The sequence below is a fragment of the Gymnodraco acuticeps genome, unplaced genomic scaffold (assembly GCF_902827175.1).
Source record: "Gymnodraco acuticeps unplaced genomic scaffold, fGymAcu1.1, whole genome shotgun sequence".
In the NCBI taxonomy this organism is placed as follows: Eukaryota; Metazoa; Chordata; class Actinopteri; order Perciformes; family Bathydraconidae; genus Gymnodraco; species Gymnodraco acuticeps.
In genome coordinates this window covers 347,271-491,449 of record NW_022992006.1, presented here as the reverse complement: position 1 = coordinate 491,449, position 144,179 = coordinate 347,271, and the positions used below count along the sequence as shown (strand labels likewise).

General features: G+C 42.5%; 3 protein-coding genes across 6 annotated transcripts; 2 read left to right on the top strand and 1 right to left on the bottom strand.

The window, feature by feature from the left end:
• Positions 1–32,126: 32,126 nt before the first annotated feature.
• On the bottom strand, positions 32,127–67,345 carry myom2b (myomesin 2b). Of its 3 annotated transcripts, XM_034201325.1 has the most exons (39): positions 67,271–67,345; positions 64,515–64,618; positions 62,047–62,104; positions 61,721–61,875; positions 61,422–61,508; positions 59,194–59,282; positions 58,297–58,347; positions 57,953–58,117; positions 57,382–57,543; positions 57,126–57,267; positions 56,696–56,895; positions 56,190–56,243; positions 55,862–55,989; positions 54,585–54,768; positions 54,273–54,447; positions 54,073–54,194; positions 53,734–53,921; positions 53,128–53,254; positions 52,756–52,934; positions 51,618–51,732; positions 51,000–51,162; positions 50,774–50,880; positions 49,931–49,975; positions 49,439–49,575; positions 49,081–49,225; positions 48,594–48,656; positions 48,134–48,201; positions 46,656–46,769; positions 46,324–46,411; positions 44,636–44,674; positions 43,706–43,811; positions 43,020–43,086; positions 42,553–42,649; positions 41,589–41,625; positions 36,233–36,255; positions 36,009–36,064; positions 35,663–35,752; positions 33,897–34,022; positions 32,127–33,723 (listed from the first exon to the last, which is right to left on the bottom strand). In XM_034201325.1, exons 2-39 carry the CDS (start codon positions 64,595–64,597, stop codon positions 33,517–33,519), a joined length of 4,242 nt encoding a protein of 1,413 aa, XP_034057216.1. In that variant the 5' UTR covers positions 64,598–64,618; positions 67,271–67,345; the 3' UTR covers positions 32,127–33,516. The 3 variants fall into 3 exon arrangements, with proteins under 3 accessions (XP_034057216.1, XP_034057217.1, XP_034057218.1); XM_034201326.1 differs by lacking the exon at positions 64,515–64,618 and having other exon boundaries at positions 67,271–67,339; XM_034201327.1 differs by lacking the exons at positions 62,047–62,104; positions 64,515–64,618 and having other exon boundaries at positions 67,271–67,335.
• A 2,082-nt stretch (positions 67,346–69,427) lies between these two features.
• Positions 69,428–86,797, top strand: rnaset2 (ribonuclease T2). The gene is made up of 10 exons (XM_034201328.1): positions 69,428–69,570; positions 70,576–70,653; positions 70,789–70,843; positions 72,188–72,243; positions 72,614–72,671; positions 81,529–81,593; positions 84,620–84,733; positions 84,887–84,932; positions 85,060–85,134; positions 85,295–86,797. The coding sequence occupies exons 2-10, from the start codon at positions 70,583–70,585 to the stop codon at positions 85,481–85,483; spliced, it is 729 nt and encodes a 242-aa protein (XP_034057219.1). The 5' UTR covers positions 69,428–69,570; positions 70,576–70,582; the 3' UTR covers positions 85,484–86,797.
• A 1,264-nt stretch (positions 86,798–88,061) lies between these two features.
• Positions 88,062–122,365, top strand: LOC117536468 (ribosomal protein S6 kinase alpha-2-like). Of its 2 annotated transcripts, XM_034201355.1 has the most exons (22): positions 88,062–88,617; positions 91,360–91,476; positions 93,175–93,256; positions 93,850–93,930; positions 94,237–94,316; positions 94,755–94,861; positions 94,953–94,990; positions 95,094–95,236; positions 96,251–96,321; positions 108,338–108,426; positions 108,880–108,944; positions 116,444–116,546; positions 116,758–116,903; positions 117,336–117,458; positions 117,898–117,987; positions 118,292–118,450; positions 118,642–118,803; positions 118,962–119,038; positions 119,245–119,362; positions 119,453–119,509; positions 119,696–119,776; positions 120,390–122,365. In XM_034201355.1, the coding sequence occupies exons 1-22, from the start codon at positions 88,513–88,515 to the stop codon at positions 120,537–120,539; spliced, it is 2,244 nt and encodes a 747-aa protein (XP_034057246.1). In that variant the 5' UTR covers positions 88,062–88,512; the 3' UTR covers positions 120,540–122,365. The 2 variants fall into 2 exon arrangements, with proteins under 2 accessions (XP_034057246.1, XP_034057247.1); XM_034201356.1 differs by lacking the exon at positions 93,850–93,930.
• The last annotated feature ends 21,814 nt before the right edge of the window (positions 122,366–144,179 follow it).

Here is a 144,179-nt window from a genome sequence, read left to right as displayed (position 1 = left end):
CCCATCAGGAGCACACTTTGGAGGAGTGTGGGAAAGACTGATCCGGCTGGTGAAAAAAGTACTCTTTTCAGTTCTTCAACATCAGGTCATGGATGATGAAATGCTACAAACTGCCTTTTGTGAAGTTGAATCTATTCTCAATAACAGACCAATCACAACTGTGTCAGCTGATCCTAATGATTTAGAACCCCTCACGCCAAACCACCTGCTGCAGCTGAAAACCAAACTACTCTTACCACCTGGACTCTTCTGCAAAGATGACCTCTACACCAGAAAGAGATGGAGACAAGTTCAATACATTGCAGACCTCTTCTGGCAGAGGTGGGCTAAAGAATATCTGCCACTCATGCAGCAAAGGCAAAAGTGGGTCAACACTAGAAGGAATCTTCAACCCAATGATATTGTGGTCATCGTCGATGAAACGGCACCAAGGAACTCGTGGCCCCTCGGCCGTGTGGTTAAAACCCTGCCCGGACCCAAAGGTCTGGTCAGAAGTGTGTTAGTTCAGACCAACACTAACATCCTGCAAAGGCCCATTAGTAAGCTCTGTCTACTCCTGGAAGCCAACTGAGCCAAGAGCTAGCCAATGCCCTACCCCTATCCCCTGCACACACACATACTGTCTTTCTTACATCTTTCCATACACAAACCTCTCCATTTCAAACTACACTGATACCCTTTGACTATTGTCTCCTGCCTCAGGGACAGTGACTGGTGAAACCACCAAAGACACTGATGCAGCATGAACCTTGGGGGGGATCTAAGTGGGGGCTAATTGAAATGACTTGTTGAATGTATATATGCATATTAGTAGATTTTGTATGATAAACAAAAATGTAATTAGATATTTTGCGTAGTCTCAAATATTTAAAGGTGTTACCTGGCTCCATAGAATGTTTTGTTGTAATTGATTTGCTATTGCATCACAATTAGGGGCCGGTATGATGAAGCCATATCTAGGAGCTTATATTATTTAATAGTTATCCATTTATTTTATTGTTCTTTTTTGTTTATAGTAAATCTTCCTTTTAATTCTTATTTAAGTTGATCAAATAAGTTGTACCATGCCTCTGTTTTGTAAAGACAGCCTTTGGGCACCGGGGGAGGGGAGACCGGCTCATTATAAATATGGGAAACAGGTGGTAGTGAGCGGCGCACCCGGTAGGCTTATGGTTTTTTACCATCGGGTAAGAAGGAAGAGAAATGCTTGATGTGTTGACAATAAATTGCACTGAAACGACTTTTGCTCGGACCTTGATTTTTACCCATGCGTAAGATTCGCTGACGGGTGCCTCAGCGGCACTTTGCGTTATATTTCTTTCTTATATTTTTATGATTTTGGCCGCTATAATAGCGGATAACACCCGTTTCGTCTCCGTGTGGACGGGGCCTAAGTGGTAATGTGTGTGTTTGGCTGCATTGTGGATGTTGAATGTTGGGTTCATTGTAAGTTACAGTAATTGACTTCTGTGGTCTGTTAACTGTTGGTTCTTGACAGTGCGATAAAATGCACATATCTGCTTTCCTTTGAACATCTTGTTGTTTCTGTATTTTTTTTTAAGCCCGGAATCTTTTTAGTTTCAATAATGTTTTGTACCACAGCTAATGGAATGTTAACTTTTCATTTAAGGGTTATTGTTGGTGATTGAAGTCATATTATTTGGTTCTTATGGTTCTTGCCCTACTGATTTTAAAACAAACAATAGACTTAGGATAGATCTGAAGTTAAGGAATACTAGGACCTTGTTGCTTTTCTCTCTTTTAACTGGTAGTTTAAAAAAAACACAAGTATGAAAATACAGCAGTAAAATCAAGGCTATGCCCAACCACACAGCAATAAAAAAACGAAACATCAACGGTAATGATCCCTAAGCTAGGGAAAAATAGTCCTGGTTTCAGTTTGCTTTTGAATGTGGGCACAGTTGTGGTCGACCTCCAGTTGTCAGCATGCATTATCAATTAGGGTGTATAAATGACTATTAACGGTGTTGCTGGGTGTGATTTGGATGCTTGCTCCATTAAGCCCACTCTATACTTACCTGGGTAGGTGGTATATTTCAGGAGGAAATGAGTGGGTCGCTTGCTGTGAGGCTGCGGTTTTAATCATTCTGGTGTTTGTTTGCTACAGTTAATTTAGTTTTATTGAAATGATCCGGTTACATTTTTGTTGTTTCAGTAAACTTTTTGTTAATGAAAGCTTCCTTTTTTGCACTATTCTGCTTTATCAACCTCGTTCCTCTTTTTAAAACTTTCCGGTGCCTAACAACCATGTAATTTACCCTTTTATATGCACTCGAAGGAAGAGCCATGTTGTAGTTGTGTTTAAAACATAATGTAGACTTAAAGGGGACCTATCATGCAAAATGCACTTTTTGATGTATTTTATACATAAATATGTGTCCCCGGTGTGTCGGGGAACTCACGCAGCGTCAGAAAATAAAACCCTCTCTTTTCCTCTGTACCCAAATCTCTTAAAAACGGGGCTACAACGGAGCTGATCCAGATTTGCATCCGATATGACTTAATATCGGAAATGTGGACCCACGGCACTATCAGAAAGTTGCTATCGGAAACAATGCCCGACTGTTTTGGACGTAATATGGTCTGTGTTTACTTTAGCATCGCTAACACTCAGAGCTAACCTGTACTGGAGAGAGCATGTGTGTGAAGAAGCAGGAAATAAAAAGGAACTCACCTTGTGGTATAACCGGCAAGAGAGAAAGCCTTTGAGCTCCATACTGTTTCAGAAATAATCCTTGATAATCCATGATATGGCGTTTCATCACCGCAGTATTTAGTTTAGACAGTAGCTGCTGGGTCCCGCATGAGCTCAGCCTCCTCCTTTTTTTCTTTTCTTTTTTTTTTTTAAAGCTTTATACCCAAAATCAGCACTTTTGAAACAGGAAGTGAAATAGAGGGATATGAGGCATGGCTAGAATGGGTGATCTGTTTGGTATTTTGAGCAAACCACTTCATAGACATGTTATTTATATATTTGTATATATCTGAGACCTATGCTATTGCCTAAAAATAGCATGATAGGTGACCTTTCAGACATGACTCACTTGCATCCAGTGAACTTGATCTATAGCTGATGTATAACAACAGCGCATTTCACCCCTAATGCTTCACATGCTTGCCATGACCTTCCTTTAATGCAGGAAGCTCAGCAGTGTGCAGAAGGCCTTTAGATACAGTAAGCAGCAAGTAAGAATGTTGCATTGGTCGATTATTGTTACCCATTAGCTTGTGCAGAGATCCTTCATCAAATTAAAGTTGCAGGTTGTTTTTTAAGAAGTTGCCTGCAAGGAGATAGCACTCCATTAACATTTTACGCAGGGGAGCTAATTATTATTTCAGAAACAGGGCTTTTATCCACCAGCCAAAACACAAAGTGATGACATTTAGACAATTACATTCTGTTGCCGCTGGCTCAGGCTAAAAAATATTGTGGGAATTAAAAGTCCATCCCAGATGATAGCCTGCTGTAGGTATAAAGTAATGAAATAATGAGATTTGATATAAAAGATATATCATCCACTTATTAAGAAACAACTGTTTTGATTGATTAATTAATTAGTAGCTGCTATCAGTTCAATTTATAAAGTGACAGCTTTGGTGGCACCTTCGGCGTTTTTTTCTTTCTAACATTTTTTCAGAACACTGTCACAAAGACAGCTTGACAGCCATTCCTACATCCTCCAGAGAGAGACTTGAAACTGTATCAAACATAAAAGTACCAATGTCATTTTATGATGATTATATGTTTGCATATATTTTAAACACAACAGTTGATATCTTACTTTGTGTCATGAGATTGAATTGTATCTGTGCTTCTTACACTTTATGGTATCAGTATGGCATTCTTCCATTTGTATTTGTCTTGCATTTATAGTCCAATACAAGGCTTATTACCTACTGGTCTCTGTGCGTATGTGCAAGCTTTGGGGGATGGTCTTCACTGATGCTTTGTTTAACTGATTTGGTATCTTCAAATTGTTGGGAGACAGTTTGAAACATGCTTACATTTCACTGATTTCCTCATGCATGATTTCACACATAGTCATACTACACACAAAGAGCAAACACTGATGCACCTTTTTATATATAACATTTCACCATTGTATACTTCTGGTTTTCAGCATTGTAAAACCCTTACTATTCTTGAGATGAGGTTTTTGTTGTAAATGTTTCCTGTTTGAGTTTTTAACTTGGGGTTCACATAATGTTAGTTCTAAAGAAGTCACCAACAAATAAGACGAAGTGAAAGAAATATGTTTTCTGTCTCTGTTTCTTCCACTCTCCTTTCTGCTCCTCTGTTCCCCATCTTCAGATTGTTCCAACATTTCCCTTCACCTTTTTCTGTTCTTTAGAAAACCTCATTTTAAGTTTAGGGTGCATGTGTGCAATTCTGTGTTTGTGTTTGTGTGTGCGTGTGATTTAGTTATTTTTAGTAGCCAACCCTGGAAAATGTTTCTATAATGATGGGATAGACGGTTTCATAGTTATTTTTTTTAATGACTTATCCACTGGTGCTAACCATTGTGGTGCACAGTTAAAGTTGAAATTGGACCTGCCACAATTGTACTTGTCATGGTCATAACTAGTCCAATAACAGCTATGAACACCTGCGATTCTTGTTTGTTTAATGCTGTTTGATGCTATGCAGTGATTTTTTTTTGTCCTCTGTTTTCAAATAGCTAATGTCCATTCATTACACTGGTATTTGCTCAGTGATCTTCATAATACAGACTATTACGGTTTGCGGAAAAGGTAGGACCCAAATGCAGACTATAAAAAAGGTAAAAGGTCTAGAAACAAAAACGAGCTTTATTTAAAAGCTGATGAACATAAACATGGCACGAAAAAACACAAGTAGCACCAGGTAGCAAACAAAACTGACCGTGACCAACATGGAGGGAGACAGGAAAGACAAACAATGAACCGACACCGAACACAGGAAGAGACAAGACTAAATATGGGGAGGGGTAATCACGAGACGAGAAACAGCCGGGCAGGGAAGGAGAAACACAAGGGCAACAGGTGAACACAATCAGACAAACCAGGGAAACTAACGACAGGGAGAAAAACACAGAGAGAAGGACCAGACAAGAAACAAGGAGGAAAATATGACAGGGAGAACAGAACAGCAAAATAACCCCACAACTAGACACAACAAAACTCAAACCCTGACATAACCCCCCCCCCCCCCCTCAAAGGACGGATTCCAGACGTCCCTACACAAAGTCAAACATTTCCAACTGGGTGGGTGGAGGGGGTCCGGACGACGGGTCTGGATCGACAGCCCAGGAAAGGCATAGTTCATTGAGGGGTTCTCGGGCGGACGGCCCGGGGGCAAGGCAGAGTTTGAGGAGGAGGTCTCAGGCGGACGGCCCGGGTCAAGGCAGAGTTCATAAAGGGGCGAAGGCCACAGCGGGTGAACTCAGGGGGCCGGGCTTGAGGGCGAAGGCAGCGGCTGGGGAACTCAGGGGGCCGGACACAAGGACGGGCAGGAGCTGGTGGAACCCCTGGCGGGTCAGGCGTAGACGGGACCCTGGACGGAACATGGGCCGGCGTCAGTGGGACCCCCGACGGAGCAAGGGCTGGCGTCGGCAGGACCCTCGGCGTAGCACGTGTTGGCGGGACCCCCAACAGGACAGGATCTGGTGTTGGCAGGAAATCCAGTGGAGCAGGTGTCGGCGGGACCCCCAACAGGACCCCCAACAGGACAGGATCTGGTGCTAGCAGGAAATCCGGTGGAGCGGGTGTCGGCGGAAACCCCAACAGGACAGGATCAGGTGTTGGCAGGAAATCCGGTGGAACCCCCAACGACACTGGACGTGGAGTTGGCAGGACCCTCGAAGAAACAGGTGTCGGCTGAACCCCCAACGGCACAGGACATTGGGTTGGCAGGACCCCCGGCGAGACAGTAGTCGGCAGGGCCTCCAACGGCACAGGACATAGGCACGGCCAGTCTATTGATAGCGTGAAGTACAACCGCGTGACTCAGTCATTTTGTACCTTAAAAAGCATTTAAATACCGCATTTAAAATCTGATGAACTCAGTGTGCATCTGGACCCGGTGACGACATTACCTATTGACGCAGCAACCACTGTAAGTTATATTCTTGTTTAATTAGACTTCTCTGTTTCATTTATTCGACTCTGTATAAATTGTTATTGTAGCGTAAACGGCTAAACGGTTTGAGAGATTTTAAATCTCAGATCTGCTCAGGCGAAACCTGCTTTACAGGTCTCAGCACTCAAGCCTGCATTAATATAGGCACGGCCAGTCTATTGTTGCCCATCAGCTGTAGATAGTTAACTAATTAGAGGGCCGTGGCCCTACAGCTGTGAGAACTGAGCAATCAGGCGTCCATTTCGGGTAGCTCTTTCCTGGAGCGTCAGCTTCAGCGTCAGACAGCCGAAGACTGACAAAGACATTGGAGTCCTGCGGGAGTCTCTAAGACTGACAAAGACATTGGAGTCCTGCGGGAGTCACGAGGGAGGCAAAGAGGAGGCAAATCCTACTCTGATCGAGCTGGTGTCTTATTTCTCTTTTCTTTAGTTTTCTAGCCCCGCATGCTATAATCATGTGTATTTTCTCTATTCCTGTTCATGTGTCTTCTCGCAATTATCACTGGCCCCGTGTATCTCCTAATCGATATAACCGGCCTGCTCTCGTCTATCCCACGTGCTCCACTGAGATCCAACATCTAGTTTCTGGTGGCCTGTGGAATTGCCAGTCAGCTGTTCCTAAGGCTGACTTCATCTCTGGCTACGCCTCCCTGCAGTCTCTGGATTTCCTTGCTCTCACTGAGACCTGGATTACTCCATCCAACACATCCACCCCAGCAGCTCTCTCCACTGCATATTCCTTCTCCCATACACCCAGACCCACTGGCAGAGGAGGTGGCACTGGTCTCCTGCTCTCTCCCAAATGGAGTTTTTCCCTCTTCAAGCTACCTAACTTCACTCCTTCCACCTTTGAATTCCATGCCGTCACAGTAACCCATCCTATACAGTTAACCATTGTTGTTCTCTACCGTCCACCAGGCGCCTTGGGGGACTTCTTGGAGGAATTAGATAATCTCCTCTCACTCATCCCTGAAACTGGCCCTCCCGCTGTACTTCTCGGAGACTTCAACCTCCAGACGGGGAAGATAGACGAACTAACATCTCTGTTAACCGCCTTTGCTTTCTCACTGTCTCCGTCCCCACCGACTCATAAAGCTGGCAATGTCCTTGATCTCATATTCTCAAGGAACTGCGCTACTTCTAACCTCTCTGTAAACCCGCTCCACACATCCGATCACTTCTTCATTTCATTCTCTCTATCCCTTTCCAAACATAACAAACTAATCTCTTCTCATCCTGCACTTGTCCGCCGTAACCTTCGCTCCCTCTCCCCCTCTAGCTTTGCCTCGTCGGTGCTCTCAGCCCTCCCTTCCTCTGATTCGTTCCATCTCCTGCCTCCAAACTCTGCTGCAGAAACTCTCCTCTCTACTCTCTCAACCACTCTGGACTCGCTCTGTCCTCTCACATCTCGGCAGGCTTGTCAGTCCCCTCCTGCTCCCTGGCTAAATGATGCACTGCGTGCTAATAGAACCGTCCTTAGGGCAGCAGAGCAGAAATGGTGGAAATCCAAACACCGTGACGACCTCCTAACCTATCAGGCTCTCCTCTCCTCTTTCTCTGCTTCGATCTCTCAGGCAAAAAGCACTTTCTTTCAAGATAAGATCCAATCTTCCTATTCCAATCCTAAAAAACTATTTTCCATCTTCTCCACCCTCTTGGACCCTCCAAAAGCTCCTCCCCCCTCCTCACTTCTGTCAAGCGACTTTGTTACCCACTTTGAAAAAAAGGTTGATGATATTCGCTCTTCTTTTTCTGACTCACCTTTACTCACCGCTGGGTCACCAGACCCTCCTTCCACCAACACACTTACCTCCTTTTCCCCCTCTCTCTCCAAGTGAGGTTATTACCCTCATTACCTCTGCCCGCCCTACCACCTGTCCTCTGGACCCTATCCCTTCAAACCTCCTTCAGACTATCGCTCCTGATATTCTACCGTTTCTCACCCATTTCATCAACACTTCTCTAACTTCTGGTCACTTTCCAAACAGTCTCAAGGAGGCAAGAGTAAACCCTCTCCTAAAGAAACCCACTCTCAACCCGTCTGATGTTATAAACTACAGGCCTGTCTCTCTCCTCCCGTTCCTGTCTAAATCACTTGAACGCGCTGTCTTTAAACAACTCTCCTGTTATCTCAATCAGAACAACCTTCTGGATCCGCACCAGTCTGGTTTCAAGGCAGGTCACTCCACAGAAACTGCTCTCATTGCTGTCACGGAGGAACTGCATACTGCCAAAACTGCATCCCTCTCCTCTGTCATCATCCTATTGGACCTGTCTGCTGCATTCGACACGGTGAATCATCAGATCCTCCTTCGCACTCTCCAAAAACTTGGAGTTTCAGGCTCTGCACTTTCCCTCCTCACCTCATACCTGAAAGACCGTACCTACAGGGTGACTTGGAGAGGGTCTGAGTCCGACCCTTGTCAATTAACTACGGGGGTCCCTCAGGGCTCTGTTCTTGGTCCCCTCCTCTTCTCCCTGTACACAAACTCGCTCGGATCAGTCATTAGCCCGCATGGTTTTTCTTACCACTGCTACGCTGATGACACCCAATTAATTCTGTCCTTTCCCCGCTCAGAGACCCAGGTCGTTGCACGCATCTCTGCTTGTCTAGCTGACATCTCTCAGTGGATGTCTGCTCACCACCTCAAGCTCAACCTTGACAAGACTGAGCTGCTCTTCCTCCCGGGAAAAGATTGTCCCACTCTTGACCTAACAATCAACATCGGCACCTCAGTTGTTTCCCCCGACTCAGACTGCAAGGAATCTGGGTGTGACCCTAGATAACAACCTGTCCTTCACTGCAAACATCGCTGCTACAACCCGTTGCTGCAGATACACGCTTTACAACATCAGGAAGATACGTCCCCAGCTGACTCAGAAAGCGACTCAGGTTCTGGTCCAGGCTCTCGTCATCTCACGCCTAGACTACTGCAACTCCCTCCTGGCTGGTCTACCTGCATGTGCCATCCGACCTCTGCAGCTCATCCAGAATGCAGCGGCTCGTCTGGTCTTCAACCTTCCTAAATTCTCCCACACCACTCCGCTCCTCCGCTCCCTTCACTGGCTTCCGGTAACTGCTAGAATCCACTTCAAGACACTGGTACTTGCTTACCATGCTGCGAATGGATCTGGCCCTTCCTACATCCAGGACATGGTTAAACCGTACACCCCAGCGCGTGCACTACGCTCTGCATCAGCCAATCGACTCGTTGCGCCCTCGCTGCGAGGGGGACCCAAGTTCCCATCGGCGAAAACACGTGGGTTTGCTGTCCTGGCTCCAAGATGGTGGAATGAGCTCCCCATTGACATCAGGACGGCAGATAGCTTGCACATCTTCCGGCGCAAACTGAAAACTCATCTCTTTCGACTCCACTTCGAGCGTTAGAACTATTAACGAAGCACCTTTATACTAATAAAGGACTGGCTTACCTAAAGCCAGTTGAGTAGCACTTGAAATGTTTGGCTCTATGAAACCTGATGTACTTATATGATTCTGTTTTCTTCAAGGTTGTGTCTTCCTGGTCGAATGTACTTATTGTAAGTCGCTTTGGATAAAAGCGTCAGCTAAATGCAATGTAATGTAATGTAATGTAACATAGGGCTGGCAGGATCCCCGGCAGAAGAGTAGTCGGCGGGACCTCCAACCGCACAGGACATAGGGTTGGCAGGACCCCCGGCGAGACAGTAGTCGGCGGGGCCTCCAACGGCACAGGACATAGGGCCGGCAGGACCCCCAGCAGAAGAGTAGTTGGCGGGACCCCCAACGGGACAGGACATAGGGTTGGCAGGACCCCCAGCAGAAGAGTAGTCGGTGGGACCCCCAACGGGACAGGACATAGAGTTGGCAGGACCCCCAGCGGAACCCCCAATGGCACAGGACATAGGGTAGAGACTTGAGTAGGGACTGGAGAGGGGACTCGAGATGGAACTCGAGAGGGGACTCGAAAGGAGACTCGAGAGGGGGCTCGAGAGGGGACTCGAGAGGGGGCTCGAGAGGGGACTCGAGAAGGAACTTGAGAGGAGACTTGAGACGGTCGGTACGCCGACAGAACACGGGGAGCTGGCGTCGGCCGGAGAGCCAACAGGAGACGAGGGGCTGGAGTCGGCCGGTACGCCGACATGACACGGGGAGCTGGCGTCGGCCGCAGAGCCAGTACTGGAGTCCAAACTGGAGCCGGAACCATGGCTGCTTGGGGCGGAACTGGGGCCGGAACCATGGCTGCTGGGACCAGGACTAAGGCTGGAACCATGCCTGCTGAGGCCAGAACTGGGGCCGGAACCATGGCTGCTGAGGCCAGAACTGGGACCGGAACCATGGCTGCTGGGGCACGGGCTGTTATCCTGGCTCTGCGTCTCCTAGAGGCCCTTTGGAGACACCGTGAACCTCTACCAGGATAGTAGTCGGATTCCAGGAAAGGGTTAGAGGCTTGAGAAAAGTTTCCAGGACTGCTGATAAAAAGTTGTAGCCACTCAGGCAACAAACTCCTCAGCCAGGGCTTGCGAGAAACCTCCTGGCGTGCCTTCTTCAAAGCAGCCACTCTACCCCGTATAGATGAGGCGTCATACCATGTATAAAAAATGTACTCCAGAGAGTACCCAAGATGTTCCGCCTGTAGCAACAAAAAAGCTGAATCTGCTGAGTCCAAAGCTGGTCGGTTCATTCTGTTACGGTTTGCGGAAAAGGTAGGACCCAAATGCAGACTATAAAAAAGGTAAAAGGTCTAGAAACAAAAACGAGTTTTATTTAAAAGCTGATGAACATAAACATGGCACGAAAAAACACAAGTAGCACCAGGTAGCATTAACAAACAAAACTGACGTGACCAACATGGAGGGAGACAGGAAAGACAAACAATGAACCGACACCTAACACAGGAAGAGACAAGACTAAATACAGGGAGGGGTAATCACAAGACGAGAAACAGCCGGGCAGGGGAGGAGAAACACAAGGGCAACAGGTGAACACAATCAGACAATCAGACACACCAGGGAAACTAACGACAGGGAGGAAAACACAGGGGCCCTTTCTCATTTCATCAAATCCCCCTCCTCGACTCCTCGGTCCTCCGGTAGTGACCCGGAAATGAATTTTAGCGCGCCATGTTGAAGGACATCTCATTTCTCTAAATGCACTTCGAGGACCGAGCATCGAGGAGGCTCTCTGGAGGAGCTATACCCGAGGATACACTGATGGGTCCTCCACGGTCCTTCACGGCTCCTTCGCGGATGCATTTCCGGCAACAGAGATGTTTCAAAGAGTCGTGACGCACGGCCGGACTTATCTCAGCCAATGACAGCTCTGCATGCATCCCCTGGATATTATTTTACTAACTGCTCTCATCGCGACGCGATGTTTACAGAGAGAACAGCTGTCCGTGCAGAAAGCAGAACAGTGTGTATAATATATATCACTCAGTATAACAGGCCTACTCTCTTTATTTGCTTTAGTTTAGTAGATATCTACAAACAAAGAGCCGATATTTTTCTAAAACCATTCAGTCCTTCACATAATAAAATACACAATGGCTGTAGCCTGATTATGTGTAGTTGTGTGTGGTACAGTGTGTGTGTAGATGCAGCGGACAGACAGGTCTCAGTTGGTTTGGTGTCCTCTGCTTACTTTTAATACTTATAAATAAAACTTTTGGCCCGTAATTTATTTTCCTCATTGTAGCGACCAGAGGGGGGGGGGGGGGATATATCCAGTCTCTGATAGTGTTACGTTATTATGAGTGCTCTGTATATATTTGTGTGTGTGTGTGTGTGTCCACATATGGAGCCTGTTATTGTCTCATTATACCGCACTGTGAATGAATTAAAAGTAAATATATAAGTCGTCATGAACACAACTGTCCATCAGACAGAGGGCTGCTATGCCTCCTGTCATCATTAATGGACGTCTCTTTAAAATGACCGCTCAGAGGAGAGGAGTTCTCATTTCTCTAACCGCCTGCTGCTTCCCCTTCTCTCTCCTCGGCTCCTCCGCTCGCATCTCCTGTGGGCGGGACTAAGTCTCTAAAATAGGAGTCGAGGAGGGGAGTTAGAGAAATGAGAAAGGGCCAGGGAGAAGGACCAGACAAGAAACAAGGAGGAAAACATGACAGGGAGAACAGAACAGCAAAATAACCCCACAACTAGACACAACAAAACTCAAACCCTGACAACAGACTATAGTAGGCCTATACACTCTTGTTCACCAGATAGGACAAACAAAATGTAGTTTGGCATCATGTAGAAAAAATGATGTTGGGAAATATCATACAAATTTGATTTTGGGGTCAGTATGAGTCAATGTCATTTCCTTCACTGCGGATTTAACATAGCAGCTTACACAGTCTTCACTCTTTTTTGAAGCGTGGACTCAGTGTTTTAATATGTCTGTGTTTTAATGTCTGTTTTTAAAGCACTCGCTGGAGCAGTGACTATAAATCTCGTTGTATTCTGTACAATGACAATAAAAGCTTTTGAATTTGAAATTGAAAGAAAATGTGTGGATTTCATATCTATACTTTAACTGTTTTACCATGTGAAGGAGCAGTAGCGTGGCGTGGGAAAAAAATTAGGGGAAGCCAATAATACGTCCTTTCTTTTGGGTCGGGGTGTGGTGGTCAATGTAATAACGTAACCAGATGGGTGATTACAGCACCCGGTATCATTTTACACACATTTGTATCATACAGATGCAGGACTTACACACGCCTGTTATCTAACCGACAGGTCCGCACGCACTCTCCAGCCCAAACTCTAATAAGCATTCATTCACAAACTAAATCAGGAGACCTTTAACGTTTTACGTCCGATTCGCTCCTTTTTTCCTCGCTGTACACAGCTCCAGTTTGGGCATTGGCAGATTGTATTTGTTGTTGCTGCTGTAGCGGAAGTTTAGTACAATAATTTTTTGATTAAATACTCCAAATCTCCACCCTCCATAATTGCACTTGCTTCAGTTGCTTGCTACTTTCTAACGGCGGTGAGAGTGGTGCAGTGGCGCTATCTATCTTCTATCGATTAGATGTATGATTCGAAAATTATAAAAGTAGGGTAGACTTGTGGATATTATCCGACTGAACAAAACGTGCATTTATCTAACAGGTTCGTTTTCCACTGACCTTATTTCGAGCTATTTTCCAAAATCCTATGGAGAAATCCCATTGCTTTTTTGTCGAGGGAAACCGAGCGCAGCTTACTTCTGGGTTTTAGGATGCGTCACTGCAACACTAAGTTGATGCGATTTGATTGGATTGTGAGGCTAGGGAAGCCAGCCGCCTCTGGCTTCCCTTGGCATGGCCCTGACTAATCACAGGTTGGCAGGGGCATGACGTGAGCCTCATCTGATTGGTCAATCCCTCCATTTTTTTTCACCAAGGGAAGCCAATTTCGGCTGGCCTACTCTCGCAACAGAGAGTGCAATCTACTGTTTCACCATAACATCTAGAGGGGCGCTGTTTCACTCTTTGTAAAATACTCAATGAGAATGGGGGAGAGACGGGCCGGCAGCAACACACAACAAAGAATTTCCGAAAATAAACGAAGTGTTTTTATTTATTTATTAAAATTATAACTACACTCCAAAAAAACAGGGGAAGCCTGGCTTCCCTTGGCCTCCAGGAGAAAACGCCACTGTGAAGGAGGGCTGTGATATAATGATATCATATCGCTATCCGTATATGTGATATGACTAATGAGAAGATCTCTAGTCATTCTGAGGAGTCTACTGGATTCAGGTCTGTTCTGCCACCCGCAGTGGGCATCCCCTGCAAAGGTTCGGATGTGTTACACAAACAATTACCGGTTGCCTTGTCACAGTCAATCTGCTCGACAAAATATGTTTGTCTTTTTTGTTTTCCTGCGATGATGGTTCTTCAGGACTGCTTCTTAAGCTCTAATCACACTCTCGAAGACTTTTCCGGTGATTCTAAAGTAGATGACAATGTATGTGTGTCGCTTAAGAGGAAAATATGCCTGTTTTTTGTTTTGTTATTACTGTCAGGAAATGTAAAACCTAACCCTGGTCCGCCCAGTAGTAGTAGTAGTCAGATCGCTACTCCTGCTGATTTTAAAGCTAGGTCTGGGTTGGGTTTCATCCACTTGAATGTGCGCAGTCTGTTAGGTAAACTAGATTTTTTCCGTATCTGGGCGAGCTCGACTGACGCTGACGTCATTGTTTTATCAGAAACATGGCTAAACAAATCTATTTTGGCCTCTGACATTGCCTTAAATGGTTTTAATGTGTATCGTACCGACCGGCCTAATAAAGGTGGTGGCGTTGCCATTTATGTTAAGAATATATTCAGTGTAACCGCTGTAGTTTCCAAATCTATCAGTAAGCAATTTGAATTTTTTGCCTTAAATATAGAAGTGGCAAAGGGTCAACAGGTCATGGTCGTGGGCTGTTACAGACCCCCCTCAGCTGTCAAAGACTCCTTGTCTTCACTAGCAAATCTTTTATCGCAACTAGACTACAAGGAAATAGTGCTACTTGGAGATTTTAACTGGGACTGGTTAACTGCAGTGTCAGAGGATTTTAAAAACCTTTGTATCTCTTTAAATGTTACTCAGATTGTTGACAGTCCTACTCGCCCTAATATTAAGTCCCCAAATAAATCCTCCCTAATTGATCTCATTTTAACTAATGTTCCCTATAAATACTCAGCTGTGGGAGTATTTGCGAATGATCTGAGTGACCACTGTGTTGTAGCCACAATTAGGGACACTAAGGTCCAAAAGGTTAAACCTCGTATTATCATCAAGAGAGACATAAAACATTTTGTGGAGTAGGGTTTTGTACATGATCTGTTTGGGTTTGATTGGGGAAAAATCGATTTGTGTGCTGATGTTGAGACTGCATGGTCTTATTTTATCTTGGTTTTATGGAAATTATAGATAGACATGCACCCCTGCATAAATTTAGAGTGAAGGGATGAGACAATCCTTGGTTTTCTGCTGAATTATCTATTCTCCTACATGAGAGAAACAAGGCCTGGGCAAAGGCTAGGAATTCAGGCTCAGAGGTAGAATGGCTGCGTTTTAGGCAGCTAAGAAATAGCTTCACTTCACATGTCAAAAGTGCTAAATCTAAGTATTATCTGTCAGTTACCACAAAGAACCTGAACAACCCTAGAAAATTCTGGAAAGCCATCAAATTGTTATCCACCGGTGATATCCGTAATGAGCTACCTCCGTGCCTTACCACAGTATCTGGCACTATATCGGATAGGGCCACCATACTAATTGTTTTAATGAGCATTTTGTGTCCTGTGGCTCTCTGTTTCATTCTGTTTCTAATTCTGCTTCTGTGAACACCACAGTCGGTGACTCAGAACAATGTGGTCTGGAAAACCCTTTCAGTTTTACTCCTTTTACTGTTGATGTTGTTCATGAAGTCTTAACCAAGCTAGATCCTAAAAAGCCGGCTGGTCCGGACAACGTAGAACCTTTCTTTTTAAAGATAGCTGCAGATTTTATTGCTCCACCTCTTACTACTCTTTTTAACCTCTCTCTCAGCACGAACAAAATCCCAAAGGTATGGAAGTCAGCTTATGTCCTGCCACTACTAAAAGGAGGGGAGGCCACCTTATTAAACAATTATAGACCCATCTCTAAATTGTCAGTTCTGGCCAAGGTTCTTGAACGCCTAGTGAGTGAACAGATAAAGGTGTTTTTATGTAACAATGACATCCTGTCTAAACATCAGTCAGGCTTCAGAAAGCAACACAGCACCATCACTGCCACAATGAAAGTGGTAAATGATATTAGGAGTATTTTAGATAATAAGCAGAGTTGTGCAGCTCTATTTGTTGACCTATCCAAAGCTTTTGATACTGTCGATCATCACATTTTGAAGCAAAGGCTGGTCAGTATAAGCATGTCCAGCCATGCAGTAGGGTGGTTTGTAAACTACCTCTCTGAAAGGTCCCAATGTGTTCAGTTTGATGGGCTGTCTCCTGAGTGGTTAAACATCACTAATGGTGTACCACAAGGTTCAGTTTTAGGTCCGCTATTATTCTCTATCTATATTAATAGTTTAGGTGAAAATGTCGAAGGAGCAACCTTAAATTTGTATGCGGACGATACCGTTATGTACTGTGCAGGTCCCTCAATTAACAAGGCTGTTGTTAAATTACAGGCTGTTTTTAACATTATTCAGGCTCAGCTCTCTGAACTAAAGCTTCTTTTAAATGTGGATAAAACCAAGGTAATGCACTTTTCGAAAGCTAAAGCTAAAAATACACCAGAGACTGCTTTGGATATTGTAACTACGCAAGGAATACAACTTGAAGTGGTTACCTGTTACAAATACTTGGGTATCTGGCTTGATGACTGTCTCACTTTTAAACTTCATGTCAATAACCTGCTTAAAAAGCTGAGGGTTAGGCTAGGTTTCTTTTACAGAAATAAGTCCTGTTTCTCGCTTGAGGCCAGGAAAAGGCTAGTCACTGTGACCTTTTTACCTGTGCTGGACTATGGTGATTTGTTATATATGAATGCACCTGCCAATTACCTGAGCAAGTTAGATGCTGCGTATCACAGTGCACTGAGATTTTTGACAAATTGTAAAGCACTTACGCATCACTGTACCCTGTATACCAAGGCGGTTATGCCATCACTTACTGTACGGAGGCTCAGTCACTGGTACTTTTTCATTTACAAAGCCATGTTGGATAAACTACCATCTTATATCTGCTCCCTGATCTCTCTGCGAATTGAAAGTACTTATTGCCTGAGATCGCATGCTGTGGTTTTATTAAATGTGCCAAGTGCTAGGACTGTCTTAGGGAAGAAAGCTTTTAGATGTGCAGCTCCACTAACTTGGAACAGTCTGCAAAAATAATGGAAAATTACCAAGCTAGTACCACTACATGTTTTTAAAGCTCGGTTGGATGCTACAAAATCAGATGCTGTTGGTACCTGTACATGTGGTTAAATATGTAAATTGTAATCCCTGTACATTTTGCTGTATGATGTCCTTTTGTTGTTTATGTAAATGATGTCTTCTTGTGGAACCTACTGCTGCAGGTCTCCCTTGAAAAAGAGATCATTGATCTCAATGGGATTTTACCTGGATAAATAAAGGTTTTGAATTGAATTGAATTGAATCAAATATTAGAGTAAGACTAGTATTTTCCTAGATTTTGGATATAGTATAGTCAAATACCATGTATGTCTTTTTATATAAAAATAATTGTATTTTTCGGAATTTAGCAGACTATCACCTCTTTCCTTTAACCTCGGACATTAGATCCACATTGATTATTATTCCTCGACAATTTAATTGTGTTAAAATGTTTTAAAAGCACCAATAGTCAAGCCTACAATTGTGTTGCAATATGAATATCTATGAGTTTAGTCAAAAATAAATATGATATTATATATTTTATTATCTGCATATTGCCTAGCTCTTTTTTAATTAGATTTGTGTGACCCATTTTTAAAAGCAACTAGAAAACCCCCCGTCATAATTAGGTTAATAATGACACTGGCTGGGGTAGACTTGACATTGATGGGTAAACTTCAAACTCAAGCAGTACGGCCAACGTTTTTAGAGCATGCTCAGCACATTGTGTTGTAATTCATCAAAATCATTAAACTCATTATGTGACAAAATAAAACCTGTGCCCCGAGTTGGCTCGTGAGACAACAAATAAATGGCAACAATTGGATAATCCTATAGTCTGTGTACATGCCCCATAGGCTGCTTTGATGCTCTACTGCAGGGGTGGGGAACCTCCGGCCCCCGGGCCGTATACGGCCCGTGAGACCATTTGGTGTGGCCCTCTCGAGGTAATTTATAAACACACACAAAAAAGAAAAAAATTAAAGAAATCTAGACCGCAAAATAAATAAACAAGTGAGTGCCTGTTTTTCCTGGCCAAGGTCAGGGTCCTTGAACACAACACAAGCCTAACGTGTCATCACGTGGTATATGTCTCGTCCAGAGCCCCTAGGGGTGTAGTTCTGACGGGGAGCACCAGAACGCCGCTCCGCTCCGGCACTTCCAAAAATTGAAGTACCCATAAGGAGCCGTACACATGCTGCCGTTTTTGCGTGGCTGTGTCTTAGTTGTAAGCCCAGTGGCGATCTGTCATACTGATTATACAGTCAATAACTTTGTTGTTATTAGCATCTGGTTAGCGAGCTATGCTAACGAATATAAGAAGCTTTTTCTCCAACCAGTGAGCTAAAGGCACATCTTTATATGATCATTATAGTTATAAAAAAATAAGAGAATAAAGTAAACGGGTATAAAATACTATATGACAGTAAAAAAAAAGTTGTTATTAATAAACAAGAATACAGTTTGAAAGGGGAGTGATTTGTAAAATATCCATAAAGAAAAAGAACATCTGCTTCCAGTTCTGTTTCATATGGGTGTTGAGAGATGTATCCATAGATCTACTAATGTTGCTCTCAAAGTGCACCAGATTGATGCTTTTAACTTCAACATTTAAAAAAATAATCTTTAGGGGTTAGGTCCCCCCCACTTAATAATAATAATAATTTTAATTTATATAGCGCCTTTCACGAAACCCAAGGACGCTTTACAATGGGAAGTAACAAAACAAAAAGTAATAATAATCATACAGATACACAGGCTGAAGAAAACAAAACAGGAACAGGTTGCTGAGTACTGTATATTAGTTGAGGCCAAAGGCCTGAGTGAACAGATGGTGTTTGAGGTGTTTTTTGAAGGTGTCCAGAGTGTCTGCATTCCTGATTGCAGAGGGGAGAGAATTCCAGAGGGTGGGGGCTGCGACACTGAAGGCTCTGTTGCCAAATGTTTTCAGCTTGGAGCGCTGGATGGAGAGCAGCCCTTTGTCAGAGGACCGCAGGTGACGAGAGGGGGTGTAGGGCTGAAGGAGGTCAGAGATGTATGGAGGGGCTAGGGAGTGGAGAGATTTGTATGTTAGCAGGAGGAGTTTGTACTGGATGCGTGACTTGACCGGGAGCCAGTGAAGGTGGATGAGGGTAGGGGTGATGTGTTGCCAGGGCTTAGTGTGGGTGAGGAGCCTGGCTGCAGAGTTCTGGACGTACTGGAGCCTGTCCAGGGCTTTGCTGGTGACCCCGAACAGAACTCCATTGCAGTAGTCCAGACGAGAGGAGATGAAGGTATGAATTAATGTTTCTGCAACGGGGTCGGGGAGAGAGGGCCGGAGTCAAAAATCATGTTCACATGGATAGTAGTCTAAATACATTTGCACACATCTTGTGTCCATATCTTTCTGTTTGGGTGGTCATGCCACAACCGAGCACGTGCATGCATGCGCGAGTCATGGCAAGATATCTGGATTAAAAGGTTGCTTTTTCTTTGCACAGCATGAAAGAAAGGTGAAATGAGTGGGCTGTGATTTTAGTATTTTTAAGCAGAGGTCAATAATTTGTACGGCCCTCGGAGGATCTTGAAAACATTGAAATGGCCCTTGAGAGGAAAAAGGTTCCCCACCCCTGCTCTACTGTGTCACACAACATGGGATAAAATGACAAGTCGTCATCTATGAAGCTCATGTTCCCTTGCGCACTTCAAATCAGGCCATTATCAGGCTGATATCATGGAGTCTGGGGAGGCTTTAAGTGACTGTGATAAAACTGTAAACAAAAGTAAACCAGGCTGTAACTCATTATCAGGATAGAGGCTCCAGCATCTGCCTCTTGATAACATCACAGATTAAAGACATCACCACTCAGGGTTTAATCTTTGGCAGACAGTTGTTGATTTTACAGGAGAACTTTATCACCACGTGGTTTGCTGTCACAGAATTTCATTATTATTGGTTTCAATGGAGAGTTTTAATATTGCATCAAACTGCTGTTTTAGGGACCTTTTTCACACCGCCAAAAAACATATCTTGGGGAAACACTGAAATGCTATTATGTACTTATTATATTGGCAAATTGCCTGAAATGGGAAATGGCAATGGATTTTGGCATCATTGCAGGGATTCGGGCATGATTATCATTTTGGCATCAACCACGGTTGGCAGAACGAGTTAATCATTTTTCCTCTTGCGTTTGTGTGTCTGCAACAAGGAAATCCAGGATTCCTGTCAGGCAAATGCCTCTCAAATCTACTCTTCTCTTTCTCCCTCCTGCTCTCCTCTGTCTTTTACTGCCCGTGTCTTGGCTTCTCTCTTCTCTCATTTTCTCTCGCTAATTGTCTGAATGAGGACAGTGTATGGAGGTGGATATCTAACATGGCAGCAAGTAAGGGGAAGGCTTCTGAAATACACACAGCTTTGTCCCCAATTGGAGTACTTCCCTCTATTGCAGTGGTTTGAGCTAAAAGCTAATGTCAATTAACTGTGAGCATGCTGATGTTTAGCACGTATTAAGTGTACAATGTCTACCAACTTAGTGAAGGCTGTTAGCATTGACATGTATGCCAATTAGTATTAAACCTGTAGCTGAGGTTGGTGGAAATGGCATTAGTTTTGAAGGTATTGGAATCATTGTGGACCCAAAGATGATGCTAGATGAAAGTACAGGGATCAGCTAAGTTGAATGTTTGTACCAAGCTCTGTGCAAGACCATCCAAAAGTTGTCTTAACATTTCACACAAAATCTCAAAGTGGCGCTAGAGGAAGAGTCAGGGGGTCACCATAGCGATTTCATCCTGTGGGCACCATGGACTTATGTTTAAAAACCGGCAATTACGTTGTTGAGATATTTCAGTCTAGAAAAAGGTGATGGACCAATCGACAGACATATGATGAGTTATCATGGAGGCATGGTTACAAAATGAGACCTGAAACGGGAGACAGGTAAAATACATGTTAATAGGTCGAAAAAAGGTCAAATATGTCCGTACAAAGATGAAGGAATAAATGTGACATCTAGGTCAACTGAGCCACAAACACCGCAGCCATGTGGGCAGCACATCAGCGGATGTTAGACCTGCCGTCTAATAAGTGCATTTGGATTGGAGCTTTCTGTGTGAAATCTATTTCAAACACCTTTCAAAGATGTTAGTGTGTGTGTGTGTGTGTGTGTGTGTGTGTGTGTGTGTGTGTGTGTGTGTGTGGTGTGTGTGTGTGTGTGTGTGGTGTGTGTGTGTGTGTGTGTGTGTGTGGTGTGTGTGTGTGTGTGTGTGTGTGTGTGTGTGTGTGTGTGGGTGTGTGTGTGTGTGTGTGTGTGTGTGTGTGTGTGTGTGTGTGTGTGTGTGTGTGGTGTGTGTGTGTGTTGGTGTGTGTGTGTGTGTGTGTGTGTGTGTGTGTGTGTGCGTGCATTCAACATGTGGGTGTCAGGTGTTATGGAATCTGCAGAGGTTATTATGACCTACACACACTGGTGTCAGATCATGGGTTTTGTGATAGTGTGGCAGTCCTCAGTAATAGAATCTGAAGACAGAGACATACAGAGATTTATAAGTGTTTGTTCTTTCCTTTTGCCACCCCAGCGCCTTTGTTCTCTGGTGCTTTATAAAACATATCCCTAGAATTACATTTTGACCAAAGAATGGCCTTTTAAAAGAATCATATCTTCTATAGTCTGTTCCTTTTTTTCCCCCATTGATTGATTTTAGCTCCTCTTCTGGAGTGATAACCTCTTCAGTCCTGCATCTAACACCCATTTGTCCAATGTGGGCAGCCTTAGCCTGAGCATCCTGTCTGCCATGATTTGCTTCTTTTAGGTTACCTTGGGAAAATGATAACCAAGTGTATACCTTTCTCTTTCTTCTTCTTCTTCTTTCGTGTAACGTCAGAGGTCCAACTCGATGTCGTGTAGCCATGCCCGCATCTCTGGTCCTAAGTCGAAGAGGCTGGCTTCCGAGGGTGGTCTATATAAAGAGCAGGTGGTTATTATATGTTCGGCAGTCTGTTCAGGGTCACGTCGAGTGGCCCATGGTGGTGGTGGGGTTATGGTATGGGCAGGCGTATGTTATGGACGACGAACACAGGCCACTCGATTCACAACATTACCCTAACCCTACCCCTAACCCTCACACCAGATACTGACTGGTTTTTGGACCCCCCCAGACCCCCCCAATAAAGCACAAATGCACGTTTCAGAGTGGCCTTTTATTGTGGCCAGCCTAAGGCACACCTGTGCAATAATCATGCTGTCTAATCAGCATATTGATATGCCACACCTGTGAGGTGGGATGGATTATCTCGGCAAAGGAGAAGTGCTCACTATCACAGTTTTTTTCAGATTTGTGAACAATATTTGAGATAAATGGTTATTTTGTGTATATAGAAAATGTTTTAGATCTTTGAGTTCATCTCATGAAAAATGGGAGCAAAAACTAAAGTGTTGCGTTTATATTTTTGTTCAGTGTACAATGGCTAACATGGCTTGGGCATGGTTGGTCACCTGTGCATCAAGCAGAGAACCCTAATTATGTAAGTGGCACAGTGGTTAGTTCCTCCACCTCCCAGTAGATTTTGCATGTCATTTTCATGCTTGTATGAGCCTTCACCTCCTCCTACCATTCCTCCTCCGAGAGCAAGCTGTTCAGGTGGGTGTGAGGCAGCAGGTTTTAAATTGCCATGAATGTGTGGTAGTAGTTGTGTAACTATACTGTATCTGTGTTCGTCCTGTCTTGGTCTGGTATCCTTTCTGTCACGATCTTGATGTTTTGTCACGTTGTCTTGTTATGGGTGTTGTTTTGTGGTTCTGTTCTCCCTGTCTCTTGTCTGACTTCCTGTGTTTTTCCTCCTGTGTTTGATTGTCTAATTGTGTTCACCTATTGCCCTTGTGTTTCTACCTCCCCTGCCCAGGTGTTTCTTGACCCCTCCCTGTATTTAGTCTTGTCTCTTCCTGTGTTTTCTTGTCGGTTCATTGTTTGTCTCTCCTGTCTCCCTCCATGTTGGTCACGACCGTGTTTGGGTATTGTATGTTCCACGTGTTACCTATTTGCTATCCATGCCATGTTTCTTTTTTGTTGATCGGCTTTGAAATAAAGCTCGCTTTTGTTTATAGACCTTTACTCTTTTTGAAGTCTGCTTTTGGGTCCTACCTTTTCCGCAATCCTTGACAGTGATTCTAACACTTTCATGGTGTTTGCGTGCATTTTGTCCAGTGTACAGACTCCGGGCTCCACTGATATACAACTGTAGAAAATGAATACATTGATTTACAGAGCTACTTTCATCTATTCTGTATCTGTCCGACAGTGATGAAACTAGAAGGCATATTGTCAAATGATTCTTATTTTATTCCTTTCTGCACTGTTTGACAGCAGTCAATACGTTTTTGCCACTTACGGTTACAGACTGTTGAGCCTGTCAGCAGCAGGTAGCTAGATGGGAGGGATTATCATCTGATATAGTTCACTGAGTTGGATTCAGCTTTGCAAGAGGTGTCAAGCTTGGAGTCAAACTGAAAATAGTGGACAGTAAAAAATGATTTTCTAAGATCGAGGGTTTCATTTCAACTTTGGGGACACAGACTTGTGATCAGAGGAGAGTCTTTGTTCCATGTGAACTCAAAGAAAGATCATCAAACAAAAATGCTATGACTTACTGATACATGATGTAAAAATATTGATTAGAATATGCATTATATGAATTTGTTGCGGTCAGAATGCATCACAAATAATTAAAAGCAAAGTGGGTTTACAGTCCAATCAAGTCACAAATTAATTAAGAGAAATGTATGTTTATAAGTAGAATAATGCTGTTCTCTTAGTCAACCGCAATCCTCTTGGAAGTGTATTTTGCTCAGCTCCACAGCTGGTGATGAAGCCCCATGATTAAAAACAACAATATATCCCACTGACTTGTGTATCAAACATATATAGCAGATATTTTAGCTGCAACAGGCTGGAGCAACCATAACACACATTGTATACCTGCTCCACTGGAGTATGTAGTGTAGTCAAGCAGACTTTCAAACTTGTGCATGAGCAGCTACCAAAATCCCCCTTTAAGCTCAACAAATATGAATCAATTCAGTATGCCAATACAGCGAGTAAAATATGCTGACAGACAGTAGGAGAGGGGGAGAGAGAGATTAAAAGGTGAAAGAAGAATAGAAAGAGGGAGCAGGAACAGACACAGAAGGAGATGAAGCATGTTTGGCTTTTGGTGCTCTAGTAACTAAAGCAGCTGTCAGTATCACCTGATGCACACACCACACACACACACACACCACACACACACACACACACACACACACACACACACACACACACACACACACACACACACACACACACACACACACACACACACACACACACACACACACACACACACACACACACACACACACACACACCATCTCTTTTATTTTTGTAGCTCCCTCCTGAGCATAATGATTGTGCTCCTCTTGCTGGTTCATGCCTGTGATTTGAAACTAGGACATAAAAACACACAGAGACACAAAAACAAACATAATGCTAACACAACCCACATTTCTTAATCCATCTCTGTTGTGTAGGATGATGTGTGGGTGTGAAATCATCATACTGTACCTGGAATATAGATAGACTATATGTTTTGGTCCCTTCATTTTGTTAGAAACTCCTTGCAACAAAGCGGTACATTTATAATACGTTTTCTTTTACTTTCTGAGAGTTAACTGTATGAGATCAGTTAGTGGTAGGGTTGTACTAGTCTGTTTATAACATAAGTGGACACAATATTTGAATGACCTCTAAAAGCAGTCCAGTACAACGCTACTGCAAAGAATAAACCACTAATAAACATATAGTTGAATTTAAACCTCTATGCAAGTGCCTATCAAAACGGTATTGTCTTCAAAAAATAGAATTTACGGCTGAGATGATTATCATCATTCAATTCCATTATTGCCTGGACCTTCACTTTACTCTAAATCCGAGCACTATGCCTTTTTGCCAGAATCTATGCAGTTGCACAAGGCAGTGTATGTGTGTGCAACATTTTGAGCCCCCTACTCCGGCCTGAAAACAAATATGTGGCTCTTTTTTCTCTAATTTCAAGGCTGAAGCACTCAAATGAAGCACATACACATTCAATACACGCTTACAAACACGTTTCAATTATGGACCACTGAGCATGTAGCTTGGTCCTGAGGTTGAAATGTCCGAACAAAGCCAAGGACTTGCTCAGTACAATTTGATTGCAGCTTGTTGATGTCTTCCGCTCTGTGTGTATATGAAAGCAAAGAGAATAACGGGTATGGCTGAGTGCATAGCAGACCCTCATAATACTAGAGAGAGCAGAACAAGTGTGTGTGTGTGTGTGTGTGTGTGTGTGTGTGTGTGTGTGTGTGTGTGTGTGTGTGTGTGTGTGTGTGTGTGTGTGTGTGTGTGTGTGTGGTGTGTGTGTGTGTGTGTGTGTGTGGTGTGTGTGTGTGTGTGTGTGTGTGTGTGTGTGTGTGTGTGTGTGTGTGTGTGTGTGTGTGTGTGTGTGTCTGTGTATGTGGAGGGGCTGTGTGGTTCTTGACAATGATTTGCCATGACAGGGAAGGTGTGCGGGCCTGCTGCCAGGAGCAACAGCATCCTGCTACCACACACAAGCACGCACGCACGCACGCACGCACGCACGCACGCACGCACGCACGCACGCACGCACGCACGCACGCACGCACACACACACACTATGGAATATAGAGTTCCATCATATCTTCACTACACAATTACACTTTAAACAGCTGTCTTTCTCTCTGTTCCTTCCTGCTTAACTTCTTTTATTTTCTCTGTCTCTTTTTCCTGAGGGTTAATGTTATTATTTGATAATCACATTTTCTATAATGTTAGTGTTGTGCTCTTTCAGGTGAGGCGGCCTACCTCTGCTATAAAACACTTGTGTTCTGCCCCTGCTGCTAAGTGTGAAGCATTTGGTATTTTGGGATTATTCATTCTGATTACAAGTATAAACCGTGAGATGATATATATTAGTTTAAGGTGTCAATCTATGGCAGTACTGGATCGTTGTTACTTTTGTTTTTCACTTGCATGGTGAAGCTTTCTGCTTTTTCCAAGTAGCTAATTTAATTAATTGGATTAAATAAACTATAACATTTTTTTATTATTTAGTGATATAGGAGTTACAAGACAAGTGCATACACGTACAGTGTCACATACTGTATACACAGAAGACAATAAGGAGCATTTACAAGTATACAAGACAAATAACAAATGACAAAATGTATATGGAGACAAAAAAGACTGTGTCGGTGCGCTTGAGGGATTAGACAAAAGGAGAGTAATACATGACTAAATTATAATTAAAATGATATGAGTAACAATAGAAATAGTAGCATGACCTCAAAGAAGATAGGGGTGGTGGCTGAAATCGGATTGAGGATTATTAATTAAATTGATATATTAATGGGTTCCAGATGAAATCAATATCATTGTTTTGTTTTTTTATGCTGGCAGATAATTTTTACATTATTTAAATGATTGAAAAAAAACATACTAATACTTTTATCTATATAACCCACTTCTCATAAAGAGCAATGACCAGACTAGAGCAACAATTAAGTTATTCACGGCGGCTACCATCTGACCTGCTTCTGCTAACGTGAACTTGAGTATATCTGAAAGATCTTAGAAGTTTTAGATGCAGAAAACACGAGAAAAATCCGGCCAGCAACAGGTTAAAAACTTCAAAGGAAATACATTGATTTAATATTGTGAGAAAAAGCAGATCAGAGAGAGGGGAGACAACCCAGAGGCTTTTATCTCAAATGTTGTAACTTTAAGGTAATTTTCTTGTTTTTTATTGGTTAGATTCAAAGAGGTATAAGATTAAAGACAGGAAAGAGACAGAATGACATTGACCATGAAAGAGCCTGAAAACGTAAGCTTTGTAATGCATGAAGCGCACCTCAATCTGCACTCTGATTCACAGCGCACGTACTAAACGGAGATATAACGCAGTGAGTGACAGCAAGTGTTTGCAGAGTCCTTTTCATTAGACATGCTACTGGAGTCTTTGATCCTCGGGACCTTGTGGGCAAGAGTCCTCTCCTCTAATTGTAAGGCCACTGTACTCATGCATGCATATTTAGCACACCTTCATGAAGCTGTAATAGCTCTCTGCTGCCTCACTTTACATTAACAAAGGCTCGACTTGATCCAAGGGAATGTTGACCTCTCACACTGTCCAAACCAGTACGCCACCATTCTCACAAAAACAATAGTTAAAAAGGAGCACGTATAATAAAAGCAATTAGATTTGTCATATTGTAAATGACTTTAAGACAATCACAGTCATAACGTTTCCTGAACTTAAATCAGGGGTTGTTTTGTGTGTTTCTGTGTACCATGTTTAATCTTAAACATGCACACATTTGACAATTACAGTGTGAGCTATGCATGTTGTTGAACATTTAAGATATTTCAGATCAGTGTTACCCCATTTTGTTTCATTGTGTAATTCAACTTACTTACTTCAACAACTGATATGTATTTACAAGGTATCGAAAGTGCAATAGGGAGGACACTTGTCACAAGCAATGGACTGAGGCGTTAGAGAGCCCAACCACCACTGAGGGAGATGAGTGATTGATGATAGAGAGGATGTTGTGAGTTCATGGCGTCTGACTCTGACACTGAGACGACTGTTAGCATGCCGTCCCCTGTCAATGTTAGAGTGGGTTCCTTTAACCTTGATGACTGCATTTCTACCTGTCCTTTAGCAAAGTGTCAGTTACCGATTGCAAACGAGAAAATGTATTTATGTATTGATATTGGTTTATTATCTTTTGTCATGCATTTTTTGAAATCGTTGAAAAACAATGTTGTCCTTTTTAGATGGTGGTGCCAGATCTCATAGGGAACACATTGGTGGGCTCGTTGAATGGTTTTAAGGAAATATACATATCATATTGCCCAAACCTCTCGATAGACCATTTTTATTACATGCTCATGTGTTTTGGATGTTAACTATTTGTATTCAATGTAACGAGTAATTGTAGCAATGAGAGTGCATGTAAAAGTATAAACTGGCTTAAAGTACTCAGAAATGTACCTGCGTTCAGTAATTGAGAACATACCAAGTTACATTCACCACTGAAGGCTGTAGAAACAATTTTCTTCCTGAAGTTCCTGAAAATTATGCATGGTATTAAAATCAAGAAATGAATGAATGCTCCAGATTTCTGGCTGTGCTGCTTGCAGCTGATGGCTTCTGAGCCACGGTGCAATTTGAATTTGAAGTGGCTGATTACGATGTGGCTTTTTCCTCTGAATCTGCCCCTTAGCCTGAGGAGGTGCAGACACCTGTTCCCGTGCCTCGGAAGCTCAATGCTAAAAGTCAGGAAGAGTATGTGATTCATGGAGCAGACAGGTGAGGCCAACCCGGTGTGCTGCCTGCACATAATAATAATCTCAGGGAAACAGCTGGCCAGCCACACATCAAATCAAAAATGAAAATTGCCAGCAGACTCGACGGCTTCTTTTGTCTGTATGACTTCGACATGTTGACACACATCGGGGACGGCACTGTTTCTAAGGAAATCTAAATTCCTCTGCATGCTGTTTGTGAGGAAACCAGGCACAGTATTAGTGACGCTGTGCATCATAATGCATTCTGCAACACAGATGACGAGCAAAAGGATAAACATGTTGTTCATGTTTTAATGATAGACTTTAGAAAAACTGTCTCTTCTTCTATCTGCCTTCCTATCTCTGTGTCTTCTTCCAGCTGCAGCCTCTCTTCTTTCATCTCATCTGTTTTCTCAGCCAACCAAAGTCAGTGAAGCAACTGTTTGGGCTCCTGCTTGTTGGCACCTCGCCAATTCCACCACTTTTAGCTCTGAATTGTGTTTTATATGTCTATGTTTTGTGTGTGACAAACAGAAAGAGAGAAATGAAAGAATGAGCTTGTGCACAAGATAAAGAGAGGGCAGGAGACGTGCAGAGTGTCGATGTCTGGGTGGGTGTGCCTGTGAAGCTGCAAAATCATTTAAATTGGGAAAGGAATGCAGGAATGCTCGCTAGTGATTCTGATCGGAGCCAAATTTGTCTGTCAGAAAAGTCCCCAACCAGCCTCCTTGCAAATTCCCTGTGATTGGAGAAGGAGTGAAAAAATAGAGAGGGAGGAGAGACTGACAAAGAGAAGAAATTGAGGAAGAAAGGAGAGTAGACATGAATAGAAAGCAGAGAGATCTGGGTTAGAGGGACACAGACATGGAGACAGGATGGTAATACTGACTGTATTTATGTTAGTTATTCAGCTGGGTGAGAATAACAGTGCTGTCAGATGAGTCTCCCACCTTAAAGAATTCAGCTTTCCAGGAATCAGCAACTGAAGTTTGAAAATCACACATCATGGTCTCCTTTGCTCAGATTCTATTCAAACTACCATTTCTAAGTCTCGTTAGTCATTTCCTCCGCTCAGTCTCTCCCCTGTCTCCACAGAGGGCAGTGTGGCACAGGCTTAGACGGATGATGAGTCACATTCATAAATGTGAGCAATTTAAGACTTCGGTCTTCCTAACCCTCATGTCTGTGAGGTGATGTGAAGACGATAGCTTGCACATCCCTATTTTTTTAGCCATGCACTGTATGACCCCTGCCACCCTGAGAGAAAAGCTGATTCTATTGTGTTTAGTTTTTTTTTCAGTCCTAAAGGTGATTACACAGTGCTGTCAAACAATGCCTCCGGATTTGATGCATGTAAGGGCTCACAGTGTCCCAGCAGAGTGGCATTAGGGCTGCAGAGTGGAATGGCAACCAGGTGCAGTGTGCCTGGACCAGAGATCCAGGGTTTAAGTCCCCGTGTTGACAAGCATCCGCCCTGCTGAAGCCTCCAACAGCCAGACTGTGAGTCACTACGAGCTCCAGGAGAGCTACCTGACTTCCCTGCAGAGGGAGAAGCATGTCTCCCTGCAATGCATCACTTAATATCACTAGAAATATACCAGATGTGAACAATAAGCTCGCCTCCTTTTTAAAATGACTCATTTTCCACTTGATGCAGCCTTTAAGTTTACAGAATGTATGTTCAGCATGTGTTGGGGATAAAACCCACACAGGTGGTTTATCACTAATATGTCCAAGAACAGGATTAATAATCACAGCATGGATGTAATCTACTCTCATTACAATTTTTATTAACCCAGCTAGCACATTCTTACAGATGAAGCTACAGTACATGTAAAAGCAGCCCAGCCTCTTTATATAGATGTCTCCTCTCTTGATTCTCCCCTATGCTGTTATCATATTTGTCTCACTTCATTTGTATTGCACAGGAAAACATCCCAGTGAGAGGATTATTTGGCTCATTTAGTCTTGATTTGCCACCAATCTGAGGGGAAATCCCAACCCGAGTTTAGACTAGTCCAATGGTCAGCAAAGATTATGTGGTAATGTGCATGGCTGACAAATTAATCTTGCAGCTGTTTGATTATGTAAATGTTCTGATTGGTGTGAGAGCTCCTGTGAGATGGAGGTTGACATAGTTGATGGATCAGAAACAAGCAGGTTTTCTTGTTTGAATAAGGTGTGTGACATCCAGCTATCATGCTGATAGTGAGCGCATGAGACAAACATGATTAATTGATGCAAATCAATTAGAAAATGTGCATCAATTTTAGGGTCCCAATGTTCAAGCAACCCAACTTTTTGCTTTTCTCTTTCTTGCTTGTTTCCATCCCTCCTCTTTTTCTCCCTACTCCCCTTTTGCCTCTCAAACCTTTTCCTCCCCTGTGCAGCTCTCTCTCTTCACTCAACTTTCTTCCCCTCCCTCTCTGCAAAACCTTCACCTGCCTTACCTTTCTCCTATCTGTCCCACTCACTGTAAACTAAAGACATGATCATCTGTGGTGCAACAGCGAGACAATCTTGCATAATAATACCCTGCTTGTTTCCCCTCACTCACTCTGTCCTTTCCTCTCTTACCTCCTTCCCTTGTTGCTCATATCCCTCGGCACATGTCTCCTCCCCTCTCTTCTAGGCAGAAAAACCAGCAGTAATCAATACCACCATCAGTGTAATTGTCAGCATTTAGCCCCACAATGCAAATTATGAATATACTGTAATGTGTGTGTACACGTGTGGATCATAGCAGTATTTAAAAAAAGTGAGTGTGTCGGAGCACACCCACAAAATGTCTCTGCTCCTACTTTATCTCATTGTTTGAACAGCAATGCTTTAATTAGGAAAGGTCTGTGTGTGTGTGTGTATGTGTTGTAGAGTTTGTGTGAGTGTTAGTGTGTGTTTCAAAAGTGATAAACAGTGTGTGTATAGGCATGCTACCATACTGCCCCCATGTGGATGACTATAGAAGAGCATATATTCTATATAGTCTTGTTTCTCCACACACCCACACACTCCAATGACACGGTGTTATATTTGGAAACACAATTTCATGCTATCAGTACTGGCTAGCTATTCCATTTAGATAGCAGCCGTCTATATGTGTGTGTGCTTATGCTGGTGTGTGTGGCTGATGTGTCTCTATGCATCTGTTAGTGTGTTTGAGAGTGTCGACAGGCCTTCTGAGCATTTCACAGAGGAGCCCTTTTTTTCAAAATGTATTAAAAATAAAAGTTAGTTGTCATGGTAACGTTTGGATTCCTCTGTAATTATGTTGATTACAATGTGAAAATGGATTAAAAAGTCAGGAAAATGATCTCAGAGCAGATGATCAGCGAAACATCAACAAATGATTCAGATCTCTCTCCTTCCCTCCTCCTCCCGCTCACTCTAACACACACACGTGTCCTCCAGTCGCACTTCAGAAGTCCTTTATTGCCACGCAACACTGAATTATCTACGTCCATCTCTCACACGCTTTGTCTTCTTCTCGATCTATTTCTTCCTTTCTTTAACACTTTGACACACAATGTATGACTTGATTCGATTTGTCTCCATGTGCAAAAACACATACAACAGCAGCAAGGGTAAACCAAACCCACATTAAACTACAGTATACGTCTCTGTGTTTCATTCAGCTCATTCTGAATGTGTTAACAAGCTCGACAAGACTTGTATCATAGCGCCAGAGCAGACACATCAGCAGCAGAAGTAACACACACCAGCAGCTCTCCATTACTCTAGTTCTCTCACCATCCCTCTTCTCTCTAACAGAATGAATAAACAGGCTCTGCAAAGTGTAATCTCTTTCTTTTATTAGCAACAGCAAACACCAAAACAATGAAGTTTCCCCCCCCTCTCCTTCCTCTCCGTCTGCTCCTCTCCTCTCATCAGCTTTAATGAACCACATATCTCATCAGCCATCTTTTCATCAGCTCTGCCATCACTACTTCCTGCACTTTAAACCTGACTGAATAATTATCGCATGGCTGTTGGCTGATGACCATGAGGATTGTACATCATTGATATTTATCTGTAGGGACGAATACAAGTAGGTTTTCTAAAAGAAAGAAGGTTTGTTAAGTCAGTCAGTTTGAAACAGAAATGATACTATGACAGTCTTCAGTGTCTGTGTGACACTGGCTCTGCTCCTCGGCTCTGGTTCACTAAGTAGTGATTCACTGCTAGCTGATCTTCAGCTTGCTTAATATCTCACCATGGCGATGCTATGGAGGACATTGTTATACATTTGCAGTCATCAGTTGAGAGAGGTCGGAGCATAATGATGGCTTTGTACACCCTGACTTATTTCTCTCTGTACCTGTGTGAACAAGGGAAAGTTATCATTATGTCTTAAGGAGGGTATGAACTAAATAGTGTCAACATTCATCTTGTTGGATATAGCAGTGACTTGGAGCTGTGGTACTACAAAGCCAGTGTTGTTTTTTGCATCAACATCCTGCAAGAAGTATTATGGGCGAAGAGTTTAAATACATTAAAAAAGGTGTTTCCTGACTGTGAAACCCGGCCAAACCATTGATCGAATACAAAGCAGGGTCTTGGCTTGGCCCAGTCTTCAAAGGGCGGTGGTAGTGGTGGTCAGGTAGTGTGAGAGGGTAAATAAGATATGATACCAAGAGCCGTATAATGCACAATGTGTTGCATACCATAAAAAATGCAAGCATGATGTATTGAAAAATGTATTTTCAGCAGGATACTGAGGTCATTTTGAAGCTTTTCCTCATCATGTTATGCATGAAGATTTCGTTGTTTTAGCCAAATCAAAATGGTTGATTTCTTTATACACTGCGCCAATTTAAAAACACATTTCCAGCAATCATTTAAATTAAATTCCAACTTTATTCAAATTTCATTAAAGTTTATTTCAATCAATTTAGTTATCTCTCATCAAGTCAAGTCCTGATATGAACTTGTTTTTTTAATGTTATTAATTTCAGCGTTGTGTTCTTACAGGGATATCAAAGTAGTACATTTTTTTGTTGTTGCTAACTTTAACGTGAATTATTACTTTAGCTATCAGGGTTTTCTGGACCCTCTAATTCACAAGTGTGTTTGCTCCATTTCATTTGAAGCTTTGAATATTTGTCCAGACAGACTGAAGTTGTTTACATGTGCTCCGGTGTGTGAGTATATGTCTTCCTTATTTATGATTGTCATGCTTTCTACTTCCTCCTGGTAGGAGTGGGACTCTTCACTCCTCTTCCAGCTTTTGGAGGGGCGGGGCTAGGAGTGGAGGGGGCGGGGCTTGGAGGAGGCTGGGCTGACTTGGGCTGCGGGATCTCAATGGGGAGTTTAGGAGGGATCATTGTTTTAGGGGTCAGAGTCGGTCTGGCCTCTGGGATTTGCTCTCCATGACGGTACACACTGACCTGTAGGGAGAGAGAGAAATAGGGCATAATGCTAGTAATATAAAAAAAATCAACCAAATCTGTAAACAAAAGTGAGCAAAAAAATATCTATCTTGTTGAGTCCTGACGAAAAGACAAGATTTGTGCCACAGATGGTCAGTTACTAGTTTGTGGCACACAGCAGAGACACTCACCACTATATCCACAGACTCCCCTCCATATTTGTTCTGGACAATCATGGTATATTTGCCAGAATCCTCCATGGCAACACCTTTGATCGTCAGACTGGCAAACCTGCCCTGGTCTATGGAGACCACGTACTGAAATACAAAATCATAGGTTAAAGAAATGAGAAAGCCAGCATGGGGAGTTTAGCTTGAATTTTAAATGCCCGTCCCTTTGAGTTTGGTTTAAAAATCGATTTATTTTTTCTCTGCAGCAGCATGAGCTTTGATTACGACCTCGCTATGGCAATAGCTGAGCGCTAGATGGGCTTGGGGAGCATGCAGACTAATGATCTATTTCAGTCTATTGTCTATTCTAACCTGCTTAACCCTGTTAGCTTAACCAGAATACTGTATGACTGTATTGAATAACAATTAAAACATATTCCATCCGTACCTGTTGAGAGCACAAAAACACACTATTGATTTGTATAAGCCTTCAGAGTTCAAGTACACTTGTGTCGTCGTTCTTCAGACACTTGAGATTAATTGGTAGATTACTTGAATTGTTCTGATTTGCACCATGTGAGCAGCGTGGGCTAGAGTATTTAATTTCCCTCTCTCGAACACTACCTGCCCATTATTTTGCAAGGTCCCGGCATAAGTACCTTTTTATGGATTGGATCAGACTAATTATACCTTCATATAAACATTCAAGGAATTAAAAGCTCTATTGGCATAAAAATCATACAGACCTAAAAAATATATTTTCAAATTGATGGCCTTTTCTAATCAAAGTGTTATGTAATTAGATTATTGCCTTCATTTGTTAGACTAATGTAGGCTCATCTCGGAGTTGTTAGTCCCTCTTTTGGGAAAGGTAAAAAGTATAGTGGTTTTGAGACTGATCCAACACTCCTATATTTAAACATGTATAGTTTTACAGTTACACCTCTTCCTGCTCTGAATTTCAGTGCAGTGTTCTGTGGATCTGTATATATTCCTGTTTGTTTTTCTGTTAACAGTCTCCTCTGTGGTAACGAGGTAGCGGGGATGCACTCTCGAGGTTTAGAAAACACGTCACCAAAGACATCAGTTCTTGTTTTAGACAGATTATTAGCAGGTGAGGGAATGGATAAAGAGGAGGGCAAACTTCAACATATATTCCACCTGGACCACAGTTTCTCAAACTTAAATCTTCAAAGTGGCGAGGAGCTGCAGGATGCTGATGCTGTTGAAAGAGCCTCCTCCGACAGGGGATAGGCTGTAGACTTATACTGGTTGGCAAGTAGGTCAATGAGTTATGAGAGGCAGATTTGTTCCATTGCGGTTCCAGGAGTGAGCTGATAATGCTGACCGCTCCTAAAGTATGCAGACCCCTCCAGTGAGGGATTGTATCTGGAGCTGAAGTCCCCCCAAAAGCAGGCAGAGGCCCTTTGTTTCCCCTCACCATGATCAACCTTGTACAATTTTGACAGTACAGCGCTTTAGGAGGATGCTAACTATAACTATCTGAAGAGTGCGCAAAATATGGAAACAGAGTGGGGAGTAACACAATAGAACCAGTTATGGGGAAGAGCGTGGCAACCCCATAGTAACTAGACAAGTTAATCAAAAAACGGTATTGCAAATGTGTCTGGTTAATAAAGCAATTAATCATATTAAAGAAAAGGCTGGCTGGGTTTATTTAGGGATTCAACGGCTTCAATGAGTGGCAGTGGCGAGTGGCAGGAATGAAACAAATAAAAGATGGAGGCTCTGTTTGAGGCTATTTTCTGTGTCTCTGAAGCATTTACCTGATCATCAGGTATCACATCGGCTCCATTCTTTAACCATGAGACCTGAGGCTTGGGGTCCCCACACACTGTACATGTCAAACTCAGGGTCTACAGGAGGAACAAAGAGGAATTATTAGCAAACACGTAGAGACTTACATCACATATAGATGCATGATAAACAAATTACAGTTGTTTAGGTTGAACCAGAATATTCTGAAAAAGATTATATGTATTTATGATGTTTCTGTGAGGAAAAATGTGTTAACTTATTGCTAGTATTATAGTTATTTAACAACCTAATCAATGTAATAACATTAAAAAAATCCTGATATTGTGCAACACTTATTTACCCTCATAAACTCACCTTCTTTTCCATAATGGTGACCACATCAGGAAGTCCTCCCACCACCTTACCACGGTCTGTAACAAACCATTGTTAATATTTACAATCGTTCCTATTGCTTATTATTTTGATGATGAACTTTGTGTTATAATTTTCTGTAAGACAACTAAACAATCAGTAGCGTCATGCTTTTTTTCAGACAATGTCTTAACAATCATATTTTTTAAACAGAAGGATGAACTCACTCTTCTCAGCATAGGCCTCGGCCCTGAAACACAGAAATAAAGTTATGTTCTCATTCATAACACTCCGTTCGATGTCTCACTATGGGATGCGCCTCATCGCGGAGCAAACAGAAGCATCAATCTCATTACGCCAATCCTGATTGGCTGGTGATCTTGACGTCAGCGTCAGGGAATTCACCCCCTATAAGTAGCTTGCGCCACGACGCATGCGTCATTCAAACACCTCTTCTCGCTTCAGAGCACATCTCTATAGTAGTCGGACAAGCTTAACGGTCCACAGACTGAACCCAAATATAACCATTTCGGTCGAGATGGCAGCGGTCACGGACATTTGTCTTCGTGTCCAACGCTGCGCCGTCCAGGCCACGGGCAAGGCAATGGGGATCATGGTGGTGCAGGAAAGAGCGAGATGGCTCAACCTCACCAACCTCCCAGACCGGGAAAAGGAGGATGTGCTGGATATGCCCATCGTTCCCGAGGGAATTTTCGGCTCCGATCTTGCTTCCATGCAAAGGAGGTGTGAGTCGAAAAAGAAGGAGGACGAGGCACTCCACCTCTGCCTCCTTCGAAGGGTCCAGCCGCTGCCTTCGCAGCAGCAGTCCTTCGCCCAAGCTGCCTCGAACCCTGCTCGGTTTAAAACACCGAATACGCAGAGGTCGCAGCCTGCCCCGAGTCCCCAAACCAGGCTGGAGACGAGGGCAAGCTGGCCTAGAAAATCTCCGGTTCCGTCTGCAGCTCAGGCGCAGCCAACCCAGAATTTCGGCCAGCAGTCGAGGAAGAAGAAGCGAGCGGCGTGACAGCCCCCTCCTTCTCCCCTCGGTGACAGAGCTGGAAGTCCACGGTTCCCCAGCTCTAAATGTGTTTCCCGCCGCCTCGAGAGATGCCTCAACACCATCCTCAAGTCCGCACAAACACATGTCACACATTTGTTGATTTTTCTGTCATAAAACATTTGCCGCTGACGCATCCAGGCTTCAGGCCGAGGGCGCAGCTCAACAACATTATAAGAAAAACAATACAACCAATAAACAGCCCGTCAACTGTTCCCCTTCTGAGAGCAGCTACGGCATCTCTCAAAAGGCGGATTACAGGCGGGTTTGTGAAGGCACCACCGCCACGCGCATGCGCAGTGCCGGCTGGGGCTTTAAAGGCACCACCGCCACGCGCATGCGCAGTGCCGGCTGGGGTTGTGAAGGCACCACCGTCATGCGCATGCGCAGTGTCGGTGGGGATTGTCGAAAAGGGGCACCACTGTGTTCAGACACTAGAGGGCCCCATAACACAACAAATAGAGACTCAGAGGGGAAGAGACGTGACATCTCCACTGGCTCTAAGGAGCATGCAGTGGAAGATGCTCACATCATCTGCTTGGGTTTTCAAGACAGTAACATGGGGCTACAGACTCCAATTCGCTGTCATCCCCCCTCGCTTCTCGGGCATTCTGCATTCGCAGGCCCGAGGAGAGTCAGCCCATATTCTGGAGAGAGAGATTCTCTCTCTCCTAGAAAAGAGGGCTATATCTATTGTACCCGCCGAGCAGAGTCAGGGCGGCTTCTATTCCAAGTACTTCCTCGTTCCCAAACGGGGAGGGAACGGAATTCGGCCAATACTTGATTTGAGGGCTCTGAACACATATCTAAAAAGCTATAAGTTCAGAATGCTCACTCACACATCTCTGCTGCGGCTCGTGCGACAAGACGACTGGTTTACATCAGTCGACCTGAAAGATGTGTATTTTCACATCCCAGTATATTACCCACACAGGAAATATCTGAGATTCGCATTTCAGGGGATCTGTTATGAATACAGAGTACTCCCCTTCGGTCTGTCTCTCAGTCCAAGGGTGTTTGTACGATGTACGGAAGCCGCGATAGCCCCGTTAAGACAACAGGGTATTCGCCTGGCGACCTACCTGGACGACTGGCTGCTTCTCGCACAGTCGGAGCAGGAGGCTGTTACGCAGACAAATGTCCTCGTAAAGCACCTGCTCAACCTGGGTTTCATAATAAACACAGAGAAGAGCATGTTGTGCCCCGCGCAGACTATACTCTTCCTGGGTTTACGCCTGAACTCGGTGCCCTTTTCAGCTCGCTTTTCAGCGGAAAGAGTGAAAGCTTTCAGAGCTTGTCTCGCTCTTTTCCAGCTGCGCAAACATGTTCTCTTCAGATCATGCCTGCGATTGCTGGGGCTCATGGCGTCAGCCATCCTGGTCGTACGACTGGGACGCTTACACATGAGGGAGTTTCAGCGCTGGGTGGCCGCCCTAAAACTAAAGAGTGATGGTTACTGTGAAATGCGTAATGGCACTGCGCCACTGGCTGCACCCGACTTTTCTAGTACGAGGTGTGCCTATGGGTGCTGTCCTTTCACGGAAAGTGGTCACCACGGACGCATGTCTGACAGGTTGGGGAGGTATTTATGAAGGTCGCCCGGTGAGGGGTCTCTGGAGCAGAGACCTCCAGCAGGCGCACATAAATTATCTGGAGCTTTTAGCGGTGTTTCTCACCCTAAAACGCTTTCTGCCTTTCCTCAGGGGACATCACGTCCTTGTGAGGACAGACAATACGACCACAATATCGTATATTAACCGCCAAGGGGGTTTGCGTTCTCTCCAGTTACACACACTGGCGCGCAAACTGATCCTATGGAGCGGTAGGCGTCTCCTCTCTCTGAGAGCGACGCACGTACCGGGAGTGATGAACCTCGGGGCAGATCTACTGTCCAGAGGTATACCACTTTATGCAGACTGGACTCTACATCCAAGGATTGTGAGCCAGCTGTGGGTGCGTTACGGCAGAGCCGCGGTGGATCTGTTCGCATCGAAAGACAACGCTCAGTGTCAGCTGTTCTTTTCGATGCGCGATCTAAATGCACCGTTAGGCGTGGATGCACTCGCGCACAATTGGCCCCCGGGCCTTCTGTACGCGTTCCCACCCCTGGCTCTGATACCCCCAACTCTGGCTAGAGTGAGAGAGCAACGCCACACACTTATCCTGATAGCTCCGCACTGGCCAGCTATGTACTGGCTAGCGGAGATATATCAGCTGCTGTGCGGGCAGCCATGGCAGCTCCCACTACGCAGGGACATACTGTCCCAAGCGGGGGGGGCGATCTTTCACCCACACCCAGAGCGCTTGGCTCTATGGGCCTGGCCCGTGAGTGGTACAATCTGAATACAGTGTGACATGAAGCTGACTCTGGCAGCTGCCAAGCGAGCCAGTGGCACTCATGCACTATCTGTACAGTCTTCATGCACTCAGTTTGTCCCAGGGCAAACAGAGTGTGGTTGAAGCCCAACCCTGCCTTTATCTTAAGGCGGTTGGTTCAGGTACCACATTTGACATTGAGGCATCCTCCCCGCCACTGTATTCCTCCGGGGAACAGCGGCCGGATTTGCCGTGTCCAGCCCGTGCTTTACGCACGTACAGGGACAGATCAAGGGTGCTTCGTCATAATGACCAACCCCTTGTGTCCTGGGCTAACCCTTATACGGGCAAGCCTGTTACTAAGCAACGGCTCTCCCACTGGTTTGTGGAAGCAATTGCTTTGGGGCTCATACGAGTCAGAGTTCGCAGGCACCCTCGGGTCCGCGAGCTCTTTCGACTCAGGGTCTGGATGCATCCTGGACTCTGTCCAGGATGTCTCCCATCCAAGACATTGGTGCAGCGGCGAGCTGGTCCTCGCCGCTCACTTTTGTCCGCCTCTTAACAGGCTGGACGTTCTGCTCCCAGTGTGACTCAAGCAGTGCTGGGCACCTGGTTGAGTCAGAGCTCTACCTGTTAAGTTCTGGTTGGTTTGGTGATTTTCGAGATAAGCTCGTCTGGCAATACGGGAGCTACAATTTCCCATAGTGAGACATCGAACGGAGTGTTATGAATGAGAACTATAGGTTACTTACGTAACCCCAGTTCTCAGAGTAACATGAAGTGAGATGTCTCACCAGACGGCCCTCCTTGCTATGGTGAAGCGAGAAGAGGTGCTTATTTTGAATGACGCATGCGTCGTGGCGCAAGCTACTTATAGGGGGTGAATTCCCTGACGCTGACGTCAAGATCACCAGCCAATCAGGATTGGCGTAATGAGATTGATGCTTCTGTTTGCTCCGCGATGAGGCGCATCCCATAGTGAGACATCTCACTTCATGTTACTCTGAGAACTGGGGTTACGTAAGTAACCTATAGTTTGTCTCTCCCTCTCTCATACAACGAACCAGCAGTACATTTATTATAAACAGTATTGGGTACAACACTTTAACCAGGAATGTAATCCTCAGTATTTATTTGTCTTTCACATAATCTAACCCTGTAGTGTAAATGTTCTGGTTGTACGGAGTATTTTGTCTGTCTGTTTCCACTTCCTGGCTCTGTTCACGGACTACAAATTATTCATTTTCCGCTTTTGTGTCGGTAGCAGTGGTCGGAAGGTTCGCCACACGGTATTCTGGGGTGTATTGTCAAACCTCATAATTCCGTGGTTTTCCCAGGGACGTAACAGAATGTTTTCCATGGGAGAGGGGATGTTTCTTTGTAGCGACAGGGTGAGGCTGTCGGGCAGCGGGCCGGAGCAGAGGTCAGCCGCAGGACCAGATGGCTCGGGGAACTCCACTCTCCTCTCGGCAGATTGACGCTCAATCAAAGGGCAGCAGGGTGTCACTTGTTTCAATTGGTTTGTAAAAGCTTGTGCTAAAATGTCTCTCTTTGAATGTTAATTAGAAAAGGGATTTGGACAATTTCCACTCTGCATGCTGTGTTTAGTGTTTAGAGTTTGAATAGATTTTTCTAGATGGATTTGCCAAATTCAGTGTGTGGGATTTTGCTTTGGCTCAATTAGCCAAAGGACCCGAAAGGATCGCAGCTACCTGACTGCTTCTATTTTTAACATTGATTTTTAGCTCAAATTATAACTGTTTTCTTTCAGTATGGTTTGAGTATTTAGAAATACATCAAATGCAAACATTTATGCTTTTTTCGAACAGCAAAGTTAAGAAAAACTAATGGCTAAGTTAAAGTTTTTTTAAAGAACAATTTGACAGTAGCACTTCAAACTGTCATCATAAATACTTCATTATATTTTATAATTAAATAGACTCTAAACCCCTTAGTGAGGCCACCAGATGTATTTATGCTAAAAGGTTTGTGCTTACGTTTATAAACGAGGGTGAGTAATGTGGTTTTCGGTTTATGAGCACAAAGCATTCTGGGCAATCATTATCATTACTTTTAGCGAGCAGGTGCAGTGATGAATCACCGTAAGTTCAGAAGTGAAGTAAACAGTGATTCATCATAAGCAGAGAATTCCAATGGAAGTATGCACAGAAAGGCACCGTTAAGGAATATATTTCAGAGTGTATTCTTACTTGAGTTTCTGGAACTCAGCGAAGGCTTTCTCATATACTGTAAAAGATAAAGAAAAAGATACATTACACAAAAGTCATTGTCACAATGTCAGAGTCTTTACCCAGTCTGAGAAGTTGCTTGTTTTTTCACTAATAAGCGTAGCACGGGTTGGCTTTAACAATGGTGGTAAACTAACATAGATTTGCTCAAATTCTGAACTTCAGTTGGGGAATAGTGCATGGCATGTGTCAAATACATAACTGACCATAATGGAAGAACTTGACTTTAAGGCTTTAAGAGTGGTTGATAGTGTTTCTTTGGATATGTGGATACTCTATCTCAGGGGTGCCCAATACGTCGATCGCGAGGGTGGGTAGATCGCATGGCATTGAAAAAAAAGAAAAAAAAACATTTATTTTTTTTTCATCCATCCTTACTATGGCATTTGCCACTTTATTGACGTACAGGTAAGCCAGTCTGAGTTGTATTGTGCCATACGGGTTCATGCAGTTATGAGGAGGCCTCACCTCCTCATCTGAAGTGCAAATGCGGCGCACTATTATACGCTTATGCGGTGCATTTAGTGTAAACGCGCCACAGTTTATCCGCCGTTTAGGTTAAACCCCCCCCCGCTCACGACACAGATTGGGCAGGGTAGATCATTTGGGCTTGGTCATTTTAAAAGTAGCTCCCAAGCTGAAAAAGTGTGGGCACCCCTGCTCTATCTGAATTAATTGTAACCATCATGAATTGTTACAGAACGCAGCTTCAGTTTTACACATGGCGCACTGCAGTCTACGGGGAGGAGTGTTTGATACTCCAAAGACACGGCTTTGGTTGGAGTATCACTTGAAAGTCTTGAACTACAGACTAGAGCCAAGAGCTCCATAGAAACAATTGGCTGTGTTGTTGTTCAGCCACAATTGAACCGTTTTACAAAAAAAAAGGTTGAGTGACACTGAGAGATAAAGGGGAGGCACTGACCGTCTCCGCTGAGGTCCAGTGTGCGTTTGTGTGCGGTTTCAGGGTTGGTGATCACGATGGAGTACAGTCCCTTATCTTTCTCCAGTGGCTCAATCACCTGTGTATGAATCAAATGATTAATAACTAATCAGGGTCCAGCTGTTTGACTCTATTTTAAGGTCATGGTTTAAAAAGCTTTAAAAACTAGGTAGTTACAATGTAAAAGCTTTCAGATTAAAAGCGAAAGAGGATACGCTGTTTATTTAACTTAATACATTTGAAAATATATTATGTTTGTATTCATCCACTACCTCTTTTACAGGTGAGATTATCTATCAAACTTGTCTCAGAATTGGTGAGGTGTAACCTCTACATAGGCTCACTGAGGACATAGAAGCAACATTGCCACTGCCTGGCAGACTTTTGTTGTCATGTATGATCTACCTAAGAGTCATACACTGCTCAGCATGTGCAGCAGACAATAATACCTCCATGGTTGCCATAGCAGGGGTTCCTCCAATCACAATCTTGTCACTGTGGGCGAGTTTAGTCTCACTGAGGAGGAGAGGAGATGTTAGGTGTTGCAGAGGTAATGGAAAATCATGTTTACATGCCTGCCTAATGTTAGGCAATTTATTTTCTTGCTATCCTCGCCCTCTCATACACTCACAAAATAAAGGGCAGAGGTTAAAAATGTAATCTCCATAATTTTTGTTATTTATTTAATTATTTAATTGAATAACTACCCCGTCACCTTTCTCTCTATCCTTTTTGTAATTTGTTCCCGTCTTTATTTCTGTCAACTCTCAATCTTTTTTCCCTCCCTTAGAAATCCCACCCCTACACATTTTATTATCTTCAGTGTTTAACAGAGTGCTTTTAACCTTGCCTCTGTATACAAAAGGATAGGGGTGGGATTTTTGTCACAAAGGGGCCATTTTACTGCAGCAACACACTAGTAAAAAATGGCATCACAGGTTTTATAATGTTGCTAATTGGTTTTGCCAGTCCTGGCATTTCATTTTGAGAGAAAAGCAAAATAATGTGTTAGTGGTCAGCGTGTTTTTAGACTGGACTTATAATAATACTGAAATTCTCCTAAAACCACCATTGTTCTTCTTCTCTCCCTAGTGGTTAAATGTTATTTGAGTTAATGCTATTGTAAATGCCGCACCCGTGGCACCAGGCGATGTTCATCTCGGAGGTGTAGTACTTCATGTGGCACTGCAGCTGGATGCCTGTTGCTGTGCAGTGAATCGCCAGCTCTGCGGCGCTGGCTCCTGCAGGGGACAGAGGTTGTGAGGGGGCACATTGACAGAAAATCAAATACATGTTTTCAATCTGCTGCTGGATAAGCTGGTCTCTCCGCAGTCGCCACATGATGCACTTCACTGCTCAGAGCTAATCACATAATATCAAACTTCCATCTGCAGCCATTTCAAGTGTTTTTTAAGACTTCACCTTTTAACGTCACCTTTGTCCAGCTTGCAGAGCTAAATTATACTAATGAAGCAAAGTGCAAACTGTTTTTACGGTGCATTAAATAAAATGCTTCAAACATCAGGCGATGTATTGAACTTTAAAAGGTAGTTTTGCACTACACTATGTCCACGTGTTACTTTTCTCTCTGCACATTACAAGTGTACCTGTGTGTCGTCCACCTGGTCACATCACCATGGTTTCCCATTATCACAGTAATGAAACCTCTGCTACCACTGCTGTAACAGTTCCTGCAGAGCTGTCAAGTGACTGTCTCTTAAAATAGGAGTAAGATGCTGCTCCACACTGTCACTGTGACTGTGCACTGGAATTTTAAAGTGATTTCACCACATGATGGCATGATGGCCAAATGCTTCCAGCACCACAACTCCTGCTACATGCTGATAAGTGTGTGTTTGTAGCAGTGGGGTTTTAAAAACCGAAATATATCAGCGTGGTGACAGTTGCAAATCTCTTATCAAAGTGCTGAGATTGTTTTGAGATCATTTGCACTTGATCCCTTCAGTGGGTTAGGGTGGTGGTGTTTAGTTCTGTGTTTTAATATGGAAATGAGTGAGATATGTGATGACTGTGTGTGTATGTTTGTGTGTGTGCAGATACCCACCAGCCAGTTGGCTGATCTTGTTGATGGCGTCTTCAAATACTAAAAGAGAAGTAGAAAACACGGGTCAGAAAAAGAGCCACTCTGCTGCCCTCTGGTGGCTGCCTTAAAAGCTCAGTAAGGAAAATAAATCGAAATTAAAGGTGTTTTTGTGTCTCCGTAGTAAGCTACTCTGTATTAATTTGAAACCATATAACTGAATATTCCTGTTCTGTGGAGGCAGCCCAAATTTACATTAATTGTCAAAAGAATTTGAGGAGCTGTATTATATTAGAGCTCATCTCTCCCTTAAGGTCAAATTGCAACTGAAGTAATCTATCTACGGTCACTTTTCACATTGAACATGTGCTCTTTTATTAAATAAACTAAACGCCTATGTTATTTATTCAATGTGCATGCTTCAGTGTCCACTGCTTTGCGTATTCACATTCTCCCTCCGCTCTGTTTCTGAAGGGAGGGGCTCCGCTGGAGATGTGAGTTGGTTTATTCAGTAAATTAGCTCAGGATAATTGGATGTTCTGTCTACACCTGTTGATGTGAGGCTAATGCAGGATTTGCTAGCTTGATGCTACCGGCATTTAGCGGCAGTGACTCAACAAATTGCCACTTAAAATGTATCGTCAGCAATGTATGACAAGCAGACTGCTTGTTTAATGTTAGACTCACACCAATAGCTCAATATGATCATAACACGATTGCTTTCATATCAGAGATCAGATGAGGTGGAGCTGCCTCCAGCAATAGAGGATGAGGCAGAGAGAAGCAGCAGCAGCACAGGGTTGCAGCAGGTATGTTATATGCTGTAGTCAGGTGATTTAAATGTATCAATGAAAGGAAGAAGTGTAGGCTACATGATAAGAAGGGAATACAGTTTGAATAAAAGTAATACAGTACAGTGTAACACTGTACTTTATTACTTTGTAATGTACAAATACTTTGTTACTGTACGATATCAATAACAATAATCCACAGCTCCTCTCTCTGCTCCAGAGGATAACAAATGTTCGGGGTACCCGAGCAGCACCCTGCCAAGGCAGTAAACCTAGGGGAAACACTGGATGGTATTGTATAGTTTGCCATTAAAACCTAAAGAGTACACACTTGAAGTATTCCAAAGTACCAGCTTAAGTTGAATCCCCACAAACTTCTACAGGAACATTAAGATGGATTTTCTCAGTAATAAATACAGCCTGCAGTTTTCAAGCTGTCATATGGCAAGAACTATTTTTATACAGTAGTTGGGGTTTTAAAAATTCATTAGATCACCACATACAGATATAGTGTATACATGTGGATCATATTTTCTTCCTGTCTCCCACTTTTTAATGAGCATCAAGCACTCTTTTGATTACAATCTCAGTTAGAAAACCAGCTAGCTGCCAAGTCAGTGAATTACTCCCATAATAAAGATAGATTAAGTAAAGGAAGATATAGACTGAAAACTCATCTCTTTCGACTCCACTTTGAGCGATAGAATTACTAACAAAGCACTTATATACTAATAAAGGACTGGCTTATCTAAAGCCAGTTGAGGAGCACTTGAAATGTTTTAGCTCTATGAAACCTGATGTACTTATATGATTCTGTTTTCTTCAAGTTTGTTTCTTGTTGGTCGAATGCATTTATTGTAAGTCGCTTTGGATAAAAGTGTCAGCTAAATGCAATGTAATGTAAAAGGAAGATATATTTACCTTTTCCAGAGATGTCAATTTGGCTCATATCTTTTCCTCTGTCGTCACTGATGGTGGCCTTATAAACTCCCGCTGTCTTCAGGGAAAACTGGAAAACGGACGAAAGAGGAAGCGCATTACATATTGCAGGGGATTTAAGCGACGCACATTTGTTGAATTCTAAAATCTGATATTGTGTGTCCTTGGATCCTTTGAGAAAGACTACATTGTGTAACATTGCAACATGTTTGTGCCCAAATCAGTGAACAAAATGCCACTGCCAATGATTAGAAACAGAAGCATGTACACTGTTTCATAGCATTCAGAAGATTTCAGCACCAAATGTGAATTACCAGTTTAATTGGGAGTTTGCAGACTCCTGATGTCATGTCAGGCTTCACATCCGGGACGATCTCTGTGTCTTCTTTGTACCAGTGGAACGCTGATTCCTTCTTCAAGTTAGAAACCTGCGATAAAAAACATAATCACACATATGTATATAAACATAGTTGTCATTACAAAGGAGGAGAGATTTTCTTTTATAGTTTATAGCAGATTATCCAATTAGGTCTCCCCATTAATCTGCCGCTTAAAAGGTCCCTTATCAGTCCCCAGTTTAGATGTTCCGCACCACATATTTCTCACAGCAGCCAGGGATATATAACACATGAAGTGTAACGGAGCGTCCATACAGCAGCGTGCGTTGACGCTTGGAGGTGGGCGTATCTGAAGCTTGGGGATTTTTTGCGAGCAACGCGACCAACAACCAATCACATGAATCTCCTGCCCCCGACATACAAAGCAATAGCAATGTTAAAACGAAGTAAACTGGATATAAAATCCCCAAACAGGCGAAAACCTACCAGATTCACCCACTGTCTCTGCCACCTCCCTCCATGCCTCGCTCCTCCGGTTTGTATCCCGGTAGATCAACAGAGACTGATCATACAGCACCGGGTGATTCTCTACCGCTATAATGAATTTTCCCTCCATTTTTTTGAATATGAGGAAATGACCTGCGTAGTCTCTCCCAGCATACACGCGGTTTGATTGGCTAGTGCTTGTACTGGCAGATTTGCATAAACGGGATTTCATTGGCTGACGCCTCCGTCGAGGCGTCAAAAGTTGAACATTGCTCAACTTTTGACGCCAGCTACGCCAGCAACGCTCCACGTCGCTTCCCAAAATGCAGTTCGGCTAAAAGTGACGTCACCCCATTCAAAGTGAATGGGCAGAAGCGTTGGAAGCTTCAACGCACGCCGCTGTGTGGACGGGCCGTAACAGGGCCATTAACCATCATTACAAAATGCAACACATCAGTGGTGTGTGGAAAGTTCATTTGGTTAGATATCTCATGTCTCTGCACTTTGGGCAGACTTCCACCCAAACTCAAATTAAAATATCCACCCTTTTAAGAAAACTTTACTTGTAGAAATGATTTATAAATAAATTGTGCTTTTACTAATGACTGACATTAACTACATATAAAGCCTATTTCTTCTAAATGGATGAGGTGAATAGTCATAACATGATTTTCTATATTGTTAAAATGTGTATTCTTGGGCCAAACTAACAAACAGATTAAACCGATGTTGGCTTAAAATTGTCTCCAGGGATACATTTCAAAATTGTCTTAATTATGTGCTTCGTTTTAACAAAGCCAAAACAAAATCATGAGTTCAATTCTGGTTATTTTCCTTAAAAAAAACACAGGGTGTACCTTGACATCCTGCACTTATCCTCTTAGAGATGCTTACCAGCTATCCACAACAAGTCAGATTGACATATTTTGTTTATATAATGAATAATTACTGAGTTTGGCCGTGTTTACCTTGCAGACCAGAGAGACGGAGCAGTCCTCTCCAACATGAAGTGTCAAGAACTCACTGAAGTGGGGACCTGTGGTGGATGAAGGCAGGAGAGGAAGGCCATGACATGAGATTACAAATAATTACTTGTGGACGTTGATTGTATGAGCTCTGTTATCTGCATTATTGTGGTAAAATTCTAAATGCAGAATACCTCAGTGGAATATATGCTTGTTCCCATGATAGCTCTTGTATAAATCTATTTATATAAGATTCATTTCGTCATGTAGTGACATTTCAAATGGGTCCATTTTGAGTTTTTAAGGTATCAGCTCCCACTTGAAGTAATGCGGCCGCTCCTTTCCTGTACACTCATCGTTAGATTAGTGGTCTCCAAGGCGACATAGTGGTGAGCTGGCCTGAGACTAAGTAGAGTAGAAGCTCGTACAGGCTTATGAGTGGATGATGTTTTGTATTTCTTACCCTCCTTGACTCTGATGTACTCTCTCCTCTGGTACTCAGCCTCAGCCAGCGCTGCCTTGAAAGCTGTGTGCACATACAGATACACATAAGCAGAAGATAATTAGAAGATCAAAGAGTCGCCAGCAGTTGCTATAGACGCTGTCAGTGCATTAAGATAGCTAATGGTCCCCTGTATGAATGTAGAATCATGACTTCTTTAGCGTCTTTATTCAAATGTCTGAGTGTCCTTCAAACGTAACGGCTTAAACATTTCTAACTAAATACATTTCCATAATGTTGTCTCTAACGCAAGACATGCAGCATATAGTACTTTATACAGGCTGCGTTTATTTTGAACGAGTCGTGCCAGCATATCCACTGATTAGAATACAAATAAGGATTTGAAAATGCGGCACATGTAGAATGAAAATACTACATCAGCAGCTTCAATTAAATACAAAAAACTAAGATTTTTTGGGAAGTGAGAATTAACCCTGGCCTCTCTTACCGTCTCCAATCAGAACCAGTGAGCTCTGTGTTTTTCCGCCTCCATCTGCGATCTGGCAGGTAAATGTCCCCTCGTCTTCCTCAGTGAAATGATCCAAGATGAACTCAATGATACCTGTAGCGAGGTCATGGCCCATCTTGTTGGGCTGCAGAATGGAATTAGATGTCGTAAAATAGTCATACAACACTTTCAGATTTACGGAATATGGATTTGTTTTTATTGTGACCTATTGCATCAGGCAGCTGACTGAATCATGGACGCATATATAAAAGAAAGACAGATATTTCTTTCAGCCGGAGCTCTTTTTATCCATTTCTCCTAACTGTGTATTCATGCCTTAAAATACAGCGTATCTTACATCAGCTCCAGACAGCTCCTTGTTGTTGGCAAAGAATTTGTAGGTGACATTGGAAGAAATGCCTTCTGCCTGCAGCCAGAACCTCATTCTGCCTCTCTCCAAAATCTTATAGGCCAACTCAGACTTCAGAGGGATGACTAGAGGAGAGAAGAAGTGGACGTAAGGACACAGGTCATAAACATTGTAATAATAACTGCTGTTACTTTATGAGGGAGAGGAGAGAAGAGAATGGGAGGCAAAAACAGGTGAGGTGAATAGTGGTTAGGCAGGTGATGCAAAAGCAGGTAAGACTTTTTGAATCAAATAAAAAGAGAAATGTGCTCCAAACAAAGAAATAAATGTGAAAGGTTCAAAGGAAGTCAGAACAAACACAAATGAAGGAGTGAAGGGGATAAATAGAGGGAGTAGGTGAAACAGATTAGACGCAGCAGAGGAAAAGAGAGGACAAAGAGAAGAGTATGAGAGATTCAAAGAGGCGGCCAGAGGTACTACCTGGGTGTCTGATTTCATAGCTGAGTGCCAGCATCTTTGTCAACTCTGAAACAAAAAGAGACAGCCTATTCATTTCATGCAACCATGGGCCCAAACAACAATTAAAACACACCTTAAACTTTGTACATAGATTTCATTTGATCATGCTCTTTGAAGGGTGCTTCAATAACCAAGTTTACTGTTGGAGAAATCACTTCTGTAATTGTGCAGATAAAGGCACAAACACTTACAAACTGAAGCAGACGCAGCCACAGGGAGAACAATAAGTCTTGGCTATGATTGCGGCTGTTTTTTGGAGACTTCTCAAGTACCTTTGATAGGTGAAAACAATCAATCCTTGTATAACAGGAGTTAGGAAATTGTTTTGAGTTGGTTTGAAAAACAACTGTAGGCCAAATGGGAAGCAATCAGTGTAAGGCACACTGAATAATACAAGTATAGCCTAGGAGCGTTGTGGTGCAATAGCAGGAGAAATATTGAGAAATTCCCTGGCAGAAAGCCCTTTTGTCATGAAGACGTGGTTTTAAACACACACACACACACACACACACACAGTTCTGATGTGTGGATGTTGCAGCACGGCTCTTCAATGATCAAGGCATGAAATATACCTGCATGCACTTCTTTAACAGCTGGAGGAAACAAATATTGAATGTAAATCTAACGAGATGATGGAAAATATTTAAACAAGAATAAATTGTCTATTTAGTAAATAACTGAAACACAATGTATGCATTAATTATGTTGCAGTCATTTCTTTCTGTACTGGATATTTGTACATTTTTGAGTTTGGCTGGGTTGCACAAGAGCAACACCTACACACTGATTGTTATCAAGAAGTACCTTCAGTAGTGATGGTGTGGCTGGAAGACACTCCCATGGTGCTGGTGACAGAAACAGAGTACGTCCCAAAGTCCTCTTTATCCGCGTTCTTAAAGATCAGCTTAGAACTGCAATGAAGGGGAGTGACACAGAAACACACATGAAGCACGCTAAAGATTTTTCAAGGCATTTTTCTACAGTATCCAAATGTTCACGTGTAAATACAAATGTGTGTGTGTGGTCTTACTGGCTGCCTTCGGTCTTAATCACTATTCCTTTGGAGAAATCTGTAACTTCTTTATAATCTTTCTTCCAGACGAACTGAGAGCCCTCGTTCAACTGGCAGGACTCAAAAGAGAGAACAATGTCGCCGGACTTCTCGTCCACAACACAGGACACCTCCTGGGAGCCTGGAGACACGGAGACACACAGAGTCAGAATCAGAAACGGGTTTATTGCCAGGTATGTTCACACGTACGAGGAATTTGACTTGATGTCATGGTGCATACATCAAATATAAAACAATTTTTTTTTTAAAGTACACAGATAGCGAACTATATTAAGAACACTAATACAAATATAGTAAGATAGCAATAAAATAAAGCAGTTATTTACCTCGAAATAGAATGCAGTGAATTATAGATTATAGAATATGAAATTAAAGGCTCAGAAGGAAATGTCTGTTGATTTTATATTTCAGAATTTCTCTAACAACCGTCTCCTCCACTCCTCACTTTCATCTCGCCTACAGCGCTTTGAAAGAGTGCATGATTCCAACAGAGTCGTGTTGACTCTGTTGTTTGTGTTCAAAGAGAGGCCTTTTTCAAACATTGATGATCTCCCACTGTTGCTGAATGAAAGTTACCTTCCACAGCCTGGGCAGTGACGGGATCAGAGGCCATTGACGCCATGCCCACTCCTGCGGCGTTGACCGCACGCACTCTCAACACGTAGCTAGTGCCCGCCTCCAGACCTGTTACCTAGGAAACGAAGAGACAAGAAAAAAAGCAAGTGTTGGTGAAAAGAGTTAAGCTTTGATTTTCTTCACTTTGGGCACATTTGACAGGTACAATAACTGACATAGGTATCAATCAAAGTTTATTTATATAGCCCGATATCACAAATTTGACATTTGTCTCACTGGAATTTACAGTTTGTACAGAATATGAATACGACGAGGTAGGATAAAAGTTAGGTAATTGTTTAGGTTACACTCAATGGACATTAGGGTAGTTGTTTATGACTTGTTTATATGACAAATATTTAGTTAAATTAGTTATAGAGAAGGGGTAGGACCATATTAATACACTATTTATATTGGTTGTGTTCAAGAACCTGTATATTCAGAATTTGGTGTGTGTCAACATTTCAATTGTTATAAATTATTTGTTTTATTAATTGTTTGTTAATAATCAATTAAATCAATCAAACAAAAACATTTACGCTCTTGCAGCATGTTTTTTCATATAATCAGAAACTGTATATATGTAACTTGATTTATTTTGCAGCACATTCTGAGATCCATCAGCTACAGCAGCTTTATTTTTAGGCTGGTTCATATTCTTTGTTCGTTCTGTGACCAACACAATCCATCTACCTTCATAACTCGGCTACTTACTTTAGCCACTAGATGTCAGTGTCACACAGTTTAATGTAGGCGCATTACAGCATTGACCAATAGGAGAATAAAACACTAAGGGCTGGAACACAAGGCATAATGTGTGGAAGTTTGAAAATAATATCACGGCAAACCAATAGGAAACTCTGCAGAGGCAAACAAAAGTGTAGGTTTAGGGATTATAGATATACAAGTATTTTGCTTTAAAAAATCTGTCATTATCACATTTAAATTAATAATAATGAATTGTTCTACTTCTTTCAGCTCTGGATAACTTTAGTGTCAAATTGCAATGTATACTATAAGAAAAAGATTTCAGATAAATAATCATACTGGTAAATACCTCAAATATATACCAATGGATCATTTCTAAAGATGCTCTCACCTTGAGGAAGCGGTGACTGGCAGCCGTCTCATTGGCTGTGGTCCACTCAGAAGTGCCCTTCTTGGCGTACTCAACGTGATATCCTGTGATTGATCCAGAGCCAGTATAGACAGGCTTTTTCCACTCAACCACCATTGAACTATCTCTCACTTCACTGAAGGTCAGGTCATAGCCAGGGCCTAAAGGACACAGGATGAGAGGAGTTACATTTCTGATTGTGTGAAAAAAATTGTAACGACTTACACTCTCTCCATCCTTATTCTCAAGGAAATGGAAGACATGAGCATGGATTCAAAAAACTTGGATATGCTTCGTGATTTTTTCTGGTTTTACAGTTTGCCAGTGACCATGCGATCAGAGGATGACACTCACCAGGCTCCGGCATGGTCCAGGCCTCACAGCTGATGTCGGCTGAGTGTTTGGACGCTGGTCCCAGGCCAGCCAGATTGGCTGCATACACTTGGAACTGGTAGACGGCTCCCTCCGTCAGGCCCTCAGCCTGTCAAGCAGAGTAACCATAGTTACCAACATGCCAATCGTCATTATCACAAATAAAATGACTAAAGTCACTTTCCAGATTCACCCAAGTCCATCCAGGTATTTCAATTACTGTTTAAACATGTTGTTCCTTCTTCAGGTCATTGGCGTTTTGAGACACATGCGCAACCTGGGGATTTGGGACCACCATGGAGGGGTCGCCAAAGTTTCTGGAGGGTTAACGAGGCAGTTTGATTCTAAGGAGTTTAATGCAACCTTTTCTGGCCTTCATAGTAGTTTTAGAATGTCTGTGAAGAAAACTAAATTACTTTATAAAGTTTGGAATAATATTAAATATTACATTTAATTAAAGTAAACTCTGATTCCCAGAGATGTCACTCTTTGTCACACAAGCTCTTCCTACATTAGAAAAAGTCTGCAGTTAAAATAAGGAAAAAGGTTGGGAACCACTGCTTTCAGAACAGATAGGTAAACATGTACCTTATAAAGTCTTTCTGTGACTGGTGGGATGTGAACCTCTCTCCACATGGTGGATCCACTGCGTCTTTTGTCCACATAATAGTCCTTGATGCTTGATCCTCCATTGTGAGTGGGTTTCTTCCAGTTCAGAACCACTGAGTGGCCGTCACAGTTCAGCAATGCGATGTCGTAAGGAGCAGAAGGGGCGGCTGAAAAAAGGTAGTGCTAAATTAGTGCTAATAATTACGATAACAATTCTTCACAACTTTCAATTATCCTTATCATTACAGTGCAGCAACAAGTAGATTATTATCATTTTCATTAATCCTTAATAGTGATTAAAAATAGGCGGATACTCACTGAGGGCAGCCTTAACAGTCAGAGGGGCGGACTCCTGGGATTCGTCACTGAGGCCCAGCTCGTTGATGGCCTGCACGCGGAACACGTAGGTCTGTCCTTTAGTCAGGCCACTGACCACAAACCTGCAACAGGAACACGGGCATGAGAAGCACTTTCCTACACTTAACAATTAAAGAAACAGTCTTTTATTAGAAACATACTTGGTGCTCTTGTGAGGTTTGTGATTGGCCGAAGTCCAGTCTGCGGACCCTTTTACACACTGGTCGATGTAGTAGCCAATCAGATTGTTGGGTTCTTTGGGAGGAGCCCACTGAATGAGGACAGAGGTGTCGGTTTCCCTGGTAGAAATCACCTGACCGGGAGCAGATGGCACACCTGAGAACAACAACGCATTGTTTGAAATATAACCATTAATGATGAAAAATATAATTGATTAATAAACACAAGAGCAGGTTATTTGTGGATGTATTCAACGGCTTTCAACATCTGCGTAATAGTAAAAAGAAACAGACCTTTGAGTTCCTGAGTCTGGATGGGGCTGGTGGGCTCTGACGGCTCACTGGCTCCATAGATATTAGCAGACACGACTCTGAATTGATAGAGTTTGCCCTCTGCGAGGTCAAAGACGGCGTAACGGGGAGATCTGATAGGAACCTGAGTGTTGACGCGCTGCCACGCACCACTGTCTGCCAGGCTCTGGGGGGAGAGGGAGAGATTAGACCTGCTGTTAGTAGAGCTTCACACATTAATCATGACATGTTTTGCTTCATTTTAGCTTGGCTTTATTTGAGATCTTTAATAATTGTTTAGATTAATACAGTCAGTTCCCAATAGTCTGTCCTAGTGCAGTTGATCATAAGTGTTTTATTGCACTTGGAACTCATCAGGATTCATACACTTTTTCACCAATGATTTTCAATGACTTTTCCATGACCTTTTCCATGACCAAAAAAATTACTCTTTCTCAGCGGTACCACTGAAAATGGTTTATTTTAACATGGAACAGGAAAATAAGGTCTGCATATGAAACATGTTGTGCCTATCTAAAACAAATCAAATAGTAGGCTTACTAGCTCCTACACGCTAAAGCAACTAAAATCTCTCACCAGCAAAATACCTCGTCAGTTAAATGCCATTTTACGTTTCATTACTATACGATACAGTATTTATTATCATTATGGTATTACTATTTCGGCGATTAGATAAAATATAAATTATATTTGATGCAACTTTAGTTAAATTTCCATGACCTTTCCAAAACTTTGGGAAAAATATTGTTTTCCATAACTTTTCCAGGACCTGGAATTAGCATTTTGAATTTCCATGACTTTTCCAGGTTTTTAATGACCGTAAGAACCCTGACTCATATATTCCACAGTATTAGAAGCTTATATTAACTTATACATGTACAGCATTGGATATATGTTTGTTTCTTTGACAGCGATGTGAATGTGTTTAACACAAAAGTCAGCTTTAGACATTTTATTTAAATTGTTGGACAAATATAGATTTACAGAATTAATTGTCATCCACAGATACAATCCACCAATTCAAACTATTTTAATTTGATAGGTAATGAATAAACTGATTAGGTAATCCTAGTTTTTATTCTACCACTAGAATGAAAGGGGCCAAAACAAATGTGCGCACACAACGAGGTGAAATGCCTGAATTCCAACTACATCGCTTTATTTAGTAGGTAAGGGCTATCACGCACAGAAGAACATGCAGTACTGGCAAGGTAGTGTGTTAGTACTCCAAGCAGCAGTGGTGTCACATTGTTTGTTACCTTCTCTATGTAGTACCACATGGGAGCCTTGCTGGAATACGCAGGTGCCTTCCAGCTCAAAACAACATAAGTCCTGTCGGTTTCTGAGTCATACATCCCTGAAGCAGCACCTGGAGGCTTCCCTTCAGCTACACAAAAAAACACACACACACACACACACACACACACACACACACACACACACACACACACACACACACAGATCAAGGTTAACATACACAGTGAGACACATCATTTTTCACCTACTCTGTATAAAACAATACTTGAAGGAAATAATATAAATAATAGTAACAGATAGAGCTACGTGTAGGTTTCAGATAAAACTCACCTTCAACTTCATCATGGTAAGACACAACATCCAGGTTTCCTCCAAGTCTTTTGGCTAAAGGATAACAAAAACATTGTTACCTATCTGCTTTACATTTATTTTAAAGTTAAACTGATAACTCATTGATCATCTTGTACAGTTACATACTGTAAGGCAAAAATGACTGTTCATCACATATCATTTTTTTAAAAGTTAGTTTTCGATCAGTGGTGACAGATGGACCAGTGATGTTTAGGACTGCATTGACCATTAAAGAGCACATCTTTAAAACACAATAATTTAAACACAATGTTAAACCTTTTATACTTCAGAGATCCAGTCTTCAAGTATCATCATAACTATACTAAAGCTGCTTTACGCCGACATACAAATAGCAACTTAACTTCAGCCCATCCAAACTTACCAGAACAGCAGTGACATTTTTCACGACAGGACACATATTTCTCTACATGATGAAATATAAAAAACAGGGATGACATTTTTCTTTTTAATCCAGCTACACCCACCATGCAGCCTCTCAAACTCGGTGGGGTCCAGCGCGGCGATGGGCTCAGACATGCGGCAGGCTTTGCTGACTCCTTTAGAGTTGACGGCTCGCACTCTGAAGTAGTACGAGTGCCCCTCAAACAGCCCGGGCACGGGGTATTTGCAGATCTTTATGGGGTGATCATTGCACTGGGTCCAGTTTTCAGTTCCAACCTCACATCTACACAAGGAAAATGTAAAAAAGACAGGTCAAATCAAAAAAGGAGTTTAAAAATAAAGCTGAAAATGGACAGAGACGTACAGAAAAAGTATTCGGTATAGAGAAAAATAAAAGACAGAAACCCTTCCATTGTACAGACAGTCAAGCAAACTCTATGTGATTACTTCCAGGAATCACGCTTTATGTTGGTCAGTTTATCTTTTATTGATGATTCAAATAGTAACTCCTACTTGTCCACAAAGTATCCCAGGATTGGTCCCTCTGTGGTGGTATTTGGGGGCTTCCATGACGTAATGACATAGTCCCTGTTGGCATCGTGGATCTTAATATCCATAGGAGCACCGGGTGCACCGGCGACTGGGGGAGGACCATCTACACAGGAAGTGACACAGTTACATTTTAGTAATCATATTATAAGTAAGCAGTATATATTTAAACAAGTAAAAGGGTTCAATTCAATAAAACCACAGTGTAGGTTTTGGTTACCTGAGACAGAGACGAATGCTCCGTGTTCGGCGGTGCCTCCTTTAGTGACCATGCGTATTGTGTAGAGGCCTTCGTCGTCTTTGAACAGGTTGGGGATAGTCAGGGAGGTGATGCCTCTGCCGGTGACGATCTTCACCCACTTAGAGTCAGACAGACGCGTGTCTGGAAAGCAGACAGGATCATACATTCAGCGTCCCTTTACGCATACTTCTTAGAAACCTCCATTCCACAGTAGAAATATGTTTCTATGAATTAAACATGAGATCTGACTGCATATCATGATTTTTAATATCAAAAAGGTTAACTTATTAAGAATTTGTATCCCTCATGGTATCTTTTTAAGTAATGTCTATGGACACACAGCAAATTAAATTAAGTTGCTAGTCTATTTAACTACTTTACTATAATGAATTAGCAATGAAGATCTCTCCGTAACATATTCCGTTTTTCCACTGATGGGCCTCCGGCTGTCCACTAGATTGGGTCTGGTAGTCGCGTTGGCAGACAGTATATATTACCAGCAATTAAAGTGTAATTAGGTTTTCATAAATTGCTTTTTTATAATAATTACCATCTCTATACCACTGTGCATCGGGCTGCAGGTTGGCCAGGTTGGGGCTCAGGGTCATGGTGGCAGTCAGAGTGACAGAATCTCCCTCGGTGGCAAACACTGGCCCAAACTTCTCCAGGAAAGTGATGTTGATTTTAGTGTACTGGATCTTGGGAAGCATGGCAGCTGATGGATGTTGAAAATGAAGAAAAAGAGTCAGACAGAGTTGAGATGAGTGGGGCTGGTGCTATCTTTTTATTTTTTTACACACCACTTTTAATAGAGAAACCTTTTACAGCCTAGTAAACATCTTCAGTAATTTCTGGACATATTAAGAGGGAGCTGGAGGTAATTATGATGCTTACCTGTGTAAGGCAACCAAGCGTATGAGCAGGTCTCCTCCTCCACCTTGAACCCTACATGATTAAAAAAGTCATCATAATTAACAGTAGCAATTTGTAAAAATAAAGAAAAAGAAAATAGGTGAATAAGCAGACAAATGGTAAGTAATGGCAGTAAAGGAAGAATAACAGCCTGAAGTAGCCAATCTAATTTAAATGAAATATATGTGTATATGTATGTGTATGTATACTGTATATACAATTTTGTTTATCTGTGTGAGTATTTACTTACGGAATTATCTTTTTTTACTTTATCCAGCAACTGGATGACTAACGGGAGGGCTACTCCTGTATAAGCTATGCCCTCCCGCTTCTACTAAGTTTGTTTGCTTGTGCAACATAAACTGTATCGTGTCCAAAAAATAAATGCATGTTAGTTTAAGGTGACATGTTTGTAAAAGCTTCCTTTTTCAGTGCTTGAACAAAAACATTTGGGAATGTGGAGTGCCTATTAAACCACAAACTGAAATAAAACAACCCAGACAAATATTTTCAGGCTGCCTAGGTCAGAAAACATGGGATTCAACACGCCTATGTTTCTATGTCACATCCAGGCTCATTAAAATATATACCTCCCCACATCTGAGTATCTCCACCCCAAAATAACTACATTTGCAAATAAAGTAGACATAGCTTTTAGGGACATACACTAAAACAGAGCATTTTAAGACAGAGGTTGAATACAGGTATACGAGAATAAAATACGAGACAATTATTTGTTTGTTTTTTTTACATTCAGAATTAGCATGAACTTTACACATCCAACATAAATGCATTCAGTGTCACTAGCATGTTCTGGTGTGACTGTATGATAAACATCACAACATATCAGATGTAGGGTGATCAGAAAGAAGGACTTACTCTTGACGATGACGGAGGCCTGACTAGAAGTCTGTCCATGGCTGTTACAGGCCACAGCGGTGTACTGGGCCGTATCATCAGTGGAACATCTATGAATGCACAATAACACACAAGTTTCCAAGTCAATATACCTATCAAGTTTGCATAGACTACATGTATTTTTAGAACAGCCTACAGATGTAAATAACACCATCCATGAGTCAGGGTTTTATCCTAGCATGGTTCTTAGTCACCTTATATCAAGCCTTAGGTGTGTATGTGAGTCTTTAGTAATGTTTATAATCATCTGTAAAAACATGGGAAATGTCTTCATGGCAGATGTACTGTATTTCCACAAGGATCTGCTCCTACAGGACTTACTGTAAACCACTGAGCTAGTGCCATGGGGGGATTAGCTTTTACTGGGTGTATGAAACTAATACACCAAATGAGCAATCATTTCCCACTTGAGTGCATTATGTTGCCGGGGATAATCAGCAGCTGAGTGGGCACAGTCAATAGAGAGTAAAGCCCTGCTCTCACATACAGTAGGACAGAATAGATGACAGGGTTTTTTTTTAAAGACAATTGTTTACATTTCTAAAACATTTTCACATAGGGCTTATTTTACAAGTTGCAGGATGAGTTACATCACCTTCTCTGTCTCTTATGAATGCTTCCTCTGAATCATATTTATATGACATGCTGCTGCCTTTGTTCCCTCCAGAGCTAAAGGCCATGGATGTTTTACAATCCTAGCAAGCCAGAAGCAAATAGCAGAATTTTCTGATCTAGTGAATTAAGTTCTGTACTCAGATGGTGCCGAAATTGAAAACTTGTTGGGGAGATGCAGAGAAAATTAGGGCTGCTACAGGGGTCAAAGCCATGTTTTGGTCTCATTGCAGCCATGCATTACTGCAGTGAAGGCCAGTCTGAACCACTCTGTCCCTTTTCCCTTCCTGATGCTCTTCTCACCAACTTCTACAGAACCACCTCATATTACATTAGTATCAGCTAACATTGGAATTCCAGCCTGGCAGAATGCGTAGGCTGCTGGAGTCATAAGGAGAGGACTCCACATTATTGGAGGAAGTGAATACTGTGTAGCAGCAGGTAGCCGAGTGAAGGCACCAAATGTATTCTATTTTGAATCAAAATTAACATTCAGAAAATCCTTTTAGAATTACAGAATACTTTGCACCGGTGAAACTGTGTGTGTAGGGGAATTTAGAAGGTTAGGCTTGTTCGAGAAGAGTTACAGAATGGCATCTTGTAATAACTGAGAAGTTGGGGGGTTGGGATTCTGCATTTTGCTGACTGTCATGAGCCAGGCTTAAAATGACAACAAGCTGCTGGGAATTTGTCATTCAAAAGAGATATATCCCCTTACATATTCCAGCCTATTTCTAAAACGGTTTCTTTTAAATTAACAGAGCATTCAGTGTTAATGTAATTTATCTAACTAACACTCTTTGAGTTTAAGACAACTCAGGAGGAGGGAGTTATTTTTCTCAGAGGAGTAATTGCTGTTGGCTGAAATGTGTGTTAGTAACAGACAGAAGGAGCTTAAGGTGACTGGATCCAAGCAGAGAGTGATGACTGGAAGAATCCCGCAGGATCACGTAGCACTAAGGTCAGCACTGGGAACAGCTGAGCTTCCTGGACTGGAGCGAGTCGGTCAGCTGACTCTGACGTAACTACTCTAGTTTGAATATGTGTGGTGACCCTAATGGGACTGACAGGAAAGATTTTCTGATGATTCAATACACAGTCCTGGCGATAAGCTAGTCACTGGCCAAAGTGGGCAAGTGTCATGAATAGTTAGGTTTAGCAGTGAGCCATAATTACAAACCATGTGAAGAGATGAGATTACTTAATAACAGTCATTTGGATTATTGAAGTTACCAAACAGTTTCTCACAAAATAAACTAAAATATGAAATGGATTTCCTTTCATAAAAAGCATTGAACAAACAGTTAAAATAGTTTGACACCTGCATTGTTAATCAGTTGTATTACTATTGTTATAACATAAAGCTGGGAGATTTGCAAAAGTAATGTAAAAAAATAAAATTACGAGGTTCTTTTTGTCCTCATCCTTTGATATTTGTAGTTTGTCATGCAGGTTGTCTTTTAAATGTTTGAATATTGAATTGGAGGAGTGACACTTTACATTTGGAACAAGCTCATCAAATGTTCACTACCTCTACATGTGACCTTTCATAATCTTAAAGTCTTTAATTAATGCACCTTGGGATGTCCAGAGTATGGATTCCACCTTTAGCTTCAATGAAGAACTGTCCCGAGGACATGCCCAGGATCGAGCCGTCTTTATACCTGAAATAGAGAGAAATCACTGCTCACCAGCATAGAGACGTGTGGGACCATAGAAGACTTTTTCAGCAGCAATTTTTGTAACATTTCCTCATACAAGAAGAAAAAGATATGCAAGACAACCCATTCTCATGAAATAAAAAAAATATATATTTACAAGTTTTGGTTCTTTTTAAGTTTAAAGTTTTTGTTTTAGATGTTACATTGTTACTCACCATTGTACAGAAGGCAAGGGGAAGCCAGCAACAGTGCAGCAGAGTTTGATGGGAGTTTTCTCAAACACGGTGTGGGATCTGAGTCGGACCAGGAACGTCGGTCCCCTGATCATCGGCTCCTCACGCACATATTTGTCCCCCATCTTTGAGGTTACCTACACAGGGAAACGACAATTACAAGAGAAGGATGAATATAAATGTCTTACTCATGCTATACTGTACCATGACACAACAAAATAACATTAATTACCTCAAAAAATAGATTAGACAGATAATTACACACATTTTCCCAAACAAAGCAATGTTGGACGGGAAAAGATTCTTACCACTTCTTGGATGCGAGACTGTGTTTTGTGCTCATATCTTTCCTCCATCGCCGTAGAACTAAATACAAACAGTAAGTCAGTTTTGTTTGCAATCAGTGTTTTCTTTGTAAAGTCTGTTCATTCAGTAAACTCCTAAATATATGATGTGATTTTTAACATGTACCTACTGTTAAAGATATATAAAACGTGACATTAGAAAGAATAACTGCAGTGTATGGGGCGTGGTAACTGTTTAGGCTTTTCACTTATTCAGTTGCCTCTAAAGTGGTGCTGTGCTGAGTGTTAGCTTTCATGTGCAACAGTCTGTATCCAATGCTTGAAAGGGCTTGTAATCTGATTCCAAATTCGAATTCCAAGTTATCCATGAGCAAAGATTGGGACTACTGGCAATCTCTGAGGCCGTCACACTTTGCTCTGCTGAGCAGTACATCAAAATCAGTAAAGTCAATCAGAACTGATTTACCAATCCCACCTAGTACTTGCTGGAACATGGACAATTGTGCCAGTGGATATTATATTATTGTAGGCCAGAGTCCCAAATTAAATTGGTCATTTTTAACACAGGTTTCTCTTCCATTTGAAAAACATTACAATCTTAAGGGACAGAAGCCTGATGCTTTTACAAAATGACAAAATGGTGTGAACCTGCTCCATGGAAAGAATGCAGGATGCCTGACAAGACCTTTCCATAGTAGAGACAGAGAAGTAAAGCCTCTCTGACTGACCTTTGACTCTCCTGTGAGCAGTGGAGGCGACACCAACTTAACAAAAATGTCTGAGGTAAGCTCACCGGGGAGACATCAGAGAACCATTGAGTACCAAACAGCTTTTTTAAGTGCGTGCATTACAGGATTTCACTTGACTGTTCACACTCCATGTTAAAGTCATGTCAGTCTGAGCTTTGGAGAGTCATTAGCTTTAGATGTGACTAATGTCTGATATGAATATTGTCTCCATTTGTGCGCTGAGCCTCCTTAACAAGGATAACTGCAATTTGTGTCATAAAACATGTTGACTGACAGTCTTTCAAAAAGGAGGACACTGATTAATTGGAACATCATCAGCTGATACAGTATACACAATTGTTTGTGCATAGCCAAATTCCATATTCAGCACTATGCCACTGAAGCTGGCAAATGGCCTGTTGCCTAAAGGGGCTGCGGATTGTCAGCAGGAGGGATGCAGCCAGCTGTGGGAAGCTCTCAAGTCTATGTGTTTCATCACTGTTGTCCATAAATCCTTCAGGCCAGATGTCATTCCACTACTGCCACTGTAACGTGGAGTGGAGTACTCTCCAGAAAGTCAGAGGATCCTGAGAGCTGGCAGGAACAGACATAGTAGTTGGAGTGGGGAACATTGTTATGGGACTGAGTCTGGAGGAGCCATGTTGCATTTTAAAAGAGACCAATAGTGTTAAAGTGGATGCCAGGTTGTGGTATGGCAGCCATTGAGGCAGCCTGAAGGATGTGTTGCTTCGTCCAAATTGTCCAAACAAGTGACGTGCACATTTCAGTGTGCTGCTCTTGGTAAACCTGTGTGAAAACATTCTTTGTCACACAGGAAAAATAATATTTGAAGTAAATAATATCCTTTCTTGTGGTAAAATGTGCTTGGAATTGTTATCGAGTCTGGCGAGAAATAATCTTTTTTAACATACAATAGTTACATAGTAATATGTCATCAGTCGTTCAGAGTTCAAGGGACACAACACACATCAACACAAGCATACTTACCTCAGTTTGAAATAAAATACATAAGAATTGGTAAAGGACAATAAGCTGTGTAAAGGGAAATTCAACACCCATCACTCCACACTTTGTTACATTAGAACTACTTCTTATGTTAAAAGGGTCAGACTACTGTTTGCTGCTCAGCTGCTTCTAGGCAAAAAAAAGAAAAAAGAAGAAGTGAGCAGCAGCAAAAATAAGATTTGTTAAGTGATAAGTATCACCGCAAACACAGAACACAAACAAAACACTAACACTACACATCCTGCAGTGGTTCCTCAAGCTAAATATTTGTGTCTACAGGCGGTGGGATTTTTAACTATTTCCACATAATAAACATTTCACAAAGAGGCCTATGATTACATTATTAAAACTAAGCCTTTCCTGCGGTGTTTTCTTTTGTATCTGTAGAAAAGACCATCAGACTTTTGCGGCTTGAAAGTTTTAAAAGCTTCTTGTGCATTAAAATAAACTATTAATCCTATGTCCATTTATATACCAATATCCAACATTAAAATGTACTTTGATAAGCCCTCATAATTATGTCAAATATTGGCTTGGGGAAGTAATTGTGAAAACAATTATGCCTTTGTTTAACTTAGACAGCTTAGTGTTAGTTAGGTCTTGATGTTAGTTTAATGTTAAACAGGTTCAACTTACTATATTAACCGAGTCCACACTACTGTTACAATACTACTGTTATTTTTTTAGGTAGGATTAGCATTACAGTGTAACATGTACCTGCTGTACTCTTTAACCACATATTTGCTCTGTTTGTGGTGGTACTCGTGGTCGTAAGCCCCACGTTTCATCCACGTTGACATGGTGACAAAGTAGATACTGACCTGTTGGACCAGCAACAAACAAACACTCACTGACATTGTAACAGAGTGGATCCACAATTACATATCGGACCAACAACGCAGTGACACAAACATATACAAACACAAGGGCTACCAACCCTGTCAAAGACACTTCTAGAAGGAGATGCTGCTTTAATGAAGAAAAATGCGAAGAAGGAAAGAGATGAAACACACACACACACACACACACACACACACACACACACACACACACACACACACACACACACACACACACACACACACACACACACACATGCACACACAGCTTTTACTGCTTCAGGAATGACAAGGTGACACATTGATTTAAAGACACTGTTAACACAGACACATGTGTTCACCAAGAAAACAAAAGGCATGTAGACTATTGTTGGAACAGTAATGTTTACAATGAGTAACTGACAGTACAGCTGCACCAAAGACTGTCTAACAATTTGACAGATCCAAATTCAGAGCACATAATACAGTATATGTATTACAATTTTAGACACATTGGTGAACTGTGACTACCCATATTTTACACATAATAAACTATTGTGTCAAGAGATTGACACAATACTAAAATAAACATTCAAATGTTACTCAATGTGAGCGTAAAATAATAGGCGTTATCATAAAAGTTTTTCTATTGGGCACATGTCATATCCTGTGATATAAAATGGCACAAATATTTTTTTAAACAAATAAATTAAGTAGGGGAAACACTGACACACATATCACGTGGCATAAACAATAACATCAGACATGAACACTTTTTACAGTACGCATACCAAAGCAGGAACATAACTTTGTCTTACATCACGCGGCGGTGGAACAATTTCCTTACGTCACTAAGTCCTCAGAGACTATAAATAAGGTCAGATGAAACATGAAGCGATTCTCCCTGCCCAACCTCACCCTGAAAGCTACTGAGACATGATCTACTGGCAAAGACTTTCCCTTCTGCTTTTTTCTGAAACACTTGCCTTGCATGTTTAAGTCACGTCTAGCTCAAAAACTGACAATCAAGCATCACATCAATTAGATGGACACATGTCCCCTGAAGAAAATAAAAACAGTTAAATCCCCGGTTGAATAATGTAGCTGTAGTAGTGGAAAAGCCCCAAAGTTACTTAAGGGTCAGTGAACCAGCCTGCCAAACACTTTACCACTTTGCCACCTTTTATGTCCAATCGGTGTTGATGGCAAATGTCAATAAAATCACCAGTGCATAATATATTGACCAAGAAAAGTGCCTTCATGTATCAGGAAGCACTGTTTCTGATGCCCAAAGTGTCACGGCCGGTCACTTCCTCTTGCACTGCTAATGCACCAGCTGACTTAGCCTCTTTCCTCTGCAATTTTTGACCATATCCTCTAGCCCAAATAAATACAGCTGAAGATCTGGGTCCGCAAAAAACCCTGTAAAATGTGTCCTCTCCCAAAAACAGACTCTGCACCCATATTTGGGGATTTTGTTGGAAATGTAGCTAGTTTGCAATACAAGCAAAAATAAATGCAGTTTTTTTTGTTCTTCATTTAAAAAATAGAACAAGAGAGATAAGCAGTTCTGATTTTGAGCACCTGCACCCTCAGGCTATCCAGAGGTGGAGAAATTCACCTTTTAACTACGCCACGTCAAATGACACTGCTTGATGCAAGAGGAACAACAGATTTTGCAGCTGCAAACTCAGCTTTAATTGGTCAATATGACACATATTGATTAATTGCTTAAAATGAATACATTTATCATTAACACAAACTGGACATTCACATATAAGATAGAGATGGTGGAATTGTTCCTTTAAGTAAAGAGTAAGTGAAGATCCCCTGAGAGAAATACTCCAAAAATCAGATGAAATCAACAGACTTAGGAAGACATTGTGTTTCCAAAGAAAATCAGCATTAAACTCAACTGCCCTCACATGAGTTTTCAAAGCAGGCAAGTCATGTTCTAGTCCGACATACTGAATCAGTACAAATGCCTGTGAAATGACACCTGAGTCTCTGCATCTGTAACAGGAAACCTCTAAAATTCTCAACCAAAACCATAAAACCTCTAATATTCTGCAGCTTGGTCATAAACGGTTGGTGTTTTGTTACAAATACTTGCTGTGTGCTCATTAGTGGCAATTGCAATACAATGGAACAATGATGGCTTGTTTGTATTTGAGTTCCTTCATTTTGAAATGATCAAAGCAATGTCCACACATTGAGTCCCAGAGCAACACACCAGCTATTTCTGCACTGAAGCAATGGTCCCAAGTGTTCCCACCAAATGTGACTCTCCAGTGGGAGTCCATTTTAACCAATTAGGATTCTAACTATGATAAACACACAGAGACCAGCTGTATAATTGTCCTGTCTCAAACTAGGCAACTATCGTCAAAACAGTGGGTCATTTATATATTAAGATTACATTTCAGCACCTAATTAACCTTCATTATTCTTATGTTCTACCATGCATTACATTGTAAATCCTCAGCTCTTGTTAAGGGCCATGCAACATCTCTTGGTTGTACCCTTATCTGGTATTTCTATTCCTCCACCTAACTGATCCCACCTGCTCGATTGGGTTTCACACAAAATCTGATTTAAAGATGAAGATACAAGGGTGTTAGAAACAAACGGAGCGTGAAATTATAGTTATCTTACCCCTTGAGATTTTCTTTGCAGCGACTTCGGTTGTTAGCCTGAATCCACAGGGAGTCAGCCTAAACCAAGTACCAGGCCAAAGAAGACCATCAGCCGTCTCTAACCGACCCCCACCTGCCTCTGCCTGAGGCCTTATAAGGAAAGAGAGCTGCCTATATATAACCAGTATCCTTCAAGACTTAGGGCCACTATAACCAGTCAACTATTAAATTAACAGAGTTTGCCCATTACAGTTTTAAGTGCTTTGCCCAATAGCTGTTTATTGACACACTAGCTCAACAACTGAGGCTTAACATTTGGTAATTCAGGTATACCAGCTCTTCTAGACAATGCAGAGAATCTGTTATGGGGGAAAGAATGATTTTTAGCTCTTCAGAGTATGCAGCGATATGTTGGACTTATACAAGAGCAATGGTGCAACAAGGCTGTTCATTTTCATTCTTCCATACCAGAATGGTTATCTATTAAAAAATAAAAACAACATAATTGACAGCACATTCAAAGAATGTATTATTATTGAACAGGCACCTTTACAAATTCTAAAAATAACATTTTCAATTCAGTATACAGCAGTTGCATACGGACATTAAAGTGTACTAGATTAACTTCAAACAGTAGTTAATTTCCTCTCTTAAGATCTTTCTCATCTGCAAAAGTCTCGAGACACTTTGCCGCATGCTGAACGTTGGCCAGGGCCTATTTATAAAACTAGCTACAGTTACAGCTAGACTATTCCTGACACAGTGAAGGGGCTGTGAACACATTTCACATCTGAGGCAAAATCATATGATGGGACAACATGGGAGTTACATTTAAAGGGCAGAAAGGAGAGGCAGGAGAGGCAGGATGAGGCTTTGACAACAGTGTGTATTGTTTGAGTGGTGTACCATGGGTTTTCATACTCACAGGGTCGAAATCTAACCATTTAATCGAATATTACATTTCAAATGCCCTATATGCAAATTATATGGTTTTAAAAAATATATATAAATATGAAGTAAATAGAAACAGTTCAAACTGTAGACAATAAGATTGGTCAGAAGTCAACAGGATCCTGCAGTAAGAAATCTATAGAGACACATGACTTAACTATACATGGTGTATATGCCCAAATACATTTTTAATGTGTTCCACAGACAAAATGTTTATAGCTTTCAGTCAGTCCATGTAGGATGTGTGGTTTTTCTGTAAGGTTTGTCTACTGCTTTGTTTGTGTGTGTGCTAAAAACAGGAAGGGTGCCTGTCTGTGGTCAGAAAGAGCCCTCTGTTGGCCATGTGGTATTACACTCTGACACCTAATCCCAGTGATAATTTGAGTGCATTATGTTGTTGGCTGACAGTAAGACATTAGTAAGCCAGGGGTGCAACCAAGTCAAATGATTAAGAAATAGCATTAACAAATATATACTTTAGATTGGTAAAATGTGTACCGTTTTGCTTAATCAGTCTCTCCTTCTCTCAGTAGGATATTTTATACGTTTTTATTATTTCTGGCGACACTTTTAAAATTAAACTCCCTGGAGTCACAGACATAGATATATTATGAATTATTCTCTCACTTTAAGTCTCCTGACGTACTTAATTTTACACATTGCCTTATAATGAGTCATTTAAAAATAAACCCCTGGGCATTATATTTAATAAATCAGGCCTGTCCAATTAACTCTAAATTATGAATCGTTAGTGCAGAGCAATTTACAAAGGGAAATGTGACGTCCAAGTGAATATTTATGAATAAATGAAAACACATACGGTTTATTTAAAGGCATATTACATTTTGATCTTGGATTGACCAGGATCTGACCACCTGCCAGTCTGTTTGGGTCACATGATTTCTGTTGAGCTTTGTTAGATAGGCCTAACTAACATGTGCGTGATTATATTATTATTATAATAATTCCCCCTGTAACACGTGACCAGAACTGTCCTTAAACAATAATTATAAGTGTTTATATGGTTTATATTGTACACTGCTGTGAGAGCTCTCTTTAAAAAAGGTACGATTGTAAAGCGTCACATCAGCGTACCTTGTTTCAAACAACAGCGCAAGGCCTTTGGACAAGGAGCCGGCGGTGAGGGCCGGACAATAAATCGAGCCTCTACCACGTGACGACGCATGACGTTAACGACGCTCCTGATTGGCTGAGCAGGCAGGTAGCGAAGCGGCTTTGGGACATAAACAACAGACTGTTCCCTTGTACTCTCTATTATGCACCAACCTAGTCAAGTTTTCTAACGTATTAACATGGCGGCGCAAAGTTAACTTCCATAAAAGTCTATTGCAACGTATCCGGCTCAAGGTGAGATCACATTTTACATGTGTTTAATCCTACCTTTTTCGGTTAAAACTGAATATCGCTGTTCGTGGAATGAGGATTCTTTTGACGTGAACTGACTAAAGTTTAACCTCCTACTGCCGAAATGTTTTCCTAGTGTAGGCTTGATTTAGTTAGCTTACACGTTAAGTTACGCATTGTATCCTGTTAATGTCACACAGTGTGCTGCTGTGTTGCAAGTCTCGTTTACATTGTTGCTGTCTTTGTTGCCTGAAGTGTGTCACATTTCTCAGAAAACTCTTGGTGTTGTAATGTCTCAAGCTGGACTATGTTATCATAAGAGTGGGAACTTCAGCACAACAAAGATTTGAGCACAATTTGACGGATCCTGTTAGAAACGCTGCTGTTGGATCATTTCTCATATCATTTCATTTATTTGGCCAAATGTTTGCTAAACTGGCCCTGGAAATATGCGTAGAGAATTATTCTTATAGTGTGTGTATCTGAGGGGGAAATGCGTAGTTAAAGGTTAATTTTGATTGCTTAATTACCTTGCCACAGGTAGTCTTTATTACCACTCACTTCCCGCAGTTAAAACCACTACCTGTTTTTCTCCTCTGTCAGTCACTGTGCACATGAGCATGATGTTCTTTGGAGTGAACCCCTGTAATAATATTACACAGGTTTTAATCTATATTATAGAAATGTTCTTTTTAATAATGCATCAATTGGGAATATTGCACTATTTAATTTATTTATATGTTTGTTGCATTGTTGGGAGGGTCTTGAACTTGAGTTTGTATTGCCAAAACTACTCTGGAGCTATTGTTCATATAATCATAAAAGCATTTGAATTTTACACAGTCACCATCATGTCTTTTTTTTGTTTGTTTTACCAACTCAACACTGGTTTTTCATTTCAATGTTGTATTAATGACGTGTTATAGAAACCTGGGGACGTTCACATTTTCAATACTGAGTTCTGCCTCAAAGCAGCAGTTAATTGGCAAATGTATTTTCTTCCTTTAGGTCAGACATGAGGCTCTGCTCCCTTCTTCTGCTCTGCCTGGCAGCATACCTGTCATCCTCCTATGTGATTTCCCTTCCGTAAGTAAAGCAACACAAATTTGCTCTAATGAATCTTTGCTTTAATAACTACATATAATGATGTTTCCTTTTGTTTCTGTATGAATAAACACAATCAACTTCACTAATACATTAATGTGTGTGTGTGTATTTCAGACATATGTGGACCAAACTGATCCTGACCCACCACTGGCCAAGCACCTTCTGTGGTGTGAGTTTCTTTTTGCCTTTATTTATTATTTAGATTTCAACATTTAAAAAATATAACAGGGCTGTTAGAAACCACATTTTGGCATATCAAGTAAGAAAAAGCACAGGTGTAGTTATTAAAATTGATGCTTACGGTAAGAGGCTCGAATAGCAAATAACACATTTGTTTTTCTTGTTTAGACAAGTAATAATACCTGCTTTAAAAAAAAAAGGGGGGGGGGGTGAATAACTGGACCAGATTCAGATTTTACTCTTAACACACATTCTTATGTCATTCTGCAAACCAACAAGGGGATGTTACCCACCTAAGTATGGGTGCATGAGAAAAGGATTTTCAGTTTAAAAGCATCTACACTGTCAGCAGTCTGTGGTTGATTAGTCCTACTTTGGTTCATTCACTAAACTTTAGTGTGTTTTCAAATTTAGCGATTTTAGTCAACCAATAACTTTATCTATTATTGATTTGTAACATGTTATGCCATCTTAAGACAATGTTGCACTCTTACATTGCCCTAGACTGTCAACATGTAATCCCTAAATATCATGTGATGTCTGAGTCATGAGACACTGTGTCAACTATCAGGTTGATTAGGCAATACACTGTTTAACACAGGAGGATGCAGTTCCCTTATTTTTGTGCTTTCTTTGCATTCTTTTTCTTTCTTTTTCTGTTTTCTTAAGAAGCTCTCTGATTCAAACACGAGTCACATGTGGTTTTGTATCATATGCTTAGCTGTGTGCGTGTCTGCAAAGGTTTGCCAACGTGATTTTGGGGGTTTAGTTTTCCATTTATTTGCTCTGGGTGTCATTTTGCTTAATGACCTTGGAGTACATTTATTTTTAACTATTTAGCAAGACATTTTTAGAAATGTAATCAAGATTAAACTGGGGAGATCTTAACGTCATCCTTGCTGCATTCCCCCTTTAAAATCAACAGTGTGACTTTGCGTAGTGGTTAAAGGAAGATCTTTTTATCTAATTTTAGGTGGTTGAAAATATAAATCTCATATAAAAGTCTTGCTGTATCTTTTTACCAATGTTTATTTCATTAAGTGCTCAAATCTTTTATCAACTCCAAACAGTAAATAATTGCTTGTGATACTTACAAATAATGAACTGTTTGATCTAAGAATGAACAATTGTTTTAATTATAAATAATCATTAGTGGCAGCCCTAGGAGCTACTTTCAATAATTATCTCTGCGTTTCTTTCAACCTTTTTTGCTTATTTATTGAGGTTGCGATGCTTAATGCTATTTGAGTATTACCTAATGGTTATTGTTAAAAATACAATTACGAGTTAAATGTATGTGTCTTGATGGAATAACAAACATTATACATTTCAGATGGAAGTCCCAGTCTGTCATCCCAACATCAGCTACTGGACGCTACATGGACTCTGGTATGCATGTGTGTGGTTATTAATCCGAAAAGAAAAGTGTGTTCTTCATGTATCGGCATGTCAGATTTCTGATTACCTTGTTAGGAATACATTTCCTGTCTGCAAATGTTTGCTTTTACAACATATAAATATGTACACTATGATAATTTGTGCTTGAAAAAGTAGTGAAGGAATGTATTACACATTTGCTACTGACCTATTTAGGAAAGTGGCAAGAGGAAGCACATCTAATCGGGCAGTATTTTGGGGAAGAAATGCAACGCATGGGAAACAGCTCTTTGAAAAGTCATTGCTGCCATGTTGTAAAATCTGTTTTTACCGTCTTTCTTTCTCTCTCTTCTTCCCTCGTTTGAATCCTTCTATTTTCCAGGCCAGATAAAGGGATTGACTGCAATTCATCGTGGCATTTCAACTCTTCTGAAATAGAGGTATATTCTCTTTTTTTCCTTTTTTTTTTTTCTCACTCAAATTAATAATTATTACAAAAAACAAATAATAACAAAAAAAAAAACAATAATAATTCTCAAATAGTCTCGGTCATGTTCAACAGGGGCAAGAAGAAGCTTAAAAAAACGTTTCTGGTCCTACCCCCTCTAGCATATATTTTTCTTATAAATAAAATATTAGGTCATCGTCATCAGCGACATGTTTGTCTTGTTAATTTGTTTGCTTTTTGTTTTTTTACAAAACAATCAGAAATAAATTACTTTAACAATTACAAGAAATAACAACAAATGGGATTTTACAGGTCCTGTTCATAACCATTAATGATTTGGCTCCTAAATAATACTTTCAGTTTAGATTTGTACAATATTTCAGTGCATCATTACAGTCATTCCACAGACTAACACCTTTATCATCCTGAGATGCAATGAAGTTTGGCATTTGTTCGTACGGGTGGTTTTTTGAAAATGCAGTTTCCTCTCAACATGTGCATGCTTTCTCTCCGTGTGAAAAGTCCCTGGATATTATGAGGTAATTGTTGATTTGCGGCTTTGAACATAATTTGAATAGTTTTATAGTCAACCAGGTCTTGTAGTTTTAGTGTTCTCATTCATAACACTCCGTTCGATGTCTCACTATCACCTCATTCACACCAACGGTGTTTCAGGGCCGGTTCGGAGCTGGAGCTTGAAAAGCACCGGGTTTTCCTCTTCACACCGCAGCGGAGCAGCCTCTTAGCTCCGGAATCCGGTTCGTTTCAAGTACAAAAAAATTGTCCGGCCAGAGCAAAAGCACCACATACGTCACGCTTACGTCGAGGCGGGAGCAGAGACAGATCAACTCCTGAGTCCTGAACAACAACAAAAAGCCCGCGTTTAATCCAGTTTGTACACAATGATGGAGAAACTTAACAAGAGTTTCAGAGTTTCCGTGTTTCTGCCATAGACTGCATAAAGGTTTCTGCTCATGGTGAAGCAACGTGTCTGCGTGTTAAGGTGGAACCTGAGCATTCACGTTGATCACCTCTCATTATAAAACTATAAATATTAAACTTTACTTCACGTGTTCATTTGAGAACAGCTGTTACATACCTGGGTGAAGGTTACAGTTCATTTAAATGAAAGATATAACGTTACTCCACACTCATGGTTCAGTCCACCTTAAGAAATAAGACCGACCTCAGAAGCAGTTGTGTTTTAAAAAAACCTTTATTGACACGAGTACACTTTTTTTATAAGAATATAACTAAACTACAGAAATGACTCCGGAAAAGCTGCAGATAGAGCCATAAGAAATTAATGCAACTGATTTCATCCGCGCGGTTTGGCTTTATGAAGCAGGCACGCAAACGGTTACGTCATGACGATGACGCAACGACGCATTACCAGTCGGACTCTGGGCGGTGTGAAAAGAGCCAGAGCTAAACCGAAGAACTGGTTCTGAACCTGAAAAGCTCTAGCACGGAGCTTGAACCGGAGTTGCGTTGGTGTGAATGAGGTATATGGGATGCGCCTCAACGCGTATGCAAACAGAAGCATCAATCTCATTACGCCAATCCTGATTGGCTGGTGATCTTGACGTCAACGTCAGGGAATCCACCCACCCTTTAAGTAGCTTGCGCTACGACGCAGCGTCATTCAAACACCTCTTCTCGCTTCAGAGCACATCTCGATTTATCAGTAACCGGGCTTGCTTAACGGTCCACAGACTGAACCCAAAGCTAACATTCGGTCGACGGGCGCTTGCCGGTTACTTTTTTGCTTTGCAAGAAGACTGAGCAATATTAACACACCAGTTAATATTGTAATCTGCCTCGCCGTTCTTTCTGTCGAAATAATGGTAAGGTTTGATTTTTTCTTCAAGCTATACCTGTTGCTAGTTTTTTCTTCCCTCCACACCGACACCACGGTAAAGAGGACGTTCTCTTTTCTCTCTCACACCAGAGGAGACAGAGATAAAAAAAAAAAGGTATTAACACACCAGTTAATATTCTTTAAAGAATAAAATCTACACCGTCGCCTTTTTTCCTTTCGGACTAACGGCAAGGTTGGATTTTTTTTTCTTCTCAGTAACGTACCTGTTACTAGCGTGTCCACTCCACGCCGACACCCCGGCGATCGAAGATGGACCCTTCTCTCTCTCACACCAGAGGAGTCAGGGACTCGGAGGCTCGGCTATGCGGCTGCGGGTTTAAGATTTCAGGCACAGACTCACACCAGGTCTGCTCGTCCTGCCTCGGGCTGGAACACGCCCGGGAGGCTATCGATAACCCCGGCTCGTGCGGGCATTGTACCCGCTTCACCATTAAGAGCCTCCGCCGACGGTTAGCACGCCAAGCTAGCTTGTCGGGTCAGGACCCCCTCATGTCCGCTGATTCGCCGGCCGGCAATCAAGACATGGTGGCGTCCGCCGCAGAGATTGAGCCCCGTGCTGTGCCAGACTGGGTCTCAACAACAGCCGCTGAACCGGAGCCCCACACCATTTCAGGCTGGGACCCGGTGGCGGCAAGAGCCGCGAGAGCCGAGCCCCGCGCTGTGTCAAGCTGGGGCTCCCAATTGGACCTCACCATGGTTCCACCCGCGGAGGAAGTCCTGGAGTTGGACTATATGGAGGACAAAGAGGATACCTCTGAGTTCCTCCTGTCTGACTCGGATGAGGATGACATCTTCGTTTCATCGGTTCAGGCTGCAAAGCCGGGAGCGATGTCCGCTCCCCCGGGCGAGAGCACACCAGCTTCGCCCGTCCTAAGCATGGACTTGCAGGCCGTGTGTCAACGCGCTGCGTCCAGGCTGGACATCCCATGGCCTGAAGTGGCCAAGGAGACCTCCAGATCTCGCTACGAGGGGAAGAACTTGCCCCAAGCAGCGAGGACGAAGAGGCAGCTCCTTCCAGTCTTTCCGGAGATGCTGGACAAGGTGTCGGTCTCGTGGAGAGACCGTCCCTTTAGCAACAAGGCCCCAATCCAGGGTGCCTCCTCCCTGGACTGTGACGGTATGGAGAGGCTCGGCCTGCTCCGCATGCCGCCCATGGAACCGCTGGTGGCAGCCCACCTCCAACCGAGGCTGGCTTCGACACCGAGCAGGAACCCCATGCTACCGGCAAAGGCAGACCAGTTCCAGTCAGCGATGACCGAACAGGCCTATAAAGCCGCAGCTTTGTCCGCCAGGGCACTCAACGTCTCCTCGCTGCTGACCGCCTACCAGGCGGAGCTCTGCGAAGACATGTCGAGCAAACCTGAGCCTGTCGTGTGGGACGAGATCGCAGCGATCACGGACATTTGCCTCCATGTGCAGCGCTGTGCAGTCCAAGCCACGGGCAAAGCACTGGGAATAATGGTGGTACAGGAGAGAGCCAGGTGGCTCAACCTGACGAACCTTCCAGACCGGGAAAAAGAGGATGTTCTGGACATGCCTATTGTTCCCGAGGGCATATTTGGCTCCGCTCTAGCTTCAATGCAGCTGAGATGCGAGTCAAAAATGAAGGGAGACGAGGCTCTCCAGCTCTGTCTCCCCCGAAGGGTCCAGCCGCCACCTCCAATGGTCCCGTGGCAGGCCTTCCCTCAAGCTGTCTCACGTCCTGCCCGGTTCAAAATACCGAAGCAGCAGAGACCGCAGCCCGTCCCGGGTCCCCAGCCCAGGCACGAGGCAAGAGGGAGCTGGCCAAGAAAATCTCCGGTTCCGGCAGCTGCCGCTCAGGCGCAGCCGACCCAGGTTTTCAGCCACCAGGCGAGGAAGAAGAAGCGGGCAGCCTGACAGCCTCCTCTCCTCGATGAAGGAGCTGGAAGTTCCCTGTTCCCCAGCTCCAGAGGACGTTCCAGTGTTGGATGCCCATGTGTTTTCGGGGTGCCACCATGCCCCCATCTTCCCGCCGCCTCGAGTGATGCCAGAACGTCATCCTCAAGTTCGCGCCATCAGGGAAATGGACTTAACATCGAAGACAGCAAGTTCCGCTGCCTGTTTAAGTCACACAAACACATGTCATCATTGTTGTTTCAAAATAAATCATTTCCCACTGTTGTTTCCAGGCTTGAAGCCAAGGGCGCAGTCAATAAAAATGAAAAGAAAAACAATAAACAGTCTGTCGTCTGCCCCTCTTTTGAGAGCGGCTACGGCCTCTCTCAAAAGGCGGACAATAGACGGGATTGTGAAGGCACCACCGCCACGTGCATGCGCAGTGTCGGCCGGGGTTGTCAACCTGGGGTACCACCGTGTTCAGACACTAGAGGGCCCCATAACACAACAAATAGAGACACTGAGGGCAGACGGCAGAGCTGTGACATCTCCGCTCGCTTTGAGAAGCGAAAAGTGGAGGATGCTCACAGATTCTGCTTGGGTTTTCAAGACAGTAACACGGGGCTACAGGCTCCAATTCGCTGTCACCCCCCCCGCCCCCTTCTCGGGCATTCTGTATTCACAGGCCCGGGGAGAGTCGGCCCATATTCTAGAGCAAGAGATTTTCTCGCTACTAGAAAAGAAGGCTATATCGATAATACCCGCTGAACAGAGTCAGAGCGGCTTTTATTCCAAGTATTTTCTCGTTCCCAAACGGGGAAGGAACGGAATTCGGCCTATACTAGATTTGAGAGCTCTGAACAAATATCTCAAAAGATACAAATTTAGAATGCTCACTCACACATCTCTGTTGCGTCTCGTGCGCCAAAACGACTGGTTCACATCAGTCGACCTGAAAGATGCGTATTTCCACATCCCAGTATATTACCCACACAGGAAATATCTGAGGTTCGCCTTTCAGGGTGTCTGTTACGAGTACAGAGTACTTCCCTTCGGTCTGTCTCTCAGCCCACGAGTGTTTGTACGGTGTACGGAAGCCGCGATAGCCCCGTTAAGACAACAGGGTATTCGCCTGGCAACTTATCTGGACGATTGGCTCCTTCTCGCACAGTCGGAACAAGAGGCTATTACGCAGACGAATGTCCTCGTAAAACACCTGCTCGACCTGGGTTTCGTAATAAACACAGAAAAGAGCATGTTGTCTCCAGCCCAGACTGTACTCTTCCTGGGCCTACACCTGAATTCGGTGCCCTTTACAGCCCGCTTGTCAGCAGAGAGAGTGAAAGCCTTCAGGGCTTGCCTCGCTCATTTCCAGCCACGCAAATATGTGCTCTTCAGGTCATGTGGTCCCCTGCGGTTGCTGGGGCTCATGGCGTCAGCCATTCTGGTAGTACGACTGGGACACTTACACATGAGGGAGTTTCAGCGCTGGGTAGCTGCCCTCAGATTGGACCCCGCGCGTCATGGCGCGCGGAGAGTGATGGTCACTATGAAATGCGTAATGGCACTGCGCCACTGGCTACACCCGACTTTTCTAGTACGGGGCGTGCCTATGGGTGCTGTCCTATCGCGGAAGGTGGTCACCACAGACGCATGTCTGACGGGCTGGGGGGGTATATACGAAGGTCGACCTGTGAGGGGTCTCTGGAGCAGAGACCTCCAACGGTCACACATAAATTATCTCAAGCTTTTAGCGGTGTTCCTCACCCTGAAACGCTTTCTGCCTTTTCTCAGAGGACATCCTGTCCCCGTGAGGACAGACAACATGACCACAATATCGTATATAAACCGCCAAGGGGGTTTGCGTTCTCTCCAGTTACACATGCTGGCACGCAAACTGATCTTATGGAGCTGCGGACGTCTCCTCTCTCTGAGAGTGACGCACGTACCAGGAGTGATGAACCTCGGGGCGGATCTGCTGTCCAGAGGTGCACCACTATATGCAGACTGGACTCTACATCCAATGATTGTGAGTCAACTGTGGGTGCGTTACGGCCGAGCCGCGGTAGATCTGTTCGCATCAAAAGAAAATGCTCAATGTCAGCTGTTCTTTTCAATGAGCGATTTAAACGCACCGTTAGGCGTGGACGTGCTATGAGGGAACAACGCCACACACTTATCCTGATAGCTCCGCACTGGCCTGCAATGTACTGGCTGGCAGAGATATATCAGCTGCTGTGCGGGCAGCCATGGCAGCTCCCACTACGCAGGGACATACTGTCTCAGGCGGGGGGGGACGATCTTTCACCCACACCCAGAGCGCTTGGCACTGTGTTCCTCTGAGGAACAGCGGCCGAATTTGCTGTGTCCAGTTCGTGCTTTACGCACCTATATGGACAGGTCAAAAGAGTTTCGTTGTAATGACCAACTCTTTATATCCTGGGCTAACCCTCAGAAGGGCAAGCCCGTTACCAGGCAACGGCTCTCCCACTGGATTGTGGAAGCGATTGCTCTGGCTTATACGAGTCAGGGTTTGCAGGCACCAACGGGCCTGCGTGCTCATTCTACTTGTGGACTGGCTACATCCTGGGCTTTGTTCAAGGGTGTTTCCATCCAAGACATTTGTGCAGCAGCGAGCTGGTCCTCGCCGCTCACTTTTGTCCGCTTGTACAGGCTAGATGTCTCTGCTCCAAGTGTGGCCCGCGCAGTGCTGGGTCCCGTGGTGAGACAGAGTTCTACCTGTTAAGTTCTGGTTGCTTTGGTGATTTTAGAGATAAGCATGTCTAGCAATACGGGAGTTTCAATATCCCATAGTGAGACATCGAACGGAGTGTTATGAATGAGAACTATAGGTTACTTACGTAACCCCAGTTCTCAGAGTAACATGAAGTGAGATGTCTCACCAGACGGTAGGGCTGCACGGTATTGAAAAACTGAAAACTGACATCGCGATTTCCCCCCCCCCCCCTGCGGTATATATTGCGTTTTTTTTAACCTGTTAAACCCCAAAGTCCCGGCGGGTACTTTACTTTTTTTTTTCACAACAGTGTCTAAGGGGATCGTAATATTTAAGAACCTATTCATGTGTTCTACCAGATTAACGGAAATAATCTCAGCTAATTGACGATACAAACCATTTTTACCAAAACAAAACAAGTCTCATAAGAAGCATCTAAATGACCCCTGAGCGAAAAATGCTAACGCACTTTGGCACAGAACTCAAGATAAAAGTACCCTTATTATTACTTATCGTAGCTGCACTTACAAGATATCCGATTAAAGCTGAGGCTCCACAGATTATTTAGGTATATAGTATCATCACTGAGTGATCTGAACTCGGACAGGGGAAGCAAACACAGACATCACAACACGTACCTTTACGTAGCTTCTAGGGGAGATGTCTCACCGTAGCTGTCAATCAGATCAAAAGACGTGTTCAATGGCATTAAAACGAGAAAGAAAAAACGCGGCTGAATCGGTTAATCCATAGGTTTAATCCATAAGGTCTCTGTATAAAAAAATGATTTAATTTATAATCCATAATTCCATTTTCTCCGGTATTGTCCTCCTGTGCCTCGCTCATTTTTTACCAGTGTTTTGATGGTCTGCAAACTAGCGGGGCGGGGCCTGCTGTGATCTGATCAAGAATGATTGTGATTGGTGGTTTGCTGTGCATGCAGGGGAAGTTCTACACACACCAACACGTGAACAAATAAGGAGTGAGAGTGACGCGTAGCCAAAACCGAAAGCTGCATACACTCTACCATTAGCAGCTAACTTTTGTGCTCCGATTTTTACATAAAAATGGAATTATGGATTATAAACAATTGCTTCAAAGCCACATATACATTATCAACCTATGGATCAACCGATTCAGCTGCGTTTTTTCTTTCTCATTTTAATGTCATTGAACACGTCTTTTGATCAGATTGACAGCTACGGTGAGACGATCTCCCGTAAAAGCTCCGTAAAAGGTACGTGTTGTGATGTCTGTGTTTGCTTCCCCTGTTGCGAGATCGGATCGCTTAGATACTATACTTAAATAATCTGTGGAGTCTCAGCTTTAATCGGATATATTGTATGTGCAGTTTCGATAAGTAATAAGGGTATCTTTATTTTGAATTCTGTGCTAAAGTGCGTTAGCATTTTTTTTTTTAAATGAATAAAACCGCACGTCCCTGCGGTGTGAATACCGCGCATGCGCATACCGCGGTTATCGCCATGACACGGTATATCGTTCAGCCCTACCAGACGGCCCTTCTTGCTAAGGCGAATCGAGAAGAGGTACTTATTTTGAATGCCGCTACGTCGTAGCGCAAGCTACTTAAAGGGTGGGTGGATTCCCTGACGTTGACGTCAAGATCACCAGCCAATCAGAATTGGCGTAATGAGATTGATGCTTCTGTTTGCATACGTGTTGAGGCGCATCCCATAGGGAGACATCTCACTTCATGTTACTCTGAGAACTGGGGTTACGTAAGTAACCTATAGTTTTTAGTTTGATGAATAATGCATTTGTTAGTTCTCTGTATGTAGTTTTATGTATAACTCGTATTGGCTCTTTTTTGCAGGATGAAGATAGAATGTGTATTTGTTTTATATGTGTTCTCCCAAACTTCCACACAATACATCATGTATGGAAGTATGAAGGAGCAGTACAGCATAAACAAAGAAGCTTGATTAATTAGGTATTTGGCTTTATTCAGAATTGCTATTGATTTGGATATTTTGGCTTTGATATAGCATATGTGGTTTCCAACTTAATTTATATTAAGTATTAACCACATAACAAAGTATAACATTGTTTAGGCTGACTGCGCCCTTAACACTGCTGCAAAATTCATGAAAGCATTTCACATATTATTTTTGTCAACTATTAGTTACTGAGGTTAAGAAGAACAAACACAAAGGTATGCATCCAAGGTCAAAGAAGAAACGGGAATACTACTTAGTAGTTAGTGCCTCATAAAATAGAATAAAAACTCTAAAACACACAACAAAAAAACAGTAAGATCTAGCTTAGCCAAATGTAGGAAGGGAAATAAAGGATTGTTTTTTCCTTCCTTTCTCTAGCTTGTGTATACATAAATATGTTTGCTGTGTGTTATAGGACCTGCTTCCAGACATGAAGAAGAGTTGGCCAGACTTGTTGAGCCCCATGTCTACTGGATTCTGGTATTGCATAAATTAATCCTTCAATTATGTTCCTGTCAATCTGTCTGACAATTTTTAGTTGGGTGTATTCTCGTATAATAAACTATAACACTGTATTTCTACCCAGAGGTGTGGACTCGAGTCAGACTCGAGTCACCAATTTGATGACTTTGGACTCGACTTGACAACATCACAAAACACTTGCGACTCGACTTGGACTTGAACACTAATGACTCGGGACTTGACTTGGATTTGAGCCTTCTGACTTGAGATGACTTGATCATTTAATTCAGAGGTCTCCAACACGCCGATCGCGAGATGCCGCTAGAAGAGCAGACTCCCGTCGGGGAGGGCATAATCTCCAGCCGCTGCAACTCTTGCTGTGAATCCTTGCAGGCAGGGGCGGAACTTTATTTTGCTGAGCCACCATGCGGCCAATCATATGCGAGGACACACTAGGATCATACCATTATGTGAAAGAAGGGTGGGGGGCAGACGCAGGTGTAGTGGTACAGGCCAGCTACACAGAGCGTCAGAGAGACGGGGGAGCCGGATTTAAATGCAAGCGTGTCGGAAAAAGTCAAGAAATGTGCGAAAACCGAAAAAAGAAGCAGCATCTGGCTGCATTTCAATGATATTGGAGAAAGCAAAGCTGAGTGCAGGATTTGTAAAATGAAAATAACCTTCAGAGCAGGGTTTTTTTTGTGGTAACCACTCAGGATTTATTGTCAGAGGTGGGAGAAGTTCAGATCTTGTACTTGAGTAAAAGTACCAGAGTGTAGGAATACTCGGTTACAATAAAAAGTCCTGCATTCAAAATGTTACAAGTAAAAGTACAAAAGTATTAGCATCAAAATACACATAAAGTACCACCTGCATCTAGATGCAGGTGTTCTTTTCCCCATAGAGCCCGCCTCGCTGCACATTATCCCTTGCATAAAGATAGATTGTGGGTCCCTTATAACATGTTGTACACAGTGGAAATAAACATTCTGGTCACCTCAACATCAGGGATCTTATACATTAAACTCCTTCTGAATCAAACCGTCACGGTAGCATTACCTTACTTATCCCTCTTAAAATAGAAAAAACACGTTACTTTACCAGCAGAGAGAAAATGGATTATTAAATTATTAATGTGACTAATAAAGGGCAGTTTGATTATTAAGTATTATTCTGTTGATCAGGGCCGTACCTGGCCAACTTGGGGCCCCAAGCGACATTGTGAGATGAGCCCCCCCCCCCAACCGACAGTGAAAAAATATTTTTTGGAAACAAAGTACTTTGCAAATATAATTCCTGTTTATTATTATTATCAACACAGTTACTTTTTTATACAGTGAGGTAAATGTGCATGTATGTCGTTCAGTATGCATACAGGTGAATACGTCTGCATTTCCTGCCAAATACTAGCCTCAAAAAGATTAGAATATGATTAATGCAAATAAACTACTTCTAATAATAATAATAAATTCAATAATATAAATACTATATTGTTTTATTATAATATAGTTGTATAGTCAAGACAAAACATGCTTATGACATGCTCAAAAACTGATATTTCTTAAATCTGTATTCTAGTTCCCTCTGTCAGCAATGTATCAACAACTACACACACATTTCTATCAGTATTTCTCTGTGTTGTGGTTGACATGACGATGACTGTTAGGAGTTAAGGGGAGAGGCTGAGCATTACCACGAAATGTGCAAATTGACGAATAAAAGGGGAAGAAATGCTCCATGTTTTTTAGGCTGTAAACTTTAACTGTTATGTAAGCCAACTAGAGAGACAGTTTATCACTCTTCCTCCTGTACATTAGCAGATACAAGGGAGGCATAAAATACTTGAATGAATGGTAAATAAAGAATGCTGGAAATAACTGCATCTCCATTAGCCTATATGCTATGCAGAAACTGCCTTCTTCATGTCGTGAATTGCAGCTGATGTTTTTTGGCAATTGGCAAAAGTTTGACATTTGACTTATACAACATTCGCAAGTTGTACATTTGACTCATACAATAACCCACCTTCGAGTGATGCTCTAGTTTCTTCATGTTTTTTTTTGTTTCCCTCTTGCTTGCGCCGGACTGAAACTGTCTTTTTGCCGACATCTCTTCACCTGCACTAGTGGCCGTATCAAAGCCGTGATTGGTCAGATGTCGATTCATTGCAACGGTGTCGGGTTACAGACGTGCTCCCCTTGTCACCTCTCACTCTCGCGTATCAGCGGGGGGGGGGGGGGGGGGGGGCGCGGGGAACTGCGCACAAGCCGAGCTCATAAGCCGAGGACCCCTGCGCAATGTGAGGCCCCATACAGCCTGCATGACCGGCCTGTAGGGAGGGACGGCCCTGCTGTTGATCGATGTCATTACATTTGTTGAAAAGCACATAAGGACTTGTTTAAGACTCGTTTTGTCAAAGTTTAGGACTTGGACTTGACTTGAACTTGCCCATCCTGACTTGAGACTTGACTCGGACTTGAGCGCAAAGACTTGAGACTTGACTCGGACTTGCAAAACAATGACTTGGTCCCACCTCTGCTTCTACCACATCAGTATTGGAGATGCATTGTTTGTCGGGTTGTATAATTTTTCAATGCATCCTCAAATTAATTTGGATATGCAACTCATATGCTGTCAATACTCAAGTGTTTAATCTTAACACAGTTTGTGATCATATTACCTTATTTGCAGACAAACCAATTTCAAAATCGTATCCTGAATATTAACTTCACAGGCTAAAAAACTTCAGTTGGCTTCTAATTAGCTACATGCATTTGTTTCGGTCAGTGTGTCCTGTGGCAGCAATATATGGACATTTCTGTCTACGTTATAGCATATTCAACTCTCTTTAAAGCTGGGAATAAACTGTAAAATGCAGCTTAATGCATATAGCACATAACGTTTATAGTTAACACTTGTTCAAAAACACACTATGCTCACATTATATTTATTGTTTACTAACTGTGACTACAGGAAATATTTTAGTCTTAAAAAGTACACTATCATTGGAAAACCTATTAATACTTGTTTGTCTGTTTCCACAGGAAGTATGAGTGGCACAAACATGGTACATGTGCAGCCAAGGCAGAGTCTCTGAATAGCCAACATAAATACTTCAGCAAGGCCCTGGAACTATACCATAAACTGGATTTGGACAGGTACGTGCTGTACCTGTCCAAATCACACCCTCACATTTGCACATACACATTTCTCATCAGAAGCAAAGTCAACTGTTGTAACCTTATTTTAAGTAATTGTGGATCAAAGCATAAACCTCAAAGTTATAAATATCTTTGTTTCTGTTATTGTAGCATCCTGACAAAGTTTGACATCATCCCTTCAGAAAATTACTACAAAGTAGGTCTATTTATATTTTAACCTCAAATAATGGTATATAAAAATCTCATGAAAATGCCTTATAGTCTGTAATAAGACTGTCCCTTACTTTTCCTTTTGTCTCTTCTTCTAATGTGTCTGTGCGTAGCTTTCACAAATTGAAGGAGTCATAGAGAACTTCTACAGCGTCAAGCCTAAGATCCAATGTGTCCATCCGTCAAAGGTATAACACATATATTATTCAAATAATGCTATCTCAATTTTCTGTCTAGTTTTGCATGGTCCTTTTTATAGGAATATTAATGTGTATCTTGTGTGTGTTTAAAATATGATTCAAATGTTGACTGAAAGTCTTTTAGATTGTCAAATTGTGTGTTTTGCAGAATGCAGGTTTTCAGATTTTGGGGCAGATTGAGATCTGCTTCAACTCTGACTTCACCCTCCTGGACTGTGAGAAACATTTAACAACAACACCTAAGGGACACGTGGACAATCGCATCGCAGTCGACAAGACATCTGGGTTCAGTGTGTGTGACCAGGATGTGCCCGTTTACTACCCAACACCTTCATAAAAGAACATACGACTGAAACCGAACAGCACACTACAACCCTAAATACACACACACACACACTAAACAAATCAACTGTACTGTGATTTAGCATTTGCGCACAACGACTTATTTCCTTTTTTCTCAGGGTTCAAATTGAACACCATAACTTAAACACTCATGTTTGTCAACACCTCACAATGAGTTCAGTCTGAAAACAACATTTTTTTTTACTACATTTAAATGCTTGTGGGGACAGGTACTTTGCTCCAGGAAACACACGCCGCTACCAAGTAGTGCTTTAATGGAATTAAGTGCCTTTCTGACGGCTGCTGGTAGATGAATCCGATATAGTGCACAGCATGTTTCTTTCCACGCCTCAACAGGGGGCATTGGGGTGAGTTGAGGTCAGGTGGGTGGGCAGATTGGACAGTTAATATACGACATCTTGTTGGCGAATGAGTGGAGCCTTACATCAGATTTGCAGGTGACTCTTAGTCTATGTTATCGGTAGGTTATATGTCAATCTTTCGTACATAATCTTTTAAGGACTGGGAATATTTTATACCACATTTGTGTGTTTATGTGCCTCTTGATTATTGCTATGTAAAGTTAATTCATCCAATGCATCATCATCAAAATAGCTTGGTTTTCTTATTGTTAAATCACTACCCAAATATTCTAGGGTCACGTGCACATTGTAAATGGCTTTGGGGGCAAAGGTGGTCGTTTTTTAGTCATTATAAACATGTGGTAGTTATTGCTACCTTTTGAAGTTTGCCTACATCATTATTCAGTGTTTTGTTATAGGCCTGGTTAGGCCTGTCTATTGATATTAAGGACTGCTAGTCATATAGAGAACTTGGAAAAAAAATAGCCTAAACATTATGTATGGATAGAAAGTACAAATAAAATGTGTTAAAAAAATAGTATATGTGTAAATTAAATGCTTTTGTTTCTTTTACATTGTAATTGTACGTTAATGAGTTAACAACCTCAAAGTACACTATAAACAATCATTTAAACAAGATGTCATACAAGGTTATTATGCACCATTTGTGTCCCACAAGTTCTAGGCCTGTAGAGATAAAATAGTTGTTGCAAATGTTTTCCTAAACACTTGAATCCCCCACATAGTTGTACAATGGCTTCTTTCTATTTGTCCTGTTTGGCTCTGGCTACTCTTGTGCATGTATAAATAAATTCAGTGTAAGCTAAAAGGCAAAATAATGATTATAATTGACAGCTACAGTAGACAAATGCTGTGGTGCTAAGTAACTACTGAAATGAACATGTGTACTTCCATTGTTTTAATGTCAATAAAACATTCAATATCTAGTCAATGTCTCTCATTATATAACTTGCCATATTGATTAAAGTGCAGCTATTTGCATTTTGAACTAATGTGATTGATTGTAGAGCGACGTGAATGAATATACTGTAAAGGACCATCTGTTTGAAAAGAGTGGCGTCAGGATAGTTTGAAGTTAGCTTAATTTAGGGTCAATGTATTTCTGTCTGTGCATGTAGTATACTATAGTAAAGTAAAATACTATGTCTCTCCATCTCTGTCCACATCTACTCGGTGTGTATGAATATTAATGTTGTGATCTCCTTACAGAGCCTTAATCCTCCCGGGACAAAGACACCAGTCCATAATCCTGGATCCCTCCCACAGCACATCACAGCAGATTGACTAAACACATCTGATTACATATTCAATAGTGCCAAAATGTCCTCACACTATGTCCCAGCTATATTCTAAAAGTGGTCCAAATCCTGTCAAGCTCATGAAAAAAGCTCTATGAGCTCTGTTTCTACTGGCGTTCCAAGTTTAGGGATCACAGTTTGAGCGCTCTATGCGAGTTACCGTGGCTGGAGAATATAACATCTTTAAAAAAAAAAGTCTTCAGCGACAGACACTTGATCCAGGTAGAACAGCAGTCCTGACTTTACCCCTTGCTTCTTAATCTTATAAAACCCCACCATGCCCCCCTTCACTTAACTTGGTCTCCATTTCCCTCCCTCTCCCTCCCTGCTTATGTAACACTGCAGTTCTGCAAAGCTGCTGATGTGACAGATCCAAGTACCTACACACACACACACACACACACGCGCCAAGTGATCAACTGGATCACGATGCACTCTGCCTGTCCTGGAATTTGTCATCATTATTGACTGCAACATTGATTGCTGTCCTTACATTAAATTCCCATGTGATGTCACTGAATCTGAGCCACAGTATTCCCCACAAACCTCTGCTGCTTGCATTCTACTTTTACGTTGTCATCGTTTTTTTATTCTGTCTATGTGTCTTATTGGATGACAGGCAGGAGCTAAAGAGAAGGGACAGAGGAAGAGAGAGACAGACAGAGAGAGGTAGCTGACTAACACCATGTGACTTCACCAGCTGTTGCTGTATGCTGGTGGGAGAAACAGGGAGGGAGGTGAGGGGCAGGAATAGGGGAGAATAAGGGAGGGGGGGTCAGGAGCTTGCCGGCACACAATGTGACTGGTGACAATCCCTTCTGCAGAGAGAGAGAGGGAGAGAGAGACAGGGAGGGAGGCAGCAGGGGATGAACACACACATGCACAAGCAGGGATGTGAAGAGGGAGCTCACACACACTTCTCGTGATTCACCGGAACAGATTTATTCGTCACCTCTGGCAGCGAGCCGGCTGCAAAACACAAGACAAGCCCAGCCGCACCTGCCCCGGCCGTCAACCTGTCTGTCTGTCTGTCTGTCTCTCTGTCTGTCTGCGCAGATTAACGGCTCTGTTACAACTCTGTCTGCGTGCTTACTGGCGTACACTGCGTCTGAGAGACGGAGGGGGGGACACGACATTCAGAGAGACGAACAGCAAGCGTGCATGATGGGAACACTAAAGAGGGACGACTGCATTGAGGACATGGATGAACTGCGGGACAAATAGATAACTAAGATATATATATATATAAAGCTCTGTCCCTGCATCTCTACTTTAGGACCCCCCCCCACCCTGCAGGGAGATGTTCATCATTATGGGATAGATGCAAAGCTTTGCCCGTTGCCATGGACACCAGCACGCGAAAATTCACAGTGCGGAGATGGTTTTCTATCTACCTGAAGAACAAGGCGGCGAGGAACAAGAACAACACTGGCTTCTGTCAGCTAGAGGTGAGCCAAACAGGAGCAGCACAAACTTCCATCAACTACAGATCAGTGCATGTGTGCAAATCTGCGGGGGGGGGGGATTGCGTCACAGTTGCACCGTGTGCGTTTGTGTGAATATTCAGGCCATATCAGCAGCCGTCTCATATCAATAGTAGATAAGGATGCGTGTGAAGGTTGTGAGCACATGGGAAAGGGTGTGGGAAGAATGTGTGTTATTTGGTTTGTTGTGGGGTGGTTCAGCCGTCATGCAGCATCGTTACAGCAGTTCCTCTGCCTGTCTGTCAGTAACCCAGAAAACAGATGGGCAGAGAGACACTGTGTTTTGACTGGCAGGGAGACAGGCTACACGGAAAGACAAAACGAAAACAAGCAGTCGAGCAGGCAGGTTGATAGATAAATGGATAGAGACAGATTGATTCAGTGGTCTATTTATAGCCCAAACAAACCAGCAGGGAAGAGGGAGAGGCAGTATTCTGTTTGCAGCACATCTACCTGTTAGTCTGAGATATAAATAGAAGTCTTCCCCTCCAAGGTCCTTGTAGTTGTGACCGAGTGCTGATAAATCATGTTGACAGGCTATTTACCTGTGATGTGTGATTGTTAGTCTTTCTGGCTGGCAAATGTCTGTGTTTGTTACCTGTTTGTCTGCCTGTCCACGTCTTTAATGTGATGCTCTGATGCTCCATGTGGGGAAGATCGCTTTCATTTTCCTCTCCTTCATGGGAAGGTCAGAGTTCAGGGTCAGCTACTGATCAGGATCTCAGGGGGCTGACGCCTTGAACCCGTTTCCTTCTGGTTGACAGGCATCACTCCTCCTATTTAAAGAATAAATAAAAAATTAATCACAAAGGGGGAAATTGCTACTGGCTACAACGTGTTAAACTTCAAGCCAATTCCTATTCATTGATATTACAGCAGGTGATAGCAGTTGTTATACTATGCTTGACTTAAATGTATAATTTCATTGTACAAAGAACTTGTATGCATTATGTTGTGTTACACTTAAAGAAACTCACATGCTCGGTGGTTCGGACAGAACCATCTCATCATCTTTGAGCTCCAAAACACATAATAAACTGTAAGCATGTTGTATTGTCTCTCGTAAAATACATTTGAGTTCCACATACTATAATATATGCTTCAGATTATAAGTGCAACAGGGCATTGAAACCAATTAATGTCAAGTCAAAGTGTGAGATATTGTGAAAGAAGAACCATTGATATCAATGCACTGTTGATATGCTGACAGGTTTGTTGTTTCCCCTGTCCCACTAAGAATGACTCCCTTAGGTTTTAAAGTGCAACCCCTCTGTTTTCTAAAAAAATTGCCAAGAGGTCTGGAATGCTCGAACAATTTGAACTATCTCTCCTTCTGGGCAGTTTCATCCCATAAGACTATTAAACACCTGAACTTTTTAAACAACATCCATAACATTAATCTGTCTGCAACTTAGAAATTATTTATCTAATATATCATATTCCAATCAGTTGTATATAGACTCTTATTGCACTATTTCACAATTTTTCTTTTTGTATTTACTTGTTTTTCTGTTTTATTGTGTTGCACTGTTGGAGGAGCCTGTGACCTAAGATTTTCATCGTCATAACTACACTGTAGCTATGTACGTAACTACGTATGACCAATAAAAGCCTTGAACCTTGATTGCGATATTGTTGTTATAACAAACATATTCAAAGGCTGAAGTTGAGACATAATAACAAATATTTTAGAGCTGTTTTACTTACAGACTATCACACTACAGAGAATTGTTATATAATTATACTAGAAATTGCAATCTTACCAAAAGCACATCTTACTGAACATGTTATCATATTTTAGCTTTTATATGGAATCTGAGATTCAGATATTACTCTAATTCCAAATACAAACCTTCGTACTGATTTAATCCTCACAAAAAAGGCCTCATTGTGTTCTGGCACAATTGTGAAGGCAACAATTCTAAAACCACAATAAATGTCTACATTTAAAACATGTACTTCATTAAAGCTTTGGCTAAACTACAAACCATATTTGATCATCTTAAAACTGATGTACGTCTGAGATTGTGTTAAAAAGATGGAACCGCATCAAAAACATCAGAATAGGGAACTCTTTATATCAACGTTTGCAGAAAGAAATCTGCCAGCCTTTTACATTTGTTAACCAAGTGCGTGTTAAGTTAAACAGACGTATAAAATGTGGAAAAGTGTACATGGATATGACAACAGCACTAAGCCCGGATTCAATAATAATTATTTTTTTAAACGATCAACCCTGTCAAGCTGAGAGACTAAAACAATTCACTGACTTTAATCTTTCTAGTTCTACTAACTCCTGTTTGCATTTCAAACTTGATTGAAAGTGGGATATACAGATCTTAACTTCTAAATGACAACGTAAGAGAATTACAGTGTATTGTCACACTGACCAAGTCATGCCTTAGGTTGGAAGTTGATCATTTGCTTCACTGAGCAGAAGGAATAGGATGAAAAAGGCAGCTTATATCGATCTCTACCAGTGACCTCAGCCTGTACCATTCAAGCAATAACATAATGGCTTAATACTTTAATAACTGAATAACCATCGGTCTTTCATGTATTTATAAAAGGGATTTAAGTTGTTTTTGGTGGTTGTTACATTGATACAGATGTAACATGACAGATATTGATGTATTGCTGCAATTTTCTTTATTTGCAGTACGTAAATAATGAACTAATAACGATGTCTGTCTCTCCTTTCCCCAGGATGACAGCATACTTAAGGAGATTGACATCAGCCACCATGTTAAGGAAGGCTGTGAGAAAGCAGACCCCTCCCAGTTCCAGCTGCTCAAAGTGCTTGGACAGGGTTCTTATGGAAAGGTAAAGTAAAAAAAGTTTTAACCAAAACTACTGAGACCTGAATACCTCAAATGACAATACACGTGAAGGAAATGTTAAAGAAATAAATCTACAAATCTATTGCATCAGACTCCTGACCTAGACAGTGCAAGTCAAAAGAAAACCAATGTTACTTAGAGCTCAATGCTGACTAAATACAGTACCAGATGAAGGCTCTCTGTACTTGTCTGACCCAGCAGGATATCACTTGGGTAAGTGATATTTCTTCAGCTATACTACATGTTTATAGTAATAATTGCACTACAAAATTAGAAAATCTGGGTCAGAATTTAGACTTTTTCCGCTTCTGACAAGTGGCCACTTTTTGTCAGTCTCTTCTGAAATGTAGCGGAATGTTTAAAACCAGTCATTGTTACCAGACTGTGAAAAAATGTAACACATCATGTAACCTTGGTCTTTGAATATTTTTAAGTTAGGAATTGTGCAGAACAAAAAAGATCTACCATGGGGGCACATGACCAAATTGTTTTAGCTGACACAATTTAACCTACAGTATTTGGCAGTTCACATGTGCTAATTTAATTCACTGACTCCACACACTAAATGGCCAAAAGTATGTGCACACTCATGTGTGATTCCTAAACATCTCATTCAAAAACAAAGGGCATACTATGCTGCTTTAATAGCCTTCACTTCTCTGGGAAGCTGGAAAGAGAATGCAGGGATTGCAGTCTCCTTGCTGCTCCCATTCAGACACAAGAGCAAGGTCATACGCTGATGTTGGGCCATGAGGACTCGTCTGTATTCATTCCATAAGTGTTGGATGGGGTTGATGTCGGAGCTTTGTCTGTAACCAGTCAAGTTGTTCCTCACCAAACTGAGGAAACATTGTATTTATTTGGCTTGATTTGTGTATGGGGAATTGACAGCCTAAACAGGAATGGGGTTTCCCAAACTGCAGCCACAAAATGAGAAGTATATCATTGTAGGCTATGCTGATGTATATAATTTCCCTTAATTCGGCTAGAACAAAGGTGCCCTTTCCAAACTGTAACCATAAGCCTCAGAAGTAGGCCTACTACACAACACATAAGTAAGAGGAATTTCCACTTATTTTAGCCCAGCCATAAAGGTCTGAACCGGACTGTACTTTACCTGTTAATAAGCCGCCAAGTCTTTTAAACTTTTTTTAGATTAACAATATTGCAAGTCATGACACAATTCAATTTGTGAAAACCTCTTACTTTGTTACTCTATATGAGGTCCGAATGTGGCGGACACCACAAGCATGATGCACACGAGATCAGGAGTAGGGTAAATTGACCCGGTTAGCATGTTAGCATAGTTAGCCTAAACGTGGCTAATGAGTGTCTGGCAACTCTAAGCAAATCATAGTTGTTGTCCATCACAGTGAGACAGTGTTGATGCTTTATAAAAAGTGATGGGAGCTAACTTGCACTTACCTTAGCTCGGTGAAGGCGGGTATAATGGTATAATGTAGCATCTGACGCAAAACGTGATATTAACAACAGGTGTGTATGCTGTTGTCAAGTAGGGGGATTCCTCTTGCATCACCTGTATAACGTCAATTAATATACAAAATACTTCTGTTTTATGTTTCAACTAATGCTGACATAAATGTTAAACTCTTTTTAAATTGTTAGCATTGTCGAAAAAAAGAAAGAGCATATTCCCAAGTGATGATAGTGATGATTTCAGGTGTTTCTGGTGAGAAAGATCAGAGGACTGGACAGAGGACAGCTGTATGCCATGAAGGTCCTGAAGAAAGCCACACTGAAAGGTAAACAAAAAACAATATAGAAATATTTTATGGATGGAACAACAAACCTTATCAAATCCCATGTAGGCTAATTATATTTTTGAGAGACAGTCGATATGTTTTGTCTTGTCTTGTCTTGTGATACTTTTTATTTTCAATGTGTATGCTCACTGAGCTCTCAGAGTGCCCTACATTCAGTAGAATTTGGGGTATAAAAGTTCTACTTTTGATGCATAAGAATTCTTTGGGATTATTGAAGTCCTAAATGAGGGTGTTCTTTGAAAGCTTATTTCATGTGCTAAATGAAAATGTCTTCGTACAAGTGGTAATCCTCTTAACCTTCACCTCTTTGAATAGTTATGGTTCATCCTGTCAAGGTGACAGAAGCTGCAACGACAAAACATAACTGTTATTATTGTATATAGACTATAGACCAGCAGCACCATAGGATGGGTTTAATTCAATTTACATGTTTCAATCAAGTTAATGCAGTTTATCCTACACAAATCAATCTCATGGTATTAGAGGCATAATGTGATTTATCTGCACTCAACTCTATAAAACGGAAAATTATGTAACTAAACAAATTATTTTTGCACCAATCTCCTTCTTAGTTCGGGATCGAGTACGGTCAAAGATGGAAAGAGACATTCTGGCAGAAGTGAACCATCCTTTTATAGTTAAACTGCACTATGGTAAGTCTGGCTGTCTAATGGTCTTTATTCAGGTTAAATGTAATCTCTGTCTCTCAGAAATCAAAGTGTATCACCAAATATAAACAAGAGACAAGAGAACATTTTGATCGCAAACATTTAATGTATGCTAGTTGGAATTACATTCTTTGTTGAAAAGCTCTTGGTTAAATGCTGTTATTTTAATACAAATACACCTTTTTTTATAAATGAAATGCATTCTCAAATAACGCAGAATACAATACAGCCCGAGCAATTTAGCGTCATATAACTCAGTATAACTCTGTGTATGTGTGTGTTTGTACATAGCCTTCCAGACAGAAGGAAAGCTCTATCTGATCCTGGACTTCCTCCGAGGGGGAGACCTTTTCACCCGTCTTTCAAAGGAGGTAAGTTTGCCACAAAGAATTGCAAGCCCTTACTTTTTAAGGTCTACCTTTGACTGTACAATATTTATGTCTTAATCACCAGCAGAAGTGAATAAACCTGCAAGAGTTGTCCTTGAGAGCTATTTTTCTTGAAATGAGCTTGGTCTCTCTTATTTTCATGATGATGTATTATCAGGAAACAAAGACCACTCGAGTCTAGGAGTTCTCAACGAAAGAAAGTTAAAGATAATATTTAAAAACATCCATCTTTTATAAGAGGTACATGCAATAATTTTTCTAATCATTTTGGAAGAGTTTGGTTTAAGTTCTTGAGACAAAGTGAAAAATGACCTTACTAATCATAAAAGTTAGAACCATCCTGCTGCTTTTTATTTGCCTCAGTTTTTTCCCTGTTTTATTATTTTTCAACTAGCACTTTTATTGTCCTTATTTGTTTAGGTTATGTTTACAGAAGAGGATGTGAAGTTCTACCTTGCAGAGTTGGCCCTGGCGTTGGACCATCTACACAGTTTGGGAATCATCTACAGGGACCTCAAGCCTGAAAAGTACTTTCTCATAAAGTCCCCCTGTTTTGCATTCATTTATTTTTTACATAATCTTTTTTTAACTGCTTTAAATGTTCATTTTACCCAACAGTATTCTTCTGGACGAAGAAGGAAACATTAAGATAACTGGTCAGTACATTCAACTGTAATCAATCTTCTGTCTTTTTATTCCTCTTCTTTGTCAGTATTTCTGCTTACCTTGTTCCCCCCTCTTTGTCTCTCTGTGTTTCAGACTTTGGATTGAGTAAGGAGGCCATCGACCATGATAAAAGAGCATATTCTTTTTGTGGAACAATAGAGTACATGGCTCCGGAGGTGGTGAACAGGAGAGGTCATACACAAAGTGCTGACTGGTGGTCATTTGGGGTACTTATGGTACGAATATTTTAATTTTATAACGATATGACATAATGAAATGTAAATGTTATCATTATTGTCTGATTGTAGTGTCAAAAGCAGCAGGCAGAAATGTACATTTTCATATTTGCCAAATAACATTATATAATGTGACATAATGTGCCAGTGTACTGGAATTTGGCTTTCTTCTGGCAGTAAAGCTGCTTAATTACTGTATCTGGCAGATTAGGTCCCATCACTTTCTGTAATCGTGCATCTGTTGGATTCTGCTTGTTTTGTTTGCCTGCCAGCTTAATTTGCTAATACTGAAAATGAGTTTAACATTCACTGAAACACAGCTGGTCTAAGAGACAGCCTATTTTATAAAATATAACACAATTTGTGGAAAAATCTATATTGCTTATCTCATCATAATTTAGAACACTGTAGTCTTTGAGACAGATAAAGATGAATTGGTCACTAGAACACTAGACTAGACACTAGACTAGACACTAGATTGAAATACAATTCAAACATTTGTAAACAGTTTGAACAAGCAGTTTTGAATTGGATTATTTCTAAATGCATTATATTCTACATCTAGATCTACCACACAATTTACTTTAATATTTACTGGATTTTTCTCTTTGATCATTATTACTGTGAATATATGACTTCCCTACTCATAAGTGGAGGTTTGAGATAAAGGTCACAGATTAATAATTGCCTGTTTGAAACATAATGTTATATACTGTATTTCTTGGCAAACTTACCTTATTTGATATCAGTGTTATTTAAATGTGTCCATTAGCAACATTTATATTACAGAAACAGGCTGATGACGTGATGGAGCTCAAACCATAACGTAATCATTTCTTCAAGGCACAACTTTTTAGCATAATCAATTAAAAGAAAGTATTATTCATATGCAGGGGAAGTACAAATAACTAATGAAGCTTGCATTGAACGCAACATTTAACATTACACCTCTATATGCATTACCTTCATATGGTCAGCTGACATTTTCTCTGACATTTATCATCTGTTTTCCAGTTTGAGATGTTGACAGGAACGTTACCGTTCCAAGGAAAAGATCGGAAGGAAACAATGGCGCTTATTTTAAAGTAAGTCCAATTCAAACATTAAACATCTATTGTTCTTATTCTTAAAGCTTTTTATTGATGATGATTTACTGATCTGGGTATCATTAAGATGCTGTTCTCATTCAGAACACTCCGTTCGATGTCTCACTATGGGATGCGCCTCATCGCGGAGCAAACAGAAGCATCAATCTCATTACGCCAATCCTGATTGGCTGGTGATCTTGACGTCAGCGTCAGGGAATTCACCCCCTATAAGTAGCTTGCGCCACGACGCATGCGTCATTCAAACACCTATTCTCGCTTCAGAGCACATCTCTATAGTAGCCGGACAAGCTTAACGGTCCACAGACTGAACCCAAATATAACCATTTCGGTCGACGGGCGCTCGCCGGCTACTCCTTCTGCTTTGCAGGAAGACGGTAATACTAACGCCAGTTAGTATTGAAATCGACCTCGCCGTTCTCTTTCCCCGGAAAGTAAGGTGGGTCTGATTTTTTCAAGCTAGCAACACACCTGTTGCTAGGTCGCTCCCTCACTATCGACACCACGGTAGCGAGGAAGCTTTTTCTTTTCTCTTCCCTACGGAGGAGGAAAGGATTAAAGGAGCATACTGTCACACCAGTCAGTATTCTCCGGGAATAAAAGACCCACACCGTCCTTTTCTCCGGATTAAGGACAGGGTGGTAACACCTTTTTCTCCCAACTTACCTGTTGAGAGCGGGTCCTCTCCACGCCACGAGGCGAACAAGATGGACGCCTCTCTCCCTCACACCAGAGGAGTCAGGGACTCGGTGGCTCGACTCTGCGGCTGCGGGTTGAAGATCTCGGGCACAGACACACACCAGGTCTGCTCGTCCTGCCTCGGGCTGGAACACGCCCGAGGCGCTATCAACAACCCCGGCTCGTGCGGACATTGTGTCCGCTTCACCGTGAAGAGCCTCCGCCGACGGCTAGCACGCCAAGCTAGCCTGTCGGAGCAGGACCCCCCCATGTCCACTGACCTGCCGGCCGGCAGTCAAGATGCGGGGGCGTCCGCCACAGAGAGTGAACCCCTCTCCGTGTCGGTCTGGGGCCCATTATCTGCGATGGCTGCAGAACCGGAATCCCGCGCCCTGGCAGGCCGGGACCCGGTGACGGCAAGACACGCGGGAACGGGACCCCACGCTTTCCCGAGCTGGGGCTCCCGGTTAGACCTCACCATGGTCTCACCCGCGGAGGATCAATCAATCAATCAATCAATGTTTATTTATATAGCCCAATATCACAAATGTTACATTTGTCTCAGTGGACTTTACAGTTTGTACAAAATATCAGTATGACAATACGACACCCTCTGTCCTTAGACCCTCACATCGTACAAGGAAAAACTTCCGAAGAAAACCCACAGTTTAAAGGGAAAAATGGGAGAAACCTCAGGGAGAGCAACAGAGGAGGGATCCCTCTCCCAGGACGGACAGACGTGCAATAGATGCCGTGTGTAAATTGAAAAGATAATACATTTGCAACATAGGTAGTCCAAATGTTTAGAAATGCATGTGTGTATAATAGGAAGATGAATCCACGAGGATATCCATCCAGGACCTATGATCCAGGACCACAGCCACGACTCAAGATCCAGGGCTCGCGATCCAGGACAGAGGAGCGCAGGATCATCCATGACTCCGGATCCCGGCGTATATAGACACCAAAAATAAAGACATTTGGGGAAGCTGGGTTAATCGGAACATGAGAGTACACAGGTATAGACAGAGAGAAGGAAGAAGTAAGATGTCCCCCGACAAACTAAGCCTATATCAGCAAAACTAGGGGCTGAATCTAATCAGCCCTAACTATAAGCTTTATCAAAAAGGAAGGTCTTAAGCGCACTCTTAAAAACGGATAGGGTGTCTGCCGCCCGAACACAAACTGGAAGCTGATTCCACAAATGTGGAGCTTGATAAGAAAAGGCTCTGGCTCCCATTGTACTTTTAGAGACTCTAGGAACAACCAACAACCCTGCATTCTTGGAACGCAATGCCCTAGTAGGACAGTAGGGTATAATGAGTTCTTTAAGGTAAGATGGCGCCTGCCCATTAAGGGCTTTGTAGGCGAGAAGAAGAATTTTAAATTCTATCCTGTGTTCTATAGGGAGCCAGTGTAAGGCAGCCAGAACAGGAGTAATGTCGTCCCTTTTCCTAACTCTGGTTAGTACACGAGCTGCAGCATTTTGAATCAGCTGAAGCGACTTGACTGACTTCTTGGTACACCCTGATAATAAAGAGTTACAATAATCCAGCCTTGAAGTAACAAATGCATGGACTAGTTTCTCTGCATCGTTTTGAGGCAAGATATGCCTGATTTTTGCAATGTTACGTAGATGGAAGTAGGCGGTCCTTGAAATTGATTTTATGTGGGCGTTAAAGGATAAATCCTGATCAAATATAACACCAAGATTCCTTACAGTCTCACTGGAGGCCAAATTAATGCCATCCATAGTTAGTATATCCTTAGATAATTTGTTTCGTAGATTCTTCGGGCCAAGTACAATAACTTTTTTTGTTTTTTGTTTTGGTCGTGTTTAACATCAAAAAGTTTAAGGTCATCCATGTTTTTAAGTCCTTAAGGCAGTCTTGAATTTTATTTAGATGATTAATTTCATCAGGCTTGATTGATAAATATAGTTGAGTATCATCCGCATAACAATGAAAATGTACAGAATGATTCCTTATAATATTGCCTAACGGAAGCATATATAATGTGAACAAAATAGGTCCGAGCACTGAGCCCTGTGGCACTCCATGGCTAACTTTGGTTTGCGTGGAAGATTCATCATTGACACGTACAAATTGAGAGCGTTCAGATAGATAGGACCTAAACCAGTCTAAAGCAGTTCCCTGTATGCCAACTAAGTGCTCTAGTCTTTGCAATAAGATATCATGGTCGATAGTATCAAATGCAGCACTGAGATCGAGCAAAACAAGAATAGAGACACGTCCCTTGTCAGAGGCTATTATAATGTCATTTGTGACTTTAACCAGAGCTGTCTCTGTGCTATGATGTGTTCTAAAGCCAGACTGAAAATCTTCAAATAAATCATTGTTTTTTAAGTAATCACACAACTGTTTTGCGACCGCTTTCTCAAGAATGTTTGAGAGGAACGGAAGATTGGAAATAGGTCTATAATTGGCTAAAACCTCTGGATCGAGGTTGTGCTTTTTAAGAAGCGGTTTTATCACTGCTACTTTGAATGATTGTGGAACATAGCCTGATAATAAAGACGTATTCATAATATTTAATAAATAAGTGCTAATTAATGGAAAAACTTCCTTCAACAGCTTAGTTGGAATTGGGTCTAACATACACGTTGATGGTTTAGAAGAGAGAATCATTGAATTTAATTGTTCAAGGTTTATGGCTGAAAAGCATTCTAGTTTACTATCTAGTGTAATATTAGAACTTACGTTTCCGGGAGCTGTTGATAACACTATACTGGTCAAAGGCAAGAGGTCATTAATTTTGTTTCTAAGAGTAACAATTTTATCGTTAAAAAAGCACATAAAATCATTACTACTGAGTGCTATGGGAATAGAAGGCTCAATCGAGCTGTGGCTTTCTGTCAGCCTGGCTACAGTGCTGAAAAGAAATCTTGCATTATTCTTATTCTCATCTATTAATGAAGAGTAGTAGGCTGCTCTCGCTTTACGCAGTGCTTTCTTATATTCATTGAGAGTAATATGCCAAATTAAACGAGATTCTTCAAGTTTAGTGGAACGCCATATCCTTTCAAGTTGTCTCGACTTTTGCTTTATTTTGCGGGTTTCGGCATTATGCCATGGAGCTGATCTATGTTGTTTTATTTTCTTCTTTTTCAAAGGAGCAACAGAGTCTAATTTTATTCGCAGCGCATCTGTAGCACTATCAACAACATGATCAATTTGGGGTGGTGTACATTTTGTATAAGTTTCCTCCCTTACATGCAGACATGCTATCGAGTTAAGTATTGGTGGAATCTCTTCCTTAAATTTGGCTATAGCACTAACAGATAGGTTTCTGCTGCAGGAGCTTTTGACTAATGCTTTGTAGTCTCGTAACAGTACTTCAAAAGTTACTAAGAAATGGTCGGATAAAGCAGGATTATGCGGTTCGACTAATAGTTGCTCAATTTCAATACCATAAGTCAGAACAAGGTCGAGAGTGTGATTATAGCAGTGGGTTGGTTTATTTACACTCTGACAAAAACCAACAGCATCTAATATAGAGTTAAATGCAACAGTAAGGCTATTTTTATCATCGTCAACATGAAAATTAAAGTCACCTACGATAATTACTTTATCTGTTTTAAGTACCAAAGTTGATAAAAACTCAGAGAATTCAGATAAGAATTCTGAATAAGGACCTGGTGCACGGTACACTGTAACAAATAAGATTGGCTGCAAAGTTTTCCAGGTCGGATGCGTAAGACTAAAAACGAGACTTTCAAAGGAGGTATAATTTAATTTTGGTTTAGTATTGATAAGTAAACTTGAGTCAAAGATTGCTGCAACTCCACCTCCTCGGCCCGTGCCTCGGGCAATATGAGTATTGATATGTCCTCGAGCTGGACTACGATGAGGACGAAGAGGACGCCTCGGTGTTCCACCTGTCCGAGTCGGATGAACATGAAGAGGACATCTTCATGTCATCGGCTCAGGCTGCAAAGCCTGGAGCGAGGGCTGCTCTCCCGGGCGATAGCACACCAGCTTCGCCCTGTCTGAGCATGGACCTGCAGGCCGTGTGTAAACGCGCCGCAGCCAGACTCGACATCCCGTGGCCTGAAATGGCCAAGGAGACCTCCAGGTCCCGCTACGAAGGGAAACATTTTCCGCAAGCAGCGCGGACGAAGAGGCAACTCCTTCCGGTCTTCCCGGAGATGTTGGATGAGGTGTCGGTCTCGTGGAGAGACCGGCCCTTCAGCAACAAGGTCCCAATCCAGGGTGCCTCCTCCCTAGACTGTTACGGAATGGAGAAGCTCGGCCTGCTCCGCATACCGCCCATGGAACCGCTGGTAGCGGCCCACCTCCTACCGAGGATGGGCCCGTCACCAAGCAGGAACCCCACGCTGCCAGCAAAGTCGGACCGATTTCAGTCGACACTGACTGAACGGTCCTACAAAGCCGCAGCGTTGTCCGCCAGGGCCCTGAATGTGTCCTCGCTGCTAACCGCTTACCAAGCGGAGCTCTGCGAGGACCTGTCGGGTAACCCGGGGGCAGCCACTCTGGACGAGATGGCAGCGGTGACGGACATTTGTCTCTGTGTCCAACGCTGCGCCGTCCAGGCCACGGGCAAGGCAATGGGGATCATGGTGGTGCAGGAAAGAGCGAGATGGCTCAACCTCACCAACCTCCCAGACCGGGAAAAGGAGGATGTGCTGGATATGCCCATCGTTCCCGAGGGAATTTTCGGCTCCGCTCTCGCCTCCATGCAAAGGAGGTGTGAGTCGAAAAAGAAGGAGGACGAGGCACTCCACCTCTGCCTCCCTCGAAGGGTCCAGCCGCTGCCTTCGCAGCAGCAGTCCTTCGCAGCAGCAGTCCTTCGCCCAAGCTGCCTCGAACCCTGCTCGGTTTAAAACACCGAAGACGCAGAGGTCGCAGCCCGCCCCGAGTCCCCAGCCCAGGCTGGAGACGAGGGCGAGCTGGCCTAGAAAATCTCCGGTTCCGGCTGCAGCTCAGGCGCAGCCAACCCAGAATTTCGGCCAGCAGTCGAGGAAGAAGAAGCGAGCGGCGTGACAGCCCCTCCTTCTCCCCTCTGTTGCGGCTTTCACACCAGCGCTTTTCCCTTTCTAGCTCCGAGCTAGAGCTTTTCTGGTTCAGCTCCGGTTTCCCTTTTCTGCTCCCGCTCTGTTCACACCGCCCAGCACCCGACTGGTACTGCCGCTGCTGCGTCATGACGTCACCGTTTACATCGCTGATTTGCTCCCCAACGGCATTACGGCGCTCACAACAACGGGGAACTGCGTCGGTTCGATGATCGTGTTGCTTTTAATCACACGAAGCCAGAATAAATTGAATAACGACTTCTCCAACCTTATACTTTGCTCCAGAGTGCCGTGGTTCATTGTTTATTAATGTGTTTCTGCAGCATTTACCGACCGCTGTAGTGTTAGCTGCTCTTCCACGGGAGTTTATTCTCCTCCGTTAGCTCCCGGTTAGCTCACACTGCAACGGCCGCTCTAAAGTATTCACTGTCCGACTCACACAAGCAGCTGATACATATCCCCAGTTCCCCTTAGCCTAAGTGAATGTGTGTCAGTCTGAATTGACGCTGTTTGGCATCACAACGCTGTTATGAAAGTTTCTCTGGTATAAAATGGGTGATGTTGGCATAGCAACCGAAGCTAAACTGACTACTTGCTATTGCTATCCTATTGTGGCATAAACCGTTTTCTACAGGCGTATTTTACCGGCGTATTTATATTATGATTCTACTTGTGATAGTCGGACACGACAACCTGTGCAGCCCATGTATTGATTCCATCCGATAGCTGCTATAATACAAAACAAAACGTCTGCCTCTCTCCACAATGATCAATAACAGTGAACGGATGGTCAAAGTAAGGTACAAATAAACAGAATCACACGAAGCCTGGTTAGTGTTGCCTGACTTTATAAAGTGTGTTTATTAAGCACTACTGCTTGTAGGCAGGCATGACAGTCGACCCATGTTCAGGGGAGGTGGGTTTAGTTTCCTGCACGCCTCGACGTAAGAGACGCCACCTCTTAGCTCCGAAGCTCTTGCCCATGGATGTATAATAAGAACTGGATACAGCGTGGGAGGCGGGGCCTCATTCATTCCTATGAGAGCTGCTCATTAGCGCATGATGATAAAATGGCTCAACTTTTGAGAGAGTGAAACGTCACAGTCAGATTACCCAGCATGCCTGAGAAGTACCCGTATATGCACTCATAGAGCATGCGCAACTTTAACCAAAATGCTCGTTCACATCAAGCACGTCAATTTGCGTACACGTAACAGCACCGCGCGTTCATGACAGCATGGTAATGGATTGTTGTTATCATGGATTTGATATTAACGAGGCGGCAGATATTAGCTAGCGGCTAGCTAGTAATGATGCTAATGTACACATCAATCGTTATGTACTTATATTACGCTGTAACAGGATCTAGTGATATCCAACAGAGCTTCATTTAGCATGAAATAATTATTGCACTGTAGCCTATATATATATATTTATATACAGTGCAATAAGCTTCTTAGTGCAATACGAAGCTACAGGGACGTTAATAATGTCGGTAATATTAACTTTATTTAATACAACATTTACGGTACAAGATTTAATCATACAGCCCATGTAGTATGATAATGAATTACAGCAAACATGTGCAATATATCCATTATTACAGCTCCGTGGGATGGCAGTAAGACGATATGGATCCGTTCTTATTGTGCATCCATGGGTAAAGATAAACGCAACTCACATTGGTTTCTCATACAGCATCTCTGTAAACTACGTGTATTCACCATAGACTGTATATATAAAGGGTATTCACTGAATTTCACTCTCTGCCTTTAGCGGCTCGTTGTAGCTCCAATAGCTCCAGCCCCACCCTCCCTGTGAGCACAGTGTGCTCTGATTGGTCGGGACACGTAACATGAACGTGCCGGGCGGCGCGGTCCCGTGGGTTAGATGCGCGTTCATAATGCAGAGGGAAATAACTCTCAGAATAACGTTATTAACAAATGTGTACAACTTGAGGAACGAATGTTTTTAATAAGGGCTATACAAGTGTTCATACTGGGTAGTTTATTTAGTTTAAAAAAAATTATCCAACGAGTTACAGACCACTCTTTCCCCATGTAAGTCAATGGGAAAAAGTGTTTCCGGGCCTGGCAACCAAACGGAAGTGTAGTACCGCCGTTTGGCCAGCACGAATATTTTCATCTGAGTCCGGCGCACTTCCTGGGGGCTTGCTCTTGCCTCTAGACCGACAATTTTTTGGAGCTGGAAGTGAACCGGATTCCGGAGCTAAGAGCCGGCGCCGCTGCGGTGTGAACAGGAAAAACCGGCGCTTTTCAGGCTCCAGCTCCGAGCCGGAGCAGGGGTACAGTGCTATTTTTTATAAGTGGGGGGTGGACCGAACATCCTTTAGGGGGGTCGTCGCCTCCTCTTGGGGGGTCCGGGGGCATGCTCCCCCGGGAAGATTTTTTTTAAATATTGAAGTTGAAAGCATCAATCTGGTGCACTTTGAGAGCAACATTAACCCTACCTTAATAACACCTTAAAGCGGACAAAAGGCACTGGAGAACACTCATTAACACCCTTTAATGAAGCAAACTAATGCCTTAACTCACTCAAATAGTCGTTTACTTATTAAGGTGAAACGAATGTGCGTAGAGTTTTAAAGGATGCGGATAGTCTCACCTTGATTCTGGCGCATTGCTTATCGTTTTATAGATCTATTCTCATCCACCATCTTTGTTTGTGACGTAAAGAGTGTAAGAGTCACGTTTCTGAATCGGACACTCTGAGTGGATGCAGTCACAGCCAATCGGATTCAGAGGGTTGCCTGTCAGTTCTGTTGTTATGTGTACTGAAACGAGAGCCGGTATAATTCCATGCGTGAAAACAAAATAAAAATTGGAATACGTTATTTTAGTATCTTAAAAGTAGACTGAGTTATGAAGGGTTAACGTTACATCTTAGGATAATTTTTAGTCATGTTCTGTATACATACTAACATATAAGGGTATACTTAGTGTGGTTACTCCATGTTTACTAGCTATAACATTAACGTTACATCACTCTTTTTCACTTCCTACTCAGTCAGCCAGAGTGCAGATATCACCATTAGATTAACAAACCTGAAACATCATCCATTTCTTGACTGCTGGTGATGACATTGTTGTCAGCTGCTGATACTGCTGCTGCTGCAGCTTGTGGCCTGCTTTGATGACAATAACTTTCTAATATCCATAACTGTATATGCTATTAGCTTAACTAGGAAGGATCACTTCTTCTTCAGGGCTGGCTACGCAGTACGCAGGCTAATGTCCCACAGTGGCTGCCTCTCTGGTGGAATCCGGTACTGCACATTAATCCCGAGACGTTTTCAAAAAAAAAAAATATATATATATATTTTTTTAAGTGAAACATCCGGGGCTTTTCAGAAAACATCCGGGGCTTGAGCCCAAGTAGCCACCCCCTAGCGCCGCCCCTGCCGAGGAGAGTCAGCCCATATTCTGGAGAGAGAGATTCTCTCACTCCTAGAAAAGAGGGCTATATTTATTGTACCCGCCGAGCAGAGTCAGGGCGGCTTCTATTCCAAGTACTTCCTCGTTCCCAAACGGGGAGGGAACGGAATTCGGCCAATACTTGATTTGAGGGCTCTGAACAAATATCTAAAAAGATATAAGTTCAGAATGCTCACTCACACATCTCTGCTGCGGCTCGTGCGACAAGACGACTGGTTTACATCAGTCGACCTGAAAGATGCGTATTTTCACATCCCAGTATATTACCCACACAGGAAATATCTGAGATTCACATTTCAGGGGATCTGTTATGAATACAGAGTACTCCCCTTCGGTCTGTCTCTCAGTCCAAGGGTGTTTGTACGATGTACGGAAGCCGCGATAGCCCCGTTAAGACAACAGGGTATTTGCCTGGCGACCTACCTGGACGACTGGTATGCTTCTCGCACAGTCGGAGCAGGAGACTGTTACGCAGACAAATGTCCTCGTAAAGCACCTGCTCAACCTGGGTTTCATAATAAACACAGAGAAGAGCATGTTGTGCCCCGCGCAGACTATACTCTTCCTGGGTTTACGCCTGAACTCGGTGCCCTTTTCAGCTCGCTTGTCAGCGGAAAGAGTGAAAGCTTTCAGAGCTTGTCTCACTCTTTTCCAACTGCGCAAACATGTTCTCTTCAGATCATGCCTGCGATTGCAGGGGCTCATGGCGTCAGCCATCCTGGTCGTACGACTGGGACGCTTACACATGAGGGAGTTTCAGCGCTGGGTAGCTGCTGAGAGTGATGGTTACTGTGAAATGCGTAATGGCACTGCGCCACTGGCTGCACCCGACTTTTCTAGTACGAGGTGTGCCTATGGGTGCTGTCCTTTCATGGAAAGTGGTCACCACGGACGCATGTCTGACAGGTTGGGGAGGTATTTATGAAGGTCGCCCGGTGAGGGGTCTCTGGAGCAGAGACCTCCAGCGGGCGCACATAAATTACCTGGAGCTTTTAGCGGTGTTTCTTACCCTAAAACGCTTTCTGCCTTTCCTCAGGGGACATCACGTCCTCGTGAGGACAGACAATACGACCACAATATCGTATTTTAACCGCCAAGGGGGTTTGCGTTCTCTCCAGTTACACACACTGGCGCGCAAACTGATCCTATGGAGCGGTAGACGTCTCCTCTCTCTGAGAGCGACGCACGTACCGGGAGTGATGAACCTCGGGGCAGATCTACTGTCCAGAGGTATACCACTTTATGCAGACTGGACTCTACATCCAAGGATTGTGAGCCAGCTGTGGGTGCGTTACGGCAGAGCCGCGGTGGATCTGTTCGCATCGAAAGACAATGCTCAGTGTCAGCTGTTCTTTTCGATGCACGATCTAAATGCACCGTTAGGCGTGGATGCACTCGCGCACGATTGGCCCCCGGGCCTTCTGTACGCGTTCCCACCCCTGGCTCTGATACCCCCAACTCTGGCCAGAGTGAGAGAGCAACGCCACACACTTATCCTGATAGCTCCGCACTGGCCAGCTATGTATGGCTAGCGGAGATATATCAGCTGCTGTGCGGGCAGCCATGGCAGCTCCCACTACGCAGGGACATACTGTCCCAAGCGGGGGGGGGCGATCTTTCACCCACACCCAGAGCGCTTGGCTCTATGGGCCTGGCCCGGGAGTGGTACAATCTGAATACAGTGTGACATGAAGCTGACCCTGGCAGCTGCCAAGCGAGCCAGTGGCACTCATGCACTATCTGTACAGTCTTCATGCACTCAGTTCGCCCCAGGGCAAACAGAGTGTGGTTGAAGCCCAACCCTGCCTTTATCTTAAGGCGGTTGGTTCAGGTACCACTTTTGACATTGAGGCATCCTCCCCGCCACTGTATTCCTCCGGGGAACAGCGGCCGGATTTGCCATGTCCAGCCCGTGCTTTACACACGTACAGGGACAGATCAAGGGTGCTTCGTCATAATGACCAACCCCTTGTGTCCTGGGCTAACCCTTATAAGGGCAAGCCTGTTACTAAGCAACGGCTCCACCACTGGTTTGTGGAAGCAATTGCTTTGGGGCCCATACGAGTCAGAGTTCGCAGGCACCCTCGGGTCCGCGAGCTCTTTCGACTCAGGGTCTGGCTGCATCCTGGTCTCTGTCCAGGATGTCTCCCATCCAAGACATTGGTGCAGCGGCGAGCTGGTCCTCGCCGCTCACTTTTGTCCGCCTCTTAACAGGCTGGACGTTCTGCTCCCAGTGTGACTCAAGCAGTGCTGGGCACCTGGTTGAGTCAGAGCTCTACCTGTTAAGTTCTGGTTGGTTTGGTGATTTTCGAGATAAGCTCGTCTGGCAATACGGGAGCTACAATTTCCCATAGTGAGACATCGAACGGAGTGTTATGAATGAGAACTATAGGTTACTTACGTAACCCCAGTTCTCAGAGTAACATGAAGTGAGATGTCTCACCAGACGGCCCTCCTTGCTATGGTGAAGCGAGAAGAGGTGCTTATTTTGAATGACGCATGCGTCGTGGCGCAAGCTACTGGGTGAATTCCCTGACGCTGACGTCAAGATCACCAGCCAATCAGGATTGGCGTAATGAGATTGATGCTTCTGTTTGCTCCGCGATGAGGCGCATCCCATAGTGAGACATCTCACTTCATGTTACTCTGAGAACTGGGGTTACGTAAGTAACCTATAGTTTTTTATTGATGATGATTTACTGATCTGGGTATCATTAAGATGCTGTTTTTGATTCTTATATTCATGTGTCATTGAGGTTGTTACATATAATGTGTGTGCATCAAGCTGTTTCTTCTCTGTCCTGTACAGGGCAAAACTGGGAATGCCGCAGTTCCTTAGTCATGAAGTGCAGAGCTTATTAAGAGCACTCTTCAAGAGGAACCCTGCTAATCGACTAGGTAATTTACACATAAAACTTGGAAAATGTACGATAAGTATTCAGGTCAGTTCTTACCTGGAGGGCTTTGGCATACAGTTGGAGTACATCATAGCAGCGAACTTAAAGGAAATCAGTCATTTTAAACACTTTGCGAAACAGTGGACTTGGTTAACATGAGACACTTGGACCGAATGTTATTAGACCTAATTCTGATGTATTAAATTATATTCTGCAAATCTTCTCATCGTAAGCAGTAACACTGATGCATTGTCATTTAAATGTAGCTAAATTAAAGCTACAGCAAGATCTTCCAGCTTTAATTGCCACAACAGACTCTTAGTATGCTAAAATGTAAGAGATAAACTTTACGTCACAACTGTCCAAGGATTCAAGCCATCATTGAATGAACTGAATGAATAGGTGCCATTTTGTCTGGTTGCCTAATATTTGTCTGCATCTGTGTGACTGATAGGTGCAGGACCAGATGGATTGGAGGAAATAAAAAGACATCGCTTCTTTGCATCGATAGACTGGATTGTAAGTACATTTAATCAGAAATGTTATGTTGTTTACATGATTTGAGCTCATTGGCATTATACATATTTCGTAAAAATAATACTTTAAAAAGAGTAATCAAAGACTAAAATCAAATGTTAAAACTGCCATAGACATCTAGGGCTTTTTGTCAGCCACTAAAAGTCTGTAAGTAATATACCCGTCCAACTACCAACAGCTACACCTGGTTGCTCCTACGTACCGTGTATTGATTTTATGTTTCCACTTTCATCTAAGGGTGTTAGCCAGAAATCCTTTTTGTCAGACATGTAAGACCTTTTTCATAAATGCAACTTTGTTTTTTTCTGATCATGTGACAAAAGCAGTAGCCTACCGGTCTACGCTTGTTGGCCTTGGTTAAATAAATAAAAAACATTGAATCTATAAAGAAATCTTAATCACATGGTGACTACTTGTATGTTTTGTTTTATCCGGTTATGAAAACCCCACAACTTCCTCAAGAGTTACCCACAATCGAATCATTAAACTTCCTCGTGACATTTTTCAAGTGGCGAAGTCCCTGTCTTCCCAATCTGCCTTTACTTTATTGTAACGTTATCCTTTCACAGAGGGTTTGCACATGCTCACATTTTCTATCTGCAAACAATACCTATGCTATCATAACCTAACCTTGACATTCACTCCTTCAATATATGCTGCTTAAAGAGGTTATTTGTTGAACTGAACACACTCAAAACGTATGTTTACATTTGTGCTGCATACACAAACAGCAGTTAAAATAAACTCAACAAGCTTAAGTTGGTGACAGGCAAAGAACGTATGTGAAAATATCCAATACAGGATGCTTTCAGTTCTCATTCATAACACTCCGTTCGATGTCTCACTATGGGATGCGCCTCATCGCGGAGCAAACAGAAGCATCAATCTCATTACGCCAATCCTGATTGGCTGGAGATCTTGACGTCAGCGTCAGGGAAATCACCCCCTATAAGTAGCTTGCGCCACAACGCATGCGCCATTCAAACACCTCTTCTCGCTTCAGAGCACATCTCTATAGTAGCCGGACAAGCTTAACAGTCCACAGACTGAACCCAAATATAACCATTTCGGTCGACGGGCGCTCGCCGGCTAATCCTTCTGCTTCGCAAGAAGACGGTAATACTAACGCCAGTTAGTATTAAAATCGACCTCGCCGTTCTTTCCCCGGAAAGTAAGGTAAGGTTTTGATTTTTCTCAAGCTAGCTACGCACCTGTTGCTAGCTAGCTTCCCCTTACTACCGACACCACGGTAGCGAGGACGCTTTTCTTTTTCTCTCTCACGGAGGAGAAAAGGATTAGAAGTATATTGACACACCAGTCAATATTCTTTGAGAACAAAGGACCCACACCGTCCCTTTTTCTCCGGATTAAGGACGGGTTGGTAACACTTTTTCTCTCAACGACGTACCTGTTACGAGCGGGTCCTCTCCACGCCACGAGGCGAACAAGATGGACGCCTCTCCCCCTCACACCAGAGGAGTCAGGGACTCGGAGGCTCGGTCATGCGGCTGCGGGTTGAATATAGCAGGCACAGACTCACACCAGGTCTGCTCGTCCTGCCTCGGGCTGGAACACGCCCAGGAGGCTATCGACAACCCCGGCTCGTGCGGGCATTGTGCCCTTTTCACCCGAAAGAGCCTCCACCGACGGCTAGCACACCAAGCTAGCTTGTTGGAACAGGACTCCCTCATGTCCACTGATTTGCCGTTTGGCAATCAAGACACGGGGGCGTCCGCCGCAGAGACTGAGCCCCTCACTGTGTCGGTCTGGGGCTCACTAACAGCGGCAGCTGCGGAACCGGGATCCCACGCCATGTCAGGCCGGGACCCGGTGGCGGCAAGAGACGCGGGGACGGAGCCCCACGCCTCACCAGGCGGGAGCTCCCGGCGAGACCTCACCATGGTCTCGCCCGCAGAGGCTCGGCCTGCTCCGCATACCGCCGATGGAACTGCTGGTGGCAGCCCACCTCCCACCGAGGATGGGTCACCAAGCAGGAACCCCACGCTGCCAGAAAGGTGGACCGTTTCCAGTCGACCATGACTGAACGGTCCTACAGAGCCGCAGCGTTGTCCGCCAGGGCTCTGAACGTTGTTCAGGATGTGCTTGACATGCCCATCGTTCCCGAGGGGATTTTCGGCTCCGCTCTTGCCTCCATGCAGAGGAGATGCGAGTCGAAAAAGAAGGAGGACGAGGCCCTCCACCTCTGCCTCCCTTGAAGGGCCCAGCCGCTGCCTTCGCAGCGGCAGCCCTTCGTCCAAGCTGCTCCGAACCCTGCTCGGTTCAAAATACCGAAAACGCAGAGGTCGCAGTCCGCCCCGAGTCCCCAGCCCAGGCAGGGGACGAGGGCCAGCTGGCCTAGAAAATCTCCGGTTCCGGCTGCAGCCCAGGCGCAGCCAACCCAGAATTTCGGCCAGCAGTCGAGGAAGAAGAAGCGAGCGGCGTGACAGCCCCTCCTTCTCCCCTCTGTGACAGAGCTGGAAGTCTACGGTTCCCCAGCTCTAAATGTGTTCCCGCCGCCTCGAGAGATGCCTCAACACCATCCTCAAGTCCGCGTAAACACATGTCACACACTTATTGATTTTTCTGTCATAAAACATTTTCCGCTGACGCATCCAGGCTTCGAGCCAAGGGCGCAGCTCGAAAATGAAAAGAAAAACAATAAAAACAATAAACAGTCCGTCAACTGTTCCCCTTCTGAGAGCAGCTACGGCCTCTCTCAAAGGGCGGACAATTGACAGGTCTGTGAAGGCACCACCGTCACGCGCATGCGCAGTGCCGGCTGGGGTCGTGAAGAAAAGCCCGCCCCGAGTCCCCAGCCCAGGCTGGAGACGAGGGCGAGCTGGCCTAGAAAATCTCGTTCCGGCTGCAGCTCAGGCGCAGCCAACCCAGAATTTCGGCCAGCAGTCGAGGAAGAAGAAGCGAGCGGCGTGACAGCCCCTCCTTCTCCCCTCTGTGACAGAGCTGGAAGTCTACGGTTCCCCAGCTCTAAATGTGTTCCCGCCGCCTCGAGAGATGCCTCAACACCATCCTCAAGTCCGCATAAACACATGTCACACACTTATTGATTTTTCTGTCACAAATCATTTTCCGCTGACGCATCCAGGCTTCGAGCCAAGGGCGCAGCTCGGAAAAATGAAAAGAAAAACAATAAACAGCCCGTCAACTGTTCCCCTCCTGAGAGCAGCTACGGCATCTCTCAAAAGGCGGATTACAGGCGGGTCTGTGAAGGCACCACCGTCACGCGCATGCGCAGTGCCGGCTGGGTTTTTTTAAAAGCACCACCGCCACGCGCATGCGCAGTGCCGGCTGGGGTTGTGAAGGCACCACCGTCATGCGCATGCGCAGTGTCGGTGGGGATTGTCGAAAGGGGGCACCACTGTGTTCAGACACTAGAGGGCCCCATAACACAACACATAGAGACTCAGAGGGGAAGAGATGTGACATCTCCACTGGCTCTAAGGAGCATGCAGTGGAAGATGCTCACATCATCTGCCTGGGTTTTCAAGACAGTAACACGGGGCTACAGACTCCAATTCGCTGTCACCCCCCCTCGCTTCTCGGGCATTCTGCATTCGCAGGCCCGAGGAGAGTCAGCCCATATTCTGGAGAAAGAGATTCTCTCTCTCCTAGAAAAGAGGGCTATATCTATTGTACCCGCCGAGCAGAGTCAGGGCGGCTTCTATTCCAAGTACTTCCTCGTTCCCAAACGGGGAGGGAACGGAATTCGGCCAATACTTGATTTGAGGGCTCTGAACACATATCTAAGAAGATATAAGTTCAGAATGCTCACTCACACATCTCTGCTGCGGCTCGTGCGACAAGACGACTGGTTCACATCAGTCGACCTGAAAGATGCGTATTTTCACATCCCAGTATATTACCCACACAGGAAATATCTGAGATTCGCATTTCAGGGGATCTGTTATGAATACAGAGTACTCCCCTTCGGTCTGTCTCTCAGTCCAAGGGTGTTTGTACGATGTACGGAAGCCGCGATAGCCCCGTTAAGACAACAGGGTATTTGCCTGGCGACCTACCTGGACGACTGGCTGCTTCTCGCACAGTCGGAGCAGGAGGCTGTTACGCAGATGAATGTCCTCGTAAAGCACCTGCTCAACCTGGGTTTCATAATAAACACAGAGAAGAGCATGTTGTGCCCCGCGCAGACTATACTCTTCCTGGGTTTACGCCTGAACTCGGTGCCCTTTTCAGCTCGCTTGTCAGCGGATAGAGTGAAAGCTTTCAGAGCTTGTCTCGCTCTTTTCCAGCTGCGCAAACATGTTCTCTTCAGATCATGCCTGCGATTGCTGGGGCTCATGGCGTCAGCCATCCTGGTCGTACGACTGGGATGCTTACACATGAGGGAGTTTCAGCGCTGGGTGGCCGCCCTAAAACTAACTGATGGTTACTGTGAAATGCGTAATGGCACTGCGCCACTGGCTGCACCCGACTTTTCTAGTACGAGGTGTGCCTATGGGTGCTGTCCTTTCACGGAAAGTGGTCACCACGGACGCATGTCTGACAGGTTGGGGAGGTATTTATGAAGGTCGCCCGGTGAGGGGTCTCTGGAGCAGAGACCTCCAGCGGGCACACATAAATTACCTGGAGCTTTTAGCGGTGTTTCTCACCCTAAAACGCTTTCTGCCTTTCCTCAGGGGACATCACGTCCTCGTGAGGACAGACAATACGACCACGATATCGTATATTAACCGCCAAGGGGGTTTGCGTTCTCTCCAGTTACACACACTGGCGCGCAAACTTATCCTATGGAGCGGTAGGCGTCTCCTCTCTCTGAGAGCGACGCACGTACCGGGAGTGAGGAACCTCGGGGCAGATTTACTGTCCAGAGGTATACCACTTTATGCAGACTGGACTCTACATCCAAGGATTGTGAGCCAGCTGTGGGTGCGTTACGGCAGAGCCGCGGTGGATCTGTTCGCATCGAAAAAGACAACGCTCAGTGTCAGCTGTTCTTTTCGATGCGCGATCCAAATGCACCGTTAGGCGTGGATGCACTCGCGCACAATTGGCCCCCGGGCCTTCTGTACGCGTTCCCACCCCTAGCTCTGATACCCCCAACTCTGGCCAGAGTGAGAGAGCAACGCCACACACTTATCCTGATAGCTCCGCACTGGCCAGCTATGTACTGGCTAGCGGAGATATATCAGCTGCTGTGCGGGCAGCCATTGCAGCTCCCACTACGCAGGGACATACTGTCCCAAGCGGGGGGGGGCGATCTTTCACCCACACCCAGAGCGCTTGGCTCTATGGGCCTGGCCCGTGAGTGGTACAATCTAAATACAGTGTGACATGACGCTGACCCTGGCAGCTGCCAAGCGAGCCAGTGGCACTAATGCACTATCTGTACAGTTTTCATGCACTCAGTTTGCCCCAGGGCAAACAGAGTGTGGTTGAAGCCTGACCCTGCCTTTATCTTAAGGCGGTCGTTTCGGGTACCACATTTGACATTAAGGCATCCTCCCCGCCACTGTATTCCTCTGGGGAACAGCGGCCGGATTTGCCGTGTCCAGCCCGTGCTTCACGCACGTACAGGGACAGATCAAGGGTGCTTTGTCATAATGACCAACCCCTTGTGTCCTGGGCTAACCCTTATAAGGGCAAGCCTGTTACTAAGCAACGGCTCTCCCACTGGTCTGTGGAAGCAATTGCTTTGGAGCTCATACGAGTCAGAGTTCGCAGGCACCCTCGGGTCCGCGAGCTCTTTCGACTCAGAGTCTGGCTGCATTCTGGACTCTGTCCAGGATGTCTCCCATCAAAGACATTGGTGCAGCGGCGAGCTGGTCCTCGCCGCTCACTTTTGTGTGCCTCCTAACAGGCTGGACGTTCTGCTCCCAGTGTGACTCAAGCAGTGCTGGGCACCTGGTTGAGTCAGAGCTCTACCTGTTAAGTTCTGGTTGGTTTGGTGATTTTCGAGATAAGCTCGTCTGGCAATACGGGAGCTACAATTTCCCATAGTGAGACATCGAACGGAGTGTTATGAATGAGAACTATAGGTTACTTACGTAACCCCAGTTCTCAGAGTAACATGAAGTGAGATGTCTCACCAGACGGCCCTCCTTGCTATGGTGAAGCGAGAAGAGGTGCTTATTTTGAATGGCGCATGCGTTGTGGCGCAAGCTACTTATAGGGGGTGATTTCCCTGACGCTGACGTCAAGATCTCCAGCCAATCAGGATTGGCGTAATGAGATTGATGCTTCTGTTTGCTCCGCGATGAGGCGCATCCCATAGTGAGACATCTCACTTCATGTTACTCTGAGAACTGGGGTTACGTAAGTAACCTATAGTTTTCATTTAAACAACAATAACCATAAAAAGCGACAAGGCTTTAAAGAAGATCATCATACATGTACTTTGTATTCAGTGTGTTCCTTAATACAACAGCCTTGCTCATGTTCACACTGGTGCATCCATTTATTTTTTATCCGAGTTCAGAAGCTTTGTTTTTGGTTCATCTGCTGTTGTGAATACTGCCGCTCTCATTTCTAACAAAATCCATTATTATCTGCTTTACATACTCAGTAATCCCTGCCCTCACCACCACTGTTCTCCTCGCTACATTTCTACTTACTAGCCTCTGCTAAACACCACATTTCCCATTTACAGATGGTGTTGTTGACTTGATGTGACAAGCTATCAATAAGAGGCTTACATTCTTTCTTGTACTATGCTAATCAAATCTCTGTGCTGTATCAGCAGAGTGCTTTGCTCTCTTGTCCATCAGAATCTTACTTGACTTTTCCCTGTGATCATCCGCTATTTCATATATGTCTTGATCTTTGAGGAGCTTCTCTCATAAAGCTGCTTTAAAAAAATCAGCTTTATGCTTCTCATTGGCCATGCATCACAGGGAATTACATTTGATCAAATAGCAAGTATACAGTAAAGATGAATGCTAAAAAAAAAATTCAAAGGCTGTTGGCTTCTATTATAGTTATTTAATGTGAGTTCTTATAGAGGCCCTGCCAGAAGGTTCCGAGCAGGCGGTGAATGACAATACAATGGTGACATCTGTAGGCCATAGTCAGGAGTGCTTTTAGGAATACAAAAATACACTATGTGCATACTCTGTTTACCCCTTTGAACTCTGAGATCACAAAATGTAATATACTATAGGTGTTATTTTCCATTACAGTCTATACAATTAAGATTTTCCATTATGCATTTACTGTGAAAATGTGGAATGTGGGGCACATTTCTGTGATACAAACAATGAAATATACAATATTTCATTGTTTATACTGAATCCATCAACTTTGAACATAGCAATTTAATGGACATTTCCAAAATGTTGTTTACACAACAATATTTAATAACAATATATATAACAATATTTAACTATAAGCATCACTTTTACTTAGTTGTCATATAACAAATGTACACCTGATCAAGTGTTATATTGTGCTTAAACCAATGTTTGCTAATGAATGCTGTTATTGATGATTGTGATTGTTTTCTGTAGAAGTTGTACAGGAAGGAAATGAGGCCGCCATTCAAACCAACAGTTGGAAGACCTGAAGACACTTTCCATTTTGACCCTGAGTTCACCTCCAGAACGCCCACTGGTAACTGAAACAAACAAAAACATATTTATATATACAAACACACAACAAGAAAAAAAAAATTATGAAGTATTGTGAACCCATGTGTGTATCTGTGTGTCTTTGCCTTACTAGATTCTCCAGGCCTTCCTCCGAGTGCAAACACACACCAAGAAAAAATAATTATGAAGTATTGTGAACCCATGTGTGTATCTGTGTGTCTTTGCCTAACTAGATTCTCCAGGCCTTCCTCCGAGTGCAAACACACACCAGCTGTTTCGTGGCTTCAGCTTCGTTGCAACGAATCCAAGTCAGGAGCCCAGTGTTGCCACGGTAGCGCCTTCTCGTCAGGAGGTGAACAGCATCATCCCCATAGCAAAGGTATGTTTAAGAAAGCAGCGCATGTCCTATCTCCATATTTAATTAAATGACAAACTTGCATATTGATTGGATAACAAATTAACCATGTAGATAAATCACTGGATTGATCATTGATCATCTAAATATTACCCTCATAAATCACGCTTAGCCATGTTATTACAGCAACTGACTGCTGAAGTTAAGCGATTATTCTCTTATCTAATATATGACTATGATAGATATATGAAGAGTGTGTGTGTGTGTGTGTGTGTGTGTGTGTGTGTGTGTGTGTGTGTGTGTGTGTGTGTGTGTGTGTGTGTGTGTGTGTGTGTGTGTGTGTGTGTGTGTGTGTGTGTGTGTGTGTGTGTGTGTGTGTGTGTGTGTGTGTGTGTGTGTGTGTGTGTGTGTGTGTGTGTGTGTGTGTGTGTGTGTGTGTGTGTGTGTTCCCTGCAGCATCTCAAAGGTGATGTGGCCTTAAGTGATATTTATGAGCTGAAGGAGGAAATTGGACCGACTGGGACTTCTGTCTGCAAAAGATGTCTTCACAGAGTTACTGCTGTGGAGTATTCAGTGAAGGTACTGGACACTAACATTTATTTGGATTTTTGTGTATATATATATGTGCAACAACATTATGATTTTAACATTGTCGTATAATTAAAGTATTTCTGAACATACATTAAATGCATTTGCAGTTTTGTCATTTAATAGCACAGCCTGATTCCAATGAACAAAATGTAGTAAATAAAATATGTTGAGCTGGTAATGCATTGTGGGAAAAGCTGGGATAATTAATAAAACCACCCTAAGAAAATGCTTTGGGCATCCTGCAATGTTGATGATTCATAGGTTTTAAAAGCTTAACTTTTGCACATTTTGCACTTTTTTGAACAATAAACTACACATATTTGTTCACTGTTTGTCAAATACTTATTGATTTCTTTCCTTTTTTTGTACACATGTTATTGTTGTTACGATTGACAACTAATCCAATGTGTTTCTGTTTTCATTTCAGATCATTGAGAGGGCGAGGAAAGATCCATCTGAGGAAATTGAGATTCTGCTAAGATACGGACAGCATCCAAATATTATTACACTGAAGGATGTAAGTGAAGCACGCTTACACCAGACACAGTAAATGTTTTTATTATGAAAAGCAATATCAGAAAAGCTTCTTTATCTTCTATATAGCAGTTTTGAATAAGCTGTACGGTATTTGCATGTTTCATGATCCTGTGTGTGTGTGTGTGTGTGTGTGTGTGTGTGTGTGTGTGTGTGTGTGTGTGTGTGTGTGTGTGTGTGTGTGTGTGTGTGTGTGTGTGTGTGTGTGTGTGTGTGTGTGTGTGTGTGTGTGTGTGTGTGTGTGTGTGTGTGTGTGTATGTGTGTGTGTGTGCCCTTTTACCATTAGGTGTTTGACGACGGCCAGTGTGTGTCCATGGTTCAGGATTTACTGAGAGGAGATGAAGTCCTGGATAGAGCTTTGACGGTGTCACATTTTACAGAGAGGGACGCGTCACACATTATCTGCACACTGACCAAGACTGTGGAATATTTACACTCACAGGGGGTAAAAACACATTTGTTATAACCTTCAACATAAGACTTCTTGACATCATTATTGTTGTTTACACTTACTTGAAAAATAATGTATGTCTGTGTTTGGTTTTCAAGTTTCGGTATCAGTTACAGCAATCATTGTATTATTTCTTAACTTGCAAATGTATGTGTTTTTTGTCTTTTTCTCTTCCCCCTTTTTAGGTTGTGCATCGAGACCTGAAGCCCAGTAATGTTCGCTATGCTGATGACAGTGGACTCCCAGAAAGCATCAGGATATGTGATTTTGGTTTTGCCAAACAGCTCAGGGCTGAGAATGGCTTGCTGATGACCCCCTGTTACACGGCTACCTTCATGGCTCCTGAGGTACATATATCAACAGTCATATTAAGACACATTTTGAATCTCACCAACACAAACCATGAATTGGATACAATTAAATGTATACATTATGAGTCACATAGATAAATCCCAAAAGGCAATCCATTGAAATGACAACTGGGTGTGTGTTTGTGTGTGTGCAGGTCCTGAAGAAGCAGGGTTATGATGCAGCCTGTGACATCTGGAGCATGGGGATCATGCTCTACACCATGATAGCTGGGTCAGTTAAAAGTTAAAAACTGAAAGTAATGATGACATTTTCACCCTACTGCTGTGCAATATCAGAATATGCTAGGTTTTGTCAAAAGTGTTTTTTTCATAAGTTGAAGATCCTCGAGGGCTCCCTTTGGTCTGACCCCATCGCAGTTATTGTAATTCAACCCACCTTTGGACTCACCCTGTACATTTGTATTGTTATTGGCACAGTTTCAGTCCGTTTGCCAGCAGTTCTGAGGACAGCGCAGAGGAAATTCTGGCTCAAATCGGCTGCGGGAAATTCATTATCACAGGAGGGAACTGGGAACTTGTATCAGACTCTGCCAAGGTTAGATTCAATGATAGACACACATAACATGTTTTTTCTTCCTGACCTCATGGACCTGGTCCTGACCAAATGTAATGATATGTTTAACAGGACATTGTGATAAAGATGCTCCATGTGGACCCTCACCAACGCCTGACTGCTCCCCAGGTACATTTTTAAGATAATATGACTTTGTATGCTTTATTTGTATAGTAGTATTGATTATTTACAAACTGTTGAGTGGAAAGATTATCAAGTATATATACCAGTACTAAAGTTTTCAAATGTATTTCTTTATATCTGTAGCTTTTGAGTAATGCATAAAGAAAACATTTGTGCTTTTATATCCATTAGGTTCTTCGTCACCCCTGGATTGTAGACAGAGGCCAGCTCTCTGACAAAGCTCTCAGCAGACAGGACGCTCTTACTGTCAAGGTCAGTGTCACGATCTGTCTTTATGGTGTTTTGTCTTGTCTAGATCTGTCTTTGGTTTTCTGTCTGCGTTGTGTTTTGTCTTTAGATCTGTCTGTGGTTCCCTGTCGTCAGTTTCCCTGGTGTGTCTGATTACCCGATTGTGTTCACCTGTGGCCCCTGTGTTTTCTCCTCCCTCCTCACCTGTGTCTTGTTTGTGTGATTAGTCTTGTGTGTATTTAAGTTCTGGTTTTTCTGTCTGTCTTGGTCGGTTCGTCTTGTGTCATGACTAGTTCATCGGTGAGTGTTCTGTTTTGTCTTTGTTAGTATAGCCTTGAAATAAAGGAATTTTCACGTTAATCTGCATTTGGGTCCTACCTGCTTCACACACCGTAACAGTCAGTGTGAATACAGTGACTATCAGACATAATACTGTTGTTCTCAGGCTTTCTGTGAGAAGCCATGTTACATCCTAATTGTAAAATGAGAATGATTGTTTCTCAGGATAATGTACAACAAATGAAAACACTGTAATATGTTTCTCCGTTTGTCCATCAGGTGGCACTGTCTGCCACTTATTTAGTAGTTTGAAAGATTATTAGTATTCATTTGATATGCTCTCTTGTTGTCCCATCAGGGGGCGCTGTCCGCCACCTACTCTGCTCTGAAGCGCTGCGCTCCTGCTCCGGTCCTGGAGCCGGTTCAGTCCTCCAGCCTGGCTCAGCGGCGAGGAATGAAGAAACTGGAGAGTCCCAAAGTTAACGCAGACCTTAAAGAAAGGGAGTAGCCTCAACAATCTGAATGAAAATGTTCTCTTTTTTAAAAGATTAACCTTTTTACAAAGAGCTCCTAGGCAAGAAAAATGATATCCCAAAGGGACTGAAGGTGTTATCAACTATAACAATTAAGGAATCCACTATCACTTCCATTTAGTCTACTCAAGGTGTACAGTTTTAACCTTTTACATTTTAAACTAATCTGATACTGTGCAATATGATTTGGATCATGTGGACCTGCACATAAAATGTGTGATTCCAATTGGAACAAAACCTAATGGCTTGAAGAAATTGAAAATGATTAGCCTAACATGAATACATCCTGGAGACAGAGGGTTTCATTCAGTCTTTGAGAAGGCTTGCCCAATCCCTCTGTTGTCCTCTGTTGTCGGTTTAGAAAAAAAACACCAAAATAGTATATTAACTTTAAGTTTGACCCTTGCACCATTTCTTACAGTACGGTCATGGCTTTAAAATTGCCAAGAAGTGAACTGATTTGCAGCAGATGTTTCCTTGGTCATAGATGTGAACAATAAGAGCTTTAGCTCAATTACACAGACATCTTGTTTTTATATATGAAAGTTTCAGTAGCTAAAGAAAAGCCGTATCCAGTGCCACATACACAATGCCAAATAGTCTATTTACTGAAATTCTCATTTAGCACATATGTCACCAGGAGTTCATGCCATACATTAATAGCGTCTTCCACAGTCAGTACTCTAACATACATTATATCTAACAATAGATGTTAGAGTAACATGTATTTAAATGAGGTATTCTCACTGTGATTATTACATTTTTTCTCCAAACAAACCTCTGGTTTCTTCAGAGTTATGCATGTAAAAAATGTAAATATCTTACCAAAGGGAATTACTGACTTAACAATACCATTGAAGTCTTATTGTTTATAATATGCTAATAATTTTACCGTATGTATCGTTGTCTTCCATAATAACAGCCTTTGACTCACTGCAGCACTTCCCAGATCAGATAGATCAGTAAGCTATAAAGCTATTTATGTTGAAAGGAGTTTGTTGTGTTTCATAACATATGTTATTTGGCTTGAGAGTAGACCATCATATGGCTCTTTGGTAAATATCCGAGAACTCTGCAGCCGGTACTGCTTTTAACTCAGCATTCAGTGTGATATATCATCTTTCAGTGTGTGCTCAAAAGTGTCAAGTAACTACCAGTAAACTTCTGTTTGCTGTTTGTGTCTGCAAGCCAAATTGTTTGAGGACCACTGTGTCAGTGTTGTGTATATACTGTGTAATGCTGCTGCCCTGATTGTGTCTAATAAGTTGTACAATCATAAATACGAGGTAAGACTGAACAGGGTGTTTTGCAGATATGAGTAGCAATCTTTGTGCTGTACAGTTTGCCAGTAGGAGTGTAGATTATGATGCTTCAGAATTAATACACATACTTTCTGGTCAGATGAAAATAAAACATATTGTGAAGTGTAACTAATAAGCACTGTAGCAGAGATACAATATTCCTGTACATATTATGTTTGCTGATACATAGTGTATGAGAGGTGGATCTGGGACTGATGCAGATACAGTTGTAGATGTTATATTGTACAACCAAAAGTTCAAGGTGTTGTAAATAATGTTTATTAATTTAAATTGTACATAAAGTGTTGTTCAACTATCAGAAATCAGTAAGACTGTATATATTGTGTTTGCAGATATATAGAAATTGTACATAATATATTGTGTTGTGCATCCATTGCTCAGAGTGTACATACTGTCTATACCTTGCCAATCACTGAAATGATTGGTTAAAATGCCAAAGTTTTACAAAGAAAGGAAAATAAAAATGGCACTGAAATGAGTAAATAGTTGTTTTTATTTTAAAACATTTTGTGTACAGGCATGTGTAAATGTCTCTACCCAGAAATTACCAAAGTGCATAAGACATAGTCATGTCTTAAAAATAAAAAATATAACATTAATTGTATAATTTGTCATTAAATAATATAATGTGCTATCAAAATATCATAAAAGATCAATATAGTATGGCATGAAATAGGTATTTTGAAAAGTCATACATCTTTATAGCGTGTGTGTGTGTGTGTAGTATGTGTGTGTGTAATATGTATGTGTGTATGCATGTATGTATGTGTAATGTATATAATTAATTTAAGACTTCAGTTACTTTATATTTTTCTCCATGATTATGTGGAAGCAGGCCACTAGATGGCAACCAATCATAGCCTATGCTCTCACTCTTTCTCTTTCTTACCAGAAGTTGGTCCTTTAAAAGAGAAGCAAAGAAGAGAAAGAACACTTTAATTTATATCAACCACCAGCCTCACACGGTTCCATAAAAGCTTTTAGCAGGCGCTGCGCTGATGTGGCAGGTGGGTGTGGCAGGCTCATCAGCCCTGACATTTAAGTGCAGTAGTGCTCAGAGCAACAGGGATTGTAGGATATGAGTAGATACAGATGACAAGCCCCCCTGCCAAGATGATTGCAGTGGAGTGACAAGAGGAGACCAAACAACAGATAGAGGAAGGAGAAGGTGTCAGGAGGGGAGAGATGAAAGGCAAAAGAAAGAAAAAGAGCTTTGAGAAACAATAACTCAACCCAACAATTACAGCTTCATCAGAATTTAGATTGTCCTTTAAAGAGGAAGAACTTCCAAATTTATTTTGTCATCTCATTCAAAGTCAGTATCATTTTACTTGTATTATATTGCAAGGTATTTTTGCCACACTTGTTTACTGTAGCTTCAACAAAACCATTTGCTCACAATGTGGCATACATTCCCATAGTTGTGGTGTCAGGTTTTGGTCTTAAAGAATTAAAGTAATGAGCATGAAGAACTTCACATGGCTATCCTTCATCCGACGTCTAGGTCCCTGCAATACCAAACGACTCTGAGGCCAAACTGAGGCCTCAGAGTGGTACATTTGCATACTTTTATACAGTATGATACATATAAATTGCATAGTACTGGTTAGATGGAAACTGCATTGGTTTTTCCAGTACTCTAGTTCTAGTGCAAGGAGAAAAAGGTTTATTTGAATCCAATACAAACATAATTTTAGTGCCTTGTGTGAGGAGGCTCTGGGTTGAGGAATTGGAGATAAGATGAGAACTTTGTAGATATTCCTGACTCTAAAAGAACCAATGGTTACTCGCACAACATTGTTTTGTCTCCTCTTAGGTTTTGTGATTATTTGATTTTGTATTACGTACATACTGTATAAGGCTGGAATAATAATAATAATATGTTACTTCAAGCTTTTGGTAAAATTCTCTATCCATGTGAACATGCTTTGCCAAAAACGTCTCTGATCAATTTGTGTTGCAAAGAACAATGAGGACAACTGGGCCTCACCGAGTTATTCTTCTCACTGAAGTGAAGAATGGAGTGTGAATAATGAAGTCATTTTTTGTAGAATGACTCGGTCAACAGTTATACTGGCTACAGTATAAGTGAAGACAAAGGTGGATGCAAATAGGCCATGAAGAGCGGATGATGTTGAATTGGCTTTGAAATGTAAAATGCCAACACTCCCTTGTGTAACTGTATCTGTTCCTCTTCTGCTTAACATTTGTCCTCTGTCACAAAACAGAGTTCTGAAGACAAGCGACATACACACTCTGACAGCGACGGAGATCCCACCACCTATGGCACTGGGCGACACGCACACACACACACACACACACACACAACACACACACACACACACACACACACACACACACACACACACACACACACACACACACACACACACACACACACACACACACACACACACACACACACACGCACAGACCCACGGACACCCTGTGGCACTACAGCTAGACCTGCCACTCGGACGTTCACCGAATCAGACGGACAAATCTCCAACAGACGGCCCCTGACAAAGAGATTATCACCGTGACAGGAGAAGTGTGTGCAGCTGTGGGAGTTGGAGTTTACAGCGGGGAGATGGTGGGGGTGGGGAGCGAACTCTTTATACATTCACACGTTTGTCTCTTCTCCGTCACCATGCCAGTGTCCAAGTCAAGGTTACCTGAGCTTTTGTTACCCACTATACTCTTTACACAGACACCTGCAGACAAACACTAATTGAGTCTTTTTTGTGATTAGACTAACATTTTAATGGACAATAATAATGTTTTCAATTAGGTCCGACGATAAAGTGCTTAATTGTCTGAGACATTACATTACACGTCACTTGTTAGACGCCTTTATCCAAAGCGACTTCCATACATTCAATACTGTGGACAATCCCCACAGGAGCAATTTGGGGTGAAGTATCTTGCCCAGGGACACAACGACATGCTGACTGCAGTGGTTCTCGAACTTGCTACTACCCCCCTGATTCGAAGTCCAGCACACTATCCACTGAGACAACAGCCCTCGCCTTCTTCCACAATACAGAACATCACAGCTTGCCTCACATTATATGAAGTAAGTGAAGAGCAATTCCAACATCAATGTAAAACATGCAGAGCTCCTTTGCTTTCCATATACTCAGTAGTATGTTAACTATCTTTGTAATATTAGGTAAATATCATAGACTGTATATATAAAGGTAAATATACACTCAAATAATCATTATATACAGAATCATTGATGAGTGGTCAACTTAAAAATATTGCATGTTGCATGCTGTGTTTGACATTTTCTTCTCATTTTCTTTTCATTTTTGGATTTACAGGTGAAAGCATTTTTCAATGTATGTGTTCGGCAGTGATTTTATAATATTGGCCATGTTGTTTCTTAAATTGCAGTTTATTGAGCTCAGACACATGTAAAAGGAGCACAATTGCTCACCTTTCCCAAGTGTTTGGTCCCTGTTTATTGTGGTTGGTTCCTCAGAATTTGACGATTAACAAACAATTAGAAATTAAGAAAGGATGAAACCACAAAGAAAACAAATTAAGCTACACTTACTGTAATATGTGTGACTTTGACTTTTTCATTCAAACTGCTCTAACGTAATTGCCCATTTTAAATCTATTTAAAAAAATGACGAGTTTAGAATTAATTTTATTAGATTAATTATTTATAATCTCAAAATATTTTAACAAAAAATTACCAACAAAATGTGCTCTAATTGCATAAAGGTACCAAGCAGTCACTGTGAATGAAATGGTTGATGGGACACAGTTTGATATTTCCTGGCACAGTTGTGAACAGACGACAAATTGCTACAATAATGGTGATAAAATCATGTGATCCAAACACAAATACACTCAGAAGTCAAAGGTGCCGGCGGAGGATAAGTGAAGCTCTGCAGAAAGTCAATTAATCTTTGCAGTGGTCCCCCTTCCCGCCACCCTGCTTAAAAGCTTCATTTACCTCCTATGGAGAAGAGATAGAAACACCATTAGTGAGATGATGGCAGGACTAGAGAGGGGAAAGGAGAATCTCACAGTTGGATGAGCTGAAACAGTATAGGCCCCCGTCTCCTCAAAAAGTGTGTGTGTGCGGAAAAGGCGAGAGCATCTTCTGCATGGGTGAGCTCAATTAGGTTCTATCTTGATTATCAAAGGTAGTGGCGTACAACTTTTAAGGCGGAAGTGTGCCTCAACTCCTGGGGAGGAGGGAGGGGGGGCTGACCTGCGGAGTTGGACAGATAACAGCGGGGACACAGCTGAGGGGCTTCCTGCTGCAGAGAGGTGCTATGCAAGGCGTACAATAGGGGATAAGACCCCAACCATTATTTCCATATCCAAGCCTATGTCTGTGTGCATTTGTGTGTGCGTGTGGCATGGGACCCCAGCTGGATAAATGATATTCATGTGTGTTTACATGCACGCGTTTGGGTGTGTGAAATGCCAGTGAGCATAGGCTCTGCTTCACTGAGCTCGGCTGGCTACTGGAGCACAATTGGGGGTCTCTCTGTGTGAAAGAGGTCAAAACAAACACACACACAATAAGGAAGTTTGGCTGAATACTCATGACTTCGGTAATCAAACAATATGCAAATGCAGAGACAAAGTCTCAATGTCTGTATAAAGGAGGTAAAATAAGTCCCAATACAGATGCCTATGGAATGCATTTTAAATACATGTCACAATATTACATTGCATTATTATGGATATTTCTTGGCATTTATATTAAATCCACCTGAGTTCACCACATAAGTCAAGGTGCAACATGCTCTCTCCGCTCCCCGCTGATCTTAATTACTGTACAGTAGGTCTGATCTCAGGACAGCAGGGTTTTACTTGGATTAATAAAGTTGCAGCTAAAGGAAGGTCAAGTTGAATTAGTAGGGAGAGAGCGGATAGCAATGCCCAGGGCTGAAGACGTGAGGGGGTAACTACAGGCGGGAGGCCCAGTCTTCATCTTCTTAATTACAAGGGGCTTCAAGTGTCGACCCTGAGGAGGAATACCAGCCAATAACATGCGTGTTGTTCAATATATGCTCTATTACATGTTTCGTGCTGTTCAGACTCCTTCAGGGGGTAACAGGCCTCTGGCTGACATCAGGATTGTCAAACTAATCACTTAAGAGTCTTCAAATGGCACAAAGTACTACTCTCTTCATATAGATATCTCCACAACTCCCATGTGAATGTGTGTCTGTGGTTTACTGTGTATGCATGCCTGTTTGTCTATCATGTAAACAAATGTTTTGTCCCAGTTAACTAGGTCCCAGTCGGACCAAACCTATTTGGCATTGGTCCGCTGATGCCGGTGTGCACGCGTTAGGGTTGCAGCAATATATATGCGGGCAGATGTGTGTGTTGTGGATGTGGCAGCCGGGGGACAGCATGCTGCTGCTGACACTGGGCCTGTCCGCCTGGTGTGCCCCTTTCTGCACCAGTAGAGCTGGCACTGCCTCCTGCCTCAGCCCAGCCGAGTCGTAGTGCGCCAGCTGGGCGCTACCAGGAGAGGCCCTGCAGAGAGAAGACGCAGGTCAGACGTGACAGAGGGACACATAGAGAGAGAGAGAGGGAGAGGTATGGAGTAAAGTTGCAAGGTTTGGACACAGAGAAGGGATACAAACATATTGGGAGAGGAAAGGAAAGTAAGCAATACTTATAAGTCCTTTTTTAAACACTTAATGGAAGTACCATCAGTGTGACCTCTTAGATTTTTTCCCGTTTTTCTTTATCTTTCAAAGTATCCCTATATTTGAATATATAACCCCTTTATATACAACAGGGAGATGTTGTGTAATTGTACCACATTGTACTGCAAATGTACCAAGAGATACATACCTACTTGTTAGCTGAGGTCATTCAAAACATCTCATGTTGTACTTGTTACTTCTCATTGCTTCTCTTTTACTGTATACTTATACTGTATTTAAAGATATATCTTTAAATATTAGAAAAGTTTGTTACATCTTAGCAGAATTTGCTATATGTTTGTGAGAATCTTAAATTTGTGGGTAATTTTTTACCAGCAAACATCTAAGATTTCCGCCAAATATTTCTACAAATTAGCTCCTTTTTTTTGAAAATCCTCACCCAACATTATTTTAACACAGTACATGCTGCTGTACACAGTAGTTAGACTGTTCCGTTTAACAGGTTTGTTCCAGTTCTATTATTCAATTAGGCAAACTTCCCGTCAACTCTTCTGTGTGCATATTTGTCGCCTTCTTGCAGTCTGCAGCGAGGTGAGACAAATGAGGATTAATCTTAGGTAACAGCTGATGTAACCTGCTACTTGTAAAGGACACAAAGAGGTTGCCAACGATTACACCAATTAAATGTTTCCATGTATAGCTCCAATCTGAGGTTTTCTGATGGAAAAAAAAATAGGTAATGTTAGGCACTTGAGCTCATTTGGTGCTTGGGAACACCTCGAGACGAGCCTCTGTGTTTCTTGGTTTGCTCATTGTTACGTTCCCTTCTAAATCTAGGGGTACAAAGGGAAGTAACAACACACAAAATAACAGGCCGAGAGAAAAAGGAGAGGAAACTGAATGCTGAAGCCACAAAGTGAGGTTTTAATTAATAAAAAAGTAAAGAGCCTCACCAGCCAAATTGCAAAACAAAAATTAACTAAGGACAACTTTCTTTCAAAAGAAAGTGACTAACGTAAAACAATACACAAAGACACACTGGAGCACATCTCCTAACAATTAGCAGAACACAGGTTGAACTAGGCCTCACAGCGATGTGGAGGAAACTTCTGTGTAGCAATGCAGTGGGAGTCACCGACTCATGAAGGAGACACGGGATGAGCAGGAGTTCTGATGTCAAACACTGATGGTTTATTTGGAGTTTCGGCCGGAGAGTTGACAAGACAGGTGGTGTGTCACGAGTTGACACAGCGGTTGCCAAACCAATTATGAAGAACTCTTTCTGTAGCTCGAGGTTTTATCTAGTTCGGAGTGTAATAATCAACATTCTTCATCAGTGAGACTAAACAAATATGGACCCTGAATCTAACTAGAGCTCTCGTCCATAGAAAAGAATGTGCGCCAGGGAACCTTCGTCCCTGAACAGTAAACTACCTCATGGCGGCTTGTGCTCTGTATAGACTGGCAACAACAATGCGCCCAAGCTGCCCCTCCTTAAGAGAGATAGCAGCAATACCCAAGGCCGTAGAACTATGCCATGGGAAAAGAGACAGTGAGAGGAGAAAATTATGAACTGTGTCGAAGGTTGAATACCTAGGCAAATTATTCCCTAACAGTCTTCTCTTTTTATCAATTCTGATAACCTAAAAAAACCTATTCTAATAATAATTTGTTCAATACCCTAATAAATAAGGTTCTTCAGAAAGGGTGTAGGCATTCTACACAATGTTGCAAATAATCACATTAATAACACATTTCAGATTGAAACAGTCAATCACAATCATAAAAATGATCTCTCATCAGTGTTTGGAGCATCTTTTCAAAAGCACAATAATGAACATACATGAAATAATCACAGATACATAATAACATAAACATTTTAAAACAAATACATTTGATCATTTACTCATTAGTTAATTTCATTTAGCAACCTACAAAACCAAGACTAGCTTGTAGCTCAAAGATTTACTTCAAGGCAAACATTTAGTCAAGGCGTCAATAAATCAGGATCATGAGAGATGGAACTATGGTTTAAGAGATTCCCACTGGTGAGCTAATCAATCTGTAATCTGCAAAATTGCAGTGTCAACAATTTAGGATTATATTTACGTTTATCTTCATTAAGCTTAAATCAAGAGACTATGGCATGATAACAGAATTACATTACTTGAACTATCAATCATTATGTCATTTCAAAATCTGAAGGGAAATCGTAAACAATTCTCAAAATGTTTAACAATCTAAAAAGGAAAAGTTGGGCAAATATTCAAAGACTTTTGTAAAAACCTGGAAAGGAAGGATTAAACATTCCTAAAACGTTAATTCATACATTTGTAAATGCTACAACTGATCTGTACCAAATTAATTCAATTATTGTTATTCGCCATACTTACCTGAAAATCTACTTATGGTTCTTCTGTGTTTATCTAATGTTGAATACAGAATATCAATTTCTTTAAATTATACTTCTCTAATTAGAGGATCAAATATGCTATATAATTGTTATATGACTAAGTTATTATACATATTTGTTTTGGGCCAACACTGAAATTAATCCAGTACTTGAAGCATCATTTTAGGTCTGTCTGTGCATGGGTAATACATTGAAGAGTAATGTTGTTAAGCCTGATTGCTGGACAATTAAGGATATTAACATTATTCTTATAATATTAGAAATATCTTATTATTCAATACCTTATAATCTGAGAATATCAATTAATTTATTTTGTTGAGTGCGAAAGTGTAATCTGATCTGACAAAAATATATTAATCACCGCTATTCAACACATGTCTGGTCATTGGAAATATCAAAAAACAATCATTAATTGTACATCTGTAAACATCCAAGGTATAAAATCAATTCAAAGTTCCTCTTTGTACGAGAGCTGGAAGAACATGTCCGTCAGTCTTTCTGACTCGTTCTCCTCCTCTCTTTATGACACAGAGTGTCTGGTGTGTAAAGGTATCCTGATACTCTAGATTAGCACTGAGGTGCTGATTGGCTCAAACTCTTCTTCATCAGAGCGCCATATTTCAACCCCCCCCAATTGCTCTGCTTTTGTGTGGCTCATTCAGTGAGCACTGTAGTTGATCCCCCAGTGAAATGGGGGCTCATCTGCCTGCATTCCTTCTGCTATCTGCTTGAGAGCAGTGCAACTGCGTATTCCAAGTGGCGCATCCAGGTGTCCCCCCGTGATGGGAGAGGTTAGGAAGACATCAAACTCCTCCAAGAAACAAGGAACCTTGTATTATAGAAGCCTCTGAAGCCCTCGCTCGTCCTGCAGAGTTGTCAGCTTGAGCCCACCGAGCAGAAATGTGAAGAGAAGAACCCCCTCTTATCAGAAAGGTGGAGAGAAGCATCCTCTCATCTCGAACGACCTCGTGCTTCCTTGCCCGTGGCTGGGGGTGCCCTCTGCAGCCGGAGAGTGTGACCCTCTCTCTCTGACCCTTGGCCTTCAGAGCTGTCCTAGTTATTGGATTAACACTTGATAGGGATGTTTTCCTGAGTGCAGACAACTCAAGGTAATGGATTAGCACATTATCATTTAATTACAAAAATAGGATAGGCCCCTCAGAATTATTTGGGAGCCTTCCTGACACATGCACATGCATAAATGTAAGGTTTGTGTTAGTCATTTAACATGCAAGACTCATATACTCATCAGTCCAAAGCAGATACATGTTATTTTAAGTTAAAGGTGAGCTAGTCCCTGTGGATATAACCCCTTCTCAATGATTCTAAATGTTATATTAATTCACCATTTAATAAAATATGAGTTTATCAGAAATATTTTTTTCGGAACTTCCGGCGACGAGGAATGGAGTAGACGCGTGTTTCTCCAGCTCCCACTACTTTTAACTTACAACTCACTTTTAAACCTCTTACCTGTAAACAACGCGGGGATTTTTGTTTAATTGTTTTATGTATTGTACGTATAACTATCTACTTTCCGTTGAAACGGCTAAATGGCTTCGAAAATAAGCAAAAAGGAGAAGAGAGACGAGGCAGCTGCTACTGCCGTAGCTAGCATGCCGTTCTTGGTTAAGCTACTGGAGGATCACAGAGACACCCTTTCCAAGGAATTTAAGTCGGCTATGACTTCTCTGGAAGCAAAATTAGACTTTGTCCAGGAGACAGTTATGGCGCGTTTCCACTGCAGCGGGGTAGCCCCGTTTAAGCGTCCCTAAGCGTCCTCGCTCTGGCCTCGGGCTGCCTCGCTGGCCGTCCGAGGCCGTGGCGCATTTCCATTACAGTTTAGGACCTGGGCTAGCAACGCAGTGTAGGCGGGGCGATCGGCTTTGTTTTTGTTCACATTTCGAGTTGTTCCGTCGAGCTCCCGCTGGATTTTATCATCCCCAATGAGATGAAGGAACGTCGTCACCTCCTCGGTCGACCACGGTGTGCTTTTCTTAGAAGTAGCCATTTTTGTAGCTCCTCCGTTTACAAAATGCTGTGTATAAAAATGCTGCAAGCTTGCTTCTAGATATATATGCGACGCTAGGGATGAACTTGCGCGCAATCTTGTGACGATTCTCTCTGACCAATCAGCAGTCGAGAGTGTTGACGTCACTAGTTCAGCCCTGGCCCTGGGGCCCAGTCCAATAGTCCATTTAGCTTAGGAACCTTCCTAACCAAGTGAAATGACCCGGAAGTACGTCACTGGCAGCCATGATAAATGCCGTTCCAATTCTCCAAATGAAAGGAAAGGAGGTTTCAAACTTCCTTTATAACCTCCTTTAGCTTATAGGAACCACTGGACCTCCCTAGCCGAAAGGAGAGGAGAAAATGCTGCCCCACAATGCATTGCAGCCGCAGCATTTGCCGTCACTCAACAGTCGGCCGTTCACGGACACAACCGATAATGGGAGACATTATATCATGAAAGTTACGGTGCTTATTAAGCATTTTAAAACGTATGTGGTAAGTTGCCAAAGTGCTTTGTTTTGAACGTTCATCAGTATTATAATCAAAAAGAGAAATATGAACGTTAGTTTTTACTGAAATGATCAAATAAAGTCAACATTTCACTGAGCTGTGTGGGGTTGTTCAACGTTTAAAAGATGTTTGAATGGTGATATACACAGTGATAGATGTTAAGGACTAACGTTTATAATAAATACATTTGTATTTATTTTAAGATCTTTTAATAGTTCATACAATCATATGTGGACCGGAGGGAGAGGGTGACGAGCATAAGTTTCACTTTCCTTTTTTATTTCAATTCCAACTTTGGTCATGAAGAATATGTTTCTCTGTTGTCCACGTTCATAAAGCATAAAACAACAGCATCAGAGCACGGTGCAGAGTCTCTAGATGAGTTTACAGTAGTCCCTCGTTCTTATTGAACATCCATGTTGTAGTCTGCTATATAGAAAACTAGTTTCCATAGTTTCCCCACAGCAGCAGACGCACATTCATGACGTCCGCTGGCGCATCATAAACACGTCGGATAGTGAAAGTGCATTCGGATTCTCTAGTACCACAGTCTCTTCTCCTAAATCCTTTTGAATTTTCCTATCCACTATCCCTTAACCCCGTGACGTTTCACTCAGAGGTCAAGGAATAGGAGATAGGGTTAGAATTTAGGAGCTAATTTTTGGATTATCGGAACGCAACCCTGGTCTGAGGGAACCACGATTTTATGAGGCCGGAAAAAGAGGGAAAAAGTACCCGCTAGCCGGTACTAGGCTATATGGAAACGCCACCAAAAACCGGCCTGGCCGCTTGAGGACGGTTAAGGACGCTTAAACGGGGCTACCCGCTGCAGTGGAAACGCGCCATTACAGACCACGGTAACCGCCTGACGTTCCTTGAGGCTAACGCGAATCAGCTCAGCGACAAAATGGAAGAGTTGGAGGCTAAGTGCGCAGCAATGGAGGGAAGCTACAACAAGCTAAAGGCTAAAGCTATAGACCTTGAGTCACGCAGCCGCCGCAATAACATAAGGATAACTGGCTTACCGGAGTCGATTGAGGGTGCACGTCCCACAGACTTTTTTTCGAGACTGTTGGTGGAGCTTCTGCGTGACCAAGTCCTCACTACAGCTCCGGAGCTGGACCGAGCACACAGAGCCCTGACTGCCAAGCCAAGACCAAGAGCGGTAATAGCCCGCATCCATCATTTCAGGACGAAAGAGCTGATCATTCAGGAGGCCCGGAAGCGGCGGGGAAAACTGTTTTTCCAGGGAAAGCCCGTGGCTATCTTTGAAGACTACTGCCCAGAGATCGTGGAGCAACGCGCGGCGTACCGGGAGGTGATGTCCGCACTTTATCAACGCGGCTTGAGACCGTCACTCCTATATCCAGCGAGGTTACGAATCACAACCAAGGACGGGGAGAAAAAGCATTTCGCATCGGTGGAGGACGCTGCATCTTTCCTGGAAACACGGCAGGGTAACATGTCGGAGTCTCCGACTACAGAGGAGCCGTGATGGCCAACTTTAATAGCAGGTTTGATCTATGTTTTATAGCGCCGTTGCGCTTCACACATAACTCCATAACAAGCTAATATATATTATAAAGCTGTGAAGAAGGACTTTTTGACACTCTTTGCTGTTTTTTTTTTTTCATACTATACATGTCGAGGTACAGTCTTATGCTTTCCCATCACATTACTGTGACTATTTATTTATTGATTTCTGTTATGAATAAACCCCCAGTCACTGTTCGGAGTGATTTGCATTGAGATATGCCGCCTATGTTCCATATAGTTGTGAGTCCCTCGGCTGTGTGTGTGTCCTGAAAAGAATGTCACGTTTTGACCCTCCAAATGCTTATTTACTCATTATTACTATTTCTTATTTTAATTAATATTGCTGTTTACCATTGTTTATTTGTATCACTTATTTCATTATTGTTATTATCTAGTTACCATTTTATTTGGTATGTATATTTGTCTGTGTGTGTGTATGTATGTGTGTATATCTATATATATATATATATATATATATATATATATATATATATGTGTGTGTGTGTGTGTGTGTGTATGTATATGTATGCATTTTCTTTTTTTTAAATTTACATCCCCGAGCACTGCTTTTTGTTTAACCTCTTCGTGTGTAAGGTTGTTAACATACATCTAAAGTTGAAAACGCTTTGATTCTGAGGTACTTGTATCAATGTGGATTGTGGGGCTGAGATAGCAAGTGCAGGGAAGTTGATTTGCAGATGGTAAGTTTTGGGGAGAGCATGCAACTGATTTAAAACAGTTGCTTTCTGGGGTATGGTTAATTTTATTTTGCTTCTGAGTTCTTTGGAAGCCATGTTGGGTTTTGGGACAGGGTGGGGATGTTATAATAATTGCACATTGTTTTTTTCTCTTTACAATGGTCTGGTGTGGATAGTAAACATACAATGGTCTATTTCCTTTTTCCTAATGTTGACAGGAGTCCACACCAAACCAACCCTATTCAAACATTACTTTTTTTCTCCCAACATATGAGTCGCTCTCTTAACACTGTGAGCTGGAATGTCAAGGGTCTGAACCACCCAGTTAAAAGAAGGAAAGTACTCAATCATCTGAAGCAGTTCAACGCTGACATTATCTTCCTTCAAGAAACACATTTGCGTTCCGCAGACAATGACAGATTTCTGGCATCTTGGGCGGGGCAGCACTTTCATTCTACCTTCCAGGCAAAAGCAAGAGGGGTTTCTATCCTTGTGGCAAGGGGCGTAGTCTTTGAACCACTTGATATTACGGCTGACAAGAACGGTAGATTTGTAATCGTCACTGGGAAACTATTTAACACGAACGTTGTCCTGGCTAATGTATATGCCCCAAATACAGATGACGCTGCCTTCTTTGTCCGCCTTTTCTCTAATCTTCCCGACCTGGGCCAGCACCACTTGATACTTGGAGGGGACTTGAACTGCTGGCTGGACCAGTCGCTGGATCGCTCCTCCACCAAGCCAGGTGCAGTGAGTAAATCAGCACTGCAAATTCAATCCTTTCTCTCAGAGTGTGGTATCTCAGATGTATGGAGGTTCCTCCACCCAAAAGAGAAACAGTATTCATTTTTCTCCCATGTTCATCATACATATTCTCGAATAGATTATTTTCTCATTGATAATAGACTACTTTCCCAAGTCCGTTCTTGTTCTTACCAGAGTGTTGTTATATCTGACCATGCGCCTGTTGTGATGTCACTGGCACTCCCAGGTGTCCCGATGCCCACAAGGCACTGGCGTTTTAACTCATCTTTACTGTCTGATGATGAGTTTGTAAAATACTTGGGGGATCACATCACCTTCTTTCTAGAAACAAATACCACATCCGATACCTCTGCTCTCATGGTCTGGGATGCACTTAAAGCGTACCTAAGAGGACAAATAATTTCATTCACCGTTAACAAAAGGCGAAATTCCCAAAGGGAACATTCAGACCTGTTATCCAAAATTTCTGGAACTGATGCACAATACGCTCTGACCCCGACCCCTGAGCTATATAACACTAGACTGGAACTCAAAACTAAATTTGACCTACTTACTACTCACCACACTCAAAACATTCTTCTAAAAAACAAAAGTACATTTTATGAGCATGGCGAGAAGGCAGGAAAACTGCTAGCTAACCAGCTGAAAGGACGGAGGTCGAAACAACTAATCACAAGTATTAATACACAAAGTGGCAATGTCACACTAGACCCTACAGAGATAAATACTGCATTCAAGGACTTCTATTCTCATCTGTACTCCTCCCAATTTGATGGGGACGATCCAAAAATCAAGAGTTTTCTTGACTCTCTGCCCATTCCAACTATTCCCCCGGATTTGTCAAAGGCCCTGGAGGCACCTATAACACAAGCAGAAATAACCATAGCTATATCATCATTGCAATCTGGAAAGTCCCCCGGACCAGATGGGTTTTCCTCCGAATTTTTTAAGAAGTTTTCCACGCTTCTCTCGCCATACTTGACAACCGTTCTGGCCGAATCCTTTCAGCTGGGCTCGCTTCCCCCGTCTCTCAACGAGGCAATCATTACTCTTATATCTAAAAAAGGGAAAGACCCTACCGAATGTGCCTCTTACAGGCCTATCTCATTGCTGAACACAGATGCTAAAATCTTAGCCAAGGTTCTGGCTCGCAGATTGGAAGGTGTCATCCCACTAATAATATCATCCGATCAGACTGGGTTTATTAAAAAACGCTACTCCTTCTTTAATGTCAGGCGTCTCTTTAATATAATATATTCACCAACTGGAAACGTCCCAGAATGTGTTGTGGCTTTGGATGCGGAAAAGGCGTTTGATAGAGTCGAATGGAGGTATTTATTTACAGTTTTAGAGAAGTTTGGCTTTGGGTCATCGTTTATATCTTTGGTTAATCTATTATATGCTTCTCCCACTGCCGCAGTCCAAACAAATGGCACACTCTCGCAACCTTTTGCCCTGGGCCGTGGAACACGCCAAGGTTGCCCATTAAGTCCAATCCTTTTTAATTTGGCTATTGAACCGCTAGCGATTGCTCTCCGCAACAGTGCAGACGTTGCCGGTATCTCAAGGGGGGGCTCGGTGCATGAGGTGTCTTTGTATGCAGATGACCTTTTGCTATATATTTCAAACCCAACAACCTCTCTGCCAGCAGCATTATCTCTGCTAGAGCAGTTCGGTTCCATATCTGGTTACAAGCTAAATTTAAACAAAAGTACTCTGTTTCCAATCAATAGTGAAGCACTCCATTTAGACTACAAAGACTCGCCATTTAAACTTGAACGTGAGCAGTTTATTTACCTTGGAGTGACAGTTACACGGAAATTTAAAGATTTGTTTAAAGAAAACTTCATGACCTTATTCGGCCAGGTGAAAACGTTGCTACAGCAGTGGTCTCCTCTCACAATGTCCCTTGCCGGACGTATAAACTCCATCAAAATGACTATACTCCCGAAATTCACTTATCTATTCCAAATGGTGCCAGTGTTCATCCCCAAATCCTTCTTTGTTTCCTTAGATTCCGTTTTCTCCTCATATATGGCAAAACAAGAAACCGCAAGTTAATAAACTACTACTGCAACGACTCAAGAGGGATGGGGGCATGGGCCTCCCCAACACTCGCCATTATTACTGGGCTGCTAATAATCGCTGCCTCACCTTCTGGCGCCACTTCTACCTTCAACCCAACAGGCCAGCGTGGACATCCTTGGAACTGGAGTCATGTGGTGATGTCTCACTTCCAGCACTTCTTGGGTCACCACTCAGTCAATTTTCATCTAAGTTGATAGCTAATCCAGTTGTTCGGCATACCCTGAAAGTGTGGGTCCAGTTTAGGAGGTCTTTTGGTCACAAAGATTTCTCACTTCTGAGCCCTGTGGCTTCCAACCATCTTTTCGTTCCATCGAGACATGACTCCACCTTTCAGAACTGGCACTGGAAGGGTATCAGTCAATTTAAGGACATGTTTACAAATGGTAATTTCATGTCTTTCGACCAACTTTCAGAGAAATACAATCTACCTAAGACACATTTATTTCTATATCTACAGGCTAGGCACTATGTGCGTTCTGTCTTGCCGTGTTTTCCTAAGGAACCGGATAGTAACCCTGTTGATATATTCCTCTCCTTTAACCCAATGTCTGAAAAGGCTATGTCAACCTTATACAGAAACATCTCCATGTTGATTCAGGCACCCTTGGTCAGTATTAAGCTGGCTTGGGAACATGACCTGGGGCAGTCCCTGGATGATGACCTATGGGACACAATCCTCACATCAATTCATAAATCTTCACTCTGTGCAAGACACTGCCTTATACAGTTTAAGATAGTACACAGGGCGCATTCTTCAAAGGCTAAATTGTCCAGCTTCTTCCCAGATGTGAACCCTACTTGCGATAAATGTAAAAACAATGTTGCTACTCTCTTTCATATGTACTGGCTATGCCCCCGCCTACAGGAATTCTGGGTAGATGTTTTCCTTACCTTGTCCAACATCCTAAATCAAAAACTAGACCCGGACCCCCTGATGGCTATGTTTGGTACAACCACTGTAGGTGTGCTGCACTTGACACCCTCGGAACGCCGCATGATTGCCTTTTCCTTGCTTCTGGCCAGACGTGCAATTCTACTTAAATGGAAGGATGCTGCCCCGCCCACATGCAATCAATGGCTTCGGGACATAATGTCCTGCCTTAACTTAGAGAAGCTGCGCTTCTCAATCAGAGGCTCTGATAAGACCTGGGGTCCCTTCTTGGCTTACTTTAATAAGACCAAAGTAGCTTGATGTGGTTACTTGGCCCTTGACATGAAAACAGTGTGACTCCATTTTAATATATAACATATAGTAATTCTATTCTCTACTCTGGACAATGTGCTATATAATTAGTCTGATCATCCACTGGAACGGGGAGGGATGGGGAGGGAGGGGCCATCTCTGGCATAATTATTTGGTGTATTTTTGTTTTTGTTTTTTTTACTAAAAAATGTCTTCAAGTTTTCTATGTAATGCTACATGTTTGCACAACTCACTGTATTGTGACACTGTTTTGGCCAATTTGTGGGATTTCTGTCTTGAACAAGAAATTAATAAAAATATTTTGAAAATAAATATTTTTTTCCTCTTCCATAAAACAGGTTTGAGAAATAAATGTTCCAATATAAAATCAATTACACAATATAATTGACTCTTCCCTCCCTTTTCTTACATATGTTACATATGAAATAATAACTTAGGAGTCTATTTAAGCATGGTATAGTTTATAATCTATTAATCGAGAAGACTCAGTATCACCTGTGTGCAGCTTACAAAAACTATTGTGAGAAACAGATTATGCAGGAAATGTATACATTTGTTGAAAAACAAAGCATAATGATTTGGGAGGAAAAACGTCATCCCCTTAACATCTGTGTTATTACTGAAGGCATAGCATGAATGATAGTGGGTGTCTGAGGGTGTTATTACTGAGAAATGTCAAACAAAATCAAAACCTTACATTTGAAAACAGGTTTGCATTCCTCCACTTAAGGTGACGTTATCATTGGAAACAATAAAAGCAAATTGTTTTGATGTAGAATCTATAAATTGAATCGTTAGAGCAGAACAGAATGGTTGTATTGTAGCCTGATTTTCGTGCAGCCTTTAGTTTTACCAGGTGGAAACATTGTCTATATAATGTGAATACATGTAGAACTAGACATTAAGAGGCCCCTGACATTAGGCCTATTTGAAAATAGTAGGGGCTTTTAACAGCTTGCCAACTTACAGGCATCCTCTGCATAGCAGTATAAATAGCCTTAAAAAAACAACCCACTCTGTGGTAACGAGAGTCATGTATCTGAACCAAATGCCCTAAGTGAAGCCGTTAGTCTCATCTGACTGACCCAAGGGTTTGTGCTGGTGTGACAGGGAGGCTTCCAAGTGTTCAAAGCCAGTGGCGAGCCGTCAGGGCCCTCTATGCCCTCTGTGAGGGCCTAAGATATTCTAAAAAGTAATATTTGAAAACATTAAAAAAAAAAAAGTTAGTTTTACCAAAATAACTTGATTTAATTGTATTTAAAATAATATTTCCAATGAAATAAATCCTTCGAATCTGCCTGTTCAGTTTCTGTTGGAATGTGAAGGGTTAAATGCCGTCTCTGCGAGTTATGTGAAGACGGGAGAGCTTGTTGGTCCCTCTCTACATTCACAGAGGGCCAGCTATAGTAACTCAACGAGAGAGTAATGTCAAATGACAGTACAATTGACCAATCATATCTTCCCTCTAAATGGGCGGGCTTTATTTTCGTGGACTTTATGACAAGTTCCGCCCGCTGTGAGGTCTCTGCAAGTGGTGCAGTGACGCGTCCTAAAACCCGGAAGTAAGCTTCGCTCGGATTCCCTCGACAGAAAGCAGTGGGATTTCTCCATAGGATTTTGGAAAATAGCTGGAAATAAGGTCTGTGGAAAACAAACCTGTTAGATAAATGCACGTTTTGTTCAGCCGGATAATATCCACATGTCTGCCCTACTTTTATTATTTTCGAATCATAAATCTAATCGATAGATTTATGATGGATAGATTTATGATTAGCATAAGTTCGTTCATGATGGCTCATGTCAGTGATAGTGATGATGATATCGTTGCGAAATTATTAACAGTCATTTTCAAAATTGAGTTAGCTTACTGGAGTAGCAAAGGATCAGCTGAATGACCCGCAAGTGCTTCATCCAATAGGACAGGAGGATGGACTTTGTGTTTAAGTGATTTGATCATCAAAGGTAGGCCTAAGTCATTTTCAATGTGGGCCGCCGTGCCGACTTAATTCATTTTTCATTGTTACTTGGCTGTGGGTGCCCTGTCATGATATGTGTTTATATACATGGTGTTGTTCTGTGTGGTAGAGGGTCGCTGTCATTGATGCGTTTTGCACCCCGGGCCGCTGTTTTGATATTCCGCTGAAGTATACGCTGTGACGTAATATCGCTTCTTTTCTTTCGAGGGAAGGGGGGGGTCAGAGGGCCTAGGTATACAAGTCACGGCTCGCCACTGTTCAAAGCAGATGTCAAGCTTTCAGTTCATGGCTCAGTGGGGGGAGCAGACCCATGTGAGACAGTATCAACGGCTGTAATGTTCAGTTTGAGGAGCGTCATTCTCTCTGGGAGCAGGAAATGGTGTCCATTCTCGGATCAGACCATTAATGTCATGTAGAGCAGCCATAGCATCTCTGTGACTGCACTCAGCCGGACTGTAGCAGGGCAGAACTGGGTGACTTTTAGTGAAGCCGTCCAAGGCCATAGACAAAATGGAACCACGTACTAACAAAAGGGACACAAGGTCATCAATGTCTCTCTTTACCTGTGGCCTAATTGTAAAACAGATTAGTGGAAAAAATGTGGAACACTAATCCATCATCATGTGAAATTTAGAGTTAATTTAAATAATTACTTATGGGTTGAAGTGAAATCAACATTAACATTAGAACTAAAGTCAGTCAAAATTGGACTTGCACGGATCAGAATCTAAGCAATACACCATTTTCCCAGCTCTGTAATGAAAAGGATAACAAGATTAGGTACATTACAGGAGTGTTAAAACACCCAAACATGCACACTTATCTTATTCTAGTAGAGATTAGAGAACAAGGTCTAATGTTGTGAACAAAAGTATCAAGTCAAAGTTTTAGTTATTTTATCTTATGTACCACATTTAATTTAATAATTAATCTTGAATGACTAATAACTCTAATGAAGGCAACCATTTACAATGTGGATAAGGTGAATACTCGTGTGTGTGTGTGTGTGTGTGTGTGTGTGTGTGTGTGTGTGTGTGTGTGTGTGTGTGTGTGTGTGTGTGTGTGTGTGTGTGTGTGTGTGTGTGTGTGTGTGTTGTGTGTGTGTGTGTGTGTGTGTGTGTGTGTGTGTGTGTGTGTGTGTGTGTGTGTGTGTGTGTGTGTGTGGTTGTGTGTGTGTGTGTGTGTGTGTGTGTGTGTGTGTGTGTGTGTGGCTTGTCTGCCCAAGGTTAAAACATTTGGGACAGCAGTGAGAATGTTATAAAAAACAATCTGTTGTTTATACTAAACTCGAAGGAAACTAGACTGGAACATTTTAAATAAATCAAAACACTTGCACATTAATAAATACATTCGACATTTAGCTCGAGCTGGGTTCAATACTTTTCTTTATGGTATTTAAAATTGGGCTCGAGTAGAACCCCTGGATTTGGCTTGCAACACAAAGTTATACTGATCTCTGTCTGTTAGGATTTGGAAGTCTCATGATTCAAAGTGTGGGCCTGTGAAAGAGAGGCCCTTGGAAAACAACATCTATTTTTTTTTCTGTAATTACTTATTTTAAAGAGATTGCAACATTATACTTTTTAAATAATTTCTCAATTAATTTAACACATTTATTATGCACACAATAAAAACTTCAACAAATATATTGATCCTGGCTTAACCAGCGACCTCGCTGTTGTTCATAAGCTCGGTTTCAGAAAACTTGTCAGTAGTTTAACAACTATTTTAGTAATGTCTATGGAGACCAATTGGTTGATACTAGAAATAATTTGAAGCAGTTTAATAAGGAATGTTAAACTATTTTTAAAACTGTAATTGAACTTCAACTTATATTAATGATCTGATTCCAGTGGCCAGTTGGAATAGATAATCAACAAAGTTTCCATTTTGCAGTAACAGCGCAAAAGGTTTCAACAACAATTAGTATTATGTCTGAGTCTAGTTCTGTCTTATCTGCTTTGTTTCGGAATGTGTTCAATACATTACGTTTTTATTCATTATTACCATACAATACATAGATTTAAGAATAAATTAAACAAATAATACAACATTGACCTAAAAAAAAACAGATTTTGCAACCCTGATCTCCTCAGGCAGGTATTTACGACCAGCAGTGATGCCTCTGAGGGTCTCGGGGCGCAGGACGGGGCATAGGGTTTATACAAGGTCACAAACATATCTTAACATACCAGCAATACCATTAAGAATGGATTCTTAAAGCAATATAATCTTCTTTTCTTCTTACACCTACAGCGCACACCCTGAACAGTGTGCTTCTTGTTTACATTTTCCTCTGCACACTCAGATGCAGGACATAAAAACACTCTTTTGCTATTTATTTTCATTTTGCAGCACATTTATACTACCAGAATTTTGCTTTACATCTTTATATTATTTATTTGTCTCAAGTCATTTACTTTTGGTGAGTTAACGAAAGTTTAGTTCATTTTACCCTGGCTATGGACTGATTCATTATTAGTTGTTACAAAGCATACACAAGACGGCGGGTAGACAAACCAATATAGATCCCCCATACAAACAATTAGACAAACAAACATGAACTCGTAATAAACACCAGCGTGACATCATCCAGCTCAATTTAGTCCGAATTAAGAGGTTTCAGAGGGGGTGGGGAATTATCTCTAGTGGGGCCGTAGAACTATGCCATGGGAAAAGAGACAGTGAGAGGAGAAAATGATGAACTGTGTCGAAGGTTGAATATCTATGCAAATGATTCCCTAACAAGCGACACTACACTACAGCACGTAACACAGGCTGCACACATGCAGCCAGAGGAGAAGGAGAGACGCCACTGCAGCCTTCCTCAGGTCCTTTATGGAAGCTCTGATTAAGGATTGGAAGCACCTGGAGACAATCAGGGAGAGAGAGAGAAACACACACAAAAGCACACACACACAAGCATCAACTGCGGCACGTAACACTCATCCAACTGTGAGGAACAGGTTTTGCAATGTACACTGATTATGTGAATTGGAGACCTGGGGGGTATACTACGAAGCAGGATCTTCGCTTAGCTGGCTAAATTCAGGGTAAACTCCGGCTTTCCGGTCCTACGAAGCTGGTTCTCTTTTTAGCAGGCTAGATCTCCATGGTAACTTATGCTTAGCGACTAACCTGGTCGGGACCAGGGCTGCTTCTCAGGTCTACTATTTTTATTTCCTCGCTCCTCGCTCCTCGGTCCTCGGTCTCACCGGAAGTTGATTTGCCTGCGCCATCTTGAGTAACGTCCCATGGCTCTTATTTTTGCCGGAGGACCGAGGAGCGAGGAGCGAGGAGCGATAATGGAGGAGCGATAATGGAGGAGCGATAATCGAGGAACCACCAGACCATCCTCCGATGAAATCCTCAGATACTCGCCCCACCCCCTTACTGTGTATCGCTCACTGATTGGACGATGCAGTGCATGCACTGA

What these genes read in the sequence shown, in the direction of transcription:
- myom2b (XM_034201325.1), bottom strand. Translation starts at nt 64,597, where the DNA reads ATGTCAACGTGGATGAAACGTGGGGCTTACGACCACGAGTACCACCAC. An exon ending in CATACTCTGGACATCCCAAG is followed by an intron (nt 59,283 to 61,421) that starts GTGCATTAATTA and finishes GTGCATTCATAG; the next exon opens with ATGTTCCACTGATGATACGG. An exon ending in CGAGGCCTATGCTGAGAAGA is followed by an intron (nt 36,065 to 36,232) that starts GTGAGTTCATCC and finishes GGTTTGTTACAG; the next exon opens with ACCGTGGTAAGGTGGTGGGA.
- rnaset2 (XM_034201328.1), top strand. Translation starts at nt 70,583, where the DNA reads ATGAGGCTCTGCTCCCTTCTTCTGCTCTGCCTGGCAGCATACCTGTCA. An exon ending in CCCATGTCTACTGGATTCTG is followed by an intron (nt 81,594 to 84,619) that starts GTATTGCATAAA and finishes CTGTTTCCACAG; the next exon opens with GAAGTATGAGTGGCACAAAC. An exon ending in CATAAACTGGATTTGGACAG is followed by an intron (nt 84,734 to 84,886) that starts GTACGTGCTGTA and finishes CTGTTATTGTAG; the next exon opens with CATCCTGACAAAGTTTGACA.
- LOC117536468 (XM_034201355.1), top strand. Translation starts at nt 88,513, where the DNA reads ATGGACACCAGCACGCGAAAATTCACAGTGCGGAGATGGTTTTCTATC. An exon ending in CTGGCTTCTGTCAGCTAGAG is followed by an intron (nt 88,618 to 91,359) that starts GTGAGCCAAACA and finishes TCCTTTCCCCAG; the next exon opens with GATGACAGCATACTTAAGGA. An exon ending in AGGACGCTCTTACTGTCAAG is followed by an intron (nt 119,777 to 120,389) that starts GTCAGTGTCACG and finishes TTGTCCCATCAG; the next exon opens with GGGGCGCTGTCCGCCACCTA.